Genomic DNA, 124,455 nt, shown 5'->3' on the forward strand with positions numbered 1-124,455 from the left:
CAACTGATTTTCAACAAAGGTCAAAGGCAATGCAATGGAGAAAGGATAGACTTTTCAACAAATGGTACTGGATCAATTAGACATCCATAGCAAAAAAACCCAACCAAACAAACAAAAAACCTTGACTTAAATCTCACACCTTATATAAAAATTAATTCAAAATGGATCATGGACTTAAAAGGTAAAGCATCTCAAGCAATCTTGAAAAAGAACAAACTTGGAGATCTCACACTTTGTTATTTTAAAACTTACTGCATACCTACAGAAATCAAAATAGTATGTTATAGTACTGGCATAAAGATAGATATCTATTATTTCTGTCTGTCTATCATCTATCTATCTATATATCTATCATCTATCTATATCACTGAAATAGAATAGAGATCTCAGAAATAAACTCTCACGTATATGGTCAAATGATTTTCAACAAGGGTGCCAAAACCATGCGCTGAGGGAAGAGTAGTCTTTTCAACAGTGTTTGGAGAGCTAGATATTCGTATGCAAAAGAATGAAGTCTTACAAAAATGAACTCAACTTAAAAGCAAAAACTACAAAACTTTTAGAAGAAAACAGAGGAGGAAAACTTCGTGACATTGGATCTGACAATTTCTTGGATATGACATCAAACACACAGGCAAAAACAAGAAAAAACAAATTGGATTACATCCAAACTGCAAACTTTTGTTTATCAAGGTACACAGTTAAGAGAAAAGGCAACCCATGGAATAGTAGAAGATATTTGCAAATTATATATCTGGTAAGGGGTTAATGTCTAAAAAATATAAAGAACTCTTAAAGCTCAACAACAACAAACAACCTGATTTTAAAATGGGCAAAGGAATTGATGGACATTTTTCCAAAGAAGATGTACAAATGGCCAATGAGCACGTGAAAAGATGTTCAATATTACTAATCACTAGGGAAATGTAAGGCCAAACCACAAGGTACTACCTGACACCCATTAGAATGGCTACTGTAAAAAAATAAATAACGGCCCTGGCTGGTTGGCTCAGCAGTAGAGCGTCGGCCTGGCGTGCAGGGGACCCGGGTTCGATTCCTGGCCAGGGCACATAGGAGAAGCGCCCATTTGCTTCTCCACCCCCCTCCTTCCTCTCTGTCTCTCTCTTCCCCTCCCGCAGCCAAGGCTCCATTGGAGCAAAGATGGCCCGGGCGCTGGGGATGGCTCCTTGGCCTCTGCCCCAGGCGCTAGAGTGGCTCTGGTCGAGGCAGAGTGTCGCCCCTGGTGGGCGTGCCGGGTGGATCCCGGTCGGGCGCATGCGGGAGTCTGTCTGACTGTCTCTCCCCGTTTCCAGCTTCAGAAAAATACAAAAGAATAAAAATAAATAAATAACAAAATAACAAGTGTTGGCGAAAGATGTGCACTTTTGGTGGGAATGTAAAAATGGTGCAGCTGCTATGAAAAACAGTATGGCAGTTTGTTACCAAATTAGAAATAGAATCACCATATGATTCAGTAACCCACTTCTGGTTATATACACACAGATATTAAAAGCAGAGTCTCAAAGAGATACTTATACTTGTGTTCATTGAAGCATTATTCACACTAGCTAAAAAGGTGGAAGTAACCCAAATGTCAATAGACAAAAGACGGCTGAATGGACAAATAAAACGTGGTACACACACATGTACAATGGAATATTATTCAGCCTTGAAAAGGAAGGAACTTCTGACCCTTGCTACAACATGGATGAAGCTTGAGGACATCAGGCTAAGTGAAATAAGCCAGTCACAAAAGCACAAAGGTTATATGATTCCACTTATCTGAGATACTTAGAGTAGTTAAATTCATAGATACAGACAGCAGAATGGTGGTTGCCTGGGGCTGGGAGTGGGCAGGGGGAAGGGTGGGGGGGTGATTGTTAATGGAAACAGAGTTTCAGTTTTGCAAGATGAAAAGAGTTCTGTGGCGGATGGGGGTGATGGTAGCACAACAATGTGAATCTGCTTAATGCCACTGCACACAGCATAGCCTGACTTAACACTCACAACTCGAAAAAGCCACGACTCTAACCAGGGGGTAGGTCCAAGGGTACTGCTAAGCCAGGGGTGCACCACTTCCTATCTCATTGACCCCCTACTGTGCCCAGCTTTCTCCAGCGGGCTGGCACTGCCCTGACCCGACCCCCTGGTCACCAGATGTTTGTGAGCTGCTTGGTCCTAGGGAGCAAAACTGAGGACAGAGAGTGCTGTGGAGATGCCAACTGCGGCGCCCGCCATTCGTGGTTCGCAGCTGCTCAGTGGCCTCTGCCTCCCAGCGTGGCACGTGCCCAAGACTCTCTGGAGGATAAACTTAGAAATACAGTTGATCCTTGAACAACACGGGCTTGAATCACGTGGCTCCACGTATATGTGGATTATTTTTTTCAGTGAAGACGTACAGTTCTATAAATGTATTTTCTTCATGATTTTCTCAGTAACATTTTTTTGTAGCTTATTTTATTATAAGAATACAGTATATGATACATATAACATACAAAGTATGTATGTATTGATTGTGAGCGGCAAGGCTTCTCGCCAACAGCAGGCTATTAGCAGCTAGGTTTTAGGGGAATCAGTCAAAAATTATATGCATTATTCAACTGCATTGTGTTTGGTGCCCCGAATCCCGGGGTGGGGCTGAAGGAAAAGGAAGTGTAGAGAGGTGATGGGCAAATGGGTGGGTAGCAGGGGCTGGGAGTACAGAAACAGTGAGAGGTAGCCACCCGCCCCCACAAGAGGCCAAGGGAGCAGCCAGGCCCTTGGGCCTGCCAGCAAGCCTTTTCCTAGGGTGGCCTGAGTGAGCCCCGTCCCTTCCAGGCAAGGCAGTGGGACTGAGCGGAGGGCAGTGTATGTGCCCTGGGAACCTGCAGGTCCTCTGGCTGGTGAATGGACCCGCCCACCAGCCTCCTCTCCTCCCCCCAGTCAGACCCCTCCTCCTGCATCTAGCACTGAGTGACACAAAAACAGGGGCCTCATTCACCACCTGTCCCCGGGCCTAGAGCCCCACCCAGTAGAGAGCAGTGCTCCCTGTATTACCTGTGCAAAGAACTAACACTTCAGAGGCCCCGACCTGTCTTCCTCCTGAGCTTCTGTCCTCCCAGGCACCCATGACAGCATCTCGGCTGTCTCCTTCAGACACCCCGGCCCGCGGCGGAGGGATGGGTCCCCGCTGCCCGTCCCAGCACCCCAGCGCTGAGCGTGAATGGCAGGGCTCCCGGTGCTCATGGAAACACCCCTGCAGGCCCTGGCCTCCCGTGGCACTGCCTTTGGGGCCTCAGCCTCAATAGCCCCAGAACTGCTCCCCTTTCAAGCCCATTCTGCACCCCCCAAGCCCCAGCACCAAGTTTGGGGTGCACCTCTGCTCTGGCCTCAGCTCCTGACTCTGGGTGTTCCCCGAAGTCCAGCCCACCCTTAAGGGAGATGGGGCCCAGGCGATGACATCCACGTGGTCTGCAGCCGAGCTGTCGGATTCCTCGCTCTGGTCCAAGTCCTTCTAGTCAATAGTCTGGGCAGGCAACACGTAAAGAAGAGGCCGGGCCAAGGAGCAGTTGTACTGACTTTATTCCCCTCCCTCTCCTCACTCACCCGCCTGCTGTCCCCCTTGCCCTTGAGGCTGTGCGGGGCCAGACATGACCAGACATTGGGGTCCACAGGCCTGGGCACAGCCACCCGCCACCGCTGTGAGGGGCACTGTGGCAGTCCATGCCAACGTTGGAGGCTCAGGCTCCGAGCCCAGCCCCAGCTCCCAAAACTGTGACCGGGGGGGCTGAGGCCCACGTCATCTCTCTGGCCACTCACCCCCAGCTGCCTCAGGACCAGGGGACACTGGGGGCCCTGGGGCAGGGTGGGACAGGCCCCGATTCCGGGCCTGAGGTCTGGCCACATGCACTGAGAAGTCCAGGTAGACAAAGAAAGACCTCCACCCAGCCAAACTCCTGCGGGAGGTGATGACACCAAGCCCCCTCCCCACCACTGCCGCCAGCCCTGGGGGTGGTACGAAGCCCCGGTCTCCTCAGTCTGATATCCAGGTGCTTATTAATTTTTTAAAACAAAAAGGAAATGGAAAGGCTGGTAAAACAAGAACCCCATCCGTATTGGCACTGCTGGGGTTCCATTATTGCTTCAGACCCTCGTGGTCTGGCTGGGAGCTCCCACCCACAGTGGCCCAAGGGGAAGGGAGCATTTAGCACCAGGGACACAGGGCTCCTGTCCCCACTGGGGTGGGACTCCCAGGAGAGGGCTTGACCTGCCCACCTATACAGCTACAGGACCGTTTGGACCAGAGCCCAGCCTGCTGTCGGGCCTTCTCTCCTGTCCTCAGAGGGAAAGTCTAGAACAGGAAACCCAAGTTCTGGGACGGGGTTTCACAAACAGCTCCCCCACACCCAACTCTGACCTCTGCTTCTCAAAGTTTGGCCTGACACCAGGGGCCCTGCCTAGCCAGGACCCCCAGGCTTGCTAAGGCTGCAGTGGGGGCCAGCAAGTGACAAGGCCACCAGCCCCTATAGTAGGCCCTGGTGTCAATGATCAGGTTTGAGAAACCCATGGGGGTCCCGGCCTAGAGCCCATTGGGGAAGATCAACTTTTTGGGGGGAAAATGGGAGCCAGCTCCGAAGAGCTGCCAGGCACTGGGACCAGAGGTTAGAAATAGCAAGGGCGAGGGGAGACGGGTAGGGGGGACCCTGAGGACATCATGGAAGCCCAGAGATAAGGGGTACAAGAGGGAAAGAGCTACGGTAAAGCAAGGGCCCGGGAGGCCCAGCCTTTGGATGGGGAGCCACAGAGTTGGGAGCCAGACAGAAAGCCTTCCTCTCCTGGGAAGGGGCCCACTTCTGATCCCCAGAGGCCAGACAGCAGGGCCCCTGAGGGTGCGTCTGTAGTCCCTGGCTTGTACTGCTCCTGCTGCAGCCTCCAACTCCATCGGGCCAGGGCACTGCCCCCTCCGCCCCCAGAGAGCGGTCAGGCTGTGCAGCTTGGATTACAGACCCTCAAATCACTCGGGCTCCTTGGGCCTGCCCACATCTGTACAGAATAAAGTGCTTCGTTTATTGATGATTAAAATGTGCCCAGCCCCCGGCCCCACAAGGAGGTCAGAGGGGTCTGACACCCTCAGCCCTTAGGCTGACGGGGCCCAGTTCCCCCATGGTCCCCCTTGGCCTCAGGCCTCTTCCCACTCCAGCCATGCTAGGAGGGTGGTGGTGTGGGGGTCGTTGTGGGGGTTTAAGGTGCGAAGAGTATAACAAACAAAACCATATGAACACAATAGGAAAGAGCTTAACTAGGAAACATGTAGCTTATGGAACCTTCCTCCCCATTTTAAAGGCAGGAATAAAGATGTTAAATGACAACAAAAATGGTGAGCTGTTAGTGCCAGCCTCATGGGGGCAAGCACTGGGCACAGGTAGGGTTCCTCCAGGACCCTGCCCGCCCCAGAGGCCTGAAGGTGCAGGCTCCTCTCACCAACAATGCCGCAGGCACCCTGCCACCAGCGCAGAGGGCCCAGGAGGGACAAGGATGCCGGACGCCAGCCAGGGGCAGGTTGTGGAGGGGCCCGGAGAGGGTGAGGCCTGGCTGCCCGCCCTCAGGGAGCAGAGACGGTCACAGACACACACATCTGCTCTAGCAGGGGAGATACGGCCAGGGCAGCTGGTGAGGGGCAGGCTGCTTTGCAAATAGCAGCGCTGCCCCCTGCCCCACGGATAGCACCTTGAAACCTTGTCACGTGCCCAAGCCTCCTCCGAGGGTACTGCCCCTGGTACACCCACTTGCAGGGGTTCCTTGACTGTAGCCCCTGGGAGCTGGTGCTGTGGGAGTCAATCCATCTGCCCACCCAGGGCCTGCCCACAGCACCCAGAGGCACAGGGACCTCGGTGCAGCCTGGTACATGTCGGGGACCCCGGTGCCCGCTGGCAGGGCTGTGGGTGGGGACAGCAAATGCCTGGGGTCCAGCCCCTGCCTGCCCCACGCCACGCGGTGTAGAGCTGGGTCTCAAGTCCTCATGCCTCCCCGCTCCCCAACACACTCCTGAGTATTCAGTCTCAAGCCCCTGCCTGGGTGTCCACAGTTGTCAGTCCACAAGTGTTCCGAAGGGGCTGGCATCCCCACTTCTCCCCAAACCCTCCAGGACAAGGGGGCAAGTTAGGGGGCACAAGGGAGGCAGAGAGGAGCCCACCGAGGCTGGTCCAAGCTGAACCTGGACAACCTGTCCAGCTCAGGCCTCACACCTGCTATCCAGGCCCTTCCACTCTACCTGCTGCCTGCAGCGCCCCCCTCACCTGGAGGGAGGTACTGCAAAGTTTCCTCTCTTTCCTTCACTTCCAAAAAAAAAAAAAAAAAAAAGGAAAGGCTACAAGGAGTCACCGAAAGGGGTCACTTGGGAGTGAGGTGTCCTCCATCAGCTCTGAGGGGCCGCCAGCCAGCACCCCTGCCGGGGGCAGAGGCCTCAAGCAGAGCGTGTCCAGCCACTTCTGGGGATGGGGCAGCGATGCCAGCGGTGGGCCCTCCCACAGGGAGGGAAGGGCGGTGGGGTCGCTCCCAGGCGCCCGGGCCCCAGGTCCTGCACGTGTAGGTCGGGGTTAGTTGTTGGCGCTCATCCTCCCGCCGCTGTTGGCCGTGGTGGGGAAGAGTGGGGGCGGGGCCGGCAGGGGCTGCGGCAGCCCGGGGAGCAGGGGCAGGGCGGGCGCCTGGGGCTGGGCGGCGGGCAGGCCGGGCGCCGGCGCGGAGGGGGCGGCCGGGGCGCCCTCGCCGGCCAGCGGGTGGCTGACGCGGAAGCACTTCTCCTTGTGCGCCTTGAGCATGTTGGAGAAGCGGAAGCGCTGGCCGCAGACGTCGCACGGGTACGGCTTCTCGCCCGTGTGAGTGCGCCGGTGCCGCTTCATGTTGGGCCGGCTGGTGAAGCTCTTGCCGCAGATCTCGCAGATGTACGGCTTCTCCCCTGGGGGGCGGCATTGGGCAGCGGGGCGTCACTGGGGGGGCGCTGCTGCACCCCAGCCCGGGGCCAGCCTCCCTGCGCCCCTGGAACCAAAGTGGGGCTCAGCCCTGGCATGCCAGGACCCTTCCCACCCTGGGCCACTGGGTACCAGCCTCCCGGACCCTGGGACGCAGGGAGCATGGCCGCCAGACTCGGGAGGGCAAACGAAGGTCCAGGGTTGAGAAGGGGCCAGCATCCAGAGCAGGGCCGGGAGGGGGTCCCAGGCCTGGCCCGGAGCCACCCGCGGGGCGGCGGTACCTGTGTGAGTCTTCATGTGCTCGTCGAAGTACTGCTTCATGTTGAAGTCCTTGCCGCACCACTGGCACATGAACTGCTTGTGCCCGATGTGGATGCTCATGTGCGACCTCAGCTGGTACTTGTACTGGAAGCGCTCGTTGCAGTTCTGAGGGGGGCCAGGGGGTCGTGGGGGTGGTGAGGGCAGGGGCAGAGCAAGGAGCCGCCTTCAGGGAGGGAAGCACTTGCCGGGCTCCTGGCGCTGAGCGGTGTAGGAGCAGAGGAGGGGAGGCCACAGGGCCCAGGGCCCCGACAGGAGAGAAGGCCAGCGTGGAGGCCCCTTAATCCCCATCTGCAACTGCACCTCTCTGCCTGAGACGCTCCTCTGGCCACCTCTCTGGAAAGCCTGCCCCGAGTTCCAGCCCAGGCAGACTTTCCACCCTGGTTGTGTGGGGGCGGGGTTGGGGGTGGAGTGGCAGAGCGGGTGGGGGGCAGGCCCATGGGTGACCAGGTAAGAATGGAGTGGGAGGTAAGGGCCACAGACATCAGAGGGAGGGCCCCTCTCTTTCAGAACCCTGTACCCCACCCCACACCCTGGCTTGTAAACAGCTGCTGTCCCTGCCCGGTGCCCCCCGTCCTGGGTGACCCCGGGGCCCGTGTGTGGGGGGTAAGGAAGCTCACCTCGCACCGGAAGGGCTTCTCCCCGGAGTGCTGCAGCGAGTGCACCTTGAGCGACATGCTGCGTTTGAAGGACTTCCCACAGGTCTCGCAGGTGAAGGGCATGTCCTTGGTGTGAGCTAGAGGGCGTGCACCGGGGCTGTCACCGTTCTGGGGTACCCTCCCTACCCGGGGGCCTGTTTCTTAGGCAGGCCCCCTTCCCCGTGGACTAAGTCTGTCTGCTCTGGAGTCTGGCCAGACAAGCATGGAGGCACTTGTGGGTCTTTAGCCCCTGGGCAAGAGAAACAGCCTCGGCTGCCTCACCTGACAAAGTTCTGGGGAAAGACGGAAGGATCCCAATGCGACTGGCCTCAGCTCAGATCCTGATCTAGCCACTGGCTCCCTGCATGGCCTCTGGGGCCTCGGAGACCTGGAGTGCTACTGTGTCTCGGTGGTGGCTTTACAGGGGGTGACGCTTCCAAAGCTGCATTCCCCCCAGAAGCCACGGATAGATGAGGCAGAAGATCCGGGGGGAAGCAGTTGGGGGCAGGGAGGGTCCCCTCAGGGCTCAGGGCTGGTGAACCTGAGCCCAGGAAGGGCCACCAATCCTGGGTTACCCAACATCTCCTGGCTGAGCCCAAGATCCCGGAGTCTCAGCTACAGGCACTGGGGGAGGCCCCTAGCGCTGTCTGCTGGAGCAAGGGGGTAAGGCCCACCTTGGCCACCTTTCCCTTGACCTTAAGTCCATGAGCAGGCAAAGGAGGGGGGGCTGCAGAGTCACCAGACCCCCAGCCAGGCCCACTTAGAGGGGAGGGAGACAGCCAGACCCAAGGCAGAGGTGCAGCCCAGCTCACACTTGGGACACCTCCTTACTGTGTCCAGGCATGGCCCCGGGGAAAGGGTTGCATTCAGAAAGGCCTGAAGGCCTGTGAGGGCCTGGAGAGGAGAAAGAATCAGGGGCCCAGCCTTTCTCCAACTGAGACAGGGCCAATGCCGGCAAGTTCTGGTCCCCAACTGCCGCCTGGTCCGGGAGGCTTTGCGCAGTGCGCGCCCTGCCCAACTGGAGCACGGCAGCCCTGGGCCCAGAGTCTGTCCAGGCCACACCTGCCGCAGTGACCAGCTACCCCAGGCCTCCCCACAGAGAGGGCCCTTCTCACCCCTGCGCACTGCCCTAGGATGTGAAGTCCTGCCCAGCACACCCAACGGCTGGCTGTCTCTGTGCTGAGGCTCCGTCCCCCACTGGCCTAGACTTACCCACCATGTGCTTGCGCACATGCGCCATGGTGTAGAACTTCTTTTCGCAGATCTCACACGAGAACTTCTTCTCCGCATAGCCATGCACAATCTTGTTGTGCTCATGGAGGGACCACAGCTTCTTAAAAGCTTTTCCGCATGTCACACACTGTGGGGTGAGAGGACTTTAGGCCCCGGGTCCTGAGTCAGGACCATGTGACAAAGGATAAGTCGCTGCCCCTCTCTGGGCCTCACTTTCTTCACCTGAATTGTGCTGGAGAAAGAGCCCTGGAGTCCAAGGACCAGCCAAACCTGATGTTCTTGGGATTGGGGGTGGTCCCTCCCTAAACACCCACCTATCTACCACCCAGAGCGGCAGCCTGGCTCCCCTGCATCCCTGAACTCAACTAGGGCCAGGGGTCACCGCTTCCAGGAACCGCCCTTCCTCTGTGCTCATTTCAACAAGGCCTCTCTCTGCAGAGGGGAGACATAACTGGCTGAAGGGCCACAGGGGGTCGGACCCAGGCCCTGACACAGCGGAGATCACCACGGAGCTAGGCCTCAAAGGGCTGACCGTGGACAGCGGGGTACCAGGTCCCCTAAGGCAGTGGAGGGTGGCGGGAACTTGAAGGTCACATCCCCAACTCCTCTTCCCCTGGGCTCTTGTCCTGCCCATCCCTGCAGGACAGCCGCAGAGACCTGGAGGCAAGGCCGGGGCTCAAGCAGAAAGTGGGTCGGGTCGGTCAGTTTTGCCCAGGTCAGAAGGAGCCCAGTGTCTCTCCCCTTCGGAAGAGAGGCTCGGGTGTGTGGCAGGTGGAGAGTCAGAGAGCAGCCCAGCGGGCGGGCAAGTGGGAACAGGCGCACGGAACCAGGTAACCCCCAGGTAACGCTTTTTCCACAGGGCACTGCAATTAGCAATTAGTTCAGACAATTAGCACCCGCCTACCTGCAGCCCTCACCTCACCACCTCTTGGCCACGAAGGTAAACACCAGCCCGGCTGGCCTTGTACAGCCCACACCGCGAGAGGCCAAGCTGGCAAGGCCTCCGGCTGGCTCGTGGCCTGGCAGCCAGCCCGCTTCCCCAGGAACGGGGGCTCTGGCAGCCCCTGCTCTTCCCAAATTTCTCACCCAGTCCCTCTGCCCCAGGCCCAGGCCAGCTGGCATCTCCAGACAGCTGAGGGCAGGGACTCCTTCCTGCCCGGCTGGCCCTCACTTTCCTCAGCCTTTGTGGCAAGTGGAAAGTGGTGCTCCCCAGGGGCACAGCCTCCCCGCATCGCCCCTTTGGTGCTCTGCACAGCCTGCGGACCTGTCCACAGTGGCCCTGCTGGCCTCTGACAGTGGGAAGGATTGTAAAACACTGAGTCACCCTCCTCCCAGCTGGCTGTGCCCCCGTCTCATGTGCTCAGGCAGCTCTTGCCTCTCGTCCTCCCAAGCCCATGCTCCCTTACCCCTCTGGCCAAGGGTACTGTTTGTTCCAATCCTGTCTGCACATCTCTCCACGTGTCAAAGCCCAGTGCTCGCTGTCTCCTCCAGGAAGCTCTCCTTGGTGCTCTCACCGATCTGGGCCCTACCCTCGTGGCTCACCCTAGGCCTGAGCTGCTCTCGCTGTCTGGGGACCTACGTCTGGTCTCCCCAGACTGTCTGGGCAATGCGGGCAGCGAGACCCTGGGTGCCCAGGGCCCAGTTCTGGGCCGGCTGCGTGGCCTCAGCTGGACTGCTGCCCTGCCCGCCCCCACCAAGCCGCCCCAGGCCCACCTGGATGTTGCGCTCACAGTCCGTCTGCCGGTGCAGCAGCAGCTCGCTCTCCAGCAGGAAGCGCTTGCCACACTGGTCGCAGATCTGCATGCGGCTGTGCGTCACATTCATGTGCTTCTCCAGGTACCAGCGGTTGTTGAAAACGCGTGGGCACTTTTGGCACGGGTGGTGCTGCTTCTCCTCCAGCTTCACCTTGGCCCCCAACCCGTCGGTGGCCTGCGGCCCTCGAGCCGGTGCTGGGGCCACTCCAGGGGGCTGCTTTGGCCTCTTTCCACCACGCTGCCCAGCCTCCTCGGGTTCAGGGGGCGCCCGGCGCCGGGCGTTCTCCCGGGACCGCGTGGCCATGCGGCTATGCGGAGGGGGCTCTGCCCGGCTGCCCCTGCGCCCCGCTGGCCTCTGCCTGGTCCCCGCCTCCCCTTCCTCCTCTTCCTCCTCCTCCTCCTCCTCCTCCTCGGAGCTCTCTTGATCCTGCTCACTGTGTCCTTCCTCTTCCTCTTCCTCATCCTCCTCCTGTTCGCTGTGCCCTTCTTCCTCCTCATCCTCCTCTCCCTGACTGCCACCTTCCTCTTCCTCCTCGGCGCCTCCACTGCCACCACCTTCCTCTTCCTCCTCCTCCTCCTCCTCCTCTTCCTCTTCCTCGTCGTCCTCCTCCTCCTCGTCCTCCGAGTGTCTCTGCAGCCCGTCCTCCCGGCCCAGCACCATGGTGGCCGGGCCCGCGGCAGCGCCCGGCTTCCCCTCGGGCGTCGTGGACACGTGCAGAGTCTGGTTGTTGAGGTTCACCTCCACGATGATCTGGGACTGCTCCTGGCGGCTGTAGGTGCCAGCTCCCCCAAGCTCTTCCTCCAGCTCCTCGCCACCCTCCAGCTTGCACAGGCTGGCCGGGGGCCCGCCAGCCTCCTCGACACCACCTTCCTTCTCCTCCTTGAAGAAAGGCTGAGCGGGCCCGAGGGCGGCAGGCACCGTGCCACCGGCCGCCCCTGCCCCGTCCTCCACGCGCACGGAGTAGGGGTCAGGGCCCTCGCGGGCGTAGATCTTGGGCAGGCCCGGGGTGTCGGCCTCCTGCTTGATGTCGCAGTAATAGGGCGGCGCGGCCGGGGCGCAGCTGGTGGCGGGCTGGGCCAGGGCCACCACGCCGGGGCCCGGGGGGCCGAGGGAGCGGGCGTCCAGCAGCTCCTGGCAGGACGCGGCGATGTCGGCCATCTGCAGCAGAGAGGCGGCGCTGAGCACCTCGTGGACGTTGGCCGCGTTGACCAGCAGCTTGGACGTGTAGATGAAGTTGAGGATCTGCTGCAGGCCGCCGGGCGCCAGCGCCTCCAGGGACAGCTCCACACGCTGCAGCTGCTTGTTCTGGGTGAAGAGCGAGTGGAAGAACTGGCTGTAGGCGGCCAGCACGCCTTTGTGCGCCGGGAAGACGCTGCGCTGAGGCACCAGCACCAGGTCCACGTCACAGAGGTCAGGCTGGAAGAGGCGCTGCTCATTCAGACGGCCCATCAAGCAGGCGAAGTGCAGCGCCACGTCCTCCACCAGCGAGAACTCGGCCGCCGGTGAGTCGGTCGTCTTCTCAACCAGCAACTGTGGGACAGAGGGGTTGGGTCAGGCCACGGCCGCCGGCAGGGCCCCCACAGCGCCCACCACCCCGGAGTCAGCCCACCCATCACTCCTAGCTCCACGTGACGGAAAAGGAGCCACAGCTCAAGCAAGGAGAGGAGGGGGAACCAGGATTCAAGCTCAAGTCCGCTGCCCCTCGGACCTCAAACTCTGATCGTGACTTTCTGAGGCCAAAGCTCTGTTAACTTTTTTGGGCTTCCAGCTTCTCTGCTGTGAAACAGAAAGTCTTCGGGGAAGGGAAGAGGAAGAGAGGAAAAAGGATTAGGGTGACCAGCTGTCCAGGTGTGCCAGGACCTAGCGGTTTCCTGGGATTCAGTGCTAAAACCAGGGCATGGACAAACCGGAATTAGGTGGTCACCCCAGCAGGGACACCGGCATTTCCTGAGCTCTGTGGGTTCTCTCCCCCGCACTCACACAAACACACCTAGCCTGCTCATCCCGGGACTTCTCAAAAAGACCCGTCAGGCTCAGCGGCTCACTGCCTGGCCTCTGGCTTGCACCCCTGGGAGAGGCAGCTGAGGGCGTCCCCCGCTCCCCGACAGCAGGCCTCGCCTGGGCTGAGCGCTGGGGGGTAAAGACTGAACCCATGCCCAGGGCCTTTGACTTCTCCCCCCCTGGTCCTGCTGCCCCACCAGAGGAGGCTGGTGAGATCCGGCTAGCCCCCATCACGGCCTCAGACCTGGCCTCAGCCACTCCCCTCACACAGGGGCTCCGTGGGGTGGCGGCCGGGGACCCAGAACCTGTGCTGGCCCCAAGGCCTGCCCCAGACACTCGGCCCTCTGGTCCCTAGACGGCTGGTCAGGCATGGTCCAGGTCCAGAGGGTCTGAGGTGGCCCTGTCTTGGAAGGCCACGCTGTCTGCGGCCTCTGCAGCCCCAGGGAGGCCCTTGAAGTCTGATGGGTCAGCTGATTAAGCCCTTGGGCCACATTGAGCACCTGTGAATTGCGACAGTTGGGGACCAGCTTAATCTTTCCTGGTTCTTTTGACAGTGGCCTCCTCAAAAGATGGGTCCAGTACACAGCAGATGCTCAAATGGTATCGATTACCTGCCTGGCTGGACCAACCGCACAGGGTCCAGGTTCCGGCCCTCCTCGGACCCGGTCCAGCTGGGTCAGACCTTGTCCCACTGCCAAAGCCATCAGCTCACCTTCCCCAAGCACCGCCCTGGAGACCCTGGGGTGAATCCCAGGTCCCCTTCATCCACAGCTACTCCTGCCCCCTGTCAGTCCTGCCACCGCTCGGGCAGCAGCGGGTGTGCTGAGACCGGGCAGTGAGGTGTGTTTGGGGTGTCTATTCTCAGCTCCAGGGCCTCAGAATGGGCCTCCAGGAACTACCAGAGACCACCAGCTCCCTGACCCGCCCGGGCCCCACCCACCTCACACTCACTCGGCTCCCACTCCGGCCAGGCCCTTCGCCGTGGACACCATCTTCCTCGAGTTCTCCCAGCATGCCTCATGCCCCCCAGCCAAGAGGCCACCCCTCTATCTGCCCCTCTGCCTCAGTGCTACTGGCCTGTCCAGGTCTGGCCAGTCTAACCCGGATAGGGTGCTAAGCATCTCCCACCTCTCTCTCTTGACGCAGTCTGATTCACCTTCTGGGAACAACTACCGCAGATAGGGAAACTGAGGCGCAGAATGGAAGAGTCCCAAAGTGAGTAGTAGCAGAGCCTCGGGCCTCACCGCTTTCCTAAAACCACCCTTCCCTGCTGGGCCGGACTCCGCTCCATGTAGAAAGGTATCTTGACCTTTAATGACTTAAAAAGCAGGAAGAGGCACGTGGGGACCCTCCCACCCAGGGGACCAGCTGTGCTTCCTCAGACTCTTCCCCCCCAACCTCGTCCCCAGAGCTGCTCAGATCTGCAGGGCAGTGAATAGTAACAAGGGCTCCTTGGGGGCTCCAGTGGCCAGATAGTGGCAGGGGAAGCGGCCTGGATAAGGGTTTGTCAAAGCCATGGGTGTTGGGGGAAGCCCACTCCAGGCCATGGGCCTGGTCCACCCTGCTACCTCTTCACAGAATGCCTGCCGGTGCCTACCTGCCATGGGGAAAGGGCAGTGCCCAGCCTTTCTGTGTGCAGGCCTGGACCCAGGGCCCTCTGGCTTCAGCAGAGGAGAGGTTAGCCTGGGGGGAGTGCTGCCCCAAAGACTCCATGCACAGGCAGTACCCCAGCTAAGCCAGCACCGTTCTAGTCCCCTGAGGTGCCGAGGACCTCAGGACCGAGCGCTGGAACTAGACTCCTTTGAGGAGGCACACAGATGCTGCCTGAGCTCATAACTGGCAGCCCTTCAGCAGGGCACAGCTGCCCCCTAGCCTGGCACCTTCCATGCAGGGCCCACCAGCTGTGCCTGCCTCCCCAGCCAGATGTGCCAGTTCCCTGAAGCTGCAGACGCCCCTCCCCATCTGGCTGTGCCAGCTGCAGCCACACACCCCGCCCCCAAGGCCAGGCCAGCTTGGCTAAAATGCAGGACCAGGGGAGTAGTCAGGCACTCCTGTTGCCAGTAGGTTTCACTCCCTCAACTTCCTTCCCTCAAGCCTGGGGGAGAATCCAGGTGCCAGGGATATCTACCTGTCCAGGCATTCACCCAGGTCAGAGCTTCTGCACCTGAGGGCTAACATGCTCATGGCCATGAAGCCACTGCCTCCCTAACCTGCCCCAGTGCCTCTCTGGAGGCCCCAGGATGAAACCTGGGCTCCATCTGCACCTCCACCCCCACGACAACCCTTCTCTAGCTGGGCAGCAGCGGTGGGCCCAGTCTGAGCAAGGAGCACAGGCTCAGGACTTTCAGGCTCCTCCTTTTGGGGAGGAGGGTGTCTATTCCAGTCTCCTCTGCTCTTATACCCCTCTTCTTCCCTGGGAAGCAGGCCCAGAGAGGGCCGGGGACCGGCCCAAGGTCACACAGGAGTTTGGACTGGAGCTGCAAGCGGCCCCTCCACACCCAGCTTGGCCCAGGCGCCCCGAATCCCCATGCAGGGCGGCTCCAGCGCCCACGTGGCCCAAGGCCCAGGCGGGAATCCGACCTCCCCCTTCCCCCCATCACCCAGTCCGAGGGCGGTGCCGGCCGTCCGGGCTCAGGGAAGCGCCCCCCTCTGCCAGTGCCCAGCAAGACCTCAGTCTCTCGCGCCCAGGCCCCCACCCCAGGAATTTAACCCCTTCCCCGCCGAGGGCCGCACCAGAGCACCGCATTCCAGGCCCACGGGGACCCAGTAGATGGGGGTCGGGGAGACCCGGCAAGGGGGAAGATCCCTCCAACCACTCCACCCCGAGGCAGCGGCGCCGTGCGCTAGGGAGGACTGGCGGGCAGGTGGGCGGATAAGCGGGGGGACAGGCAGGGAGGGCCTTGCGTACCATGGTGCCGTGGCGCTGGGGACTCACAGGGCCCCGCGGGATCGCGCTGCCCCCGGCGGCCGGGCCGGGGCCGCTCCATGAAGCGCCGCGCTGGGGGCCGCCCCCGCGCAGGGCCCCGCGACCATGGCCCCCGGGGGCGCGGCCGGGCGGGCGGAGGCGCAGGGCCGCGGCGAGTCCAGCCACCGAGCAGCTGCGGCCCCAGAGCCTCGGGCGCGGCGGGCGGGGGGCGCGGGGCGCCGATTGGAGCCCGCGCGTCAGCTGGGGCCGCCGTCTGGACGCTTAAAGGGCCAGGCCGCTCTGCGTTCCGGCGAGGGGCGCGGACACGCGTGGTGTGCGCCATCCCGGAGCTGCCCGCTCCACCTCAGGCCACAGGGGCCCCCAGCCAGGCCCCGCACCTCCCATCCTGGCGGATGGACCCCGGCCTCACTCTCCTGCGCTGAGCCCCCTTTCCGCGTGAGGGAAGTTCGTCTCGGAGTCTAACCTTGGTGCTCTCCAGCTGCGCCACAGAGGCGGGGTCGGAATAGGAGGCGGCCCTGAGATCGAGAGTCTGGGCGCGCCCGTCCCCCGACCAGCTGCAGGAAAGACGTCCACCTGCTCTCCTGAGCGATCCCACGCGGAGGAAGAGGACCGTCACCCTAGCCACGCTTCCCACCCCCACACTCTGGCCTGGGCTGCTCTGATCTGAGTGAGGGTGAGTCTGAGATCTCCAGTTAGCGGCGTCCCTCACCCCTACCAGGCCAGCTCAGGGCTCATTCTGCGCTGTGCTTCTAGGATTTGGTTCTGGTCACCCCATACCTACCTGGTGGCCTCCTCTGGCTGCACAGGTCCTCCTAGGACAGGATACGCAAGAGCTGGGACCACAGCGGTAGTGAGCAAATCCTTTAAGGTGACTGGCCCCGGATCAGGAGGAGAGAGAGGAGTGGGGGTGGGAGGCCCAGGCCCCACTGTACCCCCAGCCTTGTGACCTGATGGCTGCTCAGTAGCCTCCTCGCTCAGTCTCTGCTGGGGAGATGCAGCCAGGCCTGCGGAATGCTGCTTTGGCATGGACACCAGTGGGGGCAGGGGGCTGGCTGTGCTGGCAGGAGGCTACAAAGGAAAGCTGCCAGGCGGAGCAGGCAGCAGGGTGGGGAGCACAGGGTGCTGGGCCTGGCAGGGCCCGGGTGGTGGCTGGGCCACCATTGCGGAGAGGGGGGTCTCTGTGGGTTTCTCATGTGGCCATGTCATCATTCGATGTACCACCCCCATCTCACCCCAGTTGACTGCTACTCCACACTCCATCACCCTGCCAGGCCCGCATCCTGGCACAGCACGCACACACATGCACTCATGCTTGCACACCAGCCCATGCCCACCTGCAGCAGCATCCCCTGCACGTGCCACCTTACTCAGGAGTGGGCAGGGACTCCGGGGCCTGTTCAGTGACTTGGTTCTGGGTGCCAGGGGAAAACGGAGCAGAGGCCAAGATCCGAGGCAGGCCCCATCCTACAATCTGATGATTGGTCCTGGGAGGTTGGATAGGCCTCCTCTAAGGCCCGAATGGGGAGGGAGGCCCTTGTGACTAGGCCCCGTCTCAGAGCCAGGGACAAACACCTCAGGCACAAAGATGGGGGTCACCAGAGTGCCAAGAGGAAGGGAAGGCATGCACACAGCTGGATGGAGGGGCCGGAGAGACCCTGGGGAAAGAGCTGGGAAGAGAGGAAGTGGCACAGATGGGGACATGCCCCCAGAAGCAGCCACTGCACACATTTTGCACTTTTGTGGTGATGGTAGGTGTGTAACAGCTGGAGGTCTCGGGCTAAGGCCGGGCCACAGCAGCTGACATGCCACGCTAGCCCGTCACTTCGGGGCTGCCTTCTGCCTCTTCCTCCCAAACCACTTCCTCATCCGACTCAGTGGATCCCTGCACCGGCCTGGGAGGTGGCAAGGGAGGGATCGTGTAGCCTTTAGTTGGATGAGGATAGCAAGGCCTGGAGCAGAACAAATCACACAGCCCGGCACCAACATCAGGAGCCAGGGAAAGGGGAGGCTGGGAGAGGGTGTCCCCCTCCCCCTGCAGCTGGGAGGAGCCTGGCACAGAGGACTGCAGGGACACTGCTGGGCCCACTTCCCAGTCATGGCTTGGCGGGCCAGCGGGACCAAGGTAGGGCTGCTGGCCCCTTTGGTGTTGGCCTTGGTTCCAGCAGTCAAGACAAAGGAGGGGCTCGAGGTTGGTTGAGAAGGGAGGGAATGGTGGACGGGCCCGTCTCCACGAAGACCGCAGCTGTTCCTCTCGCTCCTCTGGCTTCCAGCGCATCTGGGGGAGCCCCGGGCAGAGCCTGCGCTCTTAGAGAGACTGCTGGCACTGGGTCACACTAGCACTGGCAGGAAGAAGCTGTTTGAGTTTAGTCTGGTGGGCTCCAATGGGGCTGCAAAGGGCCGAGGGCTGCAAGCTGAGTGAACACCAGCGAAAGCAGAGGGCGAGGAGGGCGCCCCGGGCAGGGAGCACCCGCAAGGGCCAGGAGGCAGGAGGCAGCTCAACATCTGCAGGGAACCAGAGGCCATTTGATGTCATGGAGTCCAAACCCTTGCTAGGCGAGAGTGCCCGGCCAAGGGGAGATGGGCAGGGTTGCTCAGTGGGCCTTGGCAAGGGCCAGGCCACGGAGCTGCATTCCCGGCTGGGTCGCAGCAGGTGGAACTGGGGAGGGGGATCCTGGGTCAGAATGGCACGGCCTCGCAGAAAGCCAGGAGCTGCACTTGGACACAAGGTCAGAGCCTGAGGAACCTTCAGACACGGGGTTGGGTGCTGGCAAGGTCGGCAGCCAGGCCCCCGCCTCTAGAGGCCAGCTCATGGGTCTTCTCACAACTTCCTGAGCATCTGGCCCCAAGCTTCTCTCCCATGTTAGAAAAGAGGAACAGACCCAAACAAGCAGCCCCCAGGCTTGGCTGGGGAGACTAGACTCACCTTACTGACCTGGGAGAGGCCAGGCCAGTGTGTGCCTGCGTGCACGTGTCTCTAGTTGGGCCACTTTAGCCCCAGGTCATACTGGGCCATCAGCAACTAAAATCTCCCCCCAGGCCAGATTCCCTGAGAAAGGATCCCACCGGCCTGAGGGCCTCTGGCCTAGTTTGATTTTATATTGAAGATTTTATAAAGGACTCCTAAGCAACTATTCCGTGGCACAGTCCTTGAGGGTTTGGGGCCAGAGCCAGACTGCCTGGGTTCAAGTTCTGCTACTTCCTAAAGTTGGGTAACTTTGGATCAATTGCTTGGCTTTTATAATTCAGCTCCTCCTCCCTCTTAGAACTGGTGAGTATTAAATGTTTAGAACCAAGCACACAGCCAAGTAGTTCGGGGACGCTGGGGCTTGTCTCCAGGAGGAGGGTAGAGTCCCATGGCTTCATGCGGAGGGCCAGGCTCAGTCACTGAAAGGCTTGGGGGTCCCTTGACCCATCACGGTGGGCGAGGATTCTGGACGCAGCCAGGGAGGCCTCCAATGCCAAGGCCGTGACGTTTGCGCGGCAGGAGGGAACAGGCAACCTGCTGGTTTGAATTAGGTCTCCCCCCCCCCCCCCCCGCCAGCCCCCTGCAGCTGTAGCCTATTAGTGCCAAGCTCAGGGGAGGCAGAACTGAAGCAACCCCCCTCCAACTCCACAGCCAGAGTTCTAAGCTCCCCCACCCTGCAGGGCCCTGGCTCAGTTTGGATTTCCCTGCCACCCCACCAACTCCACCCAAAGCTTTGCTTCACAGGGAGGAGGCAGGGGCCAAGGAGCACTGCCTCTCTCTTCTGAAACCCCTGGAGAGAACAGACCATTAAGGCCTCCTGCCCCTCCACGTAGCTCTTCTCGCCTCGTCCTCAGTCATCGGGCCCTTACTGGAGCTGCCCGGTCTGTGCCAGGTAAGCAGGTACCACCATCCTTCAGGGCACCCCGGCTCCTGCGAGGCTGCTGCCCTTCAGCATCAAATCACTTCTCCGAGGAGCCCAAGGCCTCCAGCCACCCTTCCCAGCTCCTTCCATCATTCTTACGGGATGTCAGGCTCCTGTCACAAGGGACAGTGGCAGGATTGACGCCCTCTCCTGGTCCCCTCACCTGGTCACAGAGACGAATGGGCTGGCTTCTACTCTGCACAAGGGGAGCCTCCTTTTCCCTTTCAAACAGTGACGTCGGGCTGGCATTCATGGTCACCTGTGAGCAGGGCATCTTCCCTGGATTTTCTCACCCCCCGGTCAGTGCCCAGCTAATTCAGAACAGTCGAGACCAAAGCCCGAGCCACCTCCCGCGGACTGCCCAGCTGATTATCAGAGCATAACAATCCCAAGGAAGGCCCTGAAGGACCCTTACGTGGGGTTTTCCACAGCGGACTTACAAACTTTTTTTTATTTTTATTTTTTTCAGAGACAGAGTCAGAGAGAGGGATAGATAGGGGCAGACAGACAAGAACGGAGAGAAATGAGAAGTATCAATCATCAGTTTTTTGTTGCGACACCTTAGTTGTTCATTGTTTGCTTTCTCATATGTGTCTTGACCCTGGGCCTTCAGCAGACCGAGTGAACCCCTTGCTTGAGCCAGCGACCTTGGGTCCAAGCTGGTGAGCTTTGCTCAAACCAGATGAGCCTGCGCTCAAGCTGGAGACCTCAGGGTCTCGAACCTGGGTCCTCCGCATCCCAGTTCCATGCTCTATCCACTGCACCACCGCCTGGTCAGGCGCAAATTTTATTATTCTAAAAAAATTATTTTTGTTGGTTTTTCAGAGAGGAAGGGAAGAGATGTTTCAATAAGAGAAACATCAACTTATTGTTCCACTTATATATGCATTCATTGATTACATGCCTGATCGGAGATCAAACCCACAACCTTGGCATACTGGGATGATGCTCTAATAAAAAATTTTCTTTAAAGCAACACATCGATTGGACTATTGTCAGGAATTGCCTGACTTGGGGTGGGGGCTACCGATTACTGAATTTTGAAAAGGGAATTTCTGCAAGACTTACTGTGAGAGGTTATGTTGTATTCACTAAGCAAATGCAAATTCCTTGGTGACCCGAGGAGAAAAAAGTTAATTGTACTTGCCCTGCAAATTCTCCTGTGGTTGCTAAAAATATCCTCGTGAATGTCTCGCCCAGGAGTGAGTGGCATGTGCCTGCCTGGTGAACACTGTTAGGAGGCAGGTGTGGACGCTGTATAGGTGGGCTAGCAGGTCAATAACGTGCTGTCCCTGGGCAGCGGTCGCAGATGGAAAGGGACACGTTCCTTCCTCAGCACACATCTGCATGCAGGTTGCAGCCGGGGGACAAGAGCAAAGCGTGGGGGAACTCTGGGGTTGGCTGGGGAACAAGCGCGGTTGGCGCTCCTCTGGGGAGTTCTGTCTGGCTGCACCTCGTGCCCATCACATGCTCAGCTACGAGACGAGGATGTGCCTCGTAGCTGGGCCCACGGACTCCAGGCTTCTCTTCCCACTTCAGAGCCTAGCTGAGGTCTGGATGAGTGGAGGAAGATGGAACACGCGCAGACTCAGACTTAGACTAAGTATATATTTTAATTTCTGCAAGGTCCCCCTCTCAAGTGTTAGGGTAATTTAAATGAAGAGTATACAAATTAGACATTGTCGATATGTACAAAAGTAATTTCTAATTTTCAAACAATACCAGCTATACGTTTCATCTGCAGTAAACAGGACATTACAAAAACAGTCCAATAATGCATTTTCTATTAAGAAGCACAATACACAACATAATTCAATTTTATTAAAAAATAACTTAAAATACAGAATAACCCCCTTAGGAAGAAAAGCAGTCTGTAGTTCACTGAGTAAACACACAAGTTGAACGCTGCAGCTGAGGGCTGTTCTTTCCCACGGAGAAGACACAAGAGGCTTCCAAGGCCCCCCTTCCTGGGACAGTCTACCCACAGCCCCGATGGGCAGTTACTGCCTGTCTAGGCACAATTCTAAAATGCCTGTCCCCCCCCCCCCCCATGATATCTTCTTTGACCTTAACACGGAGATGATCTCAGTGGCTTGATCTAATCACACGAACCTTCACACAGAGGAGGAAGGTGGAGATATTTTAAGGATGAGGACTCGGGCCATTGCTGATTGGATGTGGGGGAGCACACAAGAAATTCGAGCAGCCTTAAGGAGCTGAAAGGCCCCGGACAGGAACCCAACACTGCTAACCACCTGAATGAACGTGGAAGCGGCCTTCTCCCTGAGCCTCCACACAGGAACGCTGCCCTGCTGACCCTCGGTTTCAGCCTGTGGGACCCTGAGCGGAGAGTCCAGCCATGCCAAGCCAGACTCCTGAGCTACAGAGCTGTGAGCTAGGAAACGGGGATTGTTTAAAGATGCTAAATTTGGGGTAATTATTTACAAAGCAAAAGAAAACCAATACACTGTCCAAGGATAACTTTTCTTAACATAATTAGATTTGGCAGTTTTTGTTTGGGTTCTGAATGTAGTTTTTTTCCACTGAGTATTATTAAAGCAATATCCTCCACTGCAGGCAACTTCTGAAAACCCTTCACATGAATCACAAATGTACACTAACAAGTACATTTCTTTGATTTAGGTACTGTTATCTAATGTACTGTCGTCTATGAACTTGGCAAACAAATGACCCCTTAACGCTGTTTATGAACTTTTTATGGGAAATGGTTTGACTACTTCCAAGGTCACCCCTCCATCCATAAAGGGTTGTCCGACCTCTCCACCTGAGGGCTCCTCACTTCCCAGTACCCCAGGCAGGCGGGGGGTGGGATGGCACAAACTGTTGCATCAAACATGCAATATGAATTTCTTCTGCATAACTGGACTAAACTGGCACTAAGGTGATTAAGTACACTTGGGGAAAAACTCCAACTATTGTAGATTAAAAAAAAATCACCGGGTTTTATAGGTCAAATCATTTTTGGAGGAACCCAAACTGTGACAACGTGTCATCTATGCAGTCCCATGCGCCCCCACCCATCATCCTGGGTTACTCATGGCATGCACGGATTCACTGAGTCAGTGTGGGCCACAATGGAAACAGGAAAAACACGCTGGTGCTGAGAACCATTCAACGACTACTGTGGTCTATCTCAACTGACTTAAAAGCCCCTCCCCCCACCAAAAAAATGTCCAGGACCGTGGCAGTTAGATTCTGGTGTTACTTCTGAAATGCATTCTTCAATCTACTTTTTCTAGAGGAGCACACGTCAGTCACGTGCAGCAGACCTGAGCGGCCAGAGCCCCTGTGCCGATCCTCCTGCACAGTCCAGGCCACCCAAGCCCACATCACCTATGGCCCGGAGAACTCCCGCAGCTCTGAAAGAACCATTGGTGCCGGTGAATAAAACAGTTTTAATCTCTCTCTCATATGAGACTGTAATGTGGAATACAGAAGAACAATGTTTAGAGAGGCACCAAAAGATACCAAGCACCAAAGGGTGAACTGGAATAGAATTATGTTTTACAGTCTAAAACTTCTGCTAGTCTTTATTAGAAAGCACATGAAACACAGGCCTTAGAGACAGTGCAGATACTTATAGTTAAGGCTGATTTGTTCTTAACTGCACTGGCCAGCCTGAATCCTATAGACCGCAGGCTGTCTGATGACCGCTTTCCTGGTCTTCTGAGACAACACAGAAGTAAGGAATGGATTAAGAGCCCCCAAGCCACCACCTCATACTCCTGGTGACCATCAGTATTGATCTGGGTGGTTTGTTTTTAAGAGCACATACATATTAGACTCTATAACTGGCATATGAACATTTAGCCACCTTGAACAGTTCTCACAGGTCTGTGCTCAACAGCATTTATGGTAAAACACGGAAAACGGGTAAAAGGAATTTGTATTCTAAGAAATACATGAAATGGAGAGCAAGTCTATCTAAAATAATATTGCAAATTATATTAAAATCCATGGTTTCTTGATTCAAGAAATGAAATTCACTTCCATAGTTGGTTACTGTAAAATGTGGCATAAAAATATTTTAGGAGACATGTCTGTATTTTAAATTCTGTGCACAAGTAAATGAACAAGTAACAATTAAGAAGTGTCTATTTTTAAAATTCATCTCTAATATTGAAATAGAACAACAGACTGCCATTAAGTTTCTTAAACTTTTAAGTTACCAGATATTTACAAATAAGATATAATTCGTATCAAAAAGGGGGGCATTTTCAACTATATCTGCTGCTTTCACTGGGACTCCGGTGATGAGAGTAACTTCGGTCACTTTCACTGTCCGAGCCGTAAGATCTACAACTCCTGTAGAACAAAACACACACAAACTCTTTCAGCTGTCAACCTTCTGAATTCCTCTTGTAGCTTCTTTTGACAGAGGAGGCTTGAAACAACAGTGATGTGGCATAAGGTGCAGTGGGTGGACCAGGGGTCCTGACCATGGTAACACTGAACTTTTAAGAGATGTTTGTTTGTTTATTCATAAATAGTGAGAGACAGAGACAGAGAGACAAGAAGTGAGAAATGAGAAGCATCAATTCATAGTTGCAGTACCTTAGCTGTTCAGTGATTGCTTTCTCATACGTGCCTTGACTGGGGGCTCAAGCGAAGCCAGTGACCCCTTGCTCAAACCAGTGACCTTGGGCTCAAGCCAGTGACCACACGATCTTATTGATGACCCACGCTCAAGCCAGATGAACCTATGTTCAAGCTGGCGACCTTGGGGTTTTGAACCTGGGACCTCAGTGTTCTAGGTCAATGCTCTAACCACTGTGCAACCACCAGTCAGGTCAGAGATGTTTTAAATGGTAGCAGTAATATCAAGGTTAAGATAAAATAAAGAAACATCATATCTTGGGAAATTACCTGAAACCCATTCATGCAAATGAGCAGAATAATTTTCTCTGTTACCCAAATGAACATCAATATTTAATTAGACTGAGAAAGTAAGGAAAAAGATGCATGAAGAGAGTTTTACTATAGACATGAAAATAAGGCCCTGGCCAGGTGCCCAGTGGATAGAGAGCATCATCCTGGCATGCTGAGGTCACAGTTCCATCCCTGGTCAGGGCACATAAAGAAGCAACCAGTGAGTGTACAACTAAATGGAACAATTAGGTGGAACAATGAGTTGATGCTTCTTTCTCTCTCCCCTTCTCCTTCTCAAATCAATGGAAAAATTAAAAAATACATTTGGAAATCAAAATGGCACCCAGTGAGGGGTGAGGATGGGGTGGGGCATGGACAGGAGCATTGGAATAACGAGTCCAGAGGACCTAGTTATGGTCACCATGCAGTTATTTTGAAAAATATTCACTGAGAGCCAGTCACTTTGCCAGATACTAGGGACACACACACGTACACACACAAAAGTAGACTTGGGCTCAAAGATAGTACAGAATAGTGAGCAAGACAAATAAGGCACCCAGGGTTGGGGGTGGGGGTGGGGGTGGCAGATCTCAGAGTCAGCAGTCAGGCAGGGCTTCCTGGGGGCCGTGGGCTGCAGGGGAGACCTGCAGGGTAGCTGGAAACGGGCCACTTCGAGAGGCAGGAGGGAGACAGTCGTGTGGGTGTCCCTAGGCAGAGGCAGAGGTTCCAGCACATTAGGGGGAAGACAGGAAAGTGCGGGCTGGGGTGTAGGTAGAACAGCCTTAGGTGGAACGCTCAGAAGCCTGGACCTGCCCTGGAGGACCATGAGGATGGAGACATGGAAGAGTTACGAATAAGGATGTGTCCAGATTACATATTCTGCAAGGATCACTGACTGTCCTTAGTGGATGGGAGAAGGGTAAGACCAAAAGCCAGCAGGAAAGAGATACAAAAAGTTGCCATAAAAATGTGTAGTACTAGGTAAAATGTTATATAAAACATACTTGTAAATATATAAAAAACACATTTCCCCCAAATAAGTGACAAGATATAAACTTCAATCCTACTGCTGAAGCAAATGATTATGACAGTTTATTATATATATATTTTTTAATTTAAAAAATTGACAAACTGGCTTTGCGATTTCTAGCAACGAGTCCTATTTTAAAAAGTGGGCCATGGTTTGGGTGGACTCTCTCTTTACCTGTCCCAAGAGAAATATTTGTCCAAGTATATGTGAATATTTAAAAAAAACATTTTAGATTCAAATGTCAACAATAACCAACAAACATTACCCAGCAACTCTTAATACAAAGGCCACATTTAGTAGCTGCCTCTGGGTTGCTGAAATTGAAGAAGAAAGAAAAGGATCTCCGTCCTAAGATTATGCTTTCTTTCCTTTCCCTTTCTTTCTCTTTTTTGTTTTGTTTTGTTTTTTTTTTTAGCTGAGAAGAGGGGAGATAGTGAGGCAGACTACTTACTGCATGCACCTTAACCAGGATCTACCCGGCAACCCCATCTATGGCTAATGCTCGAGTACAGAGCTATTTTTAGCACCTGAGGCTTATGCACTCCAACAGAGCTATCCTTAGTGTCCAGGGCCTCACTTGAACCAATTGAGCCACCAGCTGTGGGAGGAGAAGAGGGAGAGAAGGGGGGGGGGGCAGGGAAGGGGAGAGGAGAGAAGTAGATGGTCCTGTCTCCTATGTACCCTGACTGGGAATTGAACTGCGATATCCGTATGTTGGGCCAATGCTCTATCCACTGAGCCATTGGCCAGAGCCATGCTTTCTTTTCTAAGTCTATCCTCTCATACACCAAGTGCCCACAGGAGCACACAGTGCTCAAAAGGCCAGACCCACCTGGATCGCCTGTTGTAGCTTCTGCCTCGGTGGTAGCTGTCACTCCTCTGGCTTCTACTGCGACTCCGACTCCTGCTGTAGTAGCTATCGTAAGTGTAAGACCTGCTTTAACAGCAACAACAAGCACTAAGGTTTCCTATTCAAAACACTCATATATTCCCATTTCTAGTTAGGAGCTTTAGTGTTCTTTAGAACTTGGGCACTATATGACAGTGTGAGACACATTTCCATAACAAGTACTGAAAACATTAACAACTGCCTCAAATGAGACTTACCATATTAAACAGAAAAATGTTACTTTCTTTTCTGCATTGAAAAATATCACAAAATTAACACTGAGTCAGTTGGATTGAATCTGGTGGGTACTAGGCAATTATAGTCAATAAACAACTGCCATTACAATCTGACATCAATTGTCCCTTTTGACACTAGAGTACAATGGGTCAACAGAAAAAAAGTCAAAAAGAGCTCATCTAGAAAAGGTATGATTTCATGAGACAAATAATTGTGTTTAGGTTTCTCAATAAAATACAACCCTTTTTAAAGGGAACTAGGGCTTTATAGAACAAGGCCTCTCCATTCTGTCCCCGCAGGTGGTCACCCAGTCCCTGTCCCTACCTGGACCGACTGTGGGGGTCATACGAGCTGCTCCTGGATCTGCTCCTGCTGGACGTCCTAGTATCAATCACACGAGGGACCATCATTTTGTGGATCAGGAAAGGCTACATCAAAAATCTAGACATTTATTTGCCCATCAAGAAGAAAACACAATGAAACCCAGCAGCTATATGTATTTTGTTTTTGTATCAAAAGTATATTTGAGTTTTTAAAATAGCACACTGGATTTCTTAAGAAAGATGAAGTTTTACGCTCTTCCTCTGTGAGTTGCACTAAGGAGTCACCGGGCGGCTCTATCAGTTGGGCTGAGGGGGAAGGCCTGCCCAGGCAGGCAGGAAAAGGAAGGTGCAGCCCTGGGAAGACCTGCGAGGGGAGCGAGGGCTCAAGGAAGCTGGCAAGCAGAAACGCCGGTTAATCCATGCTGCTTTTTCATCTGGTCCCCCTTCCAAGTCCCCTACCCCAAGCCGAGAGATGGCTGCAGGTGTGGGCTGAGGTTCAGGAAGAACCTGGGGGTGGGGGGAGGGGGAGGTAGTGGTCAGGGCCTCTGTCCTGGGCACAGCCAATGAGCATCGGATTGCTCTTTGGAAGGAAGAGCTAGATGAGAAAACTGGCTACGTGGTAGTCCGCAGCGACAGGGCTTGGGACGCAGACAGGACGGGAACCACCCAGGAACAGGAGGGCAGGAGTCACACACTCACCTGTGACTTTTGTAGCTGCGGGAGGAGCTGCTCCGGCTTCTTGTGTGGCCTCTGCTGTACCACCCTCTGCTCCGGCTTCTAGAGTAGCTTCTTGATCTAAAATTGAGAGCAGAAAACTGTAATTATATGAACTCCCCATGCTGTTAAAATTAATTACTTATAGGGCAGGAAAGGGAAAACACAGTAAGAGGAAAGGTCTCTCATGAACTCTGCACAGTGGATATGACAGTGACAGCTAATAAGGGTTTAAATTGAACAAAATGAAATGAAGAAAGGCCAGGAGAGGATGGTACGGGTATGTTTACAGAAGCCCGATTAGTAATACCAGAAAAGGAAATAATGCAATTTCCATTAATGGCAGAATAGGTAGAAAAAATTACCCATATCCTGAATATTCTCCAGCAGGAAACCAATGAGTTACAGCCTCATATATCAACTGAAAGATCTCTGGAACACAGTGTTGAGTGAAAAAGGCTAATGGAGAACATCTATATATGTATATATGTATATAAAAGGATTTTGTTGGAAAACATGCAAAAGCAACACTGCATAAGTATAGAAATATTTGTGGTAAAATGATAAAGAAAAGCAACAAATTATAACAAAAGTTTAGAGATAATGTTAACTCTAGAGAGAGAAGAGAGAAAGTAGGGAGCACTGGGTAGGGCTGTATCAGGTATAGCAAAGCTCTATTTTTAAAGGTAGATGACATTTTAAATTATTTTTTATACCTTAATCTCTCTAATATTTAATAAAACAAACAAAAAAGTTAAGTAATGCAATCCTGCCTCTGTGGATTCACTTGGCCCCTGCTGCTTCTCCTGCTTTATACCTGTCATTCAGGATGAGGACAATAACCTTTTGTGTAGGCTCCTTGTACAACACCTGCACAGATTTTATTTAGTTTAAAACACAGTAGGTTCTAATAAGATTTTAGTCATTTACTCAACAAACAATTATAAAGCGGACTCTGTGAAGTGACTGAAAGATGAGTAGGAAACTGTCTCTGGATTAGCAGACATCTAGTCCATCAAAAATGTCATAAGCCTATTTGGCTGATGCCAAATGGCCCTTGATATTTGGCTTGTTAAAAACATTCTTGGGTTCAGACAGTTCATGTTTATTTATACTTTTGATTTAATTAATAAAAAATACGGTCATGTTTTTAGTGGTTCAATAATTGTAGTGCGGCTGTATTGCCAGTAATACTACCACCCTCGCCTCAGTCGCCTAGCTGGTAATGGCACATGGCATTAGGCAGATTGGTCGACGGGACCAAATGTCTCTGCGGATGTTTTGGATGGGACAAATATGTTCTGCAAGGCAGTCTCTGGTTTCAACAAGTTCACAACCTAAGAGGGGAGTCAGGCCAAACCAGGGAGACAGAGGTTAGCTATCTCAGAGGTCTACTGCCCCTAGCTGAATAGCTTGGAGCAAATTCCTGAGCCTCTCTATGCCTCACTGTCTTCACTTCTAAAATGAAATACCACCCACGCCAAGGGCGGCGGTAGGGAGGTACTGAGTGAGAGCGGCCAGCAGCACCAGCAGCTCAGAGCTCTCGAGCTGTAAGCAGTAAGGCAGAGGTCAAGCTCCCTGGGGCCTGGAGCAGCTCAACAGGTAACTGCACCGAGGAATATGAAAAGCCAGGAGTCACCTCTCCGGGCCTGATGGGAGAAGGGCAGGAGGAGAAAGAGCCCCCAACACAAGCAGGAACGGTCCGAGAGGCAGCAGGCGAGTGCCAGAGGGCTTCCCAAAGGCGAGGACCAAACACGGGCATGGGGAAGTGCCCCAACCCTCAGCAGTTAGTGCGGTGGGGAGCAAAGGCACAGACATACTGGGAGCAACCAGGAGTGCAGGGGACAGTGGCACAGGTAGCAAGTGTTGTTTCAAAGAAATCTGGGTAAAGGGGAAGAAGACTGACAAATAACTAGAAAGAAAAAAAACAGTCAAAGACTATTTGTATTTTAAGTTCAAGTGATGAAAATCAAGCACAATATAATAAGGGATATGAGTAAGAAAGAGACAGTGAGGTAAACCAAGAAATATTTACAACACAGAGAGTAGGAATTACTTATTCCTATCACCATCACCATTTAAAAAATTTTTTTTTAAAGTTTCAGTCTATGATGACAACAGTGAGCTACAACTTAAACCAAAAATAAGTAAATCTAAAGAGGATGGTTTTCCCATCCTCCCCACCCCTAGCCTTGCACAAAGATCAACCACCTGGGTGAAAAGGGTGAAGGGAATAAGGAGTATCATTTGGTAATTAGAAAATAGTCACAGGAACATAAAGTACAGCACAGGGAGTACAGTCAGTAATACTGTAATAACCGTGTACAGTGCCAGGCGGGCACCGGAAATATCCGGGAGAACACTTTGTAAGTATGATTGTGTAACCGCAATGCTGTATGCCTGAAACTAGTTTCAAAATAATATGGAATATAAACTGTAATTGAAAAAAAAAAAGACCATCGGATGCTTGTCTTGAGCAGGCAACTCTGCCTCGCTGGTCCTCACTCCCAGCCGTGTGAGATGGAGGTGGAGACTGATGGCCTTCAAATCCTTTCCACCCCGTAACTCAGACTCCCTTCTCGGGCATCACTGGTAGGCCAGAGAGCAGACTTGGACCTTTAAAGATGGAGAACTTCCTACATGGCCGCTGATTTCTACCGCCAGAGAGCTTTAATAGAAAGTGATAGCCTTTTACACTGAGCCCGATTTCTTCCCTGAAACCTACTCCCGATGTCCTCAATTTGCTCTCTGACTCACAGAGCACAAGACTTCTCCTAATTCACCTTCCAGGCATTTGGAAATAGTGATCTTGTCCTTAATTCTGAAGTTCTTCCAAGCTAAACAATAACAGACACTCTTTGGGAGAAAACAAGGAAAGAGAATATTTATTGCTCACCGATAAGACGATGTGGAACTCCGCGATCGACTTCTTGAGTGACTGTAGGAGACAGACCTTGTTCTGTGTCTTGATTTGGTTTCAGATTTACTTCGAGATCGACTTGGACTCCTGGACTGGCTATCACCATCCCGACTGGGGGTCTGCTCATCACTTGAACTCTCCTGATTTCTTGGCCTCCGGTTTAAGCGTGCTGTCTTTCTTACTTCATCAAAGAGAGACCCAGGCCGGACTTTATTTTTGCTTTTAATTTCTATTCTCAAGCCTTGTGGTTTCATTTCAGGCGCAGCGGTCAACGCTTTCGCTTCCACGGCACTGGATGTGGCAGCAGTCGGTGCTGCGAGGTTCCCCACGCCCTGCAGGGGTCTCCACTTATTATCCAGGAGGCTGATCTGGCCCTTTTCGGCTTCCTCCCTCCTCACTGTGCTTTCTGCAGCCCCGGCCAGGCCAGCAGAGCTGCTGTCCGCTTTCCCGACCTCCCCCTCCGTGGGGCTCTGAGACACGCCGCTCTCCTGTTTCCCCACCTCTGCCTCAGGATGCTCTGGCTGCAATTCCTGCTTTACAACATCTGCATCTGGGGTGTCGAGCCTTGCGTTTCCTAGCGGGGATGCCCCCTCCAACTTGGCTGGGGAACTCCTATCAGGAGTGCAAATCTCCATATTGTCATCTGCTGGAAACATGTCCTCCACTCGGCTTGGGACACTTTCTTCAATATGCTGACTGCTTGGGGGAGGGCTGGCGACGTTTTCCTCAGTACTTAAAGGTGTGGGGGAAACGCTGAGCTTCCTATCATCGTTAGCAGGGTGCTCAGTGTCTGAGGAAATCGTTCCTGTATTCTGTTTATCTGAAAGGCTGCCGTCCTCACTGGGCTTCTCCGTCTGGGGCACGTTTTCCTTTGTGGTTTCACTGTGTTCAGAAACTTGTTTTTTCTCTTGTGGCTCCTGAGTAACTTGCTTTTCATTAACCTCCTCCTCCTCCTCTTCACCAAATTCTAGCGGTGGCTGCCAGTGAAATGCTTGTTTTCGTTTCGGAGCCTTGTGCTTTTTGTCCTTTTTCCCTTTCATTTTCTCTTTCACTTTTTTGGTGTGTTCCCTTTTAAGATTTTCCTTTGCCCCATGTTTGTGCTTCCGCGGCTTTCCTCTAGGGTTTTCTGAATTGCAACAGGACCCCTCAGAATCAGAGGTGGACGACTGCCGTTTGCTTGACTTCCGAGCACCATTACCATCAGGCAGTGAAGTATTTGCTGAAGACTTTGTTGTGGGTTTAGTTTTGATGTGAATTTCACCAACCTCAGATTCAGAATCTGATGTGGCCTCACCTTCCTCTTTATCAGAAGATGGCCGGGAATTCTTTTTACTGTTTTTAGTTACCTCCCGCTCAGAATTTGACTCAGAGTCCCACTTACTCCCAGCATAATTCTTCCTTCTGGGCTTACCGCCATTTCTAAAGTGATCAGAAAGATTCTCTTTCAAAGTTCTTTTTTTTGAACGAGGACATTCCTGTTCAGGCTTGGATTTCTCTCCATCTCTGTTCTTCCCTTGCTTAGTATTCATTTCCTTCTGGATTTGCTTCTCTTTTTCCTGGGCTGACTGTGTAACCTGAATACTTGAATGTTCACTGTCTGAAGAAGAATCTACAGATGACCTGCTTTCACTGTACTTTCTCTGACATGAAGACTTGTCTCTGCCTTTGGCATATTTATTGCAAAGTATCTTTTCAGAGCTGCTGCTGCGCCTTTTATGTGAAGTAGTCATTTTTTTCACATTGGATCTAAATTTTCTCTTGGCTTGTCTTCCAGCATCACTGCTAACAGAAGAGTATGACGATGACCTACTGCACTGTGAGCGGTCACTGTATTTATTTCGTGAATGAGATCGAGATGAAGGAGACCTAGACCTCGAATGGGAACTAGCTAAACTTCGGGACCTTGTGTACGATCTAGAGTAAGATCTACTCCTAGATGATCTGCTCCTGGACCTCGGGGAGCTTTCTGAGCTTCTATCACTGTATTTTGAATAAGCACTCCGATCACTTTCAGAATTTTTTTCTCTCTTATGGTAGGATGACGAACTCCCAATGTCTTTCATATTTGCTGAACTGTAAGTGCTCTGGGTGGGCAGCAAGTGGGTTGTTTTTGCTTTCATCTCCTGAATTCGCTCGTAAGAGGGCTTCCAGGGCTTCTGTCCAGGCTTCCACCTTGAAGGAGGGGGGCTGTCACTCAGTGGGATTACAGGGATATTTTCCGCCACCACTGGCTGCTGTACTATGAGGTTTTCACTTGGTGGCACTGGTGCTCTTAAAGGTTCTACTTTAACTGGTTTATTTTCACTCAGCTGAGAGGCTGCTCTTCTTGGGGATTGTGATGCTGTCCGTGAGGGCCCTGACTTGGAGCTAGACCTAGACTTGGATCTACTTCGAGAATGTGATGAGGATTTTGATGGGGTCCTGGATCTGGAGCTTCCTCTAGAATCAGACTGCGAGTGAGACTTGGATCTGTACGAGTCTCTGCTGGAGTGGGTTGAAGAGCTCTGGTCATCCTTGTCAGATTTAGACCAGTCTCTCTTGGATGAGGGATGAGAGGACAATGAGGAAGAACGAGATAGCTTCTCTCTCTCACAAGGAAATTTCATTCTTTGGGTGGAAGGTTTTGAGGATTCTATGTCAGATGGTACGATAATCCTTCTCTTCTTAGTCTGTTTGTGTCTTCTGCAATGTTTCTGCTTTTTAGCTTTCTTTTTATGCTTAACTTTTTTCTCTTTTCTGCGTTTTTTATGGTGACCATCAGAGTGTCTTGCTGTACTAAGGTCAGAATAATATCCATTATAAGACCATGATCTTGATCTTTGGGACAAGCTTCTTTCATCCCATCGGCTTGAACATGGGTCACTTAACCTATAGAAAAGAATATAATATACACGCATCATTTGCAAGCATGTTTTCTATGCTTTAAAATTAAAACACATCTGTTAATACAAGTGCAATGACAACAGCCTAGTTAACAACAAAGTACTGACTCCATCAACACTTTAAGTACATACATGAAGGAAGGATAAATCTAAGAGTGATCGGCTGGTCCTGACCTTACAACTGCAGACACACATACAACTGCCAACAGAGCCACTTACAAAAGAATTTTTTTCAAAGCTAAGCAAAGAATTTAAAATTTGACAGGACAATGGTTTTGAACAAACCAACTAATCACAAGAGTACTGCTGACAAACCAAGTTTCTGGCTATGATGGGCTCATAACCTCTGCCTCCAAGAACAATGTCAAACCAAGTTCCCAAACAACTTGGTTGATTCTCTGCAGAAACAGAATAGCTGCCTGGACTGCAAGAGAAACCTCTTTTGCTGAAGAAGCTCACAAGGCTATTGCTTTATCTCAGCCTCACAGAGAGAACCAAGACCTACTGCTAAGGCTAAACTATTGATACTTCCTATGGAAACCGAGGGGAAAGTGCATGAAAACAAATGAGGCTTTATAATCTCACTGGTAACATCAGAGCTCACAATCGAGAGTGCTCAGCACCAGTGTGTCTAAACCACTTCCACACAATAGACGCACACTCTTTCCTTCCTCTTCCAATTTCCAACATGCTATAGGACGCCCATACCAAAAAAGACTTTTACCATGAACAATTATAGAGGGTCTCATTGGTATATTTTCATTAAAAACATTTTTAAAGTATATTTTCACGAGCTATTCTGAGGCCAGCCCCATTTCTAGAATAAACATTCCAGTGTGGGTAAGGGACGGGTATACTTCTGAGGAAGCAGCAGGCCCTGTGGTCAGAAGTTAATGCACACACTGGGTACAGGTCTTCCTGTCTACCAACTCATTCATCAGTGACCAAGAAACCTGGCTATGACAGTACCTGCCATATAATTTTAAGTCCTGATTATTTCTAAAACTGAACAAGAAATCTTTAAGAGATTCAATAGGTTTATAGTCTTGAGAGGGGAAAACAGAATTTTGATTTTAAAGCATCCCAAAACCATCAGCTTCCTGGTTAATAGTTCTACTTCCACCAAGTACTCCAAACAGTATTCTCTGGTCGCCATCTAATTTTCAATTTAAATCTTCAATGAAAAGTCCAGAAGTCAGTCTCGACCCCCTTAACACGTAAGATAGAACAAAACCCTACTTGTCTCCTTTACTCCACTTCTCTCCGCTAGGTGGTCTGTACGCTCTCAGTCTCTGCATTTCCTCTTTCCAGTGAGGCGGCGTCTCACTGCTGTCATCGTCGTCGGACTCAGAACAGGATCTTGATCTTGGAGGTGTGTGATAGCGCTGTAAAAACAAAGACAGGAATCACTATTTTTAAAATACCCTTCAATTACAGTCTGCTATAGGACCGAGTTAGAAGTAAGGCCCAATCTCAGGCCCCATTCAAAGGCAATAATGACTGAAGTTCCAAAAGAATGATATGAAGTTATATCAAACATGAGCAACTGAAAGAAATAGGGAAAGCTGAAATTTATTTCTACTGTATTCACCTGTGAACATTTCCTCTTCAAAGTCCTAATGGTTAGGCCCTGGCCGGTTGGCTCACCAGTAGAAGAGCATCGGCCTGGCGTGCAGGAGTCCCGGGTTCAATTCCCGGCCAGGGCACACAGGAGAAGCGCCCATCTGCTTCTCCACCCCTCCCCCTCTCCTTCCTCTCTGTCTCGCTCTTCCCCTCCTGCAGCCAGGGCTCCATTGGAGCAAAGTTGGCCCAGGCACTGGGGATGGCTCTACGGCCTCTGCCACAGGCGCTAGAATGGCTCTGGTTGCAGCAGAGCGACGCCCCAAGATGGACAGAGCATCACCCCCTGGTGGGCATGCCAGGTGGATCCCGGTCGGGCGCATGCGGGAGTCTGACTGCCTCCCCGTTTCCAACTTCAGAAAAATACAAAAAAATAAAAAATAAAAAATATATACAAAATAAAAACAAAGTCCTAATGGTTATAGCATTCATTAGTCTGGACTGGAGTATGCAGCATACTAAGACTTCTCAACATACTGATTGGTTCACACGTTCATTTCATAAACCCATTCAAACATGGCAGTAAACTTTGATCTAATAGCAATATCTTCCCATAATTATGGAGAACACAACTAGCTCCTTGAACAGATTTTTGATTACACCTAAAATTAAAGCTAGGATTTTGCCTACGATAAAAACATTTTACAACTTAGATCATTTGAGAAAAGGAAAAATCTTAACAAACATACAATTGTGCCCCTTCCTTTAATCTTCCGTCCAGACTTTGATACAGATGGTTTCTGCTCACTTACAACGGGGGTAGCATCCGGAATCTTCCTGGAAAGGATAATTAAAAATTAAAAATAAGCAAATGTCAGTTTTCTCAATGTTTACATGTAGAATTTTTGCTCCTATAGTACAAAACACTTCCTTTAGATCCAATACTTCCACAGGATGAGGCACTCCACATAATCTAATTTTCAAGCAAACCCTTTAAATGCCAACTTAAAAAAAAAAAGTAACACAATTGGGTAGAAATACATTATACTAACTAGTATCTATCTTTTTAAGCATAGTACTATTTTAAAACAAAATCCCTTTTAGATGTCAACTGTCAAAATCATAACGCTCTATGGGAATCCTATGGGACTTATTCCTGACTCCGATGCTTAATTGTGCTTTTTTAGTCTTTTTAATTGTACTTTATATCTAGTTCATTTGTCTCCATCTCTCTACTATAAACGATCCCTCCTTCAATGCTCTGAATCTACTGCCTCATCGTATGGACTTTGTGGCAACTACAGTTCTCCATGCATGAGAAGTTTTTCATACTTCAGTTTGTTTTGTATGTTATTATTATAATGGCTGGCTCTTACTGAATACTTACTATGGACCAGGTATTATGTTAATAGGCATTTTTAAATGTTTTTTTATTGGCTAAAATATATATAACATAGAAATGACCACTTTAACCATTTTAAGTGTACGATTCAGTGGCATTAATTACATTTACAATGTTGTACAAGCATCACCATCTTCCCAAAATTTTTCATCACCCCAAACCAAAACTCTACCCATTAAGCACTAATTTTCCATCATCCCCATTCCCTCAGCCTCTGGTAACCTCTAATTCATGACCAAGTACCACTCTGTACACACACACACACACACACACACACTTTGTTTATCCATTCATCTATTGATGGACACTTGGTTTGTTTCCACCTTTTTCCTACTGTGAATCATGTTGCAATGAACACTGGCGTACACTTTCCTGTTTGAGTCTCCATTTTCAACTCTTTTGGACACACAGCTAAGAGTAAAACTGCTGGGTTATATGGTAAATCTGTTTAATTTTCTGAGGAAGCCCCAAACTGGTTTTCCACAGCAAGTGCATCATTTTACACTCCTACCAGTGATGAGAGAAGATTCCTATCACTCCCTATCTTTGCTGACATTAGTTTTTGTTTAAATTATAGCCATTCTAGAAGGTGAGAATCTCGTTGTGGGTTTGATTTATTTCTCTAATGACTAATGACATTCAGCATCTTTCCATGTGCTTAAAGGCCATGTATACCTCTTCTTTGAAGAAATGTCTATTCAAGTCCTTGGTCCATTTCTAAATTGAATTGTCTTTTTGTTGTTGCTCATGCTTTTGGTGTTAAATATAAGAATTCACTACAAAGTTCAAGATCATGAGGATTTACCTGTTTTCTTCTAAGAGTTTTATGGTTTACTTAAAATGAGCTTGCTGACCCACTTTGAGTTAACTGATGTATATATAGGATGTAAGGTAGGACTCCAACTGCTTTCTTTTGCATGTAGAAATCCAGCTGTCCCAGCAGTATCTATTAAAGAGACTCTCGTCTAACATGAATTGGTCACAGATGTATGGGTTTATTTCTGAGCTCTCGATTGTATTCCGTTGGTCTCTATAGCTACTCTTAATGCCAGTATCACACTAATTTGATGACGGTAGCTTTGTAGTAAGTTTTGAAATCAAGTACGCGTTCTCCAACTTTTGCTTTAGGGCCCCCTGCAATTCCATATGAATTTAGGTATTGATCTTTCCATTTCCACAGAAAGGCTGTTGCAATATGAAAGGGATTGCACTAAATCCATAGCCTACTTTTAGTAGCATTGACATAATAATATTCCAATCCATGAATATGAAATATCTTTCCATTTTATTAGGGTCTTTTTAAAATTTTTTCAGCGACATTCTGTAGTTCTCATTGAACAAACCTTTCTCCTCTTAGATTAAATTTATTTCTAAGTACTTTATTCTTTTTGATGTCATTTTAAATGGAATTACTTTCCTAATTTTCTTTACAGGGTGTTTGTTGCTGAAGGTTAACAAGCATTTTAAAGGCATTAGCTTATTTAATTCTCATAATAACACCATGGGGTACATGAAATCACCAATCAAAAATGAAAGCATAGGTTAATCATCCCACTTACGGTTCAGGCTCCACCGTGACAAGAGGCATATCTCTTCTCAGTAAAAATCGGTTCTCAGGCACTGGGGGTATCTCTTCTGGACGAACCACAGGCTTCTCCCTTTTAGCATTTGAATCCACTGACCTTTTTTCATTGGTATCACTTCTCTCAGAGTGACTTAGAGAGAACATACCAAGCCACCAATTAAGGTACGTACTGTTTGTATTTCACAATAAAAGCACATAAAATTAGATATTAAAGAGCAAAACTACTGATACCTTGTAAGACTCACTCAAAAGGTTTATACAGTTTTCTCAAAGAGAATAAAATATCAACCCAAATGAAAACCCACAGTACTAAATAAAACGTTGAAAATTGTCAAATGAATCCTTTTTTCTTTTAAGAGTTTCAAGGATTATTTTCACCTGCAAACAAATAAATCTTTGATATGAAATGTCTATGCTACCTTAGATTGGCCAGACTTTAATTTACAGTAAAAAAATTCTATCCTTTTTCAACAACAGGTAGCAAAGCTGAGCTTACAGAATTACATATGCTTTGCCCATTCCAGGAGTTAGTGTGGTTTTGCTGGGTAAGACTATTCTAGGGCTGCACACTCACCTTTTTGGGCTTACTATGTGTTTACTTCTCGGCTCTTCTGAGCTGCTCGCCTCCTTCCGTCTCTTCTTAGCATGTTTAACTTTTGGCCTCCTCCTGTGCTTCCTCCTTCTGCTTCTCTCATGTTCAATCTCACTTTCTGAAGATGAGTCGGAAGAGGAAGAGGAATTGGAAGAGGAATCCGAGTCTTCTGAATGAGTTGGTTTCTTCCTTTTCTTCTCAAAAACTTTTAAGAAATATCAACAAAAATATTAGTACTGGATTTCAGTGCCTACCCTTCAGAGTAAAAAATATGATTACTAAACCTCATACAACATGGGTTTTTTTTTGTATTTTTCTGAAGTTGGAAACGGGGAGGCAGTCAGACAGACTCCTGCATGCGCCCGACCGGGATCCACCCCGCACGCCCACCAGGGGGGCGATGCTCTGCCCATCTGGGGTGTCGCTCTGCCGCAACCAGAGCCATTCTAGCACCTGAGGCAGAGGCCATAGAGCCATCCTCAGCGCCCGGGCAAACCTTGCTCCAATGGAGCCTCGGCTGCGGGAGGGGAAGAGAGAGACAGAGAGGAAGGAGAGGGGGAGGGGTGGAGAAGCAGATGGGCGCTTCTCCTGTGTGCCCTGGCCAGGAATCAAACCCGGGACTCCCGCACACCAGGCCGACGCTCTACCACTAAGCCAACCAGCCAGGGCTACAACATGTTTTATGTATAGTAAATGAACAAAATTTAAGTAAACTTTTCTTTTAAGCTGATAATACAATTTTCTGGTGAGACTGGGAGGTAACAAAGTCCTTGCCTTCATGAACTCTATATTCTACTGGGGTCAAATAAGACAACAAGTAGCTGCATAATACAACATATAATAACTGCTAAAAATGAAAAAGCAATATAAAGCTATAGGGAGAGTCAGAGGTAATTTAAGATAACATTTGAACGGAGACGTAAAGGGAATGAGGGAGGGCTGTCAGGCAGATATCCAAATGCAGCGTGTTCCGGACAGATGAAAGAGCCAGCATCAAGTCCCTAAGTATGTGGCGTGACTGAGTAGTCAAGGTCAACTTGGCTGGAAGACAGTGAAGGAGGGGGAAGAGGTCAGAAACAGCCAAGAGCCAGTCTTTTTTTTTTTTTTTTTTTTTGTATTTTTCTGAAGCTGGAAATGGGGAGAGACAGTCAGACAGACTCCCGCATGCGCCTGACCGGGATCCACCTGGCGCGCCCACCAGGGGGCGTCGCTCTGCTGCGACCAGAGCCACTCTAGCGCCTGGGGCAAAGGCCAAGCAGCCATCCCCAGCGCCCGGGCCATCTTTGCTCCAATGGAGCCTCCGCTGCGGGAGGGGAAGAGAGAGACAGAGAGGAAGGGGGGGGTGGTGGAGAAGCAAATGGGCGCTTCTCCTATGTGCCCTGGCCAGGAATCGAACCCGGGTCCCCCGCACGCCAGGCCGACGCTCTACCGCTGAGCCAACCAGCCAGGGCCGCCAAGAGCCAGCCTTACAGACCGCTGTAAGGACTTCAGCTTTGGCTGATTGAGAAGAGAGCCCTAGGAGATCACTCTGATGGCTATTAAGGACAGACTGTAGGGGACTAGGATTATAAACATGGGGACAAGTTAAGAGGCTACTGCTGCTGAGAAAAGATTACAGCAGAGTAAAAATAGAGGCAAAGTGAAAAAGGCTATTACAATTAGCCAGGTAAGAAACACCAGTAGTGTGGACCAGGCAGCAGGGGAAATAAAAGGGAGAGAGAAGGTCTGCTGACGGGCTGGATCCCGGCTAGGATAAAGAGGGACCGGGGCTATTGCTATACCCCTCATAGTAGTGTTTCCACTACTGAAATCTAGGGGGTATCTTTTAAGTTAGTCTTCAGTGTGAGTTACCTGTGTCCTAGCTCCCCTTACCCCCCCAAAAAACTTACCATCTTTTGTTGATTTCGTGGCAAGCACCCCACAGTCAATAACTCGCACATCTGCATAAGGTCTGCTTGCAGCATCAGTTTTCAGATTTTCAATTTGTTCGATTACTTCAAAACCGGAAATAACTAGTCCAAAGACAACATGCACCCTGTCACAATACAAATTCAAGAAAGAGTTGGTTTACTGATAATTAAGTCACGAGCAGTAATCAAGACAACTGTTAGAAATGACACATCTATAGACCTAAACATAAAAGCACACTGATTGATACCTGAAGGGACTTAGAACTTGAGATCTGCTTCATAAAAGGAAAAAACCCAGTAACTCAAACTGGGCCTTAAGTTTATGTCTTACTCCTTTATGGTAAAGAGTCCTACTGCGGTCAGAATACACTTGCTACTCAGAAACCGTCCCTACAGGGTCACTTCATGGCTGAGGAGACCATTCATGGGCCCTGGGAAAGACCTACTGAGGAACATGAAAGCCATGGAGTCTCAAGGCTACTGCACCAGGATCCTTAAGGAAGAGTCTGGCTGGGCGCGATTAACCCAGAGGTCAAGGGCACACCCCTTGAGGGTTTACCCACGGTCCAGGATGTCTGGGACCAGCCACCCAAACACCTCCCCAAGGTAAGAAGAACACGACTCTTACCCATCCAGGTGCGGAGCTGGTTTTGTAGTACTGTGTAATAAACGTCAACACAAAGACGGCAGAAACCAGGCATCAGGTGAATAGAGCAGAAGAGTTTAACACAGAGCATGTAGAGAACAAAAAGGTAAAAATAAAAAGACCAGGGAAACGTTAAACACGATATACACGTAAGCCTTAAAAACAGCAATAGTAGCCATTTTACTGATTAAAAAAACCTCAAAATTAAATGAATTACAAAACCGTATCTACTTCTCCAATATGAAAACTAAACATCTCTCTATATATATTATATGAAATAGGTTTGAAATATATAGCATAGACATTAAAATTAAAGCTACTCTAAATCCAAAACAAAAACAAACTCAAAATTTATTAAGATAACTAAACAAGAATAAAAAGTACCTATCATTGGCCAGCAGAAAAAAAAAAGTGTACAACGTGCTCCACACAAACAGGTGTGTCTAGTGCACTCGTGCTGCCGAAGCAAGCGTGACTGAGATCTTTTATTATTTCCCATGCTCGGTCAGTGCGCATCTGCTACGCAGATGGAATCAAGCCTCAGGAAGTCTGTTCCTGAACCTCCTGCCTCTCTTCCTTCACCTGAGGTGAAGTTCTGCCACCAACCACAGCACCTCTGAAAACGCAACAAGGAGCAACCTTCGATCTGCCAATACTGCTGACAGCACAGTAAATGATGGGTAACAACAGAGACATTTCAAACTTCACTGGCCCAGAAAACACTCCACCGGCTTCTTCCACAGTCACAAACTGACAGTCACCCTCGAGAGCCTAGGGGTACATTTGGTTACAATCTTTGAAACCAAGCCGGTTTTCCCATGACGTTCTCACAGATCTTCACACTTGTGAGTTGCAGTAGAAAAAATATCTAAAGCAGATGTAACTAGACTCATAACAACACAGCACAAACACCTTAGTTTTTAAGAATGAGAAATTGATATTTAAAAGAAAGGTGACTGGATATCAGGCCATGTTAAAGCAGTCAATTGTACTAGAAGCTCCCATGTCAATTTTTATAATCATTTTAAGGCAATTCTAAGACACATAAGTCAACAAAATACAATTTCACCTTTACAACAATGCTAAAAATCATTGTATAAAGAATTGTTAACATTTATACTTACAATAAGAAAACTCAATTCTATAAGACCACTGCATAATTAAAAAAATTAAAATGTCAACCTAAGTAGCCCCCAAATTTTAAAGGGAATCTTGAGTTTTAAAACCACTAGCCTCAAATTTTCCTTAGAAGATTGAGAAGTGGTAACTCAAGCTAATGTAACAGTAAAAATGAATAAAAACAGGCAGGAGAAAGGAAAAGAAGGAAGGAAAAGAAGGAAAAGAAGGAAAAGAAGGAAAAGAAGGAAGGAAGGAAGGAAGGAAGGAAGGAAGGAAGGAAGGAAGGAAGGAAGGAAGGAAGGAAGGAAGGAAAGAAGGAAGGAAAGGAAGGAAGGAAAGAAGGAAGGAAGGAAACTGGCAAGGCACCAATGGAGGCACTAACTAACGCTTAAATCATTAAACTAGCATCCAGAACTATCTTGGATGCTAAACTAAAACTTTGAGATAGAAATGTGCTTTCCACAATTATAAAACGTTACCAAAGCACAGTAAAGATAGGAAGAAATCAGTCCATAATCTAGATAGTGATTCCATTGTATGGAAGATGTAAAGAGGTAAAATTTAAAGATAAAATGTTCTGCAATATAAAGGCTCTGTCTCAAATGTGTAGTAGTGAAAACAATGGACGATTTGTGGGTTTGATTTACTCCTCTTCCTTCCTTGATCCTTTCTCTCACAACTCTCAATCTTCTGGCACTGGAGAAAGCCTATAGATTTTATTAAAACACACAGACCCAATCCTAGTTGCCACCTTGGCTAATAGGAGTGCTGTAAAAACACCTTAACACAAACCTTTAGAGTAAATGGCAAGATGAAAACATTCTAACCGCAGTGATCAATTTGAGGATGGAATAGCTAACTTTATGACATACTCGTTTTGTTTTTAATTCACATGAAAACTGAAGACAAATGAACCTGGTCCTTTACTGCAATAGTGAGAAAAAAAAATGAAGAGAGAAACAATTCTTTCAAGGACAAATTTCAGCTGGCCTGCTGTGCCTACACTGGTGTAATTAAGTCCATTACTCACATCTGCAATTTGGGATGCAGCAATACAAATATGTATCTTTACTGGGCTAGACTACTCATTAAGAATATCGATAGGGGGCCCTGGCCAGTGGCTTAGTGGGTAGAGCATTGGCCCGGCATATGGACATCCCAGGTTTGATTCCCGGTCAGGGCACAGAGAAGTAACCATCTGCCTGCCCCCACTCCCTCACTCTTCCACCCCTGCAGCCAGTGGCTCGATTGGTTCGAGTGTGACCCCAGATGCTGAGGATAGCTCTGTTGGAGTACATCAGCATCAAGCACTAAAAATAGCTCAATACTCGAGCACTGGCCCCAGATGGGGTTAGCTGGGTGGACCCTGGTAGGGGTACATATGGGGATTCTGCCTATCTCCTCTCCTCTCATCAAAATATATATATATAAATAAATAAATACCGAAGGGGAAAATGAATGAAAGGAAGCCCTCTGGGGTTCTCAGCATCCATTCCCAAAGTAGAAATCCCAATGTAAAGTAGGCTTATTGGCACTAGGCTGACACTTAGACATGGATAAACAGGATGCTGCCGAATGGGGTTACAAAAGGGCAGGAGGAAATGATATGCTCAGTCCAAGCTATTCATTCTATTAAAGTGGACAAAGAGAGCTCATCCCACCAACTCAACTTAATTCATCTTTCAAAAACTACACGGTCGTAAAGTCCCATGCAGTGACATATGCTCAGTAAATTAAGACCTTCAGAAGGCCAGAGACTATCACTTGTTCACACTTATGAAAACACATCTAAAGGAGAAACAACCATAAAAAACACTTCAAATGACAAAAGCTTTCAATATTTTCATATTTTTGTTTTCTCCTGTCACTGAGACACTAATTTTCCAGGTTCTCCCAACACTTGAATCTACTTTAAAAATACAAGGGTGGGAAAAAGTAGGTTAATAATAAAAAACACTACAATAATTAATAAGTAAATAATACAAGAATAAAAACCCTGTTTCATGTACTCACAATCGTAAACCTACTTTTGCCAACCTCTGTACATGTGCAAGGGCTCATTTAATCCCTAGAAACTGAAAAGTGTCACAGTTATTTACACCATTATCTAAGAAGCTTTTGGCCTTATACAGAAACAATTCTGTCCCAAAATGAGATCTAAAACCATTATATACAATATAACACCCCAGCCCCAAAGATGTGTGGAAACTTGGTAGAAATAAGCCACTGAAATGCAGACATATTTCTCAGGGTTAACACGAACAATAAAACACACTTGTTTGTCATGTATTTCTGCCACACAGATCAAGCAATTTTTTTTTTCTTAAAATTGTTCAATGCACATAACACAGGATTAAAGAGATAAAGGCAAAGAGAGAAAAAGAGAGAGCCTTAGAGTAATGAGACATTACCTTTGGAGCGCACGGTGTAACACTCTTTCTGTAAATTTTACACAAAAATGGCAAGAAATAAATTGTAATACACTTTTAAGACAAGACTGATTCTATGTTTTAATATCAACATAACTTTGAAATTAAATATATTCAAGTTTTATGCAAAGCAAGAAAGCTTTTTAAAATGGAGGGCTCTAAATTTTCTTTCACATAGGTATGTATATGAAATGACTCATACTTAAGAAAAGCATTGTAGTTGATGTTGGAATCTGCTCAGATCCTTAATATTGCAATGTTAGGGTGTTAATACCTATTTCACTTCACAAATCCTAGAAATCAGCTAAGTCAACTAATATCTCACCCAAACAGAGAATATGCATCCTGAGGACATACATAAACGTAAATCTTGAATGCCCAGGATCCGTTAATACCAGTGGAAAGCAAAGATTTCAGTGCAAAAAAAAAATGAGTTAAGAGAATTCAAAACAAAATTTCAGTGAACTTCTTTACTAATTCACTTCAAATAATTCAAGAAACTTTCGTGGGGGTGGGGAGAAGGGAGTAAAGAGGGACAGTGATGGAAATACAGTGATGGCAAATGATTTGACCTTGGGTGATGGGCACACGACATAAGCAACTGTTCAAATGCTACAGAGATGTTTACCTAAAACCTATGTACACTTCTCCTACTGATCAACATCACCCCATTAAATTAAATTTCTAAAAAAAGAAAAAAAATTTTAATTAAAGAAAAAAAGGTCCTTTTGTGCTTCCACATTTGAAAACTTTTTCAGACACACAGACAACTACCAGAAGTTAATAAGCAAATGTCTGGACTAGTTGCTGTTTGATGACATTATACACACGCTGTAGCCGTTAAGTCACTGAAACTAATAAAGCTTCATAACTAGAATTTTAAGGATCTTCTCATAAAAGAACAAGGCAAGAGAGAGAAATGTATAAATGCATGCTGTCAAATCCTGGCCACAGACAGTACTTTCTTTTCATGGCTAATCCCCGATTTTCCCCATTACATAATTTTTTTTCAAAGAAAAAATTTTAACTCTTTAAAACTTTAAACATATTACTACTCAGACCAAAAACCTTATTATATACAGTAGATAAAATTTTTATAGGGGGGCCCTGGCCGGTTGGCTCAGTGGTAGAGCGTCGGCCTGGCATGCGGAAGTCCCGGGTTCGATTCCCAGCCAGGGCACACAGGAGAAGCGCCCATCTGCTTCTCCACCCCTCCCCCTCTCCTTCCTCTCTGTCTCTCTCTTCCCCTCCCGCAGCCGAGGCTCCATTGGAGCAAAGATGGCCCGAGCGCTGGGGATGGCTCCTTGGCCTCTGCCCCAGGCGCTAGAGTGGCTCTAGTCACGGCAGAGCGATGCCCCGGAGGGGCAGAGCATCGCCCCCTGGAGGGCAGAGCGTCGCCCCCTGGTGGGCGTGCCGGGTGGATCCCGGTCGGCCGCATGCGGGAGTCTGTCTGACTGTCTCTCTCCGTTTCTAGCTTTGGAAAAATACAAAAAAAAAAATAAAAATTTTTTTTATAGGGGGTTTTGATTATATTTAATATTAAAATACTTAAAAACAAGCTTTAATTTCTTATAAAGGCATTGACATATGAATGCCTGTCAAAAAAAGAATGTTTCAAATAATGTGAAGTTTCCAAGGAATATAAAAAAATATGACTGTAGGTATAAAATAATATGAGAAAAGAAAACAAAGATAATGTGTTTCTGTTGAATGTAGCCTTTAACATGCAATATTTTCCTTCCAACTCCTGGAATATCACAGCACCATGGAGGAGACACCAACAAACTGGACAGGGTGACAACGCTGTGGCAAGGCTCGGAAACTAACCAAGCCACACCAAGTGTCCACCTGTGTTCCAAAAGTACCAGCACAGAAAAGCTTCAGTGCTACGTGACTCACCAATGTGTCACATAAAAACTAAGCAATACTGAAACAGAACTGTAGGGATGACACTTGATATTCAGAGAAATTGGTTTATTGTTAAGTTTATGAACATCTTTGTTCATGAAAAATCTTGAAGTTAACATATGAAGGTATTACCCAAAAATACAAAAGGGAAAAGCTAGAACTTCTCAGGTTATTAACTTTTACTAGCATTTCTTCTCCCCTATATTCATGAATATGTGGAGGAGAAAAGCATTCCTACCCAAATCTATTATACCCAAAATGTCAATAAAGCTTTATAGATCCCTTATCACCAAGGCACCCAGCACCCTTTGCTACACTACTCTCAACGTTCAGCGCTTCTCCCTCATTCAGGTGAGCAGCCACTGCCAGTCAGGTTCTTACATGACAGAACACATCCCAGATCGTCTTTTGTTTTTCTCCACAGTCTTATTTATGACTGTTAAAACATAACAAACACTTTTTCTTGAAAATCAAGTGTGACTTTGCATTATTTTGTTTTATCTCTTTATAATGATCCAGACCACTGAGAGACTTCCCCACGGCTCTGCAGGTTTTCTACTCCACGGCTGTGACAGAGGCCCGCACAGACCAACAGTGAAGGAGACCAGGGCAACAGTCACAGGCCTGAGTTCTAGCAGCAGCGGAAGTAGGCGAGGCAGTGGCTGCCACCCTGATCTGGACAGAGGTAACTAAGGCTTCTTTCTCACACACTTCTTCTGATGACAACTAGGTCATGACAATGATTTCCCTTACACAAGAAACATTTGCATAAAAAAAATTATTCCACATATTCAGAAACTTGGGATCAACCTTTCTTCTTTTTATGTCCACATTTTCACAGTAAAACTTTTATCTTTGAAAGAGGGGCAGGTCCTTTATATAACGTATCATTTTATTCTCCAGTAATGCTTGAAGCTTCTAATCCCTAACTAAAGTCAATTCAGAGCAGAGTGGGCGGTAAGTTTGCGTAGCTTATGGTGTGCAGCCTTCTCTTTTAGCCATCAACTTTTTTCCCTATTATGAACAAAACTTCTATAACCCAGACTTTATATGGTTTCTTGTCCTCATTTAGCATTACGTATAGAATGAAAAGGATGGACTAGGTCTCTAAATCTTTTTCCACTCCAAGGTGTTAAAATTCTATAGCATGTATTGTGATTCTTTATAGTCTCTGGCTTAAAACATAGATAATAAAGAGGACAAAAGGATTAAATACTGAGTTAACTCAGTTACTACTTTGGTCCCTGTTCTTTGAATTCCTTCAATAAAAACCTCTCTATGAACCATTATTTCCTCAGCATTTCATGGAGATAGTGCCACATATCACTTCTCTTGTTTCTTAAGCAGTACTATTCCAAAAAGAATCTGTTTTCTCCTATTTAGGCCCCCAAAACAAAATCATTCTAACTACTACAGCAATAGATAAAAGCAATTACTGCAAAAATGGCAAATAGCTTCAAAGAAGAAAACCTTATTTTTATCATATACATAACTGTCCCACACAAAGAAAGCAAAATATGCAAAATTATGTGTAATAAAAATGCTGTATGCATAGGAAGGGTAAGTTTTAAATGTGTAAGTAATGAAGACAATAGTTATTGCACAAAGCATAAGAATCTTTGAGGAATATTTTGAAAATACCCACACTAATAGTGTTGAATTTATTCCTTAGGAATTGCAAAGTAACAAATTTAGAACATAAACTACAAATACAATTTTGAAAGGATGTATTAAAAGTCAGTATTAAACTTATAAAACAGGAACTAGAAAGGCAGTTGTTCCTGGCACTTTACCATCCATTCGTACACTACCCTTTCCTTTTCAAGTGCAGAGTACCGCTCACGGTGCCTCAGAACAGAGCTGGGGGAGAAGGCAAGCAGGGGAGCCGGCGGACAGCTCCGGGACCACCATCCCAGAAACCTCAACCCGCAGAGCTATCCTGTGACCCCAACACAACTGGAAGACGGCACTTCACACTTTTCACTGCTTCTGACTCCAATGAAGTTAGGCTTGCAAAACATGGATTTTCGAAGATTTTTCTTTTATGGAAAAAACCATCTCCATTTTACTAGCCTTTCTATAAAAGCAAGGAAGTGTTTCGTTTGGCAATGTGGATGTGGGGTTTGATTCCCCAATGGGGAACTGGTACTTTTAGCCAGCATTAAAAAAGCACATTCATAGAAACTTCTTTAAAAAAAAGAGATTAGGATTTTTGAGTATACAAAAACACTCCATTACTTCCCAGATTGCTTTGAACTCATTTCCAGAATTAAATTTCACACTAAACACAGAAAATTTTCTTTCAATCACAGGTTCACAGTAATTTTAATGCTATCTACGGTTCATTATGAATAACAGTTTAAAATTTTTCATCTTAATTTACTAAAGTTAAGATTTTGATTTGGCACTCCTTGTCAAGAAGAGCAGTCTGATGTAAAATGGCCTTAATTTTGTTCTGATACTAAACATTCCTAGGAAAGACTTAAGCAAGCCCTAAATAACACAGAAACAAGACACTCTAAATTTTTGAAAGTGAGATTCTCATTTACTGGACTTTAAATAATAATATATGTAGGTGCACCGGTTTCAACTTGAACATTTTATAAACGAGCTAATTGGTAAGTAACAATGGAAATAAGCTGCTGCTACTTGATGAATCAAATTTTACATGTAGATATAAAAAACGGAAATCTAAAAGAAACTTTAGAGCCCTCAGATGGTAGCTTCTTGACCAATGAATCATTAGTTTACCATGTTCAGTTCAGATAAGCTTAAAAATGGAAATGGGAAAACTCAATCAAAGAATAAATACCTTCTATATTTAATTACTATATAAGAAGTTTTTCAAAATATTTCCCACTACTTTTTTCTGGCCCTGAAGGTTAAGAATAGAAGTGTAATAACTAATACACCATAGAATCAAAACATAATATAGGAACAAATGCTTATGGTCTTCCTTTTTTCCTGCACAATTGCAAGTGTTAGCATCTTCTCTCAACTTTCCATTTTTAGGACATTCTTAGGAACAGAATGTCCCTTATCTGAACTTTATCACATCAGGTTGGAAATCTATTTTTCAGACATATTAAAAATGTGAGGTTTATTGTGTATGAACTCCTTTAAAGACAGGGAAGCGCCGTTCATACTCATCCATTCAGAAAGATGACCCTCCCCCGAAAAAAAGAAATGTTTTCTAATAAATCATGAATAAAATATTTCTCCAATATACATAATACAACTGTAGAGATTTACTTCCAATCGAATGCATTTAAATTCATGAGAGACAATTATCTTTCTTGTTTTATGTCATGGGATTATTATAATAGGGTTGGGGCAGTTGTAGTTAAAAATATATAATTCAAAGTATGGCAGAGGTCTTTCAGACGAGAAATAAGCAGTAAGGTTTTGGTTGTGCGTGCGCCTATATAATATAAAGGTGTTTTGTTTTGAAAAGCAAATTTAGCACGCTCAAGTATCCTGAGTGATAATCTCATAAAATTTGATGGAAATGACAACAACACTGGATTGATTCAATTATGCAGAGAGCTCTTAAGGTTTGAGCATTTTAAAATACTGGCTCTAGAGCAAATAATTTATTTCCATACAGTATCAGATACTCATAGTATCTCTCTCAAATCGGCTCAAAGAGCCACGCAGTTCAAACCAACTGCTTTCCATGCCATGGGTAAATTTCGTCTTAGTCTATGATAATTCTTAACTGTTCCTCAATAGTTGACATTCCAATCTTTGGAAAACTAGGCCTCCAAATTAGTTAAGAGTCAAAGCCAATTTTTGTTCATAAGATGACAACCCTATTTTGAAAATAATGAACATCTTCAAACCATGTCTTTTAAATACCATTTTTCATATCCAGGATATGTGCTGAATGCAGAAGTGGTTGCTAGAGCTTACCAGATACTGTAACATCAGAAGTTAAAAATAAAACCCAAGTTCACAGAATTCTAGCATTAAACTTGGTTTAACTATACCATCTTTCCCATGAACAGCGCTTCTCTGTTTAAGAAAAGCTCATCTCTAAATGATGCCTACTCACATGAAAAACTGAGAACCATTGGTATGTTTCCCTCGATTTGCCATTGACAAAAGGAACGCTCTGTCATGTTTGAGAATAAAGTTTTCATCTGTTTGAAGAAAACACAAATTCGTCAGTCTCCAATTATAAGCCACTTTTAAAGTGTAATGTTCACAGAAATAAATAGAAAGCAAAGGGTGAAATTCTTCTTCTGGTCAGTACAGATACTTGACTGAATATTTAGAAAAAAAAGTTTTAACTAATTAAATAAAAGCATAAAAAGACCAAAAATTACTACTTAAAGCCTTGAGGAAAAGAACATATATTTTATACTTTATACAAACAGCCTTAGAACAGTCACGTTTAGTAGTAACATACTTTGGCTAAATAATATTTAAACTAGAATTTTCAGGGAAAAACTAATAAATTTTAGGGAAAAAAATCTATTTCATAAAGCTCATTTCCTCCAAATTATCCTGCCTAATGCATTATACATGGGAGAAGTTCAGTATTCTCTTATGTGCTTAATTTCTACGTGGTAAATTTAGTACTCAACTGAACTGAAAATAGACTATGAGAGCAGAAACCAAATAATTACATAATTAAGTTGTAGAGACATGCCTAAATTAAGCATACAAATTCCTTCTAATCAGTAACATCACAAAATTATCTAAGGAAGAAAGTCCTGTAAAAACAAGTTAAATGGCAAAATAAAAATTTAAATTACACAAGTATTTGCCACTGGGAACAGCCACATTAAAGCGGCCTATCAGCATTAGTTTAAAAGCTACATGCTAACAGAACCAGCTAAAGAGCTGTTTCTTGGTAATTCAAAAGAAAACTGTCATAAAGATCACTTTGAGATTATTTTAATTCTAGTGAAAATATCTTGAGAATTTATATTTCCTTTTAACATACAAACAAATCTTTCTTTAGAACAAACAGAAACATAGAAAACTTTAAAAAATTATTACCTTGGGAACAGGCTTCTGAAAAAGAGTAGTAATCCATTTTCCCCCAAAAGAAATATAAAAGACTATTATAACACTGAAGCTACTACCATGGCATTAAAACCTAGTAATATGGGATCCATTATAAATCTCTGCAACTGACTTTTCTAAGGCTTTTTGGGGAAAGTGCAATAGTTAGATTTCTGCAAATGCTACTACTGTAGAAATAATACACAATTATATAGTTCTAGAATAAAAAAGAAAATATACAAACCTTGGAGAAAGAAAGAAATACCAACTTTTATTCAAAAAATTGCTTGGTTTAGGGAAAAAAGACACAACTAGATTTTTTTCCCTGATGTGGAATAACCCATCAGGAAAAGAGAAAAGATACAGATGTATGAAACAGTAAAAAGCATTTTCCAAGTCTTCAAGCAATACTGAAATCCAGCCACAACCTGACCCAGACTGTCCATAAATTTATTAGGAAGGGTGCAAGGGAACAGAATTGGAGTTTGTGTTACTGAGCTTCGTTCTCTTACCTTTTCATTTTGCAAAAGACCACATTCTCTATAAACAAAAGAATATGTTGACAGTTTTAGGCAGGAAGATAGGAGTTTTCATGAATATAGTTGCCTAACCTCCATGCTGAAAGTCATGTTTAACCATAACGTTAGCCTTAATTAATCTTGTCAATTAAAAGTATATATTACAATATAATTTATCCCCAAGTTCATGCAGATAAAAGTATTTTCATGCAACATTAGTTTCATGCAAAAGGTGAACTATAAGTAAACCTCTTCTCATTAAAAGTACATGATCAGACTTGCTTTAATAGCAGAACTGAAACAAGAAACCATAAAATATTAAGGCTTACCTTTAAAATATCCACCATAAATTGATTCTCCACCTTTTCCATTACCTGCAAATAACAAGCTACATTAAACTATAATAAAAATTAAAATTATACTTTTTAAAAATTAAAATTTTTAATACATATAAATTACTGTTTATGGTTTCATTTTGCTGAGGGAGATGAACACCTTGTAATTGTTACAGATAATTAAATTCTAACAAACCTCATCTTTAAAATGTAAGCAAAATCCTATTACAATAAATACTATTAAAATAATTACCTCCATAACCCATTTATTTCTAACAGTAATCACACCAAAATAATTCTAGAAGAATAATAATCAAACAGCACTTTTGCATTCATCATAAGGCAATTCACCAAGTAATTATATTATTAAAATTGCATATAAACAAAATAAAAGGTCTTAATATTTTGCTTTATTATACATTCTTGGTCTACAACATATTCATTCATCTAACAACTGACCGCCTAATATTTACATTATACTGTAAGTGACAAAATTTACAATGAAAATAATGAGTACTTTAGAAACTGATAGAGGGAGTTATTAAGAGCATAATGTTTAGCTCTACCTTCACTGAAGTCCCCACCCTGAATCATGAAGTTTTTAACCACTCGATGGAATGTAGAACCTTTATAACATAACTTCTTCCCAGTTGTTTTCCCAAGGCCTTTCTCTCCTGGAAATAAAAAAGAAATTAAGTTTAGGTACAAAAACATCCTTCCATGGAAAGTACCATCCAATTAATCCTTTGGCAAGTCACTCCTGTATGTTGGGCATGATAAAAGATATAAGAGGTACACTGTGTGACGACTTAACACACATACACAAAACAAAGTGAGTAACACGAAGCAGCATGTATGTGTGAAAATGTGTGGGACAGACGTTAGGTGCTGCAGGAGAAAAGAAAGATAAGGAATTGTTATTCTAGCAAAAGAATTTAATCAGGGAGCTGGTACAAAGATAATGTATGCATGTGTGTATGTACACTCAAGTATAAATTTTATACATTTAATCTGCTATTTCTACTTTTAAGGTAACATTAAGATGTTTGTCTCCCCATTTTTCTACTTTCAAAAATATTAACCCAATTTTATAACAAAGAAAAAACAATTATGTTTTGCCCATCTTCTAATACTAACTTTCTTGCAAAATCTGAAATGTTGTATTTGTTCAGTGCACTGACACTTTTTTTTTAAGTGAGAGAGACAGACAAATAGGAAGGGAGAGAGATGAGAAGCATCAACTTGTAGTTGGGGCACTTCAGTTGTTCATCGGTTGCTTTATCATACGTGCCTTGACAGGGGTGGGGGTGGGGGGTCCAGCTGAGATAGTGATCCCTTGCTCAAGCCAGCGACCATGGGGTCATGGCTATGATCCCAGGCTCAAGCCAACACCCTGAGGATTTTTAACCTGGGTCCTGAGCGTTCCAGGTCTATGCTTTATCCACTGCATCACCATCTGGTCAGGCAGAGTACTGAAACTTTTAAAATTCTACCAAATCAGGTTTGAAAATGTTACTATGTTATAAACTAGAATGTACAGAGATTTCATTACATATAGTAGTAGTATTTTTTTTCATTTTTGAGATCATTTCTTTCTCCTCTCTTCCCTTTAAAAAATGCTTCCCTGATTTCATAATGAAAATAATATTTGATAAACTCATCTCACAGCCCATTACTTAAGGAAAATATCTACTCTGTTAAGCAAAAAAAAGACTAAGCCATGACTTCACATTGAGAATAATTTGATGAGTCATTTACCTGAGCACAGGCAAAGGAAATTCTTGCACGTTTTTGGACAGATGTCTGAGAAGAGCTGAAACATAATGCGACCAACTGAAATAAAACAAATGAGAGAAAATGTAAGCAAGGTGGTTAAATAGACTACATTTTATATGAGAGAAGTAAAACACGTAGATAAATAGAACTGACAAACTGAAACTCCATTTTTATAATTCATTTAAATTTCTTAAAAAGCTTTAACAGAAAAGAATTTAACTGGGCAACACCAACTGACAAGAACTCCAGTCTAGTTGATACGATTAGTTCACATGCAGCCAAAGTGGTTTCAACCCTCAAAGTATAGGATTTTAAGTATCTTTTAGAGGGGCCTTATATTACTAGGCACCTTTTAGTACAGACCCCTATCTGAACTATTAATCTTCCTTAAAAATACTAGATAACAGCTGTCTAACCTACGCTTGGACCTCTCGAGTGACAAGAACACATCATAAGACAGCTATTCTGATCAGTACTGTTAGAAGAAAATTCTCTACGTTCCACTTTCTACCTTTATGCAAGAACTGTTTAGAGACAACTTCCTGAACTTCTACACACAACTAAAACTTATATTCTATCCAGAAAAGAGAATAGGTTATGGGTCCTTAAAAAACAAACACCCCTACAATAAACAGAAAAGAAGAAGCAGCAAGTCTGCAAATTTGATTTAACTATGCCATAGAGAAGGCCTTCACAAACTTTTTGGTTTCAGGACTCCTTTAAACTCTTATAAATCAATGCATTTAAAAAATGTGGGTTAAATGTATTTGCTATTTACCGTGCTATAAATTAAAAAACACTTTAAAAACACGAATATACAAGCACATATTCTGTCAGCTGTCAGAGTGGTAACATCATTACATACTGTCTCCTGAGTTAAACTCTGCTGATACCTCTTTGGAAACCAATTTTCCTTTGGATGAATAAGATCTCAGGAGTATTTGTTATTAAACACTTCTTGTAATTTAGTGAGATTTAATAATCTTTTAGATTCAGTCATTACTGTCAATATTATTATCTTTTATATATACTAAGATTTCTTCCAAAGAATTAATGCTATGCAAATATATACACTTCTCTATAAGGTTAAGATTAAAATCTGAAACTGGTTAGTGTAAGCACTAGTATGGTGTTTTTAAGGTAAAAAATACACGGCTAAATATAAAAATAACATAGCAAGAATGGCTTCTGACTTAATCCCAACATACCAATATGCAGAACCTTAAAAATAACTAAGACAGGGAATAATACTGAGATCAATCAGGTATTAACACATTTTAAATGCTGGCTACAGACAGGAATAGCCAAGACAAGCCTATGTTATGATATAATCCTGATTTGGCCACCAGGTGTCAGGAATAAAACCAACAAGTACCCAGAAACAGGATAAAATCAGACATCACCTTTCAATAACATTATTGTTCCTATTTCTCAGGAACAGCTGTGCTGGAACTGCAGGTGCAATGGCAAGAAAGGAGTCACACATTAGAGCTGTAAAAGATACGGTATCTGTTCTTTGCCTAGTGTATCATAGTTTTTCTAACCAGTACTCATTTTTACATCATATATACAATAAGAAGTAAGGGATAAGGATAAGAACAAAGGTAGTACAGATCATATTGGGTAGGGTAGGCAGAGAGCAAAATCTAAGCAGAAATTAAGTGATTAAACATTTCAACAAAATCAGGCCATTTACTCATATTTTTTACTGATATCCTCCCCATGAGTATATAACACAGGGTGCCCTTTCGGGGAGCTCAGAACTTAGCTGGAAACAAAAGATACAAACTGCTACACAATGTGATGTGTACAACAAAGTACAATTATGTCCACCCTGGGTCTGACTAATGTGTGAGGGCAGGGCGATAGGAACCACATCTGTTTTACTCACCTCTCTATCCCCATTGATTTGTACAGTGCCTGGTACAGAATAAATATTTGAATAATATTAACAATAAAAACACTCGAAACAAAGTTATGCAAAGAGAGATTAATAAAATATAACTAAAGAAACCTCTAAATATACAGATTAAAAGTAGTCATTATAAACTAGCAAAAGTTATTGTAAGTAGAACATCGACATAGCTTAATAAACGTATTTTCAGAGATATAGAGGGAAAGAATCCTTCTAACATCCAGCAGAATTATGCTATCCACAAAGAAAAATAAATCACAATATAGATAAAACCAACCAGAGGCGGGTGAATTGATAAGAGAAGGTTCATTTTCCTGTGTTTCCTTGTGGGAGTCAACAGGTAACTTTGCTAACGTAGATAGAAGAGGAAATACAAGTTTAGGAATACTTAAAACATGTAATCACCTTTAGAATGAAAAATATAGTAAATGCATTTCAAATAACTGTGGCAGAGCTACTCATGCAAAAGGAAGTAATAAGAGAACATAAGGTATAAGACAAGGTAAGAGAAGACCAAAACAGCTCTACAATTATTTAGGGACCTAAAACTTCTTTCATAACGTGTTATTCAACATCGAACTAAAGACCGTACAAGTAAAAACTCAAAAGAGAATATATTTGTTGACTCATGTAGTTAGTTGACAAGGATATTGGTGGAGGTCAGAGAATGAAAAACTGTTAAGAAGCAGGATGTTGGGGAATGAGGCCAGATCTTAACAGCTGTCAAGCCTCACAAGGCCAAAAGTATTGAATACCATCACTTCTTTGTCCTAATTAATACATATAGTCCTAAATATTTTCACTCATGCATAAGACCAAAGATAAATTAATCACTCAATGCAGAAAGACAAAAAACCAACAAACCTAAGAAAAATATAAAGAAGGTTTTAATAAAAGTAAAAGAAGAAATCAATGACAGAGAAAGATATTAGACTTGATAAATAAATCTCAAAGCTGGGTCTTTTGGGGGAAAAATAAAATGAAAGGTAGAAAAAATTATAAGAAAGTAAGTATTACAACTCCATGCTGATACAGACTAAAAACACAGACCCATCAAAGAAACCCAAAATGCTGTTAAGTACCTATCCAAAAGAATGCTACAAAATACTCTTCAGATATGGGTAATAATGTTTAATCTTGAAGTAATATTAAAGTGTAATGCCATCAACCATTTCAGGGCACAGAAAAGGGTGAAAAGCTTAACAAATTTAATAAGCAAACTGAAACCAAAGTCTGAGAAAAATGATATAAAACAAAAAGAAACTCTATGTATCAAACTCTATGTATCAAGTCTTACCTGTGGCAAGACTTATGCAGTAAGGCATTCCCAGCTACAGAGTTTGAATGCAACTTTTTAGATAATCTTGAAACCACTTCTCAGTTTTAGATAACTTTGCCAGTTACTCAAGTTTTGCCATTTCTAGCCTTAGCTTTTTTCTCCACCTATCTAAAGAAATCTTTTTTAGTTCCCATCTGCTTTTTATTCCCAGTAAGGTAAGTGTGTGCTAAATATCCGACCATCTGTGTAAGTGCTTTGTCTATCTATCCAGAATGCAGGCTGAACCACACACATGCTAGAAAGCTTTAAGACTCTCCAGAGCCAGGGATTAAATAAATAACGTGCAAAGCAGAATTGTAAGAAATCATACCAGACAGGTAGTTCATACCACCAATGTCATTACTGCCTTTTGCCAAAACCAACAAAGGTAGAAAAATAACAGAAAAGCACTGGACTCAAATGGGGTAGGTGGTGTGAATCAGACAGACAAGCAGCAGCCCTTTTATGTTTAAGACAGAAAAGAAGAAAGATCTTGTATGTTTCACCTGAGTTTTGAGGCAGAGAAAGGGAAAGGAAAGGGAGGTTCTAAGAAGTGACCTTGGAGAGGGGCAGCAAGATGGCGATGGAGTGGGCGGACATACCAACTTCCATCTCCCAGAACCAAAGTGGATTACAACTTAACTTTAAGAACCATCATCTGGGCCTTGGCCGATTGGCTCAGTGGTAGAGCGTCAGCCTGGCGTGCGGAGGTCCCGGGTTCGATTCCCGGCCAGGGCACACAGGAGAAGTGCCCATCTGCTTCTCCACCCCTCTCCCTCTCCTTCCTCTCTTTCTCTTACCCTCCTGCAGCCAAGGCTCCATTGGAGCAAAGATGGCCCAGGCGCTGGGGATGGCTCCATGGCCTCTGCCTCAGGCACTAGAGTGGCTCTGGTCGCAACAGAGCGACGCCCCGGAGGGGCAGAGCATCGCCCCCTGGTGGCCATGCCAGGTGGATCCCGGTCGGGCGCATGAGGGAGTCTGTCTGACTGCCTCCCCATTTCCAGCTTCAGAAAAATACAAAAAAAATAATAATAATAAAAATAAAAAACCATCATCTGAAAAACACAACTTTGGACTTAACTAAGAGGACTCTTCAACCAAGGAACACCGAAGAAGCCACACAGAAACTAGTAGGAAAAGAGGAAACACGGAGAGGGCTGCCCAGCTCCCAGGAGCAGATGGCAGCCCGGAGAGACTCGTGTGGCGGGAAGTGAGTTTAGCGGATACAGGAGGGTCCTGACCCCCAGGAACAAAGCCCCAGCCTGCAGCCCCAGAGCCAAGAAGAGGCGTATGGACAGTATTTAGCTGCGAAACAAGTCAGGATACTGTTTGTGTGAGAAAGACAGATTTCTCAGACCCAGGATTCTTCTTAAAGGAGCCACGCAGAAAACCTCTCTCACAACCACTCACCCGGGGCTCTGGGGTACTGAGAGAGAGGACAGGATCAGAGCAGTGGGAAGAGAGTGTAATCTAGGAGGCACAGGCAGAAACACTTTGAGGGACAGCCACCCTAACCCCTGGGCTGAGTCACTCCCCAATCTGAAGTAAATATTTCCCCTGGAACCAGCAATACCAGCAAAGGGAAGCAGGACACCAGCCAAACAAGCTCTTCCATGGCACTCAGAGCATAGTCGCTTAGAAGGAAGGAGTCTTAAGGAATATAGTATTGAGTGCTAGGGTCTGAACTGCAGCACCCCACCCACACTTCTGAGGGCTCCCCAGAGGGCGGACAGCAAACGGATGCGGAACCGTGGTCCCATCGGTGGGGGCAAACACCAGGCCAGTTACGACTGAGGCCCAGTGTAAGCTCAGTCTCGCCCAGCGGCGGAAGGGACCCATGAAAGCGGTCCAGCGGGCTGCGGGCCCACCTGCAATCCCACCCACAAGGGAAAGGCAAAAGCCTGTGAACTGCAGAGACTCACGGCTGAGCGCCAGCAAACAGCCCCACCCGGCCTGCAGAGCTGGGCTTGTAGTCCATTGCATGAGGGCAGCTCTGCCCCTGAGGGCAGGGCGAAAGCGCAGGAATAGGAGAAGACCCACAGCTGAGCAAAGGTGCTCACCCCTGCCCATGGTGCTGAGACTTGCGACACCCCAGATGCAACATGCAGTCCCACCCGTGGGGGTGGGGTGAAGGCTGAGGCTTGTAGACCCGGACTTGTGAACACAGCCCCACCCATGGAGGACAGGCAAAAACCACAGCGACAGCCGCAGCATGCAGGCAACGCCCATACCCAAACTCCCCAGGCAGTGGCAGAGGGGGTGGCGGGCCTGCAGACAGACCACACCTAGGGAACACAGAGGCCACACCATTGGACTCCAGTGGCCACACACTTCTTATACACAGACAAAATGGGAAGGCAGAGAAATGCAAACCAGTTGAATCAAGAGAAATCCCCAGAAAACGACAAGAATGAGTCAGATATAACCAAATTACTGGATGCAGAGTTTAAAATAATGATTGTTAGGATGCTCAAAGATCTTAGAGCAACAATAGATGGTCATAACGAACAACTAAATAAAGAGATAGCAGGTATAAAAAAGGACATTGAAATAATAAAAAAGAATTTGTCAGAAATGACAAATACAATATCAGAAATGAAGACCACAATGGAAGGAATTCAAAGCAGGATGGATGAAGCTGAGGATCAAACCAGCGAGTTAGAGGACAAGATAAACGAAGGCACAGAAGCAGAGCAGAAAAAAGAAGAGACTCAAAAAGTTCGAGGAAATTCTAAGCGAGCTCTGTGACAACATGAAGAGAAATAATATCTGCATCATAGGAGTTTCTGAAGAAGAAAAGAAAGAACAAGGGATAGAGCCCCCATAAGGATGACAGCCGACTTCTCAACAGAAACACTTGAGGCCAGAAGGGAATGGCAAGAAATATTCAAAGTAATGCAGAACAAGAGCCTACAACCAAGACTACTTTATCCAGCAAGGCTATTGTTTAAAATTGAAGGAGAGGCCCTGGCCGGTTGGCTCAGTGGTAGAGCGTCGGCCTGGCGTGCGGGGGACCCGGGTTCGATTCCCGGCCAGGGCACATAGGAGAGGCGCCCATTTGCTTCTCCACCCCCGCCCCCTCTTTCCTCTCTGTCTCTCTCTTCCCCTCCCGCAGCCAAGGCTCCATTGGAGCAAGGATGGCCCGGGCGCTGGGGATGGCTCCTTGGCCTCTGCCCCAGGCGCTAGAGTGGCTCTGGTTGCGGCAGAGCGACGCCCCGGAGGGGCAGAGCATCGCCCCCTGGTGGGCAGAGCGTCGCCCTGGTGGGCGTGCTGGGTGGATCCCGGTCGGGCGCATGCGGGAGTCTGTCTGACTGTCTCTCCCCGTTTCCAGCTTCAGAAGAAAAAATAAAAAATAAAAATAAAAATAAAAAAAAAATTGAAGGAGAAATAAAAGGCTTCCCAGACAAAAAAAAAAACTCAAGGAATTCATTACAACCAAAACAACGCTTCAAGAAATGTTAAGGGACTTGTTGTAAACAGATCAAAGGGGGAAAAGAATATAGCAAAAGAGGAACACAGCTTTAAAGAAAAAAATAGCAATAAACAAGTACATATCAATAACCTAAAATGTAAATGGATTAAATAATCCAATCAAAAGACATAGGGTAGCTGCGTGGATAAGAAAACAGGGCCCATACACATGCTGTCTACAAGAGACACATCTTAAAACAAAAGATGCACATAGACTGAAGGTAAAAGGATGGAAAAAAAACATTTCATGCAAATGGAAATGAAAAAAAAGCTGGGGTAGCAATACTTATATCAGACAAAATGGACTTTAAAACAAAGTAAGAGATAAAGAAGGCCACTACATAATGATAAAGGGAGCAATCCAACTCCTTTATCATTGAAGAGAAATAATATCTGCATCATAGGAGTCTCTGAAGAAGAAGAGAAAGAACAAGGGATAGAGACTTTGTTCAATCATATCCAAGCTGAAAACTTCCCTAAATTAATGCAGGAAAAAGTCACACAAGTTCAAGAAGCACAGAGAATTCCATTAAAGAGAATCCCAAAGAAATCTACACCAAGACACATCGTAATTAAAATACCAAAGCTAAGTGATAAAGAGAAAATATTAAAAGCTGCTAGAGAAAAAAAAAAGCTATCACCTACAAAGGAGATAAACGTGCAATGAAAATCTAATGATTGATGCTTCTCATCTCTCCATTCCTGTCTGTCTGTCCCTATCTGTCCTTCTCTCTGATTCTCTCTCTCTCTCTTTGTCTCTGTAAAAAAAAAAAGAGAAAAAAAAGAAAATTATAGGTCAATATCCTGATGAATCTAGATGCTAAAATCCTCAATAAAATGTTAGCCAACTGGATCCAACAATATATGAAAAAAATCATACACCATGATCAGGTGGGATTTATTCTGGGGAGGCAAGGCTGGTACAATATTTGCAAATCAATCAATGTGATTCATCACATAAACAAAAGGAAGGAGAAAAACCACATGATATATTCAATAGATGCAGAAAAAGCATTTGATAAAATCTAGCACACATTCATGATCAAAATTCTCAGCAAAGTGGGAATACAGGGAATATACCTCACATGATAAAGGCCATCTATGAAAAACCCACAGCCAACATCATACTCAATGGGCAGAAATTAAAAGCAATCCCCTTAAGATCAGGAACAAGGCAGGGGTGCCCCCTTTCACCACTCTTATTCAACATAGTCCTGGAAGTCCTAGCCACAGCAATCAGACAAGAAGAAGAAATAAAAGGCATCCAAATTGGAAAAGAAGTAAACTATCATTATTTGCAGATGAGATGATATTGTATGTAGAAAACCCTAAAGTCTCAGTCAGAAAACTACTGGACCTAATAAATGAATTCACCAAGATAGCAGGATATAAAATTAATACTCAGAAATCAGAGGCATTTTTATACACCAACAATGAACTGACAGAAAGAGAAATTAAAGAAACAATCCCGTTCACAATTGCAACCAAAAAAATTAAGTACCGAGGAGTAAATTTAACCAAGGAGATTAAAGACATGTACTCAGAAAATTATAAAACATTTTTACAAGAAATCAAGGAAGATACAAACAAGTGAAAGCATATACCGTGCTCATGGTTAGGAAGAATAAACATCATTAAAATGTCTTTATTACCCAAAACAATTTATAAATTCAATGCAATACCAATTAAAATACCAATGACATACTTCAAAGATATATAACACATATTCCAAAAATTTATATGGAACCAAAAAAGAACACAAATAGCCTCAGCAATCTTGAAAAGGAAGAATAAAGTGGGAGGCATCACACTTCCTGATATCAAGTTATACTACAAGGCCATTGTATTCAAAACAGCTTGGTACTGGCATAAGAACAGGCATATAGATTAATGGAACAGAACAGAGAACCCAGAAATAAACCCACACCTTTATGAACAACTGATATTTGACAAAGGAGGTAAGAACATACAATGGAGTAAAGACAGCCTCTTTAACAAATGGTGTTGGGAAAATTGGACAGCTACCTGCAAAAAAATGAAACTAGACCACCAACTTACACCATTCACAAAAATAAACTCAAAATGGATAAAAGACTTAAATGTAAGCCGTGAAACCATAAGCATCTTAGAAGAAAACATAGGCAGTAAGCTCTGACATCTCTCGCAGCAATATATTTGCTGATTTACCTCCACAGGCAAGTGAAAAAAAAGGATGAACAAATGGGACTATATCAAACTAAAAAGCTTCTGCACAGCTAAAGACAATAAGAACAGAATAAAAAGACAAACTACCCAATGAGAGAACATATTTGACAATACGTCTGATAAGGGGTTAATAACCAAAATTTATAAAGAATGGTAAAACTCAACACCAGGAAGATAAACAATTCAATCAAAAGATGGGCAAAAGAAATGCATAGACACTTCTCCAAAGAGGACATACAGATGGCCAACAGGCATATGAAAAAATGCTCAACATCACTAATCATTAGAGAAATGCAAATTAAAACCACAATGAGATATCACCTCACACCAGTCAGAATGGAGCTCATCACAAAACACAGAATAAGTGCTGACGAGGATGTGGAGAAAGGGGAACCCTCCTGCACTGCTGGTGGGAATGTAGATTGATGCAGCCACTGTGGAAAACAGTATGGAGATTCCTCAAAAAATTAAAAATCAAACTGCCTTTGACCTAGCTATCCCACTTTTAGAAATATACCCCAAGAATACCATAGCACTGTTTCAAAAGGAGAAATGCACCCCCATGTTTATTGCAGCATTGTTCACAATAGCGAAGATCTGGAAACAGCCTGGCGTCTGTCAGTGGATGAGTAGATTAAAAAGCAATGGTACATATACACAACGGAATACTATGGGGCCATGAAAAAGAAGGAAATCTTACCTTTTGCAACAACATGGACGGACCTGGAAAGTATTACGTTAAGTGAAATAAGCCAGGCAGAAAAAGAAAAATATCATATGACCTCACTCATCTGAGGAATCCAATGAACAATGTGAACTGAAGAACGGAATTGAGACAGAGGAGGGATCAAAGGGACCAGAGGAAAAGAGGAGAGAGGGAAAGGGGATGACAGGGTGGGATAAACCTGAAGGGAAGTGGGGAGGGTGTTATGGGAGGGGGTAAAGGGAGATGTTGAGGGGAATACGGGGGAGAGGGGATACATTCAGGGTGACCCTAGAATCTATGTAAACACAATAAATTTTTAAAAAATGACATTTCTCTTGATAAAGTCCTTGTAAAAATCCTTGAATCTGCCTTCCAGACCATCAGTTGGGCCTAGTGTTACTGAGATTCTTCAAGCCCAATTTCTAAAAAAACAAAAAGAAGTGGTGTGTGTGTTTGTCTGGTGGGGGTTGGTGGTGGTGGTAGTCGTGTCCCAAGCCTTTTGCTTACAGAAACCTGAAATAAACCTTTTTCCTAAAATGTGAACAAAAAAGCTTAATCTACAAAAGTCTGTCTGCATAATACCTTATATTTTTTTTGTGTGTGTATTTTTCTGAAGTGAGAAGTGGGGAGGCAGAGAGACTCCCGCATGTGCCTGACCAGGATCCACCGGCATGCCCACCAAGGGACGATGTTCGTCCCCACTGGGGTGTTGCTCCATTGAACCAGAATCATTCTAGTGCCTGAGGTGGAGGCCATGGGGCCAACCTTGCTCCAATGGAGCCCTGGCTACAGGAGGGGAAGAGAGAGATAGAGAGGAAGGAGAGGGGGAAGGGTGGAGAAGCAGATGGGCGCTTCTCCTGTGTGCCCTGGCCGGGAATCGAACCCAGGACATCTACACACTGGGCCGATGCTCTACCACTGAGTCAACCGGCCAGGGCTGCAGGGCTGCATAACACCTTACTTTGAAAGCCACTTATATTGTGCTAGTGCTTGTGCTCGAGCAATAATTAGAGCAACTTCAAAAACAAATGTCAGATATGGTGCTTTTTACAATCTATTCCATTAAAATAAATTCATGTTATAAAAACACAATCTGTAAGACAGATAGTTGTATTAATTACTCTTCCCAACAATCTATTACATAGGCACCATTACACTGCAGTCCTATATAATTTATGGGTATATAAAAAAAGGAGAAATGATTCAACAGTGCAGACCACTGCACCCAGCCACTCTATTCATGCAGGAGTGAGCCTGAGATGGGAAGTGCATTTCTCCTGTTCCCTCAGTCCAGATCCCACCCTCACCCTATCACACTACGAGCTATCCTGAGTGTGAGTCTAAAGTTTAAAGGGTAATTCTGGATATAAGCAAACTCTGCCATACTGCTATCTTTAGAACCACATTAACAAAGAGGTCAAGTGGCCTTCCCAGGGTCACAAGTAATATTCAAACATTTGCCTGTCTCTTTACTTAAAACAGGTTTCTTGGTATAACTTCCAAATACTTTACAATGCTTACTAAAGATACATTTTCAATTCAGTTTTCTGGGTCCATATGAATCTTAGGCAGTAAAGTTAAAACACCCCTTTCAACTATATCCCCGGTTTTTATCTATTTTGATAAATTACTGGGGTTTTACAATATTGTTCTGAGGCCCAGATAAAGGAAAATTCCAAAGTCAAACATTTTTTTAAAGAAACAGCTTGCTTATCCCTTTCAAAACCAACTTTAAGTCTCTGATAATGGCAAAATGAGTTAATACTCTCAAACTTTTTGATGTCAGAACCAGAAAAATCTCATATTTCATAAAGAAAAGGACAATCAAGACTACTACCCTGTGATAATACAGATGTTGAAATTATTAGACAAAGACTTTAAAGTAGGTATTACAAGTAAACTCTACTAAGGACAAACACTCACAAAAATAAATGGAAAATAGAAAGTGTCAAGCAAAACCAAAAATAAATTTTAAATGGAAAAATACAATAATGAAAATTAAAAATTCACTAGGCAGGCTCACAAACAGAATGGAGGTGAGAGGCAAAAGAGAGTGAACTTGGAAGACCAAAAAAAAAAAAATTTTTTCTGATACAAAAACTGGAGAAAAAATGACTGGGGAAAGAAAAAAATGAGCAAAGCCTAAGAGATCTGTAGGGTAATATAAAATATCTGATATTTGTGTCATCAAAGTCCCAGAAAGAGCCAGGCCAGGTAGTGGTGCAGTAGACAGAGTGCCAGACTGGGACACAGAGGACCCAGGTTTGAGCACTGAGGTCTCAGGCTTGAGCTCTGGCTCACCAGCTTGAGCATGGGGTCGCTGGCTTGAGTGTGGGATCATAGACATGACCCCATGCATGGTTGCTGGTTTAACCCAAAGGTCGCTGGCTTGAGCAAGGGGCCACTCACTTTGCTGGAGCACATCCCCTCCCCGTCAAGGCACATATGAGAAAACAATGAACAACTAAGGTGCCACAACAAAGAATTGATGCTTCTCATCTCTCTCCCTTTCTGCCTGTATGTCCCTATCTCTCTCTCTCAAATAAATAAATAAATAAATAAATAAATAAACAAACAAACAAATCCTCGAATTGGAGAGAAAATGTATTTGAAGAAATAACAGTGGAAAACTCAATAAATCTGACAAAAGAGAAACCCAGATTCAAGAAGACCAGAAAACCCTGTAAGAGAATAAACAAAAAATTCACACCCAGACACAGCATAACTGAACTGCTGAAATCCAAAGACAAAGTAAAAATTTTGAAATCCAGACAAGAACACATTACATATGGGAAACAACAACCTGAATGACTAAGATTTCCTATTAGAAACCACATAGACCAGAAGGCAATGTAATATTTTGCAGGTGCTAAAGGAAAATGTGCCAACCCAGAATTCTATACCTAGTGAAAATATCTTTCAAGAATAAAGAATAAAGGCAAAATAAAACTTTCAGGTGAAAGAAAACAGACAATTTGCTGTCAGAACAACTGCTCTAAAAAAATGCATAGGACATTCTTCAAGTAGAAGGAAAATGATACCAGAGGTAACTAGGAACTACAACAATGAACAAATAGCAACAGAAATGGTAAATATAAAAGTATTTTTTTCTTTTCAAGCTCTTTAAAGTATGTGTGATGTTTGCAAGCAGAAGTTTTCAATGTTTGTTGACGTAATACATATGACAAATACAGTATGTGAGAAATAAAGAAATGTTATATGGTGAGATGGTTCCAATATTTCACTTAAACTGGTAAAATATTAATTCTAAGTGCAGTATAAAAAGTCTAGTGTGAGCCCTGACTGGGTAGCTCTCAGTTGGTTAGAGCATCATTCCAATACAACAAAGTTGTGGGTTGGATTCCTGGAGGACACATACAAGAATCAACCAATGAATGAATAAAAATCAATTGTTTCTCTTTCCCTTTCTCTCGATCTTTAAAAAAGAAAAAAAGAAAAAAAAGTCATGTGTATGTGTGTGTGAGACAGCATCAAAAATTCATTAGGAAATTTTAAAATACTAAAAAATTTTCAAATAACCCACAAGGCAACAAAACAAAAAGAGAGGAAGCAAAACAAGTATTGAACAGACAAATTCAAGTGTAATAATACTTATATTAAATGTAAACAGACTGAATATACCAATTAAAAGACAGATTGTGAGAATGGATAAAAAAACAAGACCTATTTATTTGCTATCTACAAGAAACCCACTTTAAATACAAGTAATGCAAGTAAAACAAGTAGACAGAAAATCTGCCAGGATATAGAAGAAATTAACAACACTCTTAACCAACTGGATTTAACTGATATAGACCATTCTACAGAAAAACAGCAGAATATACATTCTTTCCAAGGACAAATGGAAAAGCCACCAAAATAGAACATATAAAACCATAATAAACTTAAAAGAACTGAGATCATACTAAGTATACTCTTTGTAATGGAATTAAACTAGAAATCATTAACAAAGATAACTGCAAAATAGTCAAGGACTTGAAAATTAAAACACTTCTAAATCATCCATGAGTGAAATACTAAGTCGCAAGGAAAATTAGAAAATAGTTTGAACTTAAATAAAATGAGCAATAAATCAAAATTTGTGGGGTGCAGAAAATGTCTGGGGTCCATATATAGGATATTTATAGTATTAAATACTTATACTAGAAAAGAAAGGAGTCGTTAACAATTCAAGTTTCCACTTTAAGAAACTAGAGCAAAATAAAGCCAAAAGAAGAATTAGGAAGTACATAAAGAGCAGAAATCAATGAAACTGAAACAGAAAATATAGGAAAAGACCAAGAAACCAAAATCTCGGTTTTTCTAATAATAAAATTGATAAAGCTCTAGTCGACCTGACCAAGGAGAAGGACAAAATGCAAATGATCAGTATCAGCAACAAAGGAACAAATGTCACTATAGACCCCACAGATGTCCAATTGAGGGACTGTCAAACTATGCCCATAAAGCTGACAACTTAGATAAAACGGACCAACTTCTTAAAAGACACAAACTACCAAAACTCACTCAAGGAGAAATAACACAAAATGTTCCTTAACTATTAAAGAAATGAAAATATTAATTTAAAATCTTTTGCAAAACATTTCTAAGTAACAGCCCTGGAATTATTTCAAATAGGAACCATCTTATTGGATTCACAGAGGAAAACTCATACATAAAAACTTTTCCTCTTTTGACATATACTGGCATGTTTGGTGGCTTTATGATTTGAAAGTCTAATTTGATTGCTATAAAATATACACATTTCACTGGTCACAGTGAAAAAACACACTGTGCAGTATTCATCTTAATTTTTATCCACACTTCTTGATCTCAGTAATGTGGACAGTATGGCCTCTCTTAAAGGATCTTTGCTTATCAAAGCAAATCAAAGATATTGCTTTGTAATTCTATCAAGTGAATTATTAACTACAGAAGTCAAGAGTATTACTTGAATGAGTATTCAAAGACAAACACACTAATCGTTAAATCCCACAAAGTAGGAGTCTTCAGATAAAGTGATCCTCACAAGCTGTGCAAAAATCAAGTACTACTATTTTAGATATTTACTGAAAAGTGCTAGATAAGGATTACATGAGATTGAACCATATGAAATTGTCAATTAACAACTGATTTAACCTAAAACACTGTAAGCATTCCATTTCCTCTAAGATTCAGTCTTCTCAAGAGTGCTACTGACTTCTACCAGGATGGTATTATACTAATGAATTAATTACCTTGACGTTGGGAACTGAAGTTCATTCAATATTTACCAAACATATTCTAGACTTTTCACAACAAAGGTTCCTTACAAATCTAGGAAATTAACATGTACCAGGAAAGGAGGACTTGACATAGCTGCAGATCCTTTATTTTACTTCTACTTTTCAGGAGTCTGCTATTTTTAATTCTTTTTTTAAAAAAGCGCTGTCATTTGATGCTTTGACTCACTATAGAAACTATAGGATAACAATTAGGATCCATCAAGGCTCAAAATATAGTAAGAGAGAATGGAACAAAATTTCTCAGACCACCTCATTCCTTTCCTCAAATTCCTTCAATAACTTATCTTACTGAGTCCATGAGTCCAAGTCCTTACTGTGGCCTATAGCCATTTCCTGCCACTCTGGTCTCTCCCTACACCTGCCACCCTAGGCTTCTTGGGGTTCCCTAAACAGGCAAGTACGTACACGCCCTCCTCAGGATCTTGTATTAACTGTCCCCCCTACCAGGAATGCTCTTCTCAAAGATATCCAAACGGCTCATCTCATCTCCTTCAGACATCTGCTTAGTGTCATCTCCTCAAAATGGCCTTTTCTGACCAATGTATTAAAATAACCGGGTTTACTGCCTGTCTTCCCCAGAAGAATATAAACTACAAGGACGAGAGGCCTTTGTTTTATTCATTGCCATATCCCCACGGTCTAGAACAGTAGGGGGCTCAATAAGAATCTGCTGAACGAGAAAGAGGGTACACAAAGACTGTCGATATGCTTCCAATGAGTTCTGTCGATGCTAAAAAAATCCAAGGAAACAGTTTGAAATCCTGCACGCTTTGCTACTCAGAATAAAACCAGCACCCATTAGGAGAAAATATTTTATTTTCAACAAAACATGCAGACAAAACATTAATGCTAAGTGCACGCCTACTGCAAGTCCCTTGGTACAGAATGTTTTTGGTTTACCACAGGAGCCTTTACCAGGTCGTTTTCCCATGAACCAAAATTCTGGCTAAAGAGACACTAAAAGACTAATTAATAGGCCAATTAACCTATTAATGATATTCAAAAATTAGGAAATACAGAACATAGGAGTCCAAACCTCACAGTACAAAGCAAGATAACTGAAATTGGAACTGGAAGTGTCTGCCACGTCAGAAAAGGAATCCTAAAAGGATTGCACCCCTTTTCTTGGCGCCAGGCACAGTATGAACACTCAGCTGGGGGTGAAAAGGGGGCGTGGAGTTCGGGAGGGCGAGGCCCGGACCCAGAGCTGAGTGGGAGTGCTGCACCCGGGCCACCTTCCTCTCCACAGATTCTGACTCAGGAGAAACGGGAGTGCTGACCGTGCCTACCCGCTTCCAAACGGGCTTGGGGAGAGTTGACGAGGGAAACCCCTCCCCTTCCCCGAGATGCCCGGGCCCCAGCAGGGCTCCCCCGTCTCCGGCTCACCCGGCTCCCTGTTGATCTCGATGTCGAAGTGGCACTGCGGCCGGTCCTGCGCCCCCATCGCTACCGAGGCGGCCGCAGGAGCTAGGAGAGAGGGGGAGCAAAGCGGTCAGGTCGGGAGCCAGGGCGGGGGCGAAGGCGGGGCCCGAGCCACCGTCGCCTCGCGCTGGCCTGTCGTGACAGCGCGGGAGGGTGGACGGAGGGTGGACCGGGCCGCCTTCCACCCCGGCCGCCCAGCTCCCCTGTGGCATGCACACCCATGAGGGCGAGCTTTTCACCTGGCTGACCTGCAGCCTAAGCAGCTCCCCGCGCACAGAGGAGAAAGCACGGCCACAGCGCCCGAAGCCCAACGCCGATAACGGACCACCACCCCCTTCCCCGAGGCCGGGCCTCCTAGTGCCACGCTAAACCCCGCGAGAGTCGGGACAGATACCGCGAGAGCACAGCCCAGAAGGCGGTCTTTAACCGTAAGACAGGCACGTAGGCGTGTCTGGGAGCTCTGCAGAAGCCTCCAGTCTGGCGTTCCTATTACTGAGCGGGTCCTTTTTTTGTCCCGCCCTTTTCCTCGTTACCATTAGAGTCCATCGCCCAATCTGGGAACCCTGGACGCGCCTGCGCTCTGTATTTCCTCTTGTCTGAAGGTCCGTGAGCTTCCGCGCATCTCCCGATATCACGAGGCTTCGCTGTTGACAGCTGTGAGCCAGTCGTGTGAATTAAGTCATTGAAGTTTAAGTTAGCCCACAGGCCTTTTGGCCGGTTTTCTTTTTTCGCAATAAATAGTTACGATGCTATCCTTTTGTTAGACCGTTTATCTCACTTCAAAGTTCTAGACTGAGGTGCGTGTTCATTCCTCTTGGGCGCCAGCGTCACTGGGATAGTTTCTGTTAATGGCAATTTTACATCTTTTATGAGTCAGTTCAAGTCCTCTGCCCATTTTTTAATCGGGTTCTTCGCCTCATTGAACACAAGTGTTCTGGATACAAATGTTTCTTGTATAGATGATTCATGTATGTTATAAATTCAAATCTTTTGTTGATATATGACTGAATATTTTCTCCTAGTCCGGGCCTTATTGTTTGTTTTGATAGTGGCTGTGCAAAGCATTTTTAATTTGAAGTCACTTGATTGATGTTTTTATTTGATTTCTCTGGAGTTTCTTTATATGTAAAATAAGCAAGATGAAACGCTTTCTAACTTCCCTCCTTGATAAAAAGTGTTTAATTCTGTCCTGTGAGTTGAAGTTATATTTCAGACGATTTGAAGGTAAGGTACGCTCTGGGGTCTGTGGTTAAGGTGAATAAACTGCTCTGACAAAGCAGGCCTACCTTCCACTAATAGGACCGACACCTCCTCCTTCATCCTCAAGAGTGCTAGAAAACTGGTATCCAAGTTCACAAACTCAGACTTAGTTTAGCTCTGATTAGCAGGAAGGAGAACCTTTTGTAGAAATTTTCAGGTAATGATTCTGGGTATTTAGCCTTAGAGAATGGTATCACCCAGCAGTTGGAACTTCAATGAATAGGACTCTGACAAAACAAATCAGGAGTGCTAGTGGGGAAACTTAGATGAAATCAGTAATTTCCTAGAAAACAGAGATTACCGTATTTGACGAAAAAGAAATACAAGGCCTCGATAAACTAGAACATTCCCTGTTGTAATTCTCTGTAGAACACTTAGTACCATGTGAAGCTATCCTTGATTGTTTATACTTGGTCTCCCCCCATAAATAGATGACTTATACTGTATTGTCTTTTTTATACTAGGATAAAGCTTCCATGAGAGCAGGGAGTGTATGTATGCAGTACCTTCAGCACATACTAGTTGATCAATATTTTTGAATGAATGAACAAATGTCGACAGAAATGAAAATAATCTCCCCTTGGATCCTAGACTTAAGATTTAAGAAAATCTTGGTGATTGAATATCTGGATTCTAGAGGATTCTGTGGGATTTTCATTGGGAAGAGATTCACTAAAGATTTATCTTATTAAAATGGAATCAAACCAAGTATTAAAATGCTCAAGTTTAATTGCTTCTTTGGGTCTTCATTTCCTTATGAAGGCTCCCATGTCATGTAAAACATTAAGTAAATTTGTTAATCTGTCATTTGTTATGAAGCTCCAGCTGAGAGCTTTAAAATAGAAGGAAAAAGACATTTTTCCTCCCCTATCACATATTAGATGACATTTGATAAGAATTAGTAATTTTGTTAGCAATCATAATGCTGTTGTTACATACATTTTTTCAGTTTTCCTGGAAAACCAAATGGAACACTTAGTACATGAACATTTCTATACCTCAATACCAGTCATTTGTGGAAAGGCAGGCTTTGTTGTGAAATTTTTTATGGTTTGGGCTTGTGAGGCAAAAGACATATTAGATTTAAATAACTGAGCAGAGGGCTTAAACTCTTAGGCAAAATTAGCCCCGAGAAACTGCCACTGTATATTTATTGAGTTCCAAAAGCCATAGTTTAGTAGATAAAATTAGAAAGTTACATAATTTTTTTCTCATTTGTTCAATTTCCAACCCTGCACATTTATTTTCTTTTATGAATTAGGACATAAGAAAAGTCAGAGTTCCAAAGCTTATTAATTATAAAGGACATCTGGTTCTTGGAGGCATTCCTCCAAAAATCCTGCGTACCAGCATTTAAGTAACCCAGGCCAATGTCTCCTTATGGCTAATATATTTCAAGATTTCTTGTCTTCAAGTAACCCTTGCTTTGCAGTTAACTGCCATTTATATTGGTGCAGGGTCATCTCCTACATATTTTCCTTTTTTTTAATTTAAATTTAGCTTGTACTGATTTTTTATTTTTTTATTTTTAGTTGTCTTTTTTGTTGGCAAAATTTTTTTCTAATTGGCTGCAAGAAAACCTTTGGCAACAAGGGTTTTAATAAAGTTACTAAAATTTCCTAAAAACCTCACTGGTTTTAGGGCTACCTTATTGGTAGTATTATTAGCTGTTTGGGTTTCTTAGAGTTTTTATGAGTCCCCCTTTTTAAGTGTCCGGGACAGTGGGTGATGGCCACTATTTCAGGGGAGCAGTCTCCTGTATTTTTGGGGGTGAGGATTTGAGCCTCACCTTTGTTAGTTCTTAAGCCTTCTTTTGATGGCCCCTCTTTGTGCCTGTTTTAGGTTGTTTTGGCCTTCAGGAATCTTATTTGTTTTCAACCAACCAGCCATTTTAGGGCAGTTTAGGTGTATAAGGACAGTTAGTTCTATACTGGGAGTAAGGCGTTTTTAACTCTTTAAAAGAGTTTTGACAGAGATTTGGTTATATTGAGTATAAAAACTCGGTTAAAAAGTTTAGATTGTAATTTAAAAAGTTGCTCCTTTAATTGTTTAGAAGATAAATGCTTTTCTTTATTAGAAGCCAAATGGCTTTTGTTATTTTCCCATTGTAAAAAAATGTTAGAGCTTTGTTAGGGACTTTCTCCTAATCTGTGCAACTTAGTGACTACTGCCTAAATGGGCCAGGAAGAAAACTATTGTTGCTTAGCAATAACAGATGCATTAGCTTTTGTATCTAAAAGTCTTTGTATTGTTAAGTCTATTATAAGGCATTAGAGGAATTAAATTCCTGCTTTCCTGGGGGCCCCTCTTTTTCAGGATGTGGCCTGACAAGCAGCCAACTGCCTGAAGCAGCTTGAGATAAATTTTTGAAATGACTTAATTTTACTTAAATCCTTTGTTTTACAGATTTGAGTATATTTTTATATATAAATAAGATAATTGTCAGCATAGAAACACAAATATAACATATAATTTTGATTAATTTTAATACTTGAATTATTTGACTTCTAACTTTGAATATACCTTATAATGCATTAACAAAATTAGCAAGTCTTAAGGATTCATATTCTACTTAATTTAAATTTAAATGAGCTCTTTATAATTTCTAATTTTAAAATAAAAAATATATGGATAAAACTATTTTTTCAATATAAGAGCCAGCATTTCCAATTTTTGTATGCAATAAACTCAGGCCTTAAAAATTACATTTTAGACAACATTAAATAAAAACTAAACAGAAACTAGATTCAGACAAATGAAACAAGCCGGAGAGAAACCCGGGATTTCAGAGTATAATTAGACTAGAAAGATGTCCGCCTGACTTTAGTCAGGGTATTTTCTGACAGAGACTAAGGATGGATGAGACTAATTAAAATCTCCCGAGAAGAAAATAAAAGAGATTTTGTAATTGGATCCATCAGGAGTCACCCATATAAATTTCCAGGCAAAGAATAAGAAAGAAACAAAATGATAGTTCAGAGGATTGTAGCCAAAACATCAAAGAAAATCAGTATTTTTTCATTATTATAAAGGTTGGAGAATTCTAAGGACTTCGTGATTCTTCTATATGTCCTAATTGAGTTTGTATTAATTGATGTAAAGCTTCAAGCTTCTCTCCTTTTAACAGTTACTGCTCAACCTATATTAATGTCAGACTTTACCTGACAAGCTGGAGGCCATGAGGATTCAGAATCGTAGTGTAATGGCTGCAAAGCTAAAGAAATCGAATTACAAAGAGACCAAACAGAAAGAGGAATAGTGTCTCCTTGTTGATGATTACGCCATAAAGCTTTCATTACTTGGTTCCAGGTTTTTAAACTTAAAGCAGCCTTTCCTTGTGGCTGAAACCAGTAACAATGCTTTCTTATATTTTTAATTAATAACTTAATATTTTTACTTTTTAGTCACACCAGACCCTTCTAATAATGTTTGCAGTAGTTTCATGTATTTTGGGGTCTCCAATGAGGAATTGGCACGAGAATTCCCCATCACTCTGCCTCCCGAAGGATTCGCTTACCTTCCGAACAGTCTTATACCCCCTTCGGTCTGATGATCCCGAGACTGCAACCTCTGACCTCTTCAAGCCCCTGTTCGTGGGATTGTGCCCGTTGGGCGCCAGATGTTACGAATTTCTTTTCGGTTCGGGCTTGCGAGGCAAAAGACACACCAGATTCAAATAACTGGGCAGAGAGCTAAAGCTCTTAGGCGGAATCAGTCCCAAGAAACTGCGCCACTGCATATTTATTGAGTTCCAAAAGCCACAGCTCAGCAGATAAAACTAGAAAGCTACACAAGCCTTTTTTCCCATCCGTTTCATCCCCAACCCTGCACATCTGTGTTTCTTTCAGGAACAAGGACAGGACACAAGAAGAGTCAGAGTCCCAGAGCTTATCAATCACAAAGGACATCTGGTTCTTGGAGGCATTCCTTCAAGAATCCTGCGTACTACATCCCAGTAACCCGGGCCAGTGTCTCCTTATGGCTAACATACTCCAAGATCTCTTGTCTTCAAGTAACCCTTACTCTGCAGTTAACTGCCGTTTATACTGGTGCAGGGTCCTCTCCTACATAGCTTTATTTCAAAGCAACCTGGAAGGAGGTCAGGAGGTCCACAACTATAAACTGGAAGAAGGGAAGACAATTTCTGCAGGGTCTCAGGCAGGAGTCTCACCAGTTCCTACTGATTGCCAAGCACCTGCTCAGTTTCCTCTTCAGGATGAAACTAAAGAGGAAGACTTCAAAGATGCTCATGATATCACTGTTATCCAAATGCAAATATTCAGGAAAGAAAACACCTGGGGCAACTTAATTGAGAATCTGCTTAATTATTAAAATAAATATTTACATTGAAATACAGTTAATTGACTAGATTCCTTCACATTTTCACACTTTTAAAAGAGCCGTCGAGATTTCCTTCATGTTTTCAGCAGCTGAGTTGGTCAAGATCCTGTTTCCATTTCACAGAAAATGGATTACATTCAATTACTCCTCACAACAGCCAACTGGAAAATCATTCCATTACTTTTGAAGGACTGGTTGGGTTGGCATCCGCAATGGTAGCCAAATAGATGAGATTTCTATGTAACACATGCTGGTACCTATGGGTGAAAAACAGGCAAAAATTAGTCTTGTTTTTACTAACAATGAACAAACAACTAAAAAATAACTTACCTACTTTAATGGAATGGCTCATGCATTGACTGGATGATTCAGTGCTATCAATCTTCTTATTTAACACATTCAAGGAAAATACATGCAGAATCTTACCTATCCTTACTTATTTCCATAGCCACCTCTCTAGGCCAAGCCACTATCACTTCTTGCTTAGACTAGGATATTGGATCAGTCTCCTAATGGTCCCCCGCTCTACCTCTGTACCCTTACTCTATTCTCCACATAGCATCTTCAGTGATCACTGTAATTTAAGTTAAGATTATGTCATATCTCTGTTTAATGCCTTCTAAAGGCTCCCATCTCATTCTGAGTAAAGCTGAGCCCTTCTCATGGCTTACAAGGCCCTACATCAGGGGTCCCCAAACTTTTTACACAGGGGGCCAGTTCACTGTCCCTCAGACCGTTGAAGGGCCAGACTATAAAAAAAACTATGAACAAATCCCTATGCACACTGCACATATCTTATTTTTAAGTAAAAAAACAAAACGGGAACAAATACAATATTTAAAATAAAGAACAAGTAAATTTAAATCAACAAACTGACCAGTATTTCAATGGGAACTATGCTCCTCTCACTGACCACCAATGAAAGAGGTGCCCCTTCCGGAAGTGCGGTGGGGGCCGGATAAATGGCCTCAGGGGGCCGCAGTTTGGGGACCCCTGCCCTACATGATCTGGGCCTCTAGTTAACCTCTCTGATCTCGTCTCCTACCACTTTCCCTTTGCTCACTGAATTCTGGCTACAGTGGCCTCCTTGCCGTCACTTAAAGATATCCAGCACACTCCAGCCTAGGGGCTTTCCCACCTCATGCTGTGCCTCACATACCTGCAGAGTTGGCTCCCTTTTCTAAGACATCCACTCAAATGTCACATCAGAGATACCCTGTATAAAACAGCACACTTTCCCCCACTTATCCTGCTTTATTCTGATTCAAAGAGTTATTAGCATGTGCCTGATTATATAATTTCCTCCCTCTAGATTCCAGTGTCTAGAAGGTAAGCTTCATGCCAGCAGAGCTGCTGTTTTGGTATTGCTATCCCAGTAACTAGAACAGTGCCTGGTACTCAGTAGTACTTGTAACATACCTGAACAAACTTCAAGCAGGGACGAAATACTTCCATGTGAGCCTCCTACGGTAGTGATTTGCAATCACGGAGTAGTGCTCCCTACCCAGGAAGAAAAGTCAGACTAGGGGGCATGAGGCATGGCCTGTGCAATGTAGTTGCTTGACAGGGCCAGCCCAAGGTTTCAAACCAAAGACCTCAACGTTCCAAGTTGATGCTTTTTGATAACTTTCTTACCCACAGGCTGAGTCACTGCACCAAATAGTTCTGCAACTATTTTTCACATAGAATACTAAGAGTGTTTGCTGTATACTGTGAAAAAGCAAATTACCAAATGCCAGAGTCAAATGTAAAATCTTACCCAAGATTATTCCACTGAGCTGCTCAGCAAGGGGTTGTAGGTGGTTTTTAGGGGATGGGAAAACCATGGCTTTCTTAAACATGGCTTCAGTAACAATGAAATAATGTATTTTTTTCTAAATTAAATGGGGCATAATTTCTGGACTACAATTAGAAAACAGACTATTTTCTCTCATTTTAGTATATGATTAGAAAGCACATTACATTACTGAGCAGAATTTACCTTTGGCCTAACTTGGAAATTTTTCATTGGTCTTTGCATGTGTTACAAAGTTAGAAATATGGATGCTTAGCAGCCTAATGGTTTGACATCCCTCCCCTGGAACTCAGCAGAAAAAGGATGGGCTAGAGATCAGTGATAAGCAAACAGCCACCTGCTCTCATCTCCTAAAACTAGTTTTCCTTGCGCTTCCCTCCCCATCCCCGTTGTCGTCAGCTGACATGGCCTGCCGTGAAGAAGGCTTTGCAATGAGCATAACTTAAGTTTTGAAGAGGGAGCTACATCTATCTGACTCCAGGCTTCACAATGGGTAGGTAAGCAACCTCTGGTTCTCATCTGCCATCAATCACCCAAGACTATAGTAGTTCAGGACAGCTGCTGTATCGCCAGGCTGGCTTCCCCTTTACTCAAAAGGAAGGGGAAAGGGTTGGGGACTTACTGGACGCACTCATTCGCCCGGCCTTTGTTCTGATACTCCACGATACAGCGGATCAGCTGGTCATTCTCCTCCAGGAGCTGAAAGACCAGAGACAGGGTCAGTGCCAAACGACATCAAGACGTTCAGGAACCTGCTCAAGGTAAGCACAGCCCTGCCTCGGCGCCTTCGCTGACTTGGCTTCCATCGCCCTCCTACCGCTAGCAGCCAACAGCCTAGGCGCACACGTCTCGGCCGGGGTGCCGCCCTCGTCACGCCCCTGCAGCCCTTCCAGTTCTCTCGACTAAGAAACCCTTTCTCTCCGCCCGCCTTAGCGCTCACCCTCTGGATCGTCTCCTGATTGACTTGCGCTTTGCCTCGCAGCCAGTCTGGTACGAAGGCCACCGACATTCCCGGAAGCCCGGTGGGAACCTGGTCTCGGGCCCCGTGAACTCTCGCGCGGCCAGAGCAGCGGCCACTACCACCCCCACACACACCACGGCCCGCAGCCCAGAGCGCCCTCGGTTTGGGCTTACGCTCTCGCTCTCCACGTTGATTGGGCCCTCCCGCTTAAGGCGGAACCAGGCGGAACGTCACTTGTGATTGGACGCGCAGGAGGGACTTCGGCGTCCTTCTCGGCCCGCCCCTGGGGCTCTATAGCTCCTAGCGGAGCCTTTGCGTTTGCGCAGTGTGAAGAGAAAATTTTGGGGTTCAGGTTCCTGAACGTCTTGATGTCGTTTGGCACTGACCCTTTCTCTGGTCTTTCAGCTCCTGGAGGAGAATGACCAGCTGATCCGCTGTATGACAATTCTGGGATCACCTTGCCTTTGTGTTGTTTACTGGTTGATTTTGAGGGAGAGAGAAACATTGACTAGTTGTTTCACTTATTTATGCATTCGTTGGTTGATTCTCGTATGTGCCCAGACTGAAGATGGAACCCGCAACTTTCCATAACATTGTAGCGTTTAGAGAGGATGCTGTAACCAATTGAACCACCAGGCCAGGGTCTCCTGGCCTTTTATTACTCTGTGTACAGTCTTTATTAAGGAGCACCGTGGGGGTCACTTAAGAACGTGGCTGGAACCCATATAGTAGGCCCGCAGGCACTCATCTTTTGACATTACTCTTGTGCCTCCAGGCTTGCATCCCGGAAGGGCCAAGGAAAACACCGGTGCGTGCTTTATTTTTGCTGAGGGAGAAACTCACATACATGCCTATTTTTCCTTTGGACAATAATAATGCTTTATTAGTTTTACAACCCTAAAAAAGTACCATTATTTTCTCCATTTTACAGGTGAAAAAAACATAAATAACCTGCCCAAAGTGTCATAGCTACTAAGGGCAAAGCCAGTATCTGAACACATGCAGTCTAGCTTTAAAATCCTCACTCTTAACCACTATCCCCTACTGCCTACCCACCATTCCATAGAAGTGGTTTGCTGCAAGACCAAGAAAGAAAGTTGGGCCTGCCCTCTTGAGCCATGCAGTTACTGTTGGCAACCACTAAAACTCTAAAGTGGTTATCTTTTGGCTTGTCCAGCCCATCCATGGTGGACATAGGAACAAGGCTGGTTTTCCCTGAAGCAGAGTGAGCAGCAGCTACATCATTTAGGAGGCAGAGCTCGGAAGCCTTTGCTCCTCAAAAGAAGTCTGGAGGCCATTCTGCTTCCTAGAGCTTCATTTCCTAGAGTGATGGCCCAGATCCAGAGCCAGCCAGCTCATCTGCTTTTGCTGGGATTTCCCTCCACAATCCTTTTATTCAACCCTATGAGGAGGCAGCTTTCAAGCCATTTCACGGAGGGTAAACCTAGTGAGAGAAGTGGGGCAACATGCCTGAGTTGGGCCAGGACTCAGGGGTTCCTGGTTCCCCAGTCTGTACTGTTATTCCCAAACCAGAAGACTGGAACGAAGGACCAATCTTCTTTCCAAAATCAGATCTTCTAGTGTTCTCCCTATCTATGAATCTTTCCACATCCACCCATTCACTCAAGGCTGAATTGTGGCATCATCCTTGAAGCTACTTTTTCACACTTTCATATCCAATTCATCACCAAGTCCTATTGATTTTGCTCCTACATTTCTCTACAGACTGCCCAGTTCTCTTCCTCATCACCATTGCTCCGGTCCAAGCTCCAGCTTCACCTTCTCTTGCCCAGATGCATTGGCTTCCTACCTGGTCTGACCAGCTTGCATGAATCTTCTCCATTTTGGTCTTTCTAAATTCTTTCTTTTATTATTATTTTTTAAATTTTAATGAGAGAGAGACAGGAACATTGATATATTTCAATATGTGCTCTGACTGGGGATCAAACCTGCAACCTCTGAGTTTCAAGACCATGCACTACCCATCAAGCTATCCGACCAGGGCTTCCTTGCCATTTTGGTTTCAGCAGCCAAAGTAACTTTCACAAAATGCAAATCTGATCAGTATTCCACTGTCCCAAACTTTCTGCCAGGGCCTACAATATTCTACATTGTCTCATCTCTTCTATTCTCTCTAGTGACTCTCACTTTACTCCTTTACTCTTTAAACTCTGAATTTCATTTCTTAACTTTTTTTGCTGGCAACATAGACACACATAAAATTTACCATTTTAACCATTTAAAAATATAGAATTCGGTGGCATTCTGTAAGTTTACATTTTTGTTCCACTATCACCACTATTCATTTCCAGAACTTTTTCATCTTCCCCAACTGTAATTCTGTGCCTATGAAATACTAATTCCCCATGCACCTCCCAACCGCGTTCTTTTTATCCCTCAAGGAGTCCTGCTGCCTTCCACACAGAGTTCTTTATACACACTGTTCCTCTGAAGAAGAAATACTCCCCTTCTGCCCTTTGTCTAGTTAGTTACTAAGCCAGTTTTCAGAGCGGCTTCCCTGGACTGCGAAGTCCAGCCAGAAGTCCCTGTAAATTCTCTTAAAAACCTTGTTCCTCCCTGAAGAGCACATATCTGTTTGTATTTAAACACGTGTTGTGTAGTTGTTTGAAGGGTGCTCTCACTCTGCCAGCCTCTCTTAACATAGTTTTGAGTGGTCAAGAGTTCCTCGCTATGTCCGCAGTCCCTGGCATAGTGCCGGGCACATGGCTGGTGCTCAAAATTCGTTGAAAGAATAAACGGACGAAATCTGCTTCCCAACCTCCTTCGAGCCGCCATCCACCTGTGAGTGCCTCTGACCCAGACTGAGGTGTGTCCCTAGACTTTGGTACCTCGTCCAGGCTGGCAGAAGGCTGCGCTCTTTGGCTTGCCTATCTCGGGACTCCTGCCCAGCCGCGCAGACATCGCAACCCACGCCCGGGGCGTGTCACGCCTTCACGCTGAACCTCCTTGCCTCCGCTCGTCAGTCCTGTCTGCTACTCCCGCAGGAATCGAGCTTAGATCGCGAAGCCTCCTCGCACCTCGCGACGTGGGAATTACAAGCTCGGACCTCAAACCCACGCGGGTGAGAGACTGGGAATGGGAGGAAAATTGGGAAGCGCGCGCCCAGCCACACCCCCTCTGTACTGGAGTCGCAGCCCTTTAAGAACCACTTCATTCACTTGTGCGGACGAGCAGTGGAGGCGCGTCGTGATTGGTCCGTTCTGGTGCCGGTGTTGCGTAGTAGCAGCGAATGGAGGTTGAAGACTCGCGCATGCGCACCGTCCCCTACCTGCGCCTGGGCCGCCAGTGACCCGGGCCGGGTCCACGGTGTGGGTTAAGGTTGCGGAGGAGGCGGTGCGTGGATCGGCGGCGCGGAGGGAGGCGGCTGACTCCCGGGGGCCGCCGTCCGGGCGAGGTGAGGGCTGGCCGGCGGAGGTGGGCTTCGCGGCCCGTTAGCTGAGAGCAGGCGGGGTCAGGTGTGATGCAGGGCGGGCCTGGAGGTGGAGGCGATTCCGAGCCGGCCCCTCCCTCAAGCCCAGCCTAGCCCCTCCGGGCTTCATGGGGCATCCCGGAATCACCTGTCACTCTTCCTTTAGCCGGCTGCTCTCCGGACCCCGGGCGGACCCCGGGCGCGCACCTGCGGGAACCCTCAGCTGATAGATGCGCGTCAAGTGCTGCGTCCTGTGAGAGGAGACGGGGTGTGTCCAAAAGAGAGAGAGAGCGATTATTTACTTAATTATCCGCAAAACTCTCGTCGGAGTATTGTTTCGTTTTAATAGCAAACTTCCCTTAGCGTGCCGATATTGTAAGATTTGGTTTACCAGATACTGGATGCACTGGACCAGCTTTTCGGAACATCAGGTGTAGTAGAAGGTGGTGTACTTTTCAGTGTATTGGAGGCTTACATCTAGATTTCCAGAACCAGAAGAATAAAGCACTGCCAGGGGAAAATTAGAATTGAAGAAATCAAAGCCACGAAAGAATATTATTACCAGTGATGAAAAGTAATTGGTGAGATTTGAGACATGGTCAGAAAGAAAAATAATAAAGCTCAGACCTGTGGGGAGAGTAAATATTAAATTTAACAAAGAAAGGAATTCTGATTAAGATATTTTTAGCAAAATGAAAATGTAAATAGTTGAAAGTAGTTTAATATTGCTAAATAGAGTTAAAATTGACCTAATAGCATTTGTTCTGGAAAAATACATTTTAGATGATTATGTTATAGCTCTAAGTGTTTGTGTTAGTTTTTACTCTTCAAAGAGCCTCAGAAATTAACTATCTGAAAGATGACTGATGGTCAGAGAGGAAAATCTACTTACTCAATGAGTAAGGAGCAATTGTACCAATCTTCTATTAACAGGTGTCTGCTTAATTTAGAGTATTAGTGCCCTAGGAGGAGAAACTGTTTTAGAGAAATAGAGTAGCTGTAATACCAAAGATTGGATTTGAGAAGTCATAGTGTAGTCAGTGGAAAGATCATAGGCTTTCAAATATCTTGAGCAGTGAAGTTTGGGTTTGAATCCTGGCTCTACAACTTGGGCCTTGCAGCTACAATTTTCCCACATGTCTACTGTAGATTATATCTACCTCATATTATAGGCATAAAATAATATTATCAGTGTAAAAGTTTCCAGAACCGTGCCTGGCATATATTAGTTGCTATCCAGCTCAGTCCCCTAATCTTAGCTCTTAACAAATGACAGTTGACTTCTACCCCTCCTCCTGAGCCCATCCCCAAGAAAAGTGGAACAGAGGAGCCTGTGTGGTCTACACATCTTTTTTTCTTTTCTTTTTTATTTTTTGTATTTTTCTGAAGCTGAAAACAGGGAGAGACAGTCAGACAGACTCCCGCATGCGCCCGACCGGGATCCACCCGGCACGCCCACCAGGGGCAACGCTCTGCCCCTCCGGGGTGTCGCTCTGCTGCGACCAGAGCCACTCTAGCGCCTGGGGCAGAGGCCAAGGAGCCATCCCCAGCGCCCAGGCCATCCTCGCTCCAATGGAGCCTTGGCTGCGGGAGGGGAAGAGAGAGACAGAGAGGAAGGAGGGGGGTGGTGGAGAAGCAAATGGGCACTTCTCCTATGTGCCCTGGCCGGGAATCGAACCTGGGTCCCCCGCACGCCAGGCCGACGCTCTACCGCTAAGCCAACCGGCCAGGGCCTGGTCTACACATCTTAAGTCCTGTTGGTGAAGGTGAATTCAGTAAGGGTGACAGAACTCAATTTTGTTTTCTGTATTGTGAATATGAGGAGTGGGCAGTATGCCTTACGCGGAAAACTTGTATGCCAAAAGAAACTTATTTTGTTTGTTTAAATTACTATCTTGCAAGACTTGTTTAAATTACTGTCATTTAATGCTGTTTCTCAACCCTTTCTCTCTTTTGGAGGGAGGAAGAGTGTCCGTGGCAGGAATTTGGGAGTGAGTTAGGGTAAAGGGAAGAGAAAAAGAACAGTGGGAATGGGGGTGGCCTCCAGGTAGGCACAGAGTCTGTGCTGGTGGAATGGGGATTATCTCCAACATGAACAGTTTATAAATAGAGCTGAGAAGAGGATTTAGGAAACGGGGGAGGCAGATTAAAATAGTTTTATCAAACCTAGTAATACCCCAGGTACTGTATATTTGATTACTATTTCAGTTTCTACTTTTATGAAATTCCATCTCTATAAACCCCTTTCTCCTTTTCTCTCCAAGTAGGATTTTTTTTGTGAAAAAAATTGTCAAAAGGCAGGATGGGCAAAAGTAGGTTTACAGTTGTGAGTGTGCAAAGCAGTTTATTCTTGTATTGTTATTATTATTTATTATTATTTTCAACGTGAACAACTGTAAACCTACATTTGCCCTGTACTTGGTAGGTCAGAATATGGTAAGATCTGCAAAGCCACAATTCTTGTTTCAGGGAACAAAAATAAGGTAGCCCCCTAGGTCATTCATTCATTCTTTCTGTAGTATTTATTGAGGACTTCCTAATATGTGGCAGGGATGGTACCAGATAACAAGGTCCACTGGACTGTAGCAGGAGCTGGTGAGACCTGGAAGATAGACTCGTGTCACTTTGTGAGCACTCTGAGGCTGCTTTTGTCCTTTTGTAATTCATAATATTTTTTTCTGTTAATTGTGGCATGATTTCCCAGATTCATTCCACTGCTTTCCTGTTTAAAACTAAATAGTGGTAATTTGCGGCTTTTATTTTAATGAATCCTGAGATGCTAGTACTGTCCAATTTGAAAATGTCACATAGTAATGGAACTGCTCACTATAAAACACATCCTTCGACATTCTTGCATAAATCATCAGAACTACAGTTAATTAGCAGGAAATGTTATTCTACTGGTAGAGATATTTAAAAATTACATTTGAACATAAAAAGTATGAGCATAATTTAAGTATATGGCATAAAGACCTTAAATAAATACTTTTTATTTTCAACTTTGATTTTGAAAGAATTATAGTCACAGGAAGTTGCAGAGATGGTACAGAGAGGTCCCATAACCAGTGGTCCCCAACCTTTTTTGGGCCACAGACCAGTTTAATGTCAGAAAATATTTTCACTGACCGGCCTTTAGGGTGGGACAGATAAATGTATCACGTGACCAAGACAAGCGTCAAGAGTGAGTCTTAGATGGATGTAACAGAGGGAATCTGGTCATTTTTAAAAAATAAAACATCATTCAGACTTAAATATAAATAAAACGGAAATAATGTAAGTTATTTATTTTTTCTCTGCGGACTGGTACCAAATGGGCCACGGACTGGTACTGGTCCGCGGCCCAGGGATTGGGGACCACTGCCATATACCCTTCACGAAGTTTCCCTCTTTGATTACATCTTACATAACTATAGTATAATATCAGAGCAAGGAAATTAACATTGTTATAAAGTGTGTAAAGTTCTATCATATGTAGATTTCTGCAATCACTATCACAATCAAGGTGCAGAATTATTCTGTCACCACAATTTTCCTCTTGCTGTCCCGTTACAGTAACTCCCATTCACCTCCTTCCCACCATCCCAAACCTTTGGCTATCATCTCTATAATTTTGTCATTTTGAGAATGTTATATAAAAGGATTCATACATATGTGACCTTTTGAGATAGGCTTTTTTCACTGAAATCCAGTGTTCTTGAAATCCTTCCAAGTTGTTCTTTGTTTCAACAGTTCATTCCTTTTTACTGCTGAGTAGTTTAACCATTCACTATTTGTAAGACATTTTGGTTGTTTCCAGTTTTTGGCTGTTACAAATACAGCTGTTATGAACAAATTGTACACAGGTTTTTGTGTGGACATAAATTTACATTTCTCTGGGATAAATGCCCAAGAGTGACGTCGATAGATCATTTGGTAATTGCATGTTTAGTTATATAAGAAACTGCCAAACTTTTCCAGAGTGACTACCATTTTACAGTCCTGCTGTAATGTATGAGATCCAGTTTCTGCATGCTTGTCAGCATTTGATAATTGTCCCTTTAAAAAATTTTAGCTCTTATGATATGTAGTATTATCTCACCGTGATCTTAAGTTCCATTTCCTTTAACAGCTAGGGACACTCAACATCTTTTCATGTGCTTATTTGCCATCTATATATCTTTGTTGGAGAAATGTCTGTTCGTGTACTTTGTGCATTTCTAACTGGATTTTTTTTTTTTTTTTTAGTGTTGAGATTTGAGAGTCTTATAAATTCCAGATATCTAGAGTACATGGTCAGATCTGTGGTTTACAAATATCTTTCTCCAAGTCTCTAGCTTGTCTTTTCATGGGCTTTTTGCAAAGCAAAACATCTTTTAATTTTGGTGAAATACAATTGACTGATTTTTCTTCTATGGATTGTGCTTTTGGTGTCTTATCTAAGAACTCTTTCCTCAGGTCCTGAAAATTTTTCTCTTAGGTTTTTTTCCTCTTTTATGCTCTTACGTTTTACATTTACATTTATGATATGTTTGTTGTTGTTGTTGTTTTGTATTTTTCCGAAGTTGGAAACGGGGAGAGACAGACAGACTCCCGCATGCGCCCGACCGGGATCCACCCAGCACGCCCACCAGGGGGCGACGCTCTGCCCACCAGGGGGTGATGCTCTGCCCCTCCGGGGTGTCGCTCTGTTGCGACCAGAGCCACTCTAGCGCCTGGGGCAGAGGCCAAGGAGCCATCCCCAGCGCCCGGGCCATCTTTGCTCCAATGGAGCCTTGGCTGCGGGAGGGGAAGAGAGAGAGAGGAAGGAGAAGGGGAGGCGTGGAGAAGCAGATGGGCACTTCTCCTGTGTGCCCTGGCCGGGAATCGAACCCGGGACTTCTGCACGCCAGGCTGACGCTCTACCACTGAGCCAACTGGCCAGGGCTATGATATGTTTTGAGTTAATTTTTATGTGAGAGGTGAGATTATCAAGATTTTCTTCCTCTATAGCAGTGGTTCTCAACCTGTGGGTCGCAACCCCGGTGGGGGTCGAACGACCAAAACACAGGGGTCGCCTAAAGCCATCAGAAAATACATATTATGTATGTATTGGTTGAGAACCGCTGCTCTATAGATACCTTGCTCCAACACCATTTGTTGGAAAGACTGTCCTTCTTCCAATGAATAGCTTTTGCATTTTTATCAAAAGTCATTTGATTGTACATGTAGGTTTACTTCTGGGTTCTCTCTTCTGTTCCATTGGTCCATGTGTTCATTCCTCTGCCTGCTGTAGCTGTATAATAAGTCTTGAAATAGGATAGTGTGGTTCCTTCTACTTTACTGTTTTCAAAATGGTTTAGCTATTTCAGTTTCTTTGCCTTTCCATGTAAACTTTAGAATAATTTTTCTCTCTATCAATAAACTCTCTTTCATATTTTTACAAGAATTGCATTAAATCTATATATCAGTTTGGGGAGAATAAACACCTCTACTATGCTGAGTCTTCTAATCTATGAACATGGTATCTCTCTTTATTTATTTAGGACTTCTTTGAGTTCTTCCAGGAACATAATTTTCAGCATATAAGTCCTATACAGGCTCTATTAGCTGTAGAGCTAAGTATTTCATTTAAAAAAGTATACCTTTATTGAAATCACTTTTGGAATGATTGTAAATAGTACTTTATTTTTAATTTGGTTTCTACATGTTCATTGCTTGTATATAAAAATACACTTTTTTATGTTGATTGTATATCCTTCAATCTTATTGAACTCATTAGTTGTAGGAGGCTTTTTAGTAGGCTCCTTGGGATTTTCCATGTAGACAATTATATCATTTGCAAATAAGAGTAGTTTTGTTCTTCCTTTTCTATCTATATACTTTTTACTGCTGTTTCTTGCCTTATTGTGCTGGGTAGAACTTCTAGTACTATTTCAATAGTATTGGTGAGCGCAAACATCCTTGTTCCTGATTTTAGAGGTAAAGCCTTACACCATTAAGTTAGATGTTAGCTGTAGGCTTTCTTTAGATCCTCTGTTAAATTGAGTAAGTTTCTCTCTATTCTTGCTTTGCTGAGAATTTTATCATTAATGGGTATTGAATTTTGTGAGATGCCCTTTCTGTATTAATTGATATTGTGTGACTTATATGATGGATTATATTGTTTGATTTTTAGAATAATAAGCCAGCCCTGGTCGGTTGGCTCAGTGGTAGAGCATCAGTCCAGCATGTGGATGTCTTAGGTTCAATTCCCAGTCAGGGCACATAGGAGAGGTGCCCATCTGCTTCTCCACCCCTCCCCCTCTCGCTTCTCTCTTGTACATGCTCTCTTTCTCCCCTCCTTCAGCCATTGCTCAATTGGAGAGAGTTGGCCCTTGGCGCTGAGGATGGCTCCATGACCTTTGCCTCAGGTGCTAAGAAGAGCTTGGTTGCTGAGCAACGGAGCGATGCCCCAGATGGGCAGAGCATTACCCTATAGTGGGCTTGCCTGGTGAATCCTGGTTGGGGTGCATGTGGGAGTCTGTCTCTCTGCCTACCCTCCTCTCACTGGAAAAAAAAATTAAGCCAACCTTGCATTCAGGAATAAATCTCACTGGTTATGGCATCTAATTCTTTTTATTATATTGCTGAATTCTAGTTACTAATATTTCTTAAGGATTTTTACATATAAGTTCATGAGGAGTATTGGTCTATAGTTTTCTGTGTCTTATTGTCTTTGGTTTTGATGTTAGGTAATATTAGCTTCATAAAATGAATTTGAAAATATTCATTCCTCTTCTGGGTTTTTTTTGGGAGGGGTTGTTTTGTTTTTTTGTGGGTTTTTTGTTTTGTTTGTTTTGTTTTTCAGGGTTGCTGTTCGTTCCTTTGTAAACGTTTCTTAGAATTCTCAAGTGAAACCCTCTGGGCCTGGAGAGTTACTTTTCAGGAGTTTTAAAATGACAAATGCAATCTTCTTAATAGGAAATTCAGTTAAAGGATTGTTTAAATTAGCAATTTAAATTGGATATTTGTGGTTGTCTATGCTTTTTGAGGAATTCATTGATCTATTTCGTCTGTGTTGTCAGATTCACTGGGGAACAAAATGTTTGTCTCATCCACAGAAACACTTGTTCTCACCTAACTCGAGTGTGCTGATCTCAAATCTGACATTAGTTTTTCTCCGTAAGCTACAGTTTTTTGCAATTCAAGATTTTAGGTTTTCATCTTATTGTAAAAATTTTCAACATTTAGTTTAACATAATGAAGTAGAATGTCTTCTTGGGTATCATCTTTGTGAAAATATAATAATTTATATAATGCACTAAATACACTAATACACTAAAAGATATGATTGCATCAGAATGTGTCTACAATTTCTAAATAGAACATATTAAAACACTTAATCATAAAATTTGCACAAAACTTATTTAAATTCTATTCAGGCAAAAATTTGCATTTGTAGCTCTTGCGTTTGTGTATTTGTTGAGGACAGTCTCATTTGATGCTCTAGTAGTCTGCTCATCACTAACAGCTCCAAGATTTTTGGGAAACTTATCAAAGTGACTGTTCAGGAAGTGAATCTTATACTCATGTTACATCCAATGTTGCGGAAAGCCAACAGCATCCTTTGAACCAGAAGTTCATAGTTTTCTGCTTTTTTGTTGCCAAGGAAGTTCTTTGTAACTGCCACAAAAGACTGCCATGCTGCTTTCTCCTCCTTATTCATCTTCCTGGCAAATTCTTCGTCATGAATGAGAGTTCGAATTTGAGGTCCATTGAATACACCTGCTTTTATCTTCTTGAAAGACAAGGCAGGAAAAGCAGAAATAATATGTTGAAAGCATTCACTTTCTCTATTCAAAGCCTGAACAAACTGCTTCATTAAGCCAAGTTTGATGTGAAGTGGGGGAAAAATGATCCTGTCTCAATTAACTACAGGTTCATTCACAATGTTTTGCATCCCTACTTCCAGAGCTTCACGATTGGGCCACTTCTTCTGTGTCCAATGTTTCTCCCGAGCTCGGCTGTCCCACAAACACAGAAAGCAAGGATACTTCGTGAAACCTCTCTGTTGTCCTAGCAGGAAATTTACCATTTTAAGATCCACACAAATGATCCAGTTATACTCCTCATACTTCAGAAACTCGAGGACAATTTTTATGTCATTATAATCTTCTCACAGATAAGCTGAATAACCAGTTGGAACCACTGCATAAACGTTACCGTTGTGTAGGAGAACACATTTCAGACTCCATTTAGAGCTGTCAAGAAATAGCCGCCATTCTGTTAGACTGTAAGTGGTAACACCTAGCTGGCTGAGAAGACTACTGTTATCATGACAGTAAACAAAGTGTTTGTCTTTGGAAAAAAAGTCCACGAAAATTTGTTCACGCTTCCTGAAATGGGATACTTTAGCTGACTGGTGAAGTACATTTTCTTGAAGCCTGGAGGCTAATAACTCAGCTGCTTTCTTTGATAGGCCCAAATCTCTTACTAAGTCATTCAATTCGGGTTGGCTAAACTGCTGAGGGGTTAATGACTGCTTGGCATCAGAAGAAGACCCTTCAGATTCTATAACCATTTTCTCTTGCATCTTGTCAAAATACACTTGATCACCATGTTCACTTTCTTCGTCCTTAGAAGAAATAAAACCATTGAAAACTGGAATCGGGAGTGTCTCCGAGGGTGGGATGGGTCGTATTGCTGAGGGAATATTAGGATATGCAATCATATGCCATTTTTTCTTGCCGATGCCCTTTGTATGGATCAGACAGAAATAACAGTCACTGCTGTGGTTTTTAGGTTCACACCAAACCATGGGAATACCAAAAGGCATTCCTTTGCGTTTTCCTTTTGTCCAGTCACGAAGCATTTCCTCACAATTATGACACACAATATGAGGAGCCCAATTCTTGTCTTGATCGCCAAGAGGAACTTGAAAATAGGCAATATATACATGTGTCACAAATGATGAAATATTGCGCCTTTGACGTTGAAATGTGTAACAGCCACATATATATATATATATATATAACGGTGTCAGGACTATTCTTACATTTACGCCTACTTGAAGAAGCCATGATTCAGTCTTAAAACAAAATAAGAGGGTGTTTTTATCAGATAATTTTTTACATTTAAAAACAACTACAATTATGTAAAAGTGATGTTTGTAAAACATTAATTGCCTGTGGTTATGTTCAATCCAAGAGTCATTGCCCTTTAACTCCAATTTAAAAACCAATGCATGCCATTAACTGTAACAAAAAGAAATTAAAATTGCATAAAAACTAGAGAATGCACCAAAAACCAGACTTCAGATTTGGAATAAGTGATGCAGAAATATATAGAAACAATTCTAAAACCTCGTGCAACAGAAAATGAAAATAAAATTGTTCCCCAGTGTTACAAATGTAGAGTTGTTTGTTATATTACCTTATTATTTCGATGTCTGAGATATCTGTGATACCCTATTTAATGCTTGATATTGGTAATTTGTCTCTTTTCTCATTTTTTCTTTGTTAGTTTTGGTAGAGGTTTGTCAGTTTTATTGATCTTTTCAAAGGACCCACATTTTCTTTCTTTGATTTTTCTGTATTTCTACTATCTCATTGCTGCCAGGTGGGAATAAAAGTCCAGGTCCCCCACTTGGCTTCTGTGACTCCCTGAGGGGAAGAGGCTGCTTATTGTGTTGGGCAGAGATGGGAATTCTGTATCCTGAGTGATACTGTGGGTGAGGTCGGCTCATTGCTGCCTGCAGCTCCCCACTTGGTCTTCTCTGACACTGCTCTGGCAGGGTGGGAAGTTGGGGGCACCTCGTTGTCACCAGGCAAGAGGAGAAGTCTGAAGCCCTCAGTGGACCTTCGCTGCTGGGCAGGTGATGGCTGCAGTTTTTCTGTGGTGTTTGGCTGGCGTGGAACACTGGGTTGAAAAGTTTTCTTTTGCTAGGCTGCACCCTTGGCTAGAGGGAGGTTTTGTGTTGTTGCTGGGGCTTGCTTTTTTTTGTATTTTGTCTACGCCCATTGGCATTTTTGGGTCACTGTTTTCTCCAGCAGTTAGACTGGACATCCGAGGCCGAATGAAACGGAGCAAACTCACAGCCGTGTCGTTCCTCAGGAACCAAAGTCCCCCCCACCCAGAACCTTATGTTTACTTCTGTATAAGGTCCATGGGGTTTGGTTGTATTTAATGGGATTAGAAAAAAATACTTCAGTCTACCTTTCCAGAAGCAGAAATTCCCAGCTCATTCTTTTCTGAGCAGTGGTTAGATCTCTGAGCACAGACTGTCTCATAATAAGATTGTAACCTGAATTCACACGCACCACATCCCTACAGTGTGCAAAGCTCCCAGGCAGCGTGAAGAACGCAGAGATGAGTGTTCTCTCTTTGTACTAAGTTTTTTTCAGTCTGGAGAATACAGAATGCGTGATCACAAAGGAAAAGTGTTGTGGGTGTCATCTGTGTTCTTAGACTCTTGCAAGGCAGCATGTTAAATTCCTCCACCCCTCAGCCAGCTGCCTTCCTGTGCACTGACACACTCACATAATCACAGGCACAAGTAGCAGTTAATGTCAGTGTCACTTTCACTTAAGCAGCATGAATATTTTAAAATATTAAAAATGGCCTGACCTGTGGTGGCGTAAAAATGGATGTGGGTTTTACTAGTTTGCAGTTCTACTAACTTGTAACTGAAAAACAGTTTTCATTCATCTTGAGTGCTGCTGTTTGAGGAGAAGCAGGTGCGGTCACCAGAAGGGGGAACTGGAAGCAGTAGAGCCCGGATGGGACGTCTGGATTCTCTTCAGAGAGTGGCAGAACCAGTTCTCACAATTGCTATCGCTTGGAAAAGTTGGTTTTCTTTTTTATTGATTCAACCCGATACCTGGCACGTAGTAGATGCTCCATAGAGATAGCGCCCGAGAGGCCGTCTGGGGCCTGACAGTGGAATAAATGCATGCTGCTTTCTCTTAGGAGAACATACAGTTTACTCAGGCCCCATACAGGCAAGCCTCTTTCTTATTTTACCGTGGGGGTGTTCCTGTCCTGTCTCTGACTCTCTTGGTATCGTATTGCTCATTGTATTTTTTTTTTAAAGCAAGTACTGTTCTTAGAAACATCTTTATTTGGTGTTTTAAAACACTTCTCTACCTGTGTTGCAGAATGGCTCTAACTGATGAACACTGTTCTCGAAGGTAACATGCAAGTAGAAGTTCTTGTTTAGACTCTAAGCCAGGCATCCCTAAATTATGGCCCACGGGCCACATTTGGCCCCCTGAGGCCATTTATCCAGCCCCCTCCCCCCCCCCCCGCCCCCACTGCACTTCCAGAAGGGACACCCCTTTCATCAGTGGTCAGTGAAAAGAGCACTGTATGTGGCAGCCCTCCAACGGACTGAGGGACAGTGAACTGGCCGGCCCCCTGTGTAAAAAGTTTGGGGACCCCTGCTCTAAGCCCTGGTCGCAAGTTGACCTTGTAGTCTTCCCCTTATCTCTGTCGGGGCTTTGTGCCCTATACCTCTTTAAAAAAACTCTTTTTAATTAAATAATTCAAACATACATAAAAGTATGGAAGATAATGTTATCAACCTCCATACACCCATTCCCTGATGTTTTTTCTGGTCCTAGAGGCCTCGGCATCGCAGAGGCACCGAGGTGGCGAGAGGAGTGTGCATCCAGGGGTGCCCCTTTCCTGGCCCCACAACAACTGAGATGCTGCCTAAGGTTGCATCCCTAGAGTTCTTGGGAAGAAAAGCCCCCCGGGGTAGAACCTATCCATATCCTCCCAAGCAGAGGAATGGATACACAGGATCTGTGAAACAGGATGTGTGTGTGCATGGAAAGACCCATTAAAACTGCAGTGGCCACTGCAGTTGTCCCCATTTTATTGATAAATCATTTCCACTACCTATGTTCTGATTTGCCAAAGGCACCGTGAGGGCTCCGAATCTGTTTCCTTTTGTTTCTTTTTTTTTTTTTTTTGTATTTTTCTGAAGCTGGAAATGGGGAGAGACAGTCAGACAGACTCCCGCATGCGCCCGACCGGGATCCACCCGGCACGCCCACCAGGGGGCAACGCTCTGCCCACCAGGGGGCGATGCTCTGCCACGACCAGAGCCACTCTAGCGCCTGGGGCAGAGGCCAAGGAGCCATCCCCAGCGCCCGGGCCATCTTTGCTCCAATGGAGCCTTGGCTGCGGGAGGGGAAGAGAGAGACAGAGAGGAAGGAGGGGGGTGGAGAAGCAAATGGGTGCTTCTCCTATGTGCCCTGGCCGGGAATCGAACCCGGGTCCCCCGCACGCCAGGCCGACGCTCTACCGCCCTTTTGTTTCTTAATAGTGCTCACATACAAGGCCAAATAAGTATCTAGTGTCTTACTGTAATATAATTTGTTAAATAGCTTCCATCTATAGGAGCTCAGTCTTCACTTTGAACACTGGCTCTGTATCAAAAATTTGTAGAAGTTCTGGAGGACATACTCTCTCAGTTGTATTTCTGCCCCGGGCTCTCCCTGCTACCTGCTTTAGGGTAGATGCTTCGAGTCCCTGCACTGCAGGTGAGGATCTGGTCGCTAAACTGCTCAGCACCTGCCTCCCTGGATGACCTGGAACACACAGGTCACTGGACCCCACCCCTGCTGCGTTGGCGTCAGGCATACCCGGTCCCTTTGGGGTCCTCTTGTTAGCCATGTCCTGTTACCCACCGTCATTGCCATTGCTCCCGAGCCCTCTGGTCCTGCTTCCTTGCTTCTCTATTCCTTCCTCCCTCATCTTGGTCGGTTTAATTCTGGGAAACGAGAGATTCATTAGACTCTAAGGGAGATTACAAGGAGAGAGGAGACAGGAAGGAAAATTGGGAGCGATGTAGCCATTGAGGGCAGGGAAGTAATCATAGCAGCCACGTTTGCGGTTAGAGTGGGGGTGAGGGTGAAACAGTGCACGTGTCGAGGGCAGGGTGTCTCTCCTCCGGCATCTGGCCCTCAGTAACAAGGTGACCTCGCTTCCCCAGGTGTCCTCATGACTTCTCCTGCGGACCATGTCCATGATCCTCTTTGCCTGTGTGGTCAGGGTGAGGGATGGGCTGCCCCTCTCGGCCTCCACTGACTTTCACCACTCCCGAGAGTTTCTGGAGTTCAGGAGACGGCTCAAGACTTTAGCCTTGCGACTGGCCCAGTATCCAGGTCGAGGTTCTGCACCCGGACGTGACTTCAGTATACAGTAAGCAAATGTGTTCACTTTTCTAGAATGTCAGCGAAGGTTGGGTTACTTGTAATCATATGTTGAGCTAACATTATGCTGATCACGTGGTGTGTTAAAAGTGGCTCTCCCGTCAGATGGTGCTTGGGGGTTGTGCGTATTGACAGCGGAGCGGGGGGCGCTGCACCTCTGCCTTTGTTGGTGCAGCGCGTGGCCACCGGGGCCGCTCCAGCCAGTTTTCAGGACTTTAGGAGCTTTTTCTGGACAAGATGCAGGGATGGGGTCAAGGTGAGGAGGGAAGAGACAACTAGGTTAAAATGGCAGGGAAGGAAGAGGAGAGTGAGAAAGCCAGGAAAATAGGAATAAAGACTGAGATCTTACCTTCATGGTTTGCTTTTTTAATCTTTTCACTTAAAAAAAATTTTTTTTTAATTACCTACCAGGAACAGGGCAAAGAAAAATGAGCACAAGGAGGACTCTCGTCTCCCAGAGAAAACTGAGATTTTTTTCCATACAGGTGAACAGGCCCATGGCTTATTGTGTAGTTAAGGAGTTGAAGTACTTTCCTAGGGTTGCCATAAAAATGACCACAAACTGCCTTAAAACCACAGAAATGTTTTCCCTCACAGTTCCGGAGGCTAGATTGTCTGGAATCGAGTCAGCAGGGCTGTGCTCTCTGAGGCTCTAAGAATCCTCCCCGCCTCTCTGCCACCTTCTGGTGGCTGCCAGCAGCCTTTGTCAGTCTGTCTTACAGAGGTGTTACTCATTCTCTGCCTCCTGGTCACATGGGCTCCTTCCTTGTCTCTGTGACCAAATTCACACCAGCCATTGGATGAAGGCCCACCCTAAGCCATTGCGCCCTAATCCATTGTGACCTCATTTCATCTTGATTACATCTAAGATGACTATTTCCACATAAGGTCATATTCACTGATACTAGAACTAGGACTTCAACACATCTTTTGGGGGGACATAATTCAGCCCAAAATAGGGGTCCTCTTTCAAATAGAGACACCTTCATCCTAGAGAGACTTAGGCCCTGCTGGGAAATTCCTTGTATAAGGAGCAGGTCATCCTTTATTAAAAAACTGGAAATGTTTTTATATAAGGAGAGACTTCTAATTACAAAATGGTTGGTAGATACATCATTATGACCTAAAACCTCTCCGGCCAGAAACACCCAGAAATATGGGAAAATATATACATAATTTTTTTTTAAAGTGTAGCTGTGCTTGAAAGGAAGAAGTCGCAAGGTGCCACAGGTCAGGGGGAACAGAATGTCAAGGGGTCAGTGTGTGAGCCGACGCCGAGGCTCCCGGGTAACCGGTCGCGGTAAACTCAGGGTTTGAGTTTTGGCACCCATGACGGGAGAGGCCTTGAGCTTACTAGAGTGAGGTGTCGGTGTAATACCCCAGCATAAAGGAAGGGAATCTTGTCAGGCCACAGCCCTAGTGCAATGATCGGGGAGAAATAGTCTGCCCACCAACACGGGGCTGACTCCGCTCCACTCGGCTTTGAATGGGAAGAAAAAAAGAGAATCTCACCTAAGCGATTGAAACACCAGTACCGTGCCTCACATCAGATAGGAGTTTGAGTTTATACTTTATACTCCCCACAGTCCAGGAGTTGCCGAGCCAGGGCTCTAAGTGATGACGTGCATGGAACAGCGGGCCACAGAAAATGCAGCACCCTCGGGGAGGAGCACGCCCCAAGTCAGGCCTCGAGGGAGCCGAACGAAGCAAGCAGGCTCCGCAGAGATGAGCTCTCAGCTACAATGGCGCACCCTAGAGGAGACACCCCACAATGAGGGGAGTCTGAAGCCACCACAGATAAGGGAACTAGCGTCCCCGGACTGGACACGACAGCATGACAGCCTGGAAAGGGATAGGTTTTGTTTCAGGATGCCAGCATGAGTTAAGGTTAGAAAGTCTGTTGATGTAGATTAAAGAGGAAAACCATTTTCTCTAAGATGCGGAGGAGTCTCACGCTGCTTCTCTCTAAAGGAACTCGCATCCTCAGGAGTGACAAAGGAACAGTGATCACACACTGTCGGTGGCAAACGCCACTGCCCATTTTAGGGGAAGTGTACAAAAGGCACAGTCTCTGGTAGGTCTAGCCAAGGACACAGTGTATATGCTACAAACAGCGCCAGGACGGGGCAAGGCCAGCCAAGTCCAGAGTCGGGGCGAGGTTGTGTCTGGGTGTGGGGTGGGACTCCATGGGTCTGTTCCTGGTAATATAGATGTCTTCCTTTTGTTCCAGTTTTTCTTCTTCAGGGGATGTGGCCTGCATGGCCATCTGCTCCCACCGGTGCCCGGCAGCCATGGCCTTCTGCTTCCTGGAGACCCTGTGGTGGGAGTTCGCAGCCTCCTACGACACCACCGCCATTGGCCTGGCCTCCAGGCCCTATGCCTTCCTTGAATTTGGTTTGTAACCCTCCTTCTATTCACTGTCCCGTCCCCCCCCCCCCCCCCCGGGGCACGTGCAGATTTGTAGTTTAGATTTGGCTTTGGCCATCAAGGGAAGTCTGTGGAAGTGCCATAAAATGTCACTGGAGACAGCTGCACATCATGACCTTTCACAGTGACGGAAGAGGCCTGGAAGTGCGAGGTTTAACACTGGCTGTCATCTCTCCAGAGCCGGGGGAGGGCGGAGGAATGGTGAGACCCGCACAGGCTGTTCGCCACAGCCTTGGGTGGAGGGGTCAGCAAGCTGTGGCTCATGGGCCAGAACCTGGTTTTATAATAACGTGGACCACGGTCACGTTCAGTCCTTTACGGGTAGCCTGCGGCTGCATTGAACGGTCACCAGCCTTGGAGAGATTGATGAGCTAGTCATGATAGGTAGGAGTCATTTGACCTTCGTGTATTCCTTGACACTCTGGAGAATCCGGCGGACCTTAGCTTGCTTGGCAATGCAAAGTTCATTTTGTTTATCGTCTCACAACGTCCCTTGCGATACAGATGCTCAACTTGGGTTGCTCTCTTTTTGCAGACAGCATCATTCAGAAAGTGAAGTGGCATTTTAACTACGCGAGTCCCGTGCAGATGCAGAGCAGCTTAGAGAAGATTCAGGAGGAGCTGGAGCGGCAGCCTGCAGCGGTCCTCCCTGTGGAGGACGCGGATGTGGGGAGTAGGGTGATGAACGGGCACGCGCAGACGCTCTCGGAGCCTGGTGAGTGGCCTGCTGCTCTCGGGTGTTGACTGAGAGGAGGGGGCATCGTGTACTTCAAAGGGACACTGATTTCTTTCCCTAGGAACGTGGTGTTGGGGGGAAGGTGGCGAGGTATAAAACAGGTGGGGGAAGATATGGACTGATCTTGTTTCCGGGTGGCTGCTATAGAAGCTTGACCATTATGACAGTGAGTTGATCTGAGGGAGGTGGCTCTTAGGATGAAATTCAGCAGTAGAGCGACTTGGCAGATTGTTTTCTTAACCAGGGTAGAGTCTACACTGAGGTTTCAATGTTGTAAATGAGATTCATTCTCTTTTGCTGGATGTCACTTACACAGATTTGTACATCCAGGTATCTCTCTGTCTTTCTGTCTATTTTCTATCTTTTTTTCCTTTGACAATGAATCCTCATCACTTAGTGAAACCTGGCAGAGCTCCCCTGAGAGCCCCACCCTCCTTGATGGAGGCGGGAGGGCTGTGGGTGAGAGTGGGCGGGGCCAGATTCTGGTGCTCTCTCCTGGTTCTCCGTGAGACCCGGGGACATCCCTCTATCCCTGGGAATGTTGGAATTTTATCTGAAGAGTGAGGTGTTACTGAGTATGATCACAGTGCCCTGGCGTTGTGTGACGGTGGGCGATTAGCCACTCAATGCCTAGCATATAACAAGCATGGTTATTTGCATTCCTTGTTTACAGTGACACACAATTAAACCAATTTTGAATTGAAGTCGGTATTTACATTGTAAGAATTTTGGAATGGTGTAGAGCTGAATTTTGCTCTGAAAGAACTGTCTATACTGTAACAGTCTAATTATTTTCACTGTTTTTACTAAACTCATGCTTGAATTTTAAAAATTGCATATTAAAATGTTCCTGTTTTTTTACATAACTTTGTGTTTTAATTTAATGTTTCAACCAATAAATTCCTGGATTAGCTTTTATGCCAATCAGTAACTTGTAAGTTATGTCAGGGAATGAACTTAACTTTTGTGGAAGGAAGACTGGGTTGAACCCCATGTTTCTTTGCCTTCTCTGAGGACGGGGAAACTTTGTAATGTATGTTTTGTTTTTTAACCACTTAGATGAGAGGAGCAAATCCAGAAAGTGTCAACTTGCCTATCTCTCTAGGACATTTTACTGTGGTTTGACTCACCCTATTGTCCTGAGGCTAGAATCTTTACAGGTAGCATGTTCCGTTCTAACAGGAGCTTTGACTTGCTCAGTGGAAACTCTAACACACTAACAGTAGGCCTCAGTGGGGTTGTGGCTAGACACTTGTGTGTGCCCGTGTGCCTGTTTGTGGATGCGGGTGTGAGAAATGGAAGGACAAGAAAGGATGATTTAGAGAGAGCATAGCAAGAGAATGGCAAGACACAATTCAATTCTATGACCAGAATCAACTCCAGAATCAAATCGTTATCTTTCAACAGAGAATGATCACTTGTTCCATTAGAGTTCTGGAAACAGCTGGCAGCATAAATAATCAGCGTTCCCCTCTTCCTCCCTGTTATTTTAGAATTTTACAAATTGCGTGTCCTGGGAGTTGCTGTGGAAGCACCTTAGACACAGAATATTATCCTTGTCAGGAAAAGAGTGGGGGGCATTTTACAAGCTGAGGCTTGATGTGTGTAATAGAAATGCTTTCAGAAACTGACGACTAATTTACAAATAAAGCCATCAATTGCTTTAAATCAAAAATTGTCAACCCTACGGACATTTTGTACCAGATAATTCTTTCTTTGTTGTGGGGGCTGTCATGTGCATTGTAGGATATTTAGAAGCAGTCATCCCCTCTACCCAGTAATGCCAGTAATGTGCTGTCCCCAGTTATGACACGCAAAATGTCTCAAGACATTGTCACAAGTCCATTGAGGGGCCATATTGCCCCTGGCCGAGAACCACTGCTTTAAATAGAAAGGAATAAACACTTGAAAAACCTGTGCTTGCTCAGAGAAGGAGCTCTTTCTATTGTAGAAGGAGCCCACCTGGGACGCCCAGATCCATTCTGTCCTTCATTTCCTGCCTTTCCCTCTAACTACAGCTGCTTTGTAAAGTAATCTGTGTGTTTAGCATAACCTCTCATTAGTGGAGGCCTGGTTAGTGTCTTGCTTATTTTTCCTTCATGTAGAAATTATTTTCACTAGACGCTTATTCATTTTTTTTATTGTGAAGCTCCTAATCTCCGAATGGAACCAGTGACAGCCCTGGGTGTCCTCTCCCTCGTTCTCAACATCATGTGCGCTGCTCTGAACCTCATTCGTGGAATCCACCTTGCAGAACATTCTTTACAGGTGACCTTTTCCCTACAGTTCAAATGGAAGGGCATACAGGGGAAGAAACCAATGGGGATACATTTCATTTATAAGGCTATTGATTATGCACTAAGGTTTGAAAATTCAAATACAGTTTTTATTTCTAATTTTACTCGTTATAGTAAGTTGAACAAATATGAAACTTGCTCTTTTGTATCTGATTTTCTAAGAAGCCAAACGGGCCTTGGGGGTGCTGGTGAGAAGTGGACAACAGGGGCATCTGGCCACCCTGTGGTCCTTAGGACCTCAGAAATCACTACCGGGGCTGGATTCTTCACCCAGGGCAAGAGTTTGATTCTAGACTTTAAGGCTCAGGCTCTTTGTACCTGGGAAAAGCTGTCTCCTAGTCTGGTTTATATCATGCAGAGACTACCCCTCTGTGTCCCCGTCAAAACCTGTATCACGAGGAAGTTGACTGTCCAGCCTGCTCCTCTCAAAGCACCTTTCTAGTTCAGTGTTTTTCGAATACTGCTTTTTTTTTTCTTTTTTTTTTTTTTTCTTTTTTCTTTTTTTTTTTGTATTTTTCCTGAAGCTGGAAACGGGGATAGACAGTCAGACAGACTCCCGCATGCGCCCGACCGGGATCCACCCGGCACGCCCACCAGGGGGCGACGCTCTGCCCCTCTGGGGTGTCACTCTGTTGCGACCAGAGCCACTCTAGCGCCTGGGGCAGAGGCCAAGGAGCCATCCCCAGCGCCCAGGCCATCTTTGCTCCAATGGAGCCCCGGCTGCGGGAGGGGAAGAGAGAGACAGAGAGGAAGGGGGGGGGTGGAGAAGCAAATGGGCGCTTCTCCTATGTGCCCTGGCCGGGAATCGAACCCGGGTCCCCCGCACGCCAGGCCGACGCTCTACCGCCGAGCCAACCGGCCAGGGCCTCGAATACTGCTTTTTAATTGTAAAGTATTTCAAATACTTTTTAAAAGTATAGAACCATCATGAGCATAAACAGATACACACTACTTTTAAAGATAGAGCCAGAATGCTCATGCCCAGGTCCATGGTGGCAAGAGCCGGGAGCATGGCTGCTGTTAAATCTCGGGACCGACGCAGGCTGGCCTGTTGGCACGGGCAGCAGGCCTGTGCTGTAAGAGCGGTGACCGCCTGTTCCACATCCCATCTTTGGTCAGTGCATGGTGTGGTTCCCAGCCCTATTGTTTATTCTCATAACCTGTTACCTACCGATGTCTGTACACACTGGAACCGGTGCCTGGCCAGCAACGCGGTGAGGACGTAGTCCTGCCTTGGGGACACTAAGGAGGTGGCAGTACCTGGGGATGGGAAGAATTAGGGAGAGCTTAATATTGATGGAGAAGTGGGATTTTGAGAGGTGGTGGGTTGTTGGGGGCATTTCAGGTTGAGGGCTTAGCACAGATGCATGGGCACAGGCAGGTGCATGGTGTGTCCAGGTCACTGAAAATGATTGCATGTCAACCCTTGTTCTGAAATATTAACAGGGACTTGAGTCTCGCCCAGCCAGGGATTTGGTGCTATCAACCAGACCAGACCGAGAATGAGGAGTAAGGTGCTTTGTGCCACAGTGTTTCTGTTCACCTAAATACTCCTTTTGTCTTCCTCCTATTTGTTTTAGGTTGCACACGAGGAAATTGGGAATATTCTGGCTTTTCTTATTCCTTTCATAGCCTGCATTTTCCAGGTGGGTGAAACGTTGGTATTTTGGGGAGTGGGTTAAACTCATGGCCTTATTTTGTTATTTTTTGTTGGAACCATCAGCAAGTTTCTAGATTCTGTTTTTGTTCCACCAGGCCTTGGTTCAAATCATGGGCAATGCCAGGCTCTCAGTGGAAGGACCCTAGGCCCTTCCTGCCCACTCCTCCCATTTAACAGAGAAAGAAGTTTGGGCTCAGCAAGGAAAAGCCACTTGCTCTGGGCCGCAGGGCCATCCACAGGGACAGAACAGAAACAGGACTTTGGATCTGACTCCCAGGGAGGGCAGGGTGGGACCGCAGTAGGGATTGGGTTGGGCCTGACTAGTGTGAGGCAGGGTCTTGTGTCCTGCTTATTGTTGGACAATCCAAACACAGAAATGTCCTGCAGATGTCACACCTGTGTATACGTATGTGTTTCTGAAACAACTAGGTAAAAAAAATGTTGTTTTTAATAGTTATACTGTCTAACTCAAATCCGTCCTTAGGAAATGAAACATGTAAAGCCAGTAGCCGCGGCCACCATCACAACCGCCTGGCCAATGCAGGTTCACATTTAATTCGGATCGATCGTAAAGAAACTGCGGAGCCAAAAACTGGTGGACCATCTTCCTTTATTCTAGACTTGTCCTGGCCAACGAGTGAAAAACAAACACTGGGCACCAAAACCCACTCTTTCCGGTTTTCTCCTAGAATCAAAGGCTTCCACTTCACCAGTCTTATTCACCTCTGTTCCCCATCTCCTTCTCCTGCACAAACTGGCTTCTCCTACAGCACTCCACCATTTTGGCTGCCTCCTGTCATCCACGTGGCCTCTCAGCCCTGCTACAACATGGGCTCCTCCTCTCTGCAAGAACAGGTCACTCTCTCCCAGCACACATTAGCATAACCAAGCCCCTTCCCAAGCAGGAAGGGCAATTAGCTGTATCACGTGAGAGCATCACCACGAGAGAGCAGCGGCCATCTTTAACGATAGGAGTGAGCAAAAAATAACTTACCTGCCCGACAAAACAAAAATTATAACATTAACTGGAGAGCTTTGGTTATTATTTAGCTATTTTCAGATAAGCTGTCTACATAAGGAATGGCATAAAAAGGAGCTTGTTCACCTTTTTAATTCTAGTAAAAGCCCAACTCTTAATTCTCTTTCCTTGTCCTCCACATGGGCTGGGAGTCTAGTACTTTCTCTTAAGGCTTAATTTTTTGTTTTAATTAACATTTCTGTTCTTAGGGCACTTCCTGTCTCTTCCACACACATCCTAAAATCCATTTTTTAGAATGGCATGAGTATGCAAAAAGAAATTTTCAACCCCAAATCGAAAACGCACTCATTTTTTAAGAACAAGTCTCCAAACCCTTGGGTGTCATCCGAGTTTGCTGGAAGTTTCCAGCAGCTGCATTTCAGGGCGGGGCGGGTTGTTGAATCCCCTCTTCATTCCCTCAGCTGCATTATTTATCAGCTCTTTCCATGGGGACCCCCTCCCCTCACTGTCACTGAGGTTTTGTCAGATGGCAGATGGCTCTCTCTTTTGAGAATGTGCTTTTTTAAAAAAAAAAAAAACACATCAAACCAAAAAGCTGTTTCCACCTTTAGCAGAACAGGAACGGCCTCTTTTCCATGTGATAGTCCTTCACAAGTGTCAGTCCCTCTCCCTGCTGTGAGGCCTTCTGTCTCACGGGTGCCCGGCAGACACGACAAGGGAGAGGGCTCGGGACCAGTAGTCCCCTTGTGACTGGAACTCGGGGAGAGCTCCAACAGTGAAAGCACAGCCCCTCTCACCGGCTCTCCCGCCTGTCAGGACCCCTGAGGGAAGAAGTCACCTGGAAGTCAGGCGGTCTTGTCAGGCTGTCCTGACCCGGCTGGCAGTCTGCCCCTTCCGTCCATCTCTTTCCCTGCAGCCACAGCCTGGGCATTTCTCTCTCTATTTCCTAATCTTCTTTCAAGAGCGTCGTGTCCCGATTCCTCCTGTGGTACCTGCTTACTTCTCCTTCCTCTCCCAAATCTCCGCTTTCATCCAGTGGTTAACCGCAACGTGCCAGCGAGTCCCAGCCTCATAAGTAACGAACTCAGTGTACTAAGCTAATGTGCGTAAAATGACGGCGTGCGTGGCAGGTGCGAGAAGTGCATGTGGCATCTGAGCCGTGGCCCGCTGACTGCGTCTGATGGGACTCCCCCTCCCGGTGTCATTTCAGTGTTACCTGTACCTGTTCTACAGCCCCGCCAGGAGGACGAAGGTGGCGCTGATGCTGCTCTGCATCTGCCTGGGCAACCTGTACCTGCACGGGCTGAGGAACCTCTGGCAGATCCTCTTCCACGTGGGAGTGGCCTTCCTGTCCTCCCACCAGATACTGACGAGGCAGCTGCAGGAGAAGCAGTCTGACTGTGGCGTGTGAGCAGTGGCGCCTTCGATCTTCATCGAGGGCTCACCTGCGTTTCCCTCTCGGCTTCTCGACCTCACCTCCAGTTTCCATCCTCGAAGTTCCTTTCGACCAAACTGGACTGCCAGTGAGACTTGGGGACATCAAATAGGTGCAGCTGGAGGACATCAAATGGGCTTCCTCCCGGGGCCCATTCTGGCTGGCTCTCCGCGTGGGCACGTCCGCCTAAGACAGCAGGTGCCGGGGCCTCAGTGCCGAAGGAGCCTTCGCGGGAGATCGGAATGGGATAATTTCGGTCTTTTAGACTGAATGACGCAATAAACCACTAGATTCAGTAACACTAGTTTTAGTTACTGGCAGTTGTCTCCAAGGAACCACTTTAAAACCCACATCAGCTTCTCAGTCTCCGTGTGACTTGGTTAGTTTTTTAGAGGGTCAGTACAGGGTGAGTCAAAAACTTAGAAATACAGTTTATGAATATAAGCAAGACAAATTTTGTTTACATTTTTTTGATAACTTAGGTCCAGTATGATACCTTTAGAACAGTGAAATGTATTTTGGATAGAAACTGAAATGATCTTCATTTAGGGTAAGGCCAGACCAGCAGAGAAAGCAGCTAAGAAAGCTCAGTTTATCTAACTTACGGACAACCTTTTACGGTGGTGGGGCTGTGTGGGTACAGAAATGTTCTGTATTTATTTGCAGGGTATTTCTGAATATTTTAAAAATTAATTGGAACAATCAATGCTACTCGATCATAAGCTTCTAAGCCTGAGCAAAAACGAGGATGTCAGGCTGCCTCGCAGTGGGCCGCAAACTAGATCCCCACGGATTCCGGATTCCCACGGTGGCGCTGCCCAGACGCAGGTGGGAGGGGCCATCGCAGGTGGGAGGGGCCACGCGTCAGCCCCACAGGGCAGCCGAGCTCCTGTTGTTTTAACGATGATGAATACCCGATCCTGTGTACCTGTTCCTGGAAGACCTCCCAAATTAATTTCTCACACCTTCACCTTTCTCAGTCACCTTGATTAGATGGAGGGGCTCATTTGTTGTTGTTTTTTTATGAACAGGACTTAAATAGATGTTAACTTTTTCAAAGTTTTATAAATATGTAATTAACTCTGTGCTCTGAAAAGTTCCTTTTCTTTCTCTCGTTGTCAAAATATCGATTGATCGTAGTTCTCCAAAATGTGGATCTGAACCAGAACCCGTAGGTTGTCCGGTACCGTTCAGGAGGCCAGTTTGGATTGTCTGTGGGCTGTTCTTAGTAGAGGTCTGGAATCTGAATACTCAAGCGCGATCGCACAGAGTACTTGGGGTTGAATTACGTAGTCTTGGTAAGTTGCAAAGTCCTATGTTGATAGTTTTTAAAAGTTGGAAACCATTGCAAGAGCTATTGAGCATGTGGGGAAAGCAGAACATCGTCTGAGTGAATTAGGCTGGACGTGGTTATTGCGGTGGTGTTCTGTTACTGAGCTGCTCTGGTGTCCCTTTAAGGAAAACGAGTGCGTGTGCTGGGAACTGCTGGGGAAATGTTGCCAGAGTTCATTTTATTTTCTTAGAATAGAATTTTCTATTTTTAATCAAATAAAATAATCTGGATATGAAGGTTCTATTGGCAACATCTGCAGATGGAAACTTCAGGGCCGTCTCTCCCTTGATTTGGGATCTGCATCCTTTTCTGCACAACCAGCAGGTGATGTTCAGGCTTTCTGGGAGACGGTTCTGAGGAGACGGTAAAATAGAGCGGGAAGCCAGGGAGGCGAGACAGATCCCTTTAGGGTAGAAGCACAAACAAAGCTTTACAAGTTGGTAAGAGCAGCTCACACACGACTGGCTTCCTTTTCGAGCCCACGTGCTGTTGGGGTCGCCGAGTAACCCTGCAGCCTGGGTGCCTTGGGCGTCTGACCCTGTGGCCCGCGGTCAGCAAGCAGTGCAGAGAAGCCCAGGGAGAGGACTCCTTCCCGGGGACGCTCCTGCACTAGCGACGCATCATCCACACTTGGCTGAATGTGTCTTACTCGGTTAGTATCTAAACTTGGGGTTGGAGATTTACTTCTGCAAGTGGAAGGGAAAAGAGGCCCCAGACAAGTAGTGCAAAGTAATGAGCATATGAGCATGTTTAACTGCAGGCCAGTCCAGCTACGAGCGGCCTCAGCCCCCTGGAGGGAGAAGCTACTGATGGGAAAGAGGGTCTGAGAGCTCGTCCAAGGGAAATCCTGGGCTCGGGGTTGACTTGGTCCGGGCCCGGAGTTTTGAAGCCTCCTGTGTCGTCCTCAATGCCAGAAAGCTGGCCGCAGACTCTGTGCTGTGCTAGCCCCTTGTTTTCCCAGAGGTTAAATGCCACCTGCCCAGCCCACCTCGTAGGGCGAGACCTGGGAATAGGTGAAATAATGTCAAAGACAAAACCTTAAAAGTGCCTTCTGGTATCAGATGCTACAGGATCTGGGGCATCAGAGGGTGCTGAGTCGCAGGACTGCGCCGGGGCGGGAATGGCTCAGCGCCCTGGAGCACGTGTCCCCTCCCCCTAGTGTGCCTCGAAGGAAGCACAGAGGCCCCACGTTCTCTTCCCCGGGCCAGCGCGGCTGGGGCGAGGACCATTCCTGGGTTCTTTCTCCTGCGGGGAGACAGTTGGGCATAGCTGAGCTGGTATCCCTCTGGTGCTAGAGGGAATGTGACCACAGGCAGGAGGGACGTGACCACAGGCAGGAGGGACGTGACCACAGGCAGGAGGGACGTGACCACAGGCTCGCGGTCTCGCTCCTCAGACTTGCACTCTGGCCATCGTCAACTGTTGACGGGCATTGTGAGTCCAGGCCCAACACTGTAAAGCTCTTGAAGGGGTGTGGGGGGTGCTGAAGTGAAAACAGCTCATCGCCATCAACCACACCTTGAGCTCCTGCTCTTTCCCTAATGCCACCCGCCAGGTACCCCCTGCCTCCCTGCACCTGCGCCCCGCACACGCCAGCCCGGGTCCCCCCTGCCTCCCTGCACCTGCACCCCGCACACGCCAGCCCGGGTCCCCCCGCCTCCCTGCACCTGCGCCCCGCACACGCCAGCCCAGGTTCCCCCCTGCCTCCCTGCACCTGTGCCCCGCACACGCCAGCCCAGGTCCCCCCTCCCTCCCTGCACCTGTGCCCCGCACACGCCAGCCCAGGTCCCCCTGCCTCCCTGCACCTGCGCCCCGCACACGCCAGCCCGGGTCCCCCCTGCCTCCCTGCACCTGCGCCCCGCACACACCAGCCCGGGTCCCCCCGCCTCCCTGCACCTGCGCCCCGCACACGCCAGCCCGGGTCCCCCCTGCCTCCCTGCACCTGCGCCCCGCACACGCCAGCCCAGGTCCCCCCTGCACCTGTGCCCCGCACACGCCAGCCCAGGTCCCCCCTGCCTCCCTGCACCTGCGCCCCGCACACGCCAGCCCAGGTCCCCCCGCCTCCCTGCACCTGCGCCCCGCACACGCCAGCCCAGGTCCCCCTGCCTCCCTGCACCTGCGCCCCGCACACGCCAGCCCGGGTCCCCCCTGCCTCCCTGCACCTGCGCCCCGCACACGCTAGCCCAGGTCCCCCCTGCACCTGCGCCCCGCACACGCCAGCCCAGGTCCCCCCTGCCTCCCTGCACCTGTGCCCCTCACACACCAGCCCAGGTCCCCCCTGCACCTGTGCCCCGCACACGCCAGCCCAGGTCCCCCCTGCACCTGTGCCCCGCACACGCCAGCCCAGGTCCCCCCTGCCTCCCTGCACCTGCGCCCCGCACATGCCAGCCCTGGTCCCCCCGCCTCCCTGCACCTGTGCCCCGCACACGCCAGCCCTGGCCACAGAAGCTGAAATGACTCTGGAGGGACGGGAGAGCCACCTTTAATTGTACTTGATCGGGAGGGTGCAGGAGCTGTGGAGAGGGCAGGGGGCACTGAGGCCCAGCCGTCTCCCCGTGGACCCCAAGGAGCCTGAGCAGACTCCTGGGGCCGGGTCTCAGAGGGAAGTAGCACTAGGTGGTCAGCACTGCTCAGACTCAGAGATGAAAGCCATCCAGACTGGCTGTATGGGTGCAGGGGCAAGGGGTGGGTGACAGAGCTGGGGACTCTCTGTCCACTGGAAGACACAGCTGCCCCTTGGCATGGGGGCGCTGCAGGCGGCACCTCCAGCCAGGGCTGCCATTGGCTCCTCTGTGAAGGCGTCAGCCGCTCACTGTAACACGCAGGACAGGTGGCCCTCGGAGAACTTGCTGCTCGCTCAGTTCAGCACAGGCAGGGCCCAAGGACCCGCAGGGACGGGAGAGCTTATGGCGACCAGATGTGCGCCCCTGCTCTGACGGTTCACATTCCAGTGTCCCCGCACGGGATCCTGCCCAGGTGCGGGGAAGCACCACCTGTGTACTGTGAGTGTTCGTCATGGTGGAGAGAGAGCAGATGTGCCCTTGTGAGAAGAGGCTGGGGAGGGAGCGTGCCAGGCAGCTGGCCAGAAGGCTGGGGTGGCTCGGACACTCAGCCCAGCTCCGCCGTGGGCAAGTCACTGCCTGTCAGCCCCAGTGTCCTCATCTGGGAAATGGGGTGACAGCGGTCTGCCCCGTGGCATGTTGTCATGGGGACAAAAGCCTAGAGGAGGAGAAGACTGGGTGAACCCACTGTTCAGGGGCAGGAGGAAGGCTTTGAGCTCACCCGCTCCACAGAGCTTCTGCCTGCGTCAGGCCGCGCAGTGGGCCGTGTCCTCTGGCCTCTACCCGGAAGGGCGTTTTGTGGTACTGCCATGTGAATTCTCTTCCATGTCCTGGGCTTGGCCCCTGCCTTCCAGGCACAGAGCCCCTGGTACCACTGGTGTTGAGTCCTCCAGGATCCAGGGAGGCCTGTTCTGCTGGTTGTCCTAGGAAACCTGGGCCCAACCCTCAAGGTCTGTCCCCAAATGAAAGCTCTGATTTTCCCATCTGGGAGCAGTGATGTCAAACTTCTGTTGCTGGGGCAACCTCATTGGCAGGGAACCTGTGGAAACGCGCTTGTCAGTAAAATCTGGGAACGGCCGGACATGGAAACATCTGGCTGTGTGTACCGATGACGGAGCTGTTGCCCACAGGCGCCTTTTATGTAGGTTAAATCTACCGAATCTATTCTGTTCCTCTAACCTGTGCTTGGTACCTATGACCTTTTTTAACCTTATGCCTATATGATTCTGGGCCGCTGCAGAAGTATTATTTAATGCGTCACTCATAGGACCCCCAGGATTCTATTTTGTTTAATGGACTTTTCTACTAAGAGCATAAAAGACTGAGGCTGATTCAGCCAGGGCAGCCGGCTCACATATCCCTTTGGAATGCGTGCCGTCCATGTTATACAAGCTTCTTACTGTTTTCATGGAATAACAAAGATCTATTTTGAGTAAACGGTGGGTACATTTTAACCAGCTTCCACACAGTAGTGAAGCCTGCACTTGTGTTAATGTATGTGAAGAATGTTGTCTAGCCGTTTATATACTGTGTATATGTAAATTAAATGAGGTGGCTTCAGAAGTGGGAGGAGAATAAATCTAAGGTGCTTATTAACGTGTGTGTGTGTGTCTGTATTTGTGTGAAAAATTCTGAGTTATGGGTCCACTTTCCTGGGCCTGGCATACTGCAGGGGGATGTGTTGTGAGAAGTAAAATTCAGGTCCTCTTGTCCGGTAAAGTCTAGACAGGTGCAAGGACTCAACCGGTTTTCAGCACTAATCCGCAGACTCCGGAGTGCAATCACGGGTCCAGGAAAGACCGGGGAAAAAACAAACTAGCAGTCGCAGTGCTGCCCCGGGGGCTGGGAGGCCTGCCTTCCATGCAGGCTCTGTCGCTTGCGTGGCTGTGTTCTCCTGAGTAGGCACCTTCCCCGCTCTGGGCTCTGGGCTCCTGTCTACTCTGAGGGTGATGGAGTTACTTCTTAGGACCAGCCCGATCTCGAGATGGCCACCAGGGGGCGCAGCTGCCAGCCAGCCGATCGGGAATGGGCCCTGACGCAGAGGTCTTTCCTGTGGCAGCTGATAAAATTCCCAGAAAGGAAACAAACGCACCATCTCTAAACACGTTGAGAGATGCACACGCCACACTTCTCTCCACCATCTGTCCTGCATCAGATCTTCTGGAGGAGGGCAGAGACTTCTAAAGCAAACAGCAGTGTTAGCGAGTTCTGGGATTTGCGAGTTGGCAGAGCCTTTAGATACCATCTGGTTCAACCCCCTCGTTGCTCAGGTTGGGGACGTTGAAGCCCATCCTCAGGCGCCAGTACAGTGTAGCCCAGAGCTCCTTCCCCTGGGCTGGGAGCAAGGTGCTGTCTACTACTTGGCAGCTCTTACAGAGAATAAAAGGGGACCTTGTCCACAAAGGGTGCCCTTTCTGCGACAGGGGGGCTGGGTGCCAGTTCGAGCTGATGAATCACCTTCCTTTTTCTCGGTTTCTACCCCCCGATGGGGCCAGGTAACCAAAGCACTGCCCGACAGCTCCCAAGCATCCTTGGCCATGCCAGGGGAAGAGGGAGGCTCAGAGAGGCAGGGACCCACCGGTGTGCCTGGAGGGGCACTTCTTGGCTCCGCTGAGGCAGCCCTAAGAGATTGCTGGGTCAGGTGTGCAAGGCACAGCCTATAAAGGTCACTGAAGAACATTAAGGAGGATATCATTGTGACTGGGATGAAAACGGGCTTCCCAAACAGAAAACTCTCACAGGCAGAACCCTTAAAGCAACTGATGAATTTGATTACATACAAGTAAGGATTTCGTGGGCAAAGTTAAGTCATAGGAGATGATTACAATAAAACCAATAAGGGATTAATATACAGCCAATTTCTGTACATCAGCAAGAGAGACAGCCACCTCAACAGAAAACAGGAGCAGACAATTTAAAGATGAGAAAACCCCAAAAGCTAATAAGCATACGAAGATGTTTAAAATCATTAGAAATACAGAGAAATATTGTACATATGATAACAACAGTCATATAACACCCTATGCCTATTAGTTTGGAAAACCTTAGAAAGCTGGATGGCACCAAGTGTTGAGGGACTGTGGGGATATAGGACTTCACACACGGCACATCAAAAGCAGTGCTTCCATTACCGGTTAAACTGTGTCTCCCCCACCTCCACCCAATTCATATATTGAAGTCCTGACCCCCAGTGAGTATGACTGTATTTGGAGACAGGGCCTCTAAAAGGTAATTAAGGTAAAACGAGGTCATATGGGTGGGCCCAAATCCAATATGATGGGTGTTCTTGTAAGAAGAGATTAATACCCAGACGCATACAGAGAGAAGACCACAGGTTACAGGGAGAAGGTGGCTGTCCACAAGCCAGAGAGAAGACTCAGAAGAAACCAACCCTGCTGACAACCCTGTTCTCTGACTTCTAGCCTCCAGAACTGGAAGAAAATAAATTTCTGTTCTGTAGTCCACCAAGTCTGTGGTCCTCTGTTACAGCAGCTCTGGCTGATTAATACAGCTGCCTACCCACAAGGAGTGTGCACACGCCTCGTGATATGGAAACTTCACCCCTGGTTTTACGCCTCTGGGACATTCTTACACAGACCCTTAAGGGGACGTGTATGAAGACAAGTGTCTGCTGAAGCATCATCTGTGTTGGCAGAAAGCATCTGTGTGCTGATCATGGACAGGAAGAGTGACCATGCAGCAGGCAGAAGTACCAGGTTTAGCTATAACTTAGTGACGTGGATGGTACTTCAAAATGTAAAACGGAGTGAAAAATAACATTTATGTGATTAGAAATTTATGCTCACTATTTTGTAAGAATACATTTAAAAAAGATGACGTCAGAGTAATGGCTGCGTGAAAGATACCCTTAACCTCTCTCCCCTTGAAATTTCAAGAAACTAAACAGCTATAATTAAGGGCAGGGAAGGAATCCCAGCTGGGCTGGCAGTCCTGCCCAAGAGGTCCACGCACTAAAGGTGGAAGGGTAAAAACGGCGGAGGAAGATAAGAGGCAGTCGCAGTCCCTTCCGGAGAGGGGAGAAACCTGGAATGACTGGGTCTTCTCCTGCTGGAGGAGCGGAGAGATTGGGGGGAATTTGGTGTGATACCGAACCATAGCCGGCAGAGCGTGGGGTCACCCCCAGTGTTCCCACCGTTGGTCTGCAGTCCGCACTTAGAGATGCAAAAATACAAAGTGCCGACCCCCAGCCTCGCAGATACAGCCTCCCTCCCCTCGCGTGGATACGAGAGTGGCAGAGACATACCTCACAGCTGAAAAACAGAGGGAGGGGGGCTCTGTGTCTGGTCTCCTGCTCCGTTCTGATGCAGGGAGGGGTACCCCAAAGCCTGAAATCACCATTGCTAAAGCCGTAAAGCCCTCGCAAGTTCTGCCCGTCATCACGACTGCAGCCCCGCCTCCACCTTTGCGACAGCAGCTTCTCAGAAGACTTCAGCCTGAGGTTTTACAGAGCTAACGCTTGTAACCCAGCGCCACCTATTGGGAAAAGATAGACAAACGTCTTGGGAATATTTTCTTCTAATTTTTTTGTCTTTCTTTAGTTCTTTTTTTGGTTGTCGTTTTGTTCATGTTTATTGTTTTGGGGGTACTTTTTATTTTTGCTTTTTTCTTTCATTTTTAATTTAAACTTATTTTAAAATTTATTTATATATTTTTTGTTCTTTGCTTGTTTTTTTTTTTTGTTTTTTTTTTTAACAATACCACTCTCAAATGCCGTCAAGGCAGAAAAGAAGGAATATCATGATTACCCAAGAAAGAGACAAATTTCAGAAAGAAAATGAATCAGGGAGCACCAAAATATATATGATATCTACTAACAGATCTAAACAATAGATAAAAATGCAATCATAGTTAGAGATTTCACACCATTGATGGAGTTAGGTAGATCATCCAAACAGAAGATGAATAAGGAAATAGCCTTAAATGACACATTAAACCAAATGAACATAATAGACATTTATAGGACATTTGATCTCAGAACATCAGGTTATACATTCTTTTCCAGTGTGCATAGAACATTCTCAAGGATAGATCGTATGCTGGGCCACAAAACCAACTTCAACAAATTAAAGAAGATTGACCATAAAGCTTTAAAATTAGAATTCAACTGCAAAAAGGAAGTAAAGAATCCCACAAGCCTGACTTGTGGTGGCACAGTGGATAAAGTGTCAACCTGGAATGCTGAGGTTGTTGGTTTGAAACCCTGGGTTTGCCTGGTTAAGGCACATATGGGAGTTGATGCTTCCTGTTCCTCCCTTTTTCTTCTCCCTTTCTCTTTCTCTTCCCTCTCTAAAATGAATAAATAAATTTTTTTTAAAAACTATATAAAAAAAGAATTCCACAAAAATGTGGAAATTAAACAACATAATTCCAAGAAATGACTGGGTCAAAGACAAAATAAAAACAGTGATCAAAAGATATATTCAGACAGGCCCTGGCCAGTTGGCTCAGTGGTAGAGCATCAGACTGGCGTGCAGGAGTCCCGGGTTCGATTCCCAGCCAGGGCACACAGAAGAAGTGCCCATCTGCTTCCCCACCCCTCCCCTTCTCCTTCCTCTCTGTCTCTCTCTTCCCCTCTCGCAGCCAGGGCTCCATTGGAGCAAAGTTGGCCCGGTCACTGGGGATGGCTCTGCCTCAGGTACTAGAATGGCTCTGGTTGCAACAGAGCAATGCCCCAGATGGGCAGAGCATCGCCCCCTGGTGGGCATGCCGGGTGGATCCCAGTCAGGCGCATGCGGGAGTCTGTCTGACTGCCTCCCCATTTCCAGCTTCGGAAAAATACAAAAAAAAAAAAGATATATTTAGACAAATAAGAATGAAAACACAACATATCAAAACTTCTGGGATGTAGCAAAAGCAGAAATAAGAGGGAAGTTTATATCATTACAGGTTTATATCAAGAAATAAGAGAAATCCCAAGTAAACAACTTAGCATTACATCTGCAAGAAGTAGAAAAAGGAGAACAAAGGCAACCCAAAGTCAGCAGAAGAAAGGAAACAGTAAAAACTAGAGCAGAACTAAATGAAATAGAGAACAACAAGCTATAGAAAAAATTAATACAACAAAGAGCTGGTTCTTTGAAAAATCAGTAAAAGTGATAAGCCCCTGGCTAGACTCATTAAGGAATAAAGAGCAAGGACTCATATAAACAAAATCCAAAATGAAAAAGGAGAAATTATCATAGACATCATAGATATACAAATGATCATACTAGAATACTATGAAAGATTATATGCCACCAAATTCAACAATCTAGAAGAAAAGGATAAATCCCCAGAAGTATACAATCTTCCTAGACTGAGTCACAAAGAAGTGGAAAACCTAAATAGACCTATAAGCAGGAAAGAAATAGAAACAGCTATCAAAACCTTTCCCCCAAATAAAAGTCCAGGGCCAGCTGGTTATACTAATGAACATCAAAAAAATTTGGTACTTATCCTTCTCAAAGTCTTTCAGAAACTTAAAGAAGAAGAAATATTCCCTAACACATTTTATGAGGCCAACATAACCCTGATACCAAAACCTGGGAAGGTATCAGGAAAACTACAGACCAATATCTCTAATGAATACAGATGCAAAAATCCTAAACAAAATTCTAGCAAATCAAATACCTCACATAAAAAACAAAACAAAAAAACAACATGATCCAGTGGGATTCGTTCCAGGAGTACAAGGAGGGTTCAACATACACAAATTGATCAATAAAATACACCATATCAACAAAACAAAGAACAAAAATCATATGATTCTCTCAATAGATGCAGAAAAAGCATTCGATAAGATACATCCATTTATGCTTAAAACACTCAATAAAATGGGTATAGAAGGAAAGAACCTTAATATAATAAAGGCCATATGTGACAAACCATCAGCTGCTATCATACTAAATGATGAAAAACTGAAAGCTTTTTATCTAAAATCAGAAACAAGACAGGGATGCCCACTCTCTCCACTCTTATTCAACATAGTACTGGAAGTCTTAGCCAGAGCAATCAGGCAAGAGAAAGAAATAAAAGGCATCCGTGTCAGGAAAGAAGTAAAGGTATCATTTTTTTGCAGATGACATAATCCTGTATATAGAAAACCCCAAAGGTTCCACCGAAAAACTATTAGAAACAATAAACAAATACAGTAAAGTTGTGGGATACAAAATCCATATACAAAAATTTACTGCTTTCCTATGAAACTTCAGAAACGAATTGAAAAAAACAATTCTTTTTACAATCGCAACAACAACAGAAATACCTGGGAATAAACTTAACATAGGATGAGAAGGGCCTATATATTCTGCTCACAAAAATCAGGGGATATTTTATCATTTCATATGCATGTTGAAATATCCCCTAATTTTTGTGAGCAGTATACTAAAAACTACAAAGCATTATTAAAAGAAATTGAAAATGACACAATCGAAATGAAAAAGAGTGGAGATCTTGCCCTGGGGGTGCCCAAGCCTGCCTGAACTTGATGAGACTTCAAAGGCCTGCCTTTGGGGGCTCTAAACCTCCCATGCTGCCAGACTGCTCGTCCCTCCAGGGCTGAAGGTTGTCTTCAGCGGGTCAGCGGGATGGGAACTGAAGCCAAAGCCGAGACTGTAATGGTCAGGGAGAGCGTCTGGAACCCACGGGCAGGGAGAGCAGAGAAAGGGAGAGTGTAGAGGGAAAAGCAGGAGGCTGGAAGCTGGCCCCGGCCACTGGGGACTCTCTCCTTCCAAGATCCAGGCTTTTGACCAGCAGTTTCTTGGCGGAGACTCTTTTCCACGTGAGGCACGGAGCTGAAGGCCTCTCATAGGGACAAACAACACAGCGGCAGGGGGACAGAGGTGCCCTCCACGCAAGGCCTTTCTCCCGTCCCAGAAATAGCCTGTTCTGGCCCCAGAGCCCAGAGCGTGAGCCTGGGGAAGTGAAGCTGAATGGGGGGGGGGGGTTGGGAGGGGTGAAGGGACCAGGACCACCATTGCCCTGAGTGGTTGTTCCAGGCACATTTTCGGAGGCTGGCCCAGGGATCAGAGCAGGGGCCAGGGGCAAGGACCGCAAAGCCAGCATTGGGCTGAATTTTCTTATAGGGCTGTCCAGCAAGGCGCGGGAGGTGGCTAGCTCTCCGCCCTGAAGGTGAGCCAGCAAAGGTACAATGAAGTGTCGGATGGGACCTTGGGGAACATGCTGTCCCAATCCCGAAGGCATTGTCTCGCCCTGGAGGCTGGTGTCCGCCGGGACATCTTTCTATCTCCCCGGGTGCCTCCTGTGTGTCCGTCCCACGCCCGACGCCAGTCGCAGGAAACAGCCCGTGCCAGCTCCCATTTGAAGAGTAAATATTAGTCTTTTCAAGAGCTGCCTGTTCTCTATCATTCAGCGCCAAGGACACCAAGCCGGGGGTGGGGGAGACTTCTTGGTCCCCACGCCCAGATGGAATCTGTGAGCCCAAGCCATTGCTGCAACGGAGGGCTGGCAAAACAGGCCTCCTCATGTCCAGGCAGGCATCCCCTCCCAGTCACCGGAGCCCTGGAGTCCCTTCTCGGGGGAGATTGGACACACCGAGGCCCCCAACCCCTAGCGTGGGGGCTCTCCTCACGGACTGTCCAGGCTGCAGCCGCAGGGGCAGGCGACCACAGGTTTGACCGGGCCCTCAGGGTCTCCGGGCCCAGCTCCGATGCATACGGTCTAAGCTTCTGATACCAGGGTGGGGGGATGACCCGCTCCTGCCTCAGTGACCACCCCTCCACCTAGCCCCGCACCCCGCTCACTTGCTTCTGTAACTTCTCTCGTGTCATCTGACTCCTGCATTACAGGGTCAGCTCCATGAGGGCGGGGCCTCTGCCTGGCCACTGCTGAACCTCAGCGCCTGGACCTCGGCACACAGTTAGTGTCCAGTGACTTTTTGCTGAACGGAGGTACTGATGTTAATACTTGGGGAATATTGACCAGCTATAGTTCTCTTTCCTTAGCCCTTGGAATTCCATTCCTCTGAAGGCACTCTACCACTGTGACCCTGGGGAAGGGCAAGGCAGGTGAATGCCACCTCAGACAGAGGGAGGAGGACGGGGCCAAGGGGAGGAAAGGCCACCATCAGCTGACAAATAGTGGGAAAAGGAAGGGGGCAAACCTTTCAGACATTTGTCCTGGTCCCAACCTCTGGGATGAAATCTTTTTTTTTTTTTTTTTTTTTTTTACAGAGACAGAGAGTGAGTCAGAGAGGGATAGACAGGGACAGATGGACAGGAATGGAGAGACATGAGAAGCATCAATCATTAGTTTTTCATTGCGCGTTGCAACACCTTAGTTGTTCATTGATTGCTTTCTCATATGTGCCTTGACCGCGGGCCTTCAGTAGACTGAGTAACCCCTTGCTGGAGCCAGCGACCTTGGGTTCACCCTGGTGGGCTTTTTTTTTGCTCAAACCAGATGAGCCCGCGCTCAAGCTGGTGACCTCGGGGTCTCGAACCTGGGTCTTCCGCATCCCAGTCCAACGCTCTATCCACTGTGCCACCGCCTGGTCAGGCTGGGATGAAATCTTGAGGAGGAAACACTGAAAGCTGAAAATAGAGGGGTCATGTGTCCCGTTCTGCGCAGGGACGACAACCTCCCAGACAGCTGTGCATCTGCGGTGGCTCTGTCAGATAAAAATGGTGGAGTTACAGGTTTGATGGCAAGAAGATCTGAGCACCACCAAGCCTCCCTGAGCCCCCAGAAGCCTGGAGGGGATCTGGGGGTTCCTGCATGTTCCACAGAGCGTGAGGAAGGTGGCTGAATTGGCGCTGGTGGGTCTGTCATGGTGCTGCCATGGCATGTGGTGAGGTGAGCCTGCCCCAGAGGGCGGCTCACACAAGACTGGGTGGAGGCACAGAGAGACTGGAGGGGGTTTGAGGGGCCAGAGCGAGCCAGGTGGGGCTGGGTCAGCCCTGGGGGCTCAGCCATGGGAACAGGCTCTGAGTGCCCCAGCATAGGCATCAGCCACAGGCCGGCGAGTGTCCTTGAAAACTCTAGTGCAGAGGGCAGTATGGGACCTTTGTGTGAGGCTCCTTTCCTCTGTCACCTGGAAGCCACTCATATGGGACCCTCTGCCTTATATCCTAGTGCCCTGCCCTTGCCAGTTCCTGCAGGGAGAGCTGACAGCCCTTTGCCTCTGCTGCACCACGGAGCAGAGTCCCTCTGAACCCCAGTAAGGGATGCCTGAAAGAACTGGCTTGTCACCTCTCCCTGCCGGGCCTGGAAGTCTCAGGCTCTAGCCTGGGCACACCTTGAGCTGATAGATGGTGGGAGCCAGCGGTTCACGCAGGTGACCGACCAGCTCAATAACCCTCCTTTATTTTGGCGTTTCCCAGTTCTCGGTTCCTCACTCCTGTGTCCCGGTTGCAGGTTCTTGTCTCGGGCTCTGCTTTCTGGGGACGTAGGTTACCAGGCCACCTGAGGCTCTGTGCTGGAAATTATCCGTGGCACTTGGCATTCCTCTCTGGCCCCCTCCAGAGTACCCTGTGTCGTAGGGGCTAGAAGGCCAAAGCCTGCGTTTCCCAGAAGCCCTTGCTGCTGGGTGGGATCTGGAGACAGCTCAGGCTCTGCCAGAGGGAAGCAGTTTGGGGGAGAGGTGAAGGGCACAGGGGGCTGGGGGCCCTGCTTCCTGCCGCCGCCGGCTGCTGGGTGGGATCTGGCACACACGAGTTTTTGCAGCAGAAGGACACTGTGTTCCTTCCACTTTATTGTCACCAGCTTAATGGATGTGCAGCTAGGACGTTGACAATAACTCCCTGCAGGGGTGGTGTGACCGTGAAGTATAGTAGTACGCCCAACTTCCTTTCCTCCAGATCTTTCTACACTTAATTTCCTTCATTGATTTTCTTTCTGCAGAACATCCCTAGAATGCTTTCTGTTTCCTGCTCTGAACAGTGGCTGATTTGACTTCCTCGCCTCTCCCATACCCTACACCACCAGGCTCAGGTGGGGGGACCGGACAGGCCATACATGTACCCAACAAGACATCTGAAAAATGACCAGGAGCCAGACTCCGCTGGTTACCTACTAATCAGCCTTCTTCCTTACCAGATCAGCTTCCCTTCCAGAAGCCCGGTCTTTCTTGCAGCCAGGGCTTGGGTATGTGATCTAGTCAGAAGGTGGCTTCTGGGATAGTTTATCTTCCCTGATAAAAAGAGACACAGGAAACATTCTCCTCCCTGCCAGGGGCTGGTGGGTTCTGTGAGAACATGATGCTTGGGCCAGCAACAGCCGTCTCGCAACATAGGGTAGTAAGTCTACAGGCAAAAGTCAATGTACAGCCCTGGCCGGTTGGCTCAGTGGTAGAGCGTCAGCCTGGCGTGCAGGAGTCCCGGGTTCGATTCCCGGCCAGGGCACACAGGAGAAGCTCCTATCTGCTTCTCCAACCCCTCCCCCTCTCCTTCCTCTCTGTCTCTCTCTTCCCCTCCCACAGCCAAGGCTCCATTGGAGCAAAGTTGACCTGGGCGCTGAGGATGGCTCTATGGCCTCTGCCTCAGGTGCTAGAATGGCTCTGGTTGCATCAGAGCAACGCCCTAGATGGGCAGAGCATCGCCCCCTAGTGGGCATGCGAGATGGATCCCGGTCGGGCGCATGCGAGAGTCTGTCTGACTGCCTCCCGTTTCCAGCTTCAGAAAAACACACACACACACACACACACACACACACACACAAGTCAATGTACAGAAGATGACAGAGTGAACAAATAAAAAGTACCTACACCTAAGATGACAATGTCAAGCCACTGAATTAACCCTATAGCTGCCTACTTCCAGGAGGCATCACCCTGGCAGGACCCCGTCTCTCTGAGCCACACAAGGACGGTTCAGAGCTCTTCCGAGTTCTTCCCATGTGGACATGTGAGGTCCCAGGGACGCTGGAGCCTCTGGGAGCTGAGCAAGTGAGGCCTCGCCTGGGGTGTCATGTTTAAGGAGGTGGCGCGGAACTCAGCCATCAGGGCAAAGTAGATTTTAAAAAAAATCAAAACAAATGCAAAAATACACAATTGACAAAATATAAAGATTTTAAAATAAAGAAACCGAAGAATCAGTGCTGCCAACTACGTCTGCTCTACTTGTGTTTCCTCACGGGGCACACCCAGTGACTCTCAGCTGTGACAGCCCCCACACCAAAGCAGGGCTCTGGGCGTTTGAGAACTAGGTTCGAGGCCGGGGTCTACCAATGCCTTGTTGGTGATCCCAAGCAAGTCCCTTCCCTTCTCTCTGGACTTTGGTTACCTTGTCTGCCCTGCATGGGAGATGGGGCATTGCCTGGATGACCATCTTCCTCGTCCGTGGCCCGCTAAGGTTACTGTCCCTGCTCCTAGGAGGCTGTGTCTCCAGGGCCATTGACTCCTGGTGATTAATATCTCGGCCGCCCCTGGCCTGATCAGGGTGTTTAATGACTGCGAGCTGTGGCTCCAGCCCCCTCCCTCTGCAGAGATAAGAGCAGTTCCCGTTCCCACATGGGGGAGGTAAGGGGAGGCAGGGTCACTGCTCCTTTAAACAGGCTCTGGGTGAGTGGTGGGAATGGAGGGGCTGACACTTAACCACCCTCACCCCCCCCCCAGGCTCATCACACCTGACAGCAGTGCCTCGGGATAGACTCCCTGTGTGCCCCGCCCCTGCCTCGGGATAGACTCCCTGTGTGCCCCCCCCCCCCCGGGCTGCCCTGGTCTCCCCACCCCCTGCGGGGCCCTGTTAGTTTAGATTCTGATTCCAACAGCCTTGGGGCTTCTCCCCAGGTGTCCCACAGAATCTACATTCAGCACGTCCCTAACCACCAGGTCACCATTTCCCCAGCCCCCCTCCTCCTTCTTCCTCACCTGGATGATGAACTGGAAACTTTCCCCAGGCCTGCCCCTAGGGCCCTTATCGGCAGCCAGAGCGGCCTGCCCCAAGTCCACCCTCACCCACTTGGCCTCGTTGAAGAAGCCTCCGCTGGGTCCCCAGCTCCTGCTCCCCTGGACTCAGGCCTCCCTGGCACCTGTCATGCTCCCTTAGGACCCGGAAACCCCCACCTAGTCCTCAGAGACACCCCGCAGTGGCCTCCCCTGGGAAGCTGCTCCCAATCCATTCTGCTGGCAGACGGCCACCCTCCGTGGGCAGCCTGTGCCCGGCATGGCAGGAACCATCCACATGTTGGCCTCTGCCATCGCGGTGATGGTGGCCCTCTGTGCCAGGATGGTGGCTGGGGGGGGGGGAGCTCCTTGCCCTTGTCTCCCCAGGAGGCGACCACCTGAGTTAATTGGCCTTTGCTCTGGAGGACTGGGGTCAGAGCTTGGTCAAATCAAAGCCTAGCCTGTGGCGAGCCAGAGGCCAGGCTCTACTTGCAGTCCCCGCTGGGCTTGGGACAGGGATCACTCTTTGCAGCAGTGGTCAGCGGCCTGGGTCTCCTTAATTCCTGGGGCCAGCAGTTCAACGACCTCACCACCTTCTCCCTCTTGTATCTCACTCTGAAACGGAGCTGAGTGGAGAGAGAGGACTGCTTTTCCTGTCATCAGGCCAACGGGATGTTTGGGGCCCTAAGCTCAACCGGGGTGAAGTCCTTGAGGTGCCCACCAGGTGGCGATAGAGATGAGCTGGTCTCACCTGACAAGTGCCCTACAGGCAGGCGGGGGGCCCTGGAGCTGGAGGGGAGAGGGGGTGCAGGAGAAATTCATTTTATGGTCACCCCCACTGCACCTCTAATTCACAGGCAGGCTGCCAGCCCAAGACAGTGTTTGAGCTTGACCCTATTGCTGAATGCCCACCACTGGGCTTCCCGCCTCCGGCCACCTCTCAGGGCACGGCCCCACCAACGGCCCCTATTTTTCCATCCCTGTCTTGGATAACTCTGTGTTTCATTCGGTTTCCCTTCTGGCTGATAACTCTGCTCCTCTCCCCGGGCTCTCTCCTTACCCTGTAGCCATGGCTCACTAATGGTGGGATTTCAAGTCTCCAGTAGGCTGGGCCCAGCTAGTCTGAGGGCTCCTCCTGGTACTTACACCCCTCAGGCAGTTGGTGGGGCTCCCGATCTGGAGGGCAGGGTGCTGCCCTTTCCCCTGCAAACATTTTGCTTCTAGGTCCTGTTGGCTCCTCCCATTTGTTTCCCCTCTTCCCCCACCCCTTCTACCAGCCCAAGCTCATCTGTCAGTTCTCTGACCTTGTTCTCTGCGCAGCCTTCACCCTTTGTGTGTCCCTTGGTCCCTAGGTGCTTGGGTCACCCCCTCCCGCTGCTCTCTTCCCCCAGAGCCCAGAGGGCAGCCGCCTCCTCATTAGCCACCTAAGCCTTAGCCAGGAACTAAGCTAAACCATCCAACACCCTCCCCTGCTGGGCGGATGGAGACACTAAGACCCAAAGAGGGACAGGGACCTGCTCGTGATCTTTGAAGCAGTCTGACACAGAATCGGGACTAAAAGGCTAGGGCGAGGTCTTCTGGACCTTACTGAGCAGGACAAAGGTGGACAAGGTCTCTGGTGCCAGCTCAGGGAGTCCTTGAGTAGGCAGTGGGCAGAAAAGAACCAGAGAGAGTGAGCGACATACCCCAGCTGGGTGAGAGGAGCACGGGCAGACTGCCTGTTTCCTACCTCTCATCTCTCGTCCCTGGGAGTAGTAAGGATGTGAGACTCTCCGGGAAGACTGGAACAAATCCCAGGCCAGCTCTCCTCCACCCGCCCCTCATTGGTAGTCACCATTGTTGGCCTAGGCAGGGGGAGGGAGGGAAGACAAAGCTAGGGGCACTGCCTCCTTCTCTGTCCTACAGTTGACATACACAGGGCAGGCATGGCTTGTGGATCTAGATGAAGAGGGTTTGCTACTCCTGGCCATGCTGGACCACAGATCAAAGGGTATTTGCCTGTGGCTGCCTCTGATCTAGGTTCACGGGCACTCTTATCCTGGCCTGACTACCTCTGACTCAAGCCTCTCAGCAGGGTGCTGGGCTGGGGTTGTCCTTGAAGGGTTCTGGGGTGGTACCAATAGCCCAAGCCTTCGAAGGAGACTTGCAGGCAGATCTGAGCCTTTGCCAGCCCGTTCTGGCTTCCTTTTTACCAGCCTGGCATCCCTCTCCTGCTCCTGCAGAAAGACAAACTCCTTGCAAGTTTGTAGGACATTTAAGCCAAGGAGGTCAGCTCAGGTAATGGCTTTGGAGACATCTCTTGCTGATTGACATCATCTAAATCATTGGATTGCCTCTATATGTAAACCTGTTAGTGGTGTTGTCTCTGTTCACTCACTCGTTTGGTGACATTTGCTCTGTCCTCTATCTCTCTGTCTTCCTTCTCTTGGCTGAACCCTGTCAATGGCAACATGATTCTGTCATCCCCCATGGGCTCCTTGTCTGCAGAAATGGCTGCAGCCTGTGAAATGCTCAGACTTAACCATATCTGGGACCGC

The 124,455-nt window shown here is 46.6% G+C and overlaps 4 protein-coding genes across 13 annotated transcripts; 1 reads left to right on the plus strand and 3 right to left on the minus strand.

Annotated features, from left to right (window-relative positions):
* Window positions 1–3,542: 3,542 nt before the first annotated feature.
* ZBTB47 (zinc finger and BTB domain containing 47) lies at window positions 3,543–15,993 on the minus strand. The gene is made up of 6 exons (XM_066350724.1): window positions 15,801–15,993; window positions 10,850–12,421; window positions 9,116–9,263; window positions 7,886–8,001; window positions 7,229–7,373; window positions 3,543–6,934 (listed from the first exon to the last, which is right to left on the minus strand). The coding sequence occupies exons 1-6, from the start codon at window positions 15,801–15,803 to the stop codon at window positions 6,576–6,578; spliced, it is 2,343 nt and encodes a 780-aa protein (XP_066206821.1). The 5' UTR covers window positions 15,804–15,993; the 3' UTR covers window positions 3,543–6,575.
* Window positions 15,994–21,316: 5,323 nt separating this feature from the next.
* Window positions 21,317–75,598, minus strand: NKTR (natural killer cell triggering receptor). 9 transcript variants are annotated; one of them, XM_066350718.1, is made up of 19 exons: window positions 70,954–71,082; window positions 70,670–70,750; window positions 56,275–56,303; window positions 55,787–55,835; window positions 54,366–54,440; window positions 53,174–53,281; window positions 52,602–52,646; window positions 50,796–50,883; window positions 41,268–41,297; window positions 40,619–40,764; window positions 38,712–38,934; window positions 38,112–38,267; window positions 35,900–35,987; window positions 34,830–34,975; window positions 30,685–33,576; window positions 27,774–27,869; window positions 27,076–27,132; window positions 26,458–26,562; window positions 21,317–24,031 (listed from the first exon to the last, which is right to left on the minus strand). In XM_066350718.1, the coding sequence occupies exons 4-19, from the start codon at window positions 55,797–55,799 to the stop codon at window positions 23,944–23,946; spliced, it is 4,356 nt and encodes a 1,451-aa protein (XP_066206815.1). In that variant the 5' UTR covers window positions 55,800–55,835; window positions 56,275–56,303; window positions 70,670–70,750; window positions 70,954–71,082; the 3' UTR covers window positions 21,317–23,943. The 9 variants fall into 9 exon arrangements, with proteins under 9 accessions (XP_066206815.1, XP_066206817.1, XP_066206814.1 ...); XM_066350720.1 differs by lacking the exon at window positions 55,787–55,835 and having other exon boundaries at window positions 70,954–71,081; XM_066350717.1 differs by lacking the exons at window positions 55,787–55,835; window positions 56,275–56,303; window positions 70,954–71,082 and adding an exon at window positions 75,483–75,598 and having other exon boundaries at window positions 26,458–26,559.
* Window positions 75,599–75,666: 68 nt separating this feature from the next.
* SS18L2 (SS18 like 2) lies at window positions 75,667–79,220 on the minus strand. The gene is made up of 3 exons (XM_066350725.1): window positions 79,042–79,220; window positions 78,724–78,800; window positions 75,667–76,563 (listed from the first exon to the last, which is right to left on the minus strand). Exons 1-3 carry the CDS (start codon window positions 79,108–79,110, stop codon window positions 76,476–76,478), a joined length of 234 nt encoding a protein of 77 aa, XP_066206822.1. The 5' UTR covers window positions 79,111–79,220; the 3' UTR covers window positions 75,667–76,475.
* Window positions 79,221–81,958: 2,738 nt separating this feature from the next.
* Window positions 81,959–106,268, plus strand: SEC22C (SEC22 homolog C, vesicle trafficking protein). Of its 2 annotated transcripts, none has more exons than XM_066350944.1 (7): window positions 81,959–82,144; window positions 95,430–95,638; window positions 97,880–98,043; window positions 98,612–98,791; window positions 100,962–101,080; window positions 102,690–102,755; window positions 104,959–106,268. In XM_066350944.1, the coding sequence occupies exons 2-7, from the start codon at window positions 95,457–95,459 to the stop codon at window positions 105,157–105,159; spliced, it is 912 nt and encodes a 303-aa protein (XP_066207041.1). In that variant the 5' UTR covers window positions 81,959–82,144; window positions 95,430–95,456; the 3' UTR covers window positions 105,160–106,268. The 2 variants fall into 2 exon arrangements, with proteins under 2 accessions (XP_066207041.1, XP_066207040.1); XM_066350943.1 differs by lacking the exon at window positions 81,959–82,144 and adding an exon at window positions 82,335–82,477.
* The last annotated feature ends 18,187 nt before the right edge of the window (window positions 106,269–124,455 follow it).

This window comes from Saccopteryx leptura, chromosome 10 (assembly GCF_036850995.1).
Source record: "Saccopteryx leptura isolate mSacLep1 chromosome 10, mSacLep1_pri_phased_curated, whole genome shotgun sequence".
NCBI classification, from domain to species: domain Eukaryota; kingdom Metazoa; phylum Chordata; class Mammalia; order Chiroptera; family Emballonuridae; genus Saccopteryx; species Saccopteryx leptura.

What these genes read in the sequence shown, in the direction of transcription:
- ZBTB47 (XM_066350724.1), bottom strand. An exon ending in ACTGTGAGCGCAACATCCAG is followed by an intron (nt 9,264 to 10,849) that starts GTGGGCCTGGGG and finishes CTCACCCCACAG; the next exon opens with TGTGTGACATGCGGAAAAGC. An exon ending in TGTGCGCAAGCACATGGTGG is followed by an intron (nt 8,002 to 9,115) that starts GTAAGTCTAGGC and finishes CACGCCCTCTAG; the next exon opens with CTCACACCAAGGACATGCCC.
- NKTR (XM_066350714.1), bottom strand. Translation starts at nt 70,727, where the DNA reads ATGGGGGCGCAGGACCGGCCGCAGTGCCACTTCGACATCGAGATCAAC. An exon ending in CCAGCTCCGCACCTGGATGG is followed by an intron (nt 40,765 to 41,267) that starts GTAAGAGTCGTG and finishes GTATTGTGACAG; the next exon opens with GGTGCATGTTGTCTTTGGAC. An exon ending in AGCTACAACAGGCGATCCAG is followed by an intron (nt 24,032 to 26,457) that starts GTGGGTCTGGCC and finishes TTTGTTCTACAG; the next exon opens with GAGTTGTAGATCTTACGGCT.
- SS18L2 (XM_066350725.1), bottom strand. Translation starts at nt 79,110, where the DNA reads ATGTCGGTGGCCTTCGTACCAGACTGGCTGCGAGGCAAAGCGCAAGTC. An exon ending in ATCAGGAGACGATCCAGAGG is followed by an intron (nt 78,801 to 79,041) that starts GTGAGCGCTAAG and finishes CTGGTCTTTCAG; the next exon opens with CTCCTGGAGGAGAATGACCA. An exon ending in CGGGCGAATGAGTGCGTCCA is followed by an intron (nt 76,564 to 78,723) that starts GTAAGTCCCCAA and finishes TTTCACCCATAG; the next exon opens with GTACCAGCATGTGTTACATA.
- SEC22C (XM_066350944.1), top strand. Translation starts at nt 95,457, where the DNA reads ATGTCCATGATCCTCTTTGCCTGTGTGGTCAGGGTGAGGGATGGGCTG. An exon ending in GCAGACGCTCTCGGAGCCTG is followed by an intron (nt 98,792 to 100,961) that starts GTGAGTGGCCTG and finishes TTTATTGTGAAG; the next exon opens with CTCCTAATCTCCGAATGGAA. An exon ending in TTGCAGAACATTCTTTACAG is followed by an intron (nt 101,081 to 102,689) that starts GTGACCTTTTCC and finishes TATTTGTTTTAG; the next exon opens with GTTGCACACGAGGAAATTGG.